Source organism: Salvelinus sp. IW2-2015, linkage group LG26 (genome assembly GCF_002910315.2).
Source record: "Salvelinus sp. IW2-2015 linkage group LG26, ASM291031v2, whole genome shotgun sequence".
Taxonomy (NCBI): Eukaryota; Metazoa; Chordata; class Actinopteri; order Salmoniformes; family Salmonidae; genus Salvelinus; species Salvelinus sp. IW2-2015.
Genome location: NC_036866.1, coordinates 33,986,970 through 34,131,148, shown reverse-complemented (window position 1 = coordinate 34,131,148; position 144,179 = coordinate 33,986,970). Strand labels below are relative to the sequence as shown.

The 144,179-nt window shown below is 42.1% G+C and overlaps 1 long non-coding RNA gene across 1 annotated transcript; it reads right to left on the bottom strand.

Annotated features, from left to right (window-relative positions):
- Positions 1 to 24,247: 24,247 nt before the first annotated feature.
- LOC139023064 (uncharacterized) lies at positions 24,248 to 88,465 on the bottom strand. The gene is made up of 3 exons (XR_011474208.1): positions 88,387 to 88,465; positions 49,838 to 49,883; positions 24,248 to 25,143 (listed from the first exon to the last, which is right to left on the bottom strand). It is a non-coding gene; the product is annotated as an uncharacterized lncRNA (long non-coding RNA).
- Positions 88,466 to 144,179: the final 55,714 nt, after the last annotated feature.

Here is a 144,179-nt window from a genome sequence, read left to right as displayed (position 1 = left end):
TACTATTTTTCGGACATTTCTCATTCTTAATTAAATAAAGTGGTGATCCTAACTGACCTAAGAGGGAATTTTTACTAGGATTAAATGTCAGGAATTGTGAAAAACTGAGTTTAAATGTATTTGGCTGAGGTGTATGTAAACTTCCGACTTCAACTATAACATGCTATTTTATCAAATCAATTCTCTGTAATTAATATTACCTGATTAAACTAATCATGTAAATGTAATTAACTAGGAAGTCGGGGCACCACAGAAGAATGTTTATAGAGCTGTTGTCTTCCGAAAAAACTCTTAAATACCTGGTAATATTTTATATCAATAGCAGTCAATTATTAATTGTCACCTTATTCAGTCTCATCTGAACGTCGTAAAATTCTTGGTTATCTTCACGAACTCTAGCTAACAAGTTGAATCAGCAATACAACATTTGGTTTAATTATTTATTTACTAAATACCTAAATAATCACACAGAATTACATTTACACAGGATAGATCATACATTGATTACTAATTATGTCATAAAAGAAAACGTCCTTTGCGGATGAAACCGATATAACAGCTGGTTACACAAAGAAAGGGGGTTGGGTTTGAATGAAAGCGCGGGAGGACTGAGGCGCAAAAGGATTGGGTCTCTATCGGACCTTATGAAGCTATGCTATCTTAAATACAGAATCTTATGCATTCTAAATAACCGCCCATTCGGAAAAGGAAAATGCAATAAATATATTTACTCTGAGCTGCGCTTCGATAGATTGGTCGAATATGGAAGGCTGGGTTGCCCAGCAGAGATCTTCCTTGTCCTTTGAAGAATATTTCTGAGCTGATACGTTGTAGTACCCTGTCGTTCTGAAGAGATTGTTCGTCCTTTCTTAGGCCACGCACGTTTACAGCTGCTGCTGATAAGTCGACGTCTAGGATGTATCACTTATTTACTGAATAAGAGTTCAAAGTTCATACCAAGTTGCCATACTATAAGCTCATGTTACATTCTGGCTGGTGTACTCACATTCATTCTTCCAGCGTGGCGATCGTCACTTCCACGTTGAAATTCGCCCTTCTAAACATATGGACATCAGTCCTCACGTCATCGGGAACACAATGTTAATTTTGTTAGGTTGTAGTCGTTCAACCATTCGCAACCAGAGCTCACTCTGAGGTTGGCTTTGTTCGCCGTGAGTTGGGTCACGGGGCCCTTATAGAAATGTAGAAAAGGGTTTGGTTCATCATTTCCAACCACTGCCTATTCACGTGGGCGTGGCCACTGATTGAGCCTATTTTACTTATGAAAACAATTATCTAATTTTAAGAACTAAAATTACATTTAATCTTTTCACAAATAGTTTCATATTTCAACATTTAAATTGCACAACAATTCCATGTGAATCTGATAACTAGAATGTGTAGACTTTCCAAGATGTTCTATCATCAGTAATAATGTCTCAGACGACAAGTTATCTGAAATCATATTCTTTAAGTACCAATGGATACTTTCAATTGGTTGGATTACATAAAGATTGTTCTTTTCCCCAACCTTTTGATGTTACAATACTCTCTCTATGTTAACAAAGGGCTTTCCAAGAGTCCATTCTGTAGAGTGGAGAGAAAAAGGGGGAAATGTATTTATGGGGGGTCATAAACCTCCCCCAACAGGGCAACGTCATGACACCTATCTTTTATTTCGCCATCTACTGTTATATCCAACGTTTTGCCATCTTCCATAAATTGTGGCAGCAAATTCGTCATAGAAATTGTTAGAAAGAATAAGATGAAGCTCCGGTAATATCATCCTGAGACCCAGCAATATATTTTTTTACTCTCTAGTGAACATCAGTTCTTGGTCCGTATCTCTGAGGCCATACAAGCCACTGTATTAAGTCTAATTGTCTCTTTAGAGGACATTCTGGGCTTTTCAATGATATCACATGTGTGGGGGTGTGAACATGCCAACTTTATCTTCCTGGTTCTTTAAAAAAATCTGTCAAAATGTACACATTTTATGGACATTTGAAAAGAAGTGTGTAAAATTATAAATTATAATTTTTGTGAGTTTGATATTTAAATTGTTTCTAGTACTGTAAGTTAATATCTCAGAAATAGTTAAGTGAGTTGTCAGGACTGTGTAATAATTTTTCACATTAAATAATCGCTAAATAATCGCTTAACAAGAAACGCCCTCTGTAGTGGACACAAGGATGCTGCAGCTAGTTTTTCACCTACTGTACCCATTGACTGTAATGTTCATTTTTTCTTATTTACATCCTAATGACCACTATAGCGGACAATTTTGCACTAACAATAAAAGACAAATAAATAAATAAAAATCACCCCAAACAATTTACATTGTAATGGACATGGTGCAACATTTGATAGGTAGGGTGCTGGCAGGCTTCGGCTGTGGTACAGCAAAGCCAAGTCAGTCGTGCTCATGGTTTCCACAGGGGAAGTGAATTGATAGGCTACAATGACTTTGCTCGTGATCATGCATGCCACAAATGACATGCAACTAACTATAAGTTCCTTGAATTTTCTTTCGCCAGTGCCTTTTCATTAGACACTTGTGGTTTCTAGCTAAAGTTACACCAATCAAAGCAGTGTAGTGGGACAGAAGGCTGTTTGGCTCATCTCAAGTGGTGAAGAGGAAGAACTTTGCAGCTGTTTCAATCCCAGCCCTGAAACGAAACATAGGATGAACATTACTTGTACATCATATCATAGGAAAAGACACAGCATTCATACAGATTTGCACAAACTGGGCAGTTCGGACTTGTCACTTCAAGCCCAAATATATCATACTTTGACTAAAACAATGACCTATTGACTTAAATTGCTGTGCAACATCATGGGTATGTTCTGGCCATCGTCTTTCAGCTTGAAAAAGTGGATTTCTACTCGTGTGGGCGTTTATGGATAGTGTAAGATTTGAGCAATTAAGTCATTTTTCTACTTACCATAGATTTTTTTTAAATATGGAAGAAGCCATCGATGATGTCACCCATTGTTTCCTATGTGAAGTCTTAGTGCATTTGAAGATCAGGAAGTGTCATTTTTGGAAACATTCCATGCACAGTTTGAGCTACTATCGGGGTACTGCAAGCTTCCATTAGCAACTAAATGATCCTTATACATTTGTCTGTGTGTGATTTTAAAGTAATTGGTTCAAATACATATAACTGGTGGAATGGAAGCAACTATTGGTACAATGATTGTGTTTGAATTATTATTTTTTCAACTAATATTGACCACGAAGATCGCCATACACCCATTGACTTTAATGGTGATCCTGTTTTTTGCAAGCAATGCCTGCAGTAATCTAGTCAGCCTTGAACTTCAAATCCTCAATGAGAGCGGGGCAGTCGTTCTTCCTTGCTACTTAATCATAGTCAGTTGAACTCATGGATATGTTTATGTTTCTGTATGCAGTTTGAAGGAAGTTTCTAGGGCTAGTGCAATGACTGGAAGTATATGGGAACAGCTACCTTTGCCACCGCTGCTGAAAAAAATCCTAGGCCGAAACACTGCCAGGCCTTGCAGTCAAGGGAGAAGGAGAAAGATAAAGAAAGGGGAAACAGGAACAGGTAATGGCATCTGGCAGACATCGGACCCAGTCGAGGAAGCTCAAATAGCCAATCATTATGATGTAAATAGCCCATCACAGCCAATCAAACAGCTTGGCTCCTACAAGGGGATAATTACGTCTAGTCTTATTTTGACAACTGCAATTGATGCAAGCAACTGGGCTCATAGAATCGCATACAATCTCTGATTGCTGGTGTTAGCAGACTAAATATAATCATTTAAAGCCTTGAATTGAGCAGAGATCAAAGGGCAGGGAATACCAACCGCAAACTAACCAAATCAATCTATTAGTCAGTCAATGTGCTAATTACCTCCTAATAAGGCATCTCAATGCTTTGAGACGGGTCTGCTGCTTTCATTCACACTAAAGCGATGTGGACAACCCCACAGCTGCCTCTGTCCGATTATCACATTCATTTTTCACAGGCAATGGAGCGCGATTCATAATCCCAATCCATCCCAATGAAACCATATGGAGCCAAAGGATCGCCAGAAAGGGATGCAAGAGAAAGATTATTCCCATATCAAACCCACTCGCCCTGGGTAGGGGGAGAGCTGCAGAAGAGTGGGGACTGAGAATAACGGTACGGCTACGCCGGATGCTGAAGTACAAATGGTCAGGTAAGAAACTGTGAATAGGCAGAAACTATTTTGACAGAGTCACTGTATAAACAAACATCCGAGACAGGAGAAAAGGAGGAAAAGAGAATAGATAATAGAGGACTCAGGATCGGAAAACCACCTCACACACTCACAGACAGAAAGAAACACACACTGACCCTGGAGCTTTCACTGGGGATGACTGCATGTCTGTGTAAACATTCAACAGTCCAGACAAGACAATGCTGACCAGACTCCATACTGTCTCTGTAAGATATTGGGGTGGCGGTATCCTGGAGGTTAGAGAGACGGGCCGGTAACCCCTGAGCTGCCTGCGAGGACATCTGCAGGGAGTGATCTGGTATCAATATCCCTGTATACTACATATCACTGTTATGCCCTTGATCAAGGCACTTTACCCCTAAGTGGACCAATAAAGCAAGTATTGTATTGTATATAGAAGACACAAAGGGGAGTGGTTGTTTGTGTGTGTGTGTGTGTGTGTGTGTGTGTGTGTGTGTGTGTGTGTGTGTGTGTGTTGTTGTGGTGTGTGTGTGTGTAAGTAGGGATGGCACGGTTATTCGAATATTATGTTAGCCGGTAATAGCTGGCTTTTGTCCAATATATTTTTTTATGAAAAGCAGATAAATGTATCTTAGATAAATGTATCTTATCAGATATTATTATCTTATGTATCTTATTTATCACACAGGTACAGCATACAGATAGATACAGAGCCTTTGAGTGGAAAATCTGTATGACAGCACAAGAGCTGCTGCTGCAGCATCATGTGGTGCTTTCAAGAGAACTTGGAACTCGGAAAAATGCAGGTCAAATCATGACGTCGGTGATTTTCAGGTCGGAAAGTCGGAGCTCTAGAAAGAGGTACCGAGTTGTAATCCGAGTTGGATGACCGTTCAAAAGATTTTTCTCAGTCAGAGTTCCCAGAGTTCCCAGTGTTCTTGAACGCACTGAGACGGAAGTCAGAGAGTTCAGAGTTCCGAGTTCCAGTTGTTTTGGACGTGGCATCAAACCGCAATGGAAGTCAAGCTTCATCAGCATTTTGAAAACATACTTAATTGTTTGAAACCTGAACGTTGTAATACATGTTACGAGTCATGTCTTAGGGCTACCTTGCTTCAAATGAGCCTATTAGATATCCTGTCTTTCTACATTTCTAACAGATATTTTAATCTCTGTCACATGAAACTGCTCGCATGTCGCAGTGCGTTTTTGACAACTGTGTTTTCCTGTTAATTGCATTGTGGTCAGGAAATTCGCGCATTGCCTGCCTACTGCTTTGCGCGCAGGGTTGCCATGTCCGCAGTTTTCTTGTCAATCGGCTTGTTTTGAAAACGGATGTTGTGGGTGAAAATGTATTCGTCACAGGTTGCAGGTTTTTGGGCTACTTCTAATTTGTATTGTGGCCGCCATGGCATTCATTTTTATTATATATATATTTCACTGTGACCTGCTGCAGGCAGTGAGGCAACCTGTTTCTGAGTGAGTGAGTGAGTGCGAATGGGAAGTGCGTGTGTGTGTGTTGAAATGGACGTTATGGAACTCCCTCGCATGCTTCTGTTTCGGGAAAAAGTCCACAATGAAACTGACATTACATTTGGAGAATGATAGCTGTTGGCCTATGTAGGCTACTGTAGCCTACCATTTGATTCAATAAATATGTTGAAATGACCATATCACTGGAGTTTGTCCCACCTGTGTAGCCAACCTGATTGAATAAATAGCCTATAACTTCAGTTTATTGTTGTTGTAGTCTTGTGTTATTATGCAATTATTAATGGCCATGTTTAGTTAATGAAATTGGAAGTTATCAATTGTGATCATGATCACAGTTCTATTGCAATTGCCATCAGCTGTTATTAGAATGCATTAGATAAGGTAAGAGTCAGTCAGATTAGGCTACAGATCAAATAAAATAAAAATGTAACACTGGCTGTTGTTGACAAGCATTGGCCTACTCAGTTCATATCTATATTATTAATATTTGATTCAGTGATTGACCCAATCCACAGTAGCCTGTTCCAGCAGGGCAACAGAAGCACTCCCTATTTCGAAATTGCCTCGCTATTCATGTTGAATAAATGTGTCTGTCAATTTATCTAAGCAAGCTCCTAAATTGTTCATTTAACATGTTGTCTACATCTTGCCTAGGCTACTGTAGGCTATCTGGAATTAGATGTAGGCCTATCAGGGGCTGTAGGCTACTTGTATCTAGCTAACCAAACCACAATAAAGTTTAATTACAATCATAAACCCAGATTTTTGTCAGTAGTCCTAGCCTATGCCTATTGAAATGACAAATCAATCTCCCGAATGGGTCATTTATAATGGTTTGTAGTCTTAACATCTGGCACATCATAAAGTCGCAATTGCCAGAGAATTGCCTAACTTTCATTGCACAGAGATTTTGAGATCCTCTGTCCAGCTTTCATCCCTCTAACTGTCCTGTTGGATGTATCTATAGTTATGCATATGCAGGGGCGCCGCCAGGGATTTTGGGCCCCGTGAAAAAATATCACATTGGGCCCCTCCACCACAGGCCACACCAACCATGCGCAATTGCTGTAACCACACACCTCCAGAACCCAATCGACCCATTCAAAGCTTTAAATAACTACCTTTGCAGACTTGCAACTCTCTTGTAGTCCAATATTTAGTGTACGATATTTACTGACAGTGAGCTGTGAAAATATAACACTGTGCAGTCATGCATGCAACATTCTGCATACAGTGGAATTCACTATTTGATGCAAGACTGATACCATCTATAAGAAATGTGCTAAAGGCCATCTTTTACAGTCTAAATGTAATTTTAATGGGAAAAATCTTGAATGGAAAATTCTCTTAACATTAATGAATAACTTAAAATAAATATAATTTAAATATACATTAATCTCTTCAATAAAAATAAAATAACCAACTACTTCTCAGATAGTTCAGTGTGTCAAATCGGAGGGCCTGTTGTTCGGACCTCTGGCAGTCTATGGGGGTGCCACAGGGTTCAATTCTCGGGCCGACTCTTTTCTCTGTATGATGATGATGTCGCTCTTATGATGTCGCTCTTGCTGGTGGTGATTCTCTGATCCCCCTCTATGCAGACGACACCATTCTGTATACTTCTGGCCCTTCTTTGGACACTGTGCTAACACACCAGATGAGCTTCAATGCCATACAACACTCCTTCCGTGGCCTCCAACTGCTCTTAAATGCTAGTAAAACTAAATGCATGCTTTTCAACCGATCGCTGCCCGCACCCGCCCACCTGACTAGCATCACTACTCTGGACGGTTCTGAGTTAGGTATTTGTAGTTGTCCACATATTCTAGGTGTCTGGTTAGACTGTAAACTCTCCTTCCAGACTCACATTAAGCATCGCCAATCCAAAATTAAATCTAGAATTGGCTTCCTATTTTACAACAAAGCATCCTTCACTCATGCTGCTAAACATACCCTCATAAAACTGAGTATCCTACCGATCCTTGACTTCGGCGATGTCATTTACAAAATAACCTCCAACACTCTACTCAGCAAATTAGATTTAGTCTATCACAGTGCCATCCGTTTTGTCACCAAAGCCCTGTATACTACCCACCACTGCAACCTGTATGCTCACCACTGCAACCTGTATGCTCTCGTTGGCTGGCCCTCGCTTCATATTTGTCGCCAAACCCACTGGCTCCAGGTCATTTGTACTCTATACTTTGCTAGGTAAAGCCCCGCCTTATCTCAGTTCACTGGTCACCATAGCAACACACACCTGTAGTACGCTCTCCAGCAGGTATATTTCACTGGTCATCCTCAAAGTCAACTCTCCTCCTTTGGCCGCCTTTCCTTCCAGTTCTCTGCTGCCAATGACTGGAACGAATTGCAAAAATCACTGAAGCTGGAGACTTATCTCCCTCACTAACTTTAAGCATCAGCTGTCAGAGCAGCTTACCGATTACTGCACCTGTACACATCCCATCTGTAAATAGACCACCCCTTATTGTTATTTATTTTTGCTCTTTGCACCCCAGTATCTCTACTTGCACACCATCATCTGCACATCGATCACTCCAGTGTTAATGCTAAATTGTAATTATTTCGCCACTATGGCCTATTTATTGCCTTACCTCCCTAATCTTACTACATTTGCACACACTGTATATATATTTTTCTATTGTGTTATTGACTGTACATTTGGTTATCCCATGTGCAACTCTGTGTTGTTGTTTTTGTTGCACTGCTTTGCTTTATCTTGGCCAGGTCGCAGTTGTAAATGAGAACTTGTTCTCAACTGGCCTACCTGGTTAAATAAAGGTGAAAAAAAAGCAGGCCTATTTTTAGAAGAAAAAAGCAGGCCTATTTTTTTTGTTTTTTCTGGCTGTGTTTAAAATTAAACAAAATGATCTGTGACATTGCTACTTAGCCTACAAGGATATTCCATTACAGTCAACATTTTAATAAAACAGTTTTATGAGACTTTTTATGAGTGCTCCCAATAAAGAAGACGGACCAGTAGCCTACACACGTTATTGTCGGTAGTAGTGAAGTGGGAGATTTCTAATCAATGCAAAGTGGAATAGAACTTACGGAGTTAAATTGGCTAAATGAGAAAGAGTAGGCTACAATGCTCCACCAAAATGTAGGCTGTTGTTTTATATGAAGTGAGTTGTTGTAGACAGTGATGGGAAGTGCAGCAAAATAGCCTCAATTAGCCACTTAGCTAGCTAACTTAGCTGCCTACTTTAGCTAGCCAGCTAGCTTCTTTGCAACAAGTTGATGCAGTCAAGACAGGTATTCCCAGATGGTATGATACATACCGTATGGCAGCAACAAGTATGACTAACTAGTGCGAGTTGGTTTGGCTACTTTCTCTCACACAGACCTGCTCCACCCTTCTGCTGAAACAAGCAGTGTGTAGTGCACCAGCTCTCTTGAGTTGCGTGAGCAAGTCTCCATTGAAGTTTCAAATAATAATTATTTATTTATTTAAACATGCGTTTCGACTATCCGGATATCCCAAAAATGATCATGATATTATTTGAATACTGAAATCATTTCAAATAGACACCCTTAGTTTGTAGATCGACTGAGGTGAATGAAGCTACATCAACCAATAAGATAATGGCTGGGCTCCGAACAGCATGTTAGACATTTTAAATTGCATAGAAATGCAGTAAATGAGCTTCAACTTTCTTTAAATTTCCCCTTCAGACCTCACTAAAACTCAGACCTTGGCAACGGTGCTGTGTATGTGTGTCTGTGTGTTGTGTGTTTGTATGCATTCAAACATCTGTGAGTGTGCGGCTGTGTGCAGTTGTGGTATAGGAGAAGGCATGATAATCCTGCAAAGCTCTGATGATCAATAGTGTTAGTGAGAGGGCTCCACTCAGGTTATCCCCCTAAGCCTATAGTGTAGGACAGATCCCCCATGATTACTGTGCTGTGACATCACTACGGACAGCAGACAATAGAAAGACTTGGTGACCAACGTTTTCTCATAATAATAATAATATTATTAACCGTCTGACAGATGCTGTGTGAACGTTTTAATAATGTCTCAATTCCCGAAAGATTTGCTAACCGAGCGTTAGAGGTAAATAGCGTCTGAAAAACCCACACCTCGTAAATTTGACCCATAAAGTTGTTTGAAAAGTTCCTTCATAGGTCGCTGAGCCAACCCACTGACGGGCAGAGTGAGACGCCATAGATGTGTGCGCGCGCGCTGAATAACACACACACACACACACACACACACACACACACACACACACACACACACACACACACACACTAGGAGGAGAGAGAAGAGCGGAGACTACACCCCAACCCTGCTTGGTTTGTTGTTTTCAAAACCTATAGGATGTCAGTAGACACAGCAGGGGGGGAAGGAAAACAGCCTGTGCGGTGTAGAAAGGTACTTTTAAAATATACCCCATTACTGGTAATATTAGTTGTTTTAGTAGTAGTATTAGTATCACTATCATACGAGAGAATATACGTAACAAGGAAGTGGTGATGGATTTTGAGGTTGGCATATATAAAGCCAACCTATGAAAAAACCTACCTAATCTTTGGGCTTTTGAATGGGTGGGTACCTTAAAACTACAGTAGGCCTCTGTTATTCTAAAGTAACAATAATATAGTATTTTCATAGCGCTTTTCTAGAACCCAAATACGTTAAAAGTAAAAGTCTTCTGTGTGGTATTTTGTTATACTGAAGGTGTGTTCAATTCTGTTTAGTACTGGTTGTTTTATTACATTGGGCATTTTATTGCACAAGGTGTATTGCTTAAGAAGTATTTTACTGCATATCTGGCAAAACATAGCAGCTTGGCAGACCAGTCTACAACCCAATATCAGTCAAACAAGCTCCAGTTGGATCAAACTGGATTGAAAACAGCCAAGGCGAGGCATGCCATAAAGACCAATCTGATAGTCTTCATGGGTTCCGTTAATAATGGATGTGTATTGGTATGTTTCTCTGACATATTGTCGGCTATTTATCTTTATCAGAAAATACATCGGCCATAACTCAATACAACTGGGTTTTTTTCAGTGTTATGAGAAATGTGGTTAATCTGTAGTTTGCCAATCAAAACTACTATTTGTAATCAGTTTTGATTAAGGATCTGTTTGGTACAGGTTCATTTTGCGCACTTGCGGAAACACATCCCCCCCCCTAAAAATCCTGTTGAAGAGGGGTGCAGCGTAGAGGGGTAGGGGATGGAGGGGTGGAAGGCTGGGGGGATAGAGGAATGGAGGGCTGGGGATGTGGAGGATTGGGAGAAGAGAGCTCTATTTATCCTTTCGAGTCCCAGCATGGGGGCTCGCAGCAGGCCTTCCTGACCAGAAGGTTGTGTGTGTGTGTGTGTGTGTGTGTGTGTGTGTGTGTGTGTGTGTGTGTGTGTGTGTGTGTCTGTTTGCTTGCGTGTGTTTGTGTGTGTGAGTACACGAGTGTGTGCGTGCATATCTGTAAACTGATGTTTTTAAACTGTAGTGCTTCGTTTTAATGTTGTAAATGTCTGAAACGTTGTGTGCTGCTGTTTTAATCTCAATGAGACTAGCCTGGTAAAAAAGTGTTTAAGTGTGCATGCATGACTGCACTCGTGCATGTATGTTTGTGTGTGTGTAGTGGGGAACACTTCAGGGAGGGCTGAGGGGTGCTGTCCAGGGGGGTTGGTTTTGTGGGGGTTTATCAGTGCACTCCAACATGCCGCTGATTCCCAGAAAAACACAGATCTCTCATTCATTCTCACCTCCTGCTCTGAAGCTTCCATCCCTCCTTCACTCAGCTGAGGAAACGATCAGTGACTGTTGCTTTTAAAAAACAAACATAGATTCTACTATGGAGTCCATGAGCTCAATTCAATCCAATCAGCTTTGCAGTACTGTATTAACACAGTAAGGTCTGTGTACCATGGTCAAATAAAATTACATAAGGGTTATGGTACTGTAAAGACCTTCTACCACTACTAGGTAGACTCCCCTCACAGGTAGCTGCTTCTAGTTCTCTGAATAAGAAGTATGTGAGCGGACAGTAGATTGTAAACAAAGACGCTGGGTAAACATTGCTTTGGCGGGTTCTCCGACTGAGCAGCGATGTCTCTGACTGAACTCCTGTTGAGTCTCATAGTTTACACCAGGGCCGTGTTCATTAGGGCAGGCAACAGAAACCGTTTTAAAACAACGGAAAACAAGAATCTGCGTTTATTGGACAAGTCCAGCCATGTTTTAGTTTGTTTTATTCCATTTGGTACTTTATGAGCACAGCCCATGTAAATGGTACTCCACTGTGTGAATGCTGCTTCACTGTTATTCTTTTCTCAAGGTTTATGAGGCCTCAGCTGTTCTCACATACAAATTTGGTAATAAAGCCATGCTCACATAGATGTTTTCACAAATGTTTGGGGATGTGTGAACTATGAATATGAGCTGGCGGGAGTTGGGAAACATTTTCATGATGGCTCAAGAGATCCCATAATAATAACTGGACTTCGGCTACCATGCCACCGTCACAGCATTCATATCAAGAAGTCATGTACTAATATGAATGCCACATTACAGAAATGACGTCCCGGTTATCAAATATGACATAATTCCATGTGACTGAACATGACACGAACATGATTCTTAAAACACTTCCTAATTTCCCCTCAGTGGTCTGCTACACATTTTTCCTCATTCCTGAATCCTGAGGCATGTCACTAGAAATCCATATCACTCTTTTTCCACACATGAACCGTCGTTATTGAAGTATTCCTCAATGTTCCACAATATTCCACGTCACTCTGGCTAAATCTACATTTGAATATTTCAATATCTCTTGGGACCACCTCTCTTTCTCTATCTCCTCATTGCTCTAAGCCCCTGTGGAAGGCTATCAGTTAATGGGTGATGTAATTTGTCAGCCATGTGCGACGCAGACTTTATTAAATGGTTTAATAGTTCATATTCCATGCTCAGGCCCACCCAGCATATGAGGGGGAATAGAGGGGAATCCAAACATAAATCAGTTCATAGGGTCACTCTAAGCCTGGATCCAAACACACACACACACCCAAGGCTTGAGAGGGATAACCTGCGTGCGCGTGTGCACGGCAGGGCCTGGGAGGGGATATACTGTTGAACGGCCAGCCCCTGTCAGATATATTGGGTCTTTTACTGCCGTTGGCTTGAGTTCCACTTAACGCTCCTTACTTTAACACACACAGTATTTCACTCAGCTGCCTGCCTTGCAGCACACTGCTCCTCGACTAATCCTAAGGGTCACTGCAGAAGCCCCCCAATGTCACTGTAGCAGGGGGCACACGGGCCCAGAGACAGTGTCACACTCAGAGCCAGCACACACACACACACACACAGACTGAGGACACACACACATGCTCAGCATATAGTACACTGAGTGTACAAAACATTAGGAACACCTGCTCTTTCCATGACACAGACTGACCAGGTGAATCCAGGTGAAAGCTATGATACCTTATTGATGTCACTTGTTAAATCCACTTCAATCAGTGTAGATGAAGGGGAGGAGACAGGTTAAAGAATGAGTTTTAAGCCTTGAGACATGGATTGTGTATGTGTGGCATTCAGAGGGTGAATGAGCAAGACAAAATATTAAAGTGCCTTTGAACGGGGTATGGTAGTAGGTGACAGGTGCACCGGTTTGAGTATGTCAAGAACAGTAATGGGTTTTTCACACTCAACAGTTTCCCATGTGTAACAAGAATGGTCCACCTCAAAAAAAGTACATCCAGTCAACTTGACACAACTCTGGGAAGCATTGGAGTCAACATGGGCTAGCATCCCTGTGGAATGCTTTCGAGGGCAACACTAAAACACTAAAACTAACACACACACACACACACACACACACCACACACACACACACACACACACACACACACACCACACACACACACACACACACACACACACACACCACACACACACACACACACAGTCATTCAAATGTGTCGCATATAATACAGCCAGCAGACCCTGACTAGGGAGACCTGATGTTGCTACCCATCGCTCAACAGTGGAGGGAAATTGTAAAAGCCTTATAGGCTGTTCCATTCTTTTAAGAGGCTCATTAGTGCTGTGGTGAATTGTCCGTTGGAGGACATGTGTCAAGATCCCCTCGCAGCCAAAGGCATGGCTCGTTAGCCGTAATTAACATCTTCACACCTTCCAGCCAGGCTGTTAATCCACACACACAGATGCAGAGAACCCCCCTCCCCCCATTCACACACACACAGGCCTGGCTATAACCAGGCTGTGTGACACAGGTCTTATATAATGTGACTGGTTATGGAAAGCCTGTGAACACGATAGCCCCACTGAGCTGCAGAGGATTGCTGCTGTGCTCAAGCAGAAAGAGCCACAATGTTTCCCAGTGACCGATAGCCCTGTATGTGCCCTATCTGTCTGTGTGTGGGAAGATGCTTCTCTTAGCTAGTAGTGTGTGTGGTGTGTGGTGTGTGTGTGTGTGTGTGTGTGTGTGTGGTGTGTGTGTGTGTGTGTGTGTGTGTGTGTGTGTGTGTGTGTGTGTGTTGTGTGTGTGTGTGTGTGTGTGTGTGTGTGTGTTGTGTGGTGTGTGTGTGTGTGGTGTGTGTGTGTGTGTGTGGTGTGTTATGCCTATGTCTATAGCTCAATCCAAATAACCCCTTAGCCATCCTTTCAAGTCGAGGTCGGTTCAATTCAACTTTGAGCGAGGGGTAATGACTTGAAGTGCTTCCTACTGGGTATCATGGTGTTGTCGTTGGCAGTACATGGAAAATATTTTCTCTCACATTATTTTATTTAAAATATGTTAGCAGTCTACACAAGAAATAACTAATACTGATAACCCTCTAGATGTCCCCTTGATTCTTCAACGAGTCAGATGCGAAAGGATACACTTCAGACACCCGACAAGGCCAACATCTCCATAATTCGCATGAGAACGAGATGGAGATATCGGGGACGTAGGTCGAGGTGCCTTGTAAGGATCCGATGGCGAGTGGGTAATCTGCCTCTACCATCAGTCCTATTAGACAACGTACAATCATTGGATAACAAAATAGCCGAAATACGATCACGAATATCCTACCAATGGGACAAAAACTGTAATATCTTATGTTTCACCGAGTCGTGGCTGAACGACGACATGGATAAAATACAGCTGGCGGGATTTACGCTGCATCGACATTATAGAACAGCTGCCTCCGGTAAGACAAGGGGTAGCGGTCTGTGTATATTTGTAAACAACAGCTGGTGCACAAAATGTAATATTGAGGAAGTCTCAAGGTTTTGCTCGACTGAGGTGGAGTATATCATGATAAGCTGTAGACCACACTATTTAAAAATAGAGTTTTCATCTATATTTTTCGTAGCTTCTATTTACCACCACAAACCGATGCTGGCACTAAGTCCGCACTCAATGAGTTGTATAAGGCCATAAGTGTAATCAGCCTGTGTGTAGCTGGTTTGGAGGAGTCAGGCGCAGATATGAGTAATGAACGTGCTTTACTCAAGAATACAAATATATACAACACAATAAACTAGCCCACAATAACGGACTGTATACATACAAACAATCACTCACAGAAACCATGGGGGAACAGAGGGTTAAATAATGAACAAGTAATTGGGGGATTGAAATCAGGTGTGTAAAACAAATACAAAACAAATAGAAAATGAAAAGTGGATCGGCGATGGCTAGAAGGCCGGTGACGTCGACCGCCGAATGCCGCCCGAACAAGGAGAGGGATTGACTTCGGCGGAAGTCGTGACAATAAGCAAACAGGAAAATGCTTCTAGTGGACAGGGGCTTTAATGCAGGGAATTTAAATACGTTTTACCCCATTTCTACCAGCATGTTAAATGTGCAACCAGAGGGGAAAAAAACTCTAGACCACATTTACTCAGAACACAGAGACACGTACAAAGCTCTCCCTCGCCCTCCATTTGTCAAATCTGACCATAATGCTATCCTCCTGATTCCTACTTACAAGCAAAAACTAAAGCAGGAAGCACCAGTGACTCGGTCTATAAAAAAGTGGTCAGATTAAGCAGATTCTAAACTACAGGACTGTTTTGCTAGCACAGACTGGAATATGTTCTGGGATTCTTCCGATGGCATTGGGGAGTACACCACATCAGTCACTGGCTTCATCAATAAGTGCATCGATGACGTCCCCCCCCACAGTGACCGTACGTAGATACCACAACCAGAAGCCATGGATTACAGGCAACATCCGCACTGAGCTAAAGGGTAGGGCTGTCACTTTCAACGAGTGGGACTCTATAAGAAATCCCGCTATTACCTCAGACAAACCATCAAACAGGCAAAGCGTCAATAGAGGACTAACATTGAATCGTACTACACTGGCTCGGACACTTGTCACACTTGTCGGATGTGGCAGGGCTTGCAAACTATTGTAGATGACAAAGGGAAGCACAGCCACGAGCTGCCCAGTGACACGAGCCTACCAGACAAGCGAAATTACTTTTATGCTCGCTTCGAGGCAAGCAACACTGAAGCATGCATGAGAGTTCCGGATGACTGTGTAATCATGCTCTCCATAGCCGATGTAAGTAAGACATTTAAACAGGTCAACATTCACTAGGCTGCAGGGCCTAATGGATTATCAGGACGTGTATTTCGAGCATGCGCTGACAAACTGGCAAGTCACTGACATTTTCAACCTGTCCCTGACTGAGTCTGTAATGCCAACATGTTTCAAGCAGACCATAGAGTCCCTGTGCCCAAGAACACTAAGGTAACCTGCCTAAATGACTACCAACCCGTAGCACTCACGTCTGTAGCCATGAAGTGCTTTGAAAGGCTGGTCATGGCTCATATCAACACCATTATCCCAGAAACGTTAGACCCACTCCCACTCCAAGCCCCAACAGATCCACAGATGATGCAAACTCTATTGAAATCCACACTGCCCTTTCCCACCTGGACAAAAGGAACACCTACGCGAGGAAACTATTCTTTGACTACAGCTCAGTGTTCAACACCATAGTGCCCTCAAAGCTCATCACTAAGCTAAGGACCCTGGGTCTAAACAGCTCCCTCTGCAACGGGCCTCCACCAGATGGTAAGGGTAGGTAACAACACATCTGCCACGCTGATCCTCAACACGGGGGCCCCTCAGGGGTGCGTGCTCAGTCACCCATGAATGCATGGTCAGGCATGACTCCAACACCATTATCAAGTTTGCCGACAACACAACACAACAGTGTTAGGCCTGATCACCGACAACGATGAGACAGCCTATAGGGATGAGTTCATAGACCTGGCTGTGTGGTGCCATGATAACAACCTTTCCCTCAACGTGATCAAGACAAAGGAGATGATTGGTGACTACAGGAAAAGGAGGACCGAGCACGCCCCCATTCTCATCGACGGGGATGTAGTGGAGCAGGTTGAGAGCTTCAACTGTCCACATCAGTAACAAAAACACCAAGACAGTCGTGAAGAGGGCACAACAAAACCTATTCCCCCTCAGGACGTGGCTGCAGTGGAGCAGGTTGAACTTCAAGTTCCTTGGTGTCCACATCACCAACAATCTAAGATGGTCCAAGCACACCAAGATAGTCGTGAAGAGGGCATGACTAAACCTATTCCCCCTCAGGAGACTGAAAAGATTTGGCATGTGTCCTCAGATCCTCAAAAAGTTCTACAGCTGCACCATCAAGAGCATCCTGACTGGGTGCATCACTGCCTGGTATGGCACTCGGCCTCCGACCGCAAGGCACTACAGAGGGTAGTGCGTACGGCCCAGTAACTCACTGGGGCCAAGCCTCCTGCCATCCAGGACCTCTATACCAGGCGGTGTCAAAGGAAGGCCCTAAAAATTGTCAAAGACTCCAGCCACCCTAGTCATTGACTGTTCTCTCTGCTACCACACGGCAAGTGGTACCGGAGCACCAATTCTAGGTCCAAAATGATTCTTAACAGCTTCTACCTCCATTCTATCAAATGGCTACCCAGACTATTTGTATTGTCCTATTTTACGCTGATGCTACTCTCTGGTTATTATCTATGCATAGTTACTTTAACTCTACCTACACGTACATATTACCTAAATTACCTCGACTAACCTGTTCCCCTGCACATTGACTCTGTACCGGTACACCCTGTGTATAGCCTCGCAACTATTATTATTTTTGTTGTTGTTATTTTTTAACTTATGACATTTTTTACTTAACATTTATTTTTCTTAAAACGACATTGTTGGTTAAGGCCTTGTAAGTAAGCATTTCACTGTAAGGTTTTATTCTGCACATGTGACAAATCAAATTTGATTTGACATGCAGTCTACTACTCAATGGGGAGGTCATGAACGGCAACAACACTGGGACACAGTGCTCTTCGCTCCTGCATGACAAGCACTAATGTCCGGCAACCCTCTAAGCACAGAGAAGCACAAGATTGAACAGTATATATAAATGAAAAACATTCCCAAAGCATGCTGCTGCCACCACCATGCTTCACCGTAGGGAAGGTACCAGGTTTCCTCCAGACGTGACGCTTGGCATTCAGGCCAAAGACTTCAATCTTGGTTACATCAGACCAGAAAATCTCGTTTCTCATGGTCTGAGAGTCTTTAGGTGCCTTTTGGTAAACTCCAAGCGGGCCTTCATGTGCCTTTTACTGAGGAGTTGCTTCCGCCTGGCCACTCTACCATAAAGGCCTGATTAGTCGAGTGCTGCAGAGATGGTTAACATTCTGGAAGGTTCTCCCATCTTCACAGAGGAACTCTGGAGCTCTGTCAGTGTGACCATCGGGTTCTTGGTCACCTCCCTGCCTAAGGCCCTTCTTCCCCGATTGCTCAGTTTGACCGGGCGGACAGCTCTAAGAAGAGTCTTGGTGGTTCCAAACTTCTTCCATTGGGGATCTTCAATGCTGTAGACATTTTTGGTACCCTTCCCCAGATCTGTGCCTCGACACAATTCCTTCGACCTCATGGCTTGGATTTTTTGCTCTTACATGCACTGTCAACTGTGGGAACTTATATAGACAGGTGTGTGCCTTTCCAAATCATGTCCAATCAACTGAATTTACCACAGGTGGACTCCAATCAAGTTGTAGAAGCATCTCAAGGATGATCAATGGAAACAGGATGCAGCTGAGCTGAATTTCGAATCTCATGGCAAAGGGTCTGAATACTTATGTAAATAAGATATTTCTGTTTTTTATTTGTAATACTTTTGCAAAAATGACAAAAACCCTGTTTTGGGGTATTGTGAGTAAAATTTTATTTAATCCATTTTAGAATAAGCCTGTAAAGTAACAAAAGGTGGATGTCTGAATACTTTCAGAATGTACTGTGTATTATTATTATTATTTATTTTTTGCCTGTTTTTTGCAAACAATGTAACAAAATGATATTTGAGTTAATAAAGCCACATACAAATAAGGTCTCTTTTTTGCTTTCTTGTGTAAGGCAGCTCCAAAATGCAAGTGTTTCAGCCTAGCTCAGTGCTTTATGTGGTGGTAGGTTAGCCAGCGGAACATACATAGTGTAGGGGTTGGTAATGTTCTCTAGTTGCACCGTGATTGGCTCAGTGTTCTGTCACTCATGGGGACACTACGTCACCGCAAAATCTACAGGGAGAGCTAGAAAGTTCAATCCCCTTGGGTGCTGCCATAGATTTACATTAGAAGTGCCCATCAAAGAAAGCTCAAGGTCAATGGCCAGATAAAATTACGTCAAATCACGTTATATCTACCGTAGCTTTGACTAGACTGATCATGTCAACATCATACTTTCAAAATCTTAGCTAGCAAGCTAGACAAGCAGTCATCATCATGAATCAAGTCGACAATCTACTGGCAAATCCTTTTCAATCCTTGTCATATGAAGAGAAATTATAGATAAAATGTATCAGTGCTCATCGGCCATAAACATTACACAAAAAGTTGGAAAACGCAAATTCAACAATGAGTGGTTGGAAGGAATCAGTAGCTAACTGTAAGAGTTGCAAAGCAATGACTAGCCTGCTATCCGGTGGAGAGGATGTGTGGTCCAAGTCTGGGTTTAAGGATCTCTTTTCCAAGTTTAAAGGATAAACATTCACATGCATCACAATGGGCCAGGAAAAGTTGAATACATTGGCTATGCTGTCAATCCAGCATGGCTTCTGCTGTGTTCAAAACAACTGGAAACTTGGAACTGGGAAATCTCAGACTTCAGTCAGTTCAAGACAACTGGAAACGAGCTCCGATTGGGAAAATACGTTTTGGTCATCCAACTCGGAATTCCAAGTCGTGAACTCGGGCTCATTCTAGAGCTCTGACCTGAAGATCACTGACGTCATGATTCAACCTTGTTTTTGTTCCTGAGTTCCCAGTTGTCTTGAAAGCACCATAAATCCAGAGAATGCCAGACTTTGATGAAAAAGTTTGATGACAAAAATTTGCCCACAACAAGGACCGCCGTGCCACCTTCCTGTTCAACTGAGCACAGCACAACAAGGTGAGTCCAAAAAAGTATTGTATGCTTCTGCATAAATTATGTAATATCCCAGAAAGATGTGTATACTGTGGCTAAGAAAGTAATACTGCGTAAAGTGTATGCTGTGTAGTAAGCTGTTAGTAGCCCATGTGCCTCACCCTAATAATTTGGTCCCTTACCCCCTCATATATTAGCCTACTGTTCTGACTTGGTGGTGCACATATAGCCTATAACCTGTTTTAGAGAAATGCCATCATTGAATATTGTAAGAGCTTTTATTGTTTGCCTATATGCTCCCTTTATTTATCCTACGGTTCTGATTTGGTATACAGGGAGAATACTGTAAGAACGGCCCATGTTCTGAATTCTGTCGCTGTACATTTCAAAGTGCTGAATAAATAGATATATTGACTTCGTCCGTCCTAGCTCGCTCATTAATGTCTTAATCGGAATTACGGATGGCCTCTTATCCGCTCATCGTTCCCTTCTGCCATAGTTTGTAAATCTCAAATGTCAGTAGAAACCACATTTGTTTAAGCAAGTCAGCCATATCAGCTATGTTTTTTAAAAAGGCAAATGAGGCGGTTTCGCTGCCATACAAGACAGGTGTAACGGTGGTTAGGATTCACTCCATGGTGAAAGCTCTGCTGTTGGGACAGCTTTATGTAAGCCCTAACAGTTTGTGGGCACCGTTTGTCACCGTTATAGTGCAATTCATGTATTATATTGTATTGTTTAGCTTTGTGTTGTGTTGTGTAGTGGCTTTGCTGGCATACATCTAAAAAAAAATTTTTCCCAACAATTGTTTACAGACAGATTATTCCACTTATAATTCACTGTATCACAATTCCAGTGGGTCAGAAGTTTACATACACTAAGTTGACTGTGCCTTTAAACAGTTTGGAAAATTCCAGAAATGTATGTCATGGCTCAAGAAGCTTCTGATAGGCAAATTTAGGATGTATTTCAAGGCCTACCTTCAACTCAGTGCCTCTTTGCTTGACATCATGAGAAAATCAAAAGAAATCAGCAAAGACCTCAGAAAAAAAATTGTAGACCTCCACAAGTCTGGTTCATCCTTGGGAGCAATTTCCAAATGCCTGCAGGTACCACGTTCATCGGTACAAACAATAGTACACATGTATAAACACCATGGGACCACACAGCCATCATACAGCTCAGGAAAGAGACGCGTTCTGTCACCTAGAGATGAATGTACTTTGTTGCGAAAAGTGCAAATCAATCCCAGAACAACAGCAAAGGACCTTGTGAAGATGCTGGAGGAAACAGGTACAAAAGTATCTATATCCACAGTAAAACGAGTCCTATGTCGACATAACCTGAAAGGCCCATCAGCAAGGAAGAAGCCGCTGCTCCAAAACCGCCATAAAAAAAGACAGATTATGGTTTGCAACTGCACATGGGGACAAAGATTGTACTTTTTGGAGAAATGTCCTCTGGTCTGATGAAACAAAAATAGAACTGTTTGGCCATAATGACCATGGTTATGTTTGGAGGGAAAAGGGGGAGGCTTGCAAGCCGAAGAACACCATCCCAACCGTGAAGGACGGGGGTGACGGCATCATGTTGTGGGGGTGCTTTGCTGCAGGAGGGCCTGGTGCACTTCACAAAATAGATGGCATCATGAGGCAGGGAAATTATGTGGATATATTGAAGCAACATCCAAGACATCAGTCAGGAAGTTAAAACCTCTTGAGAATACAGGGGGTGCTATTTTCGCATTAGCATAATTTGCTCTACAGATTAAACTGCCTCTTATTCAATTATTGCTCTTACTATATGCATATGAATCATACCATTGGAAAGAAAACAATCCCTAGTTTCTAAATCCGTTTCAATTTTGTCTCTGAGTGATACAGAAGTCATTCAACAGCACTTTCCATGACCAAGAACATAAAATCAAGATGTTTATGCTGGCTTCAAAGCTCTGCCTATATATGGTCGTGCCTCCTATGACCCCGAAAAACAACTCACTGGCCTTCCTCTGGGTGTCTAGAGGACGTCAGAGGAAAAATTCTTGTCTATCTGGGACTGACGTGAAATGAGAGCAAAATCTTTGGCATGACCGACAACTTCCGGTTCTTTGTTGCATGGAAATTGGAGCTACGTTTGTCTTCTGTTGTGCGGCCATTATTATTCCGTGTCGAAGTTTGTTTGATACATGTGACCAGATCATCGTAATGTATGTTTTTTCAATATAGTTTAATCAGATTATTTGATTTTTTTAGGGAGTTTTTTCGGTGTTCCGTTGTTAGATTTTAGTATCGTTTGAGAAATCCGTGCCACTCGACCGGTACCTGTGCTAAATGGAGTGGGAAAGGAACGACTGAACGGAACCAACAACTCATCTTGACAAAGGACACTTTGATCAACATTCTGATGAAAGATCAGCCATAGTAAGACCCAATTTACGATGTTATATCATATCTGTTGTGCATGTGATCTTGCCGTGGGCGCCCAGCCGAATCTGCCTGTATAGCTATGCTAATTTAGCGCTACATTTGTTTTCGTTATAAAACATTTAAGAAATCTGAAATATTGTTTGGATTCACCAGATGTTGGGCTTTCAATATCTGTACGCTGTGTATTTTTCTGAAATGTTTAAAATGAGTAATTAGTTATATGACGTTGGTCTCTGTAATTGTTCTGGCTTGGTCGGCACCTTTCAGATTGCAGCTGCAATGTAGAACTGTGATTTATACCTGAAAAATGCACATTTAAAAAAAAAAACTATGGTATACCATAAATATGTTATCAGACTGTCATCTTATGAATTTGTTTCTTGGTTAGTGGCTATATATATTTTTATTTAGTCGAATTAGTGATAGCTACTGACGCAGGGAAAAACTGTTGGGAGTGAAAAAATCCTCTCCTTTGCTAACGTGGTTAGCTAATAGATTTACATATTGTGTTCTTCCCTGTAAAACATTTTAAAAATCTGAAATGGTGGCTTTATTCACAAGACCTGTATCTTTCATCTGGTGTCTTGGACTTGTGATTTAATGATATTTAGATGCTACAAGTTACTTGTGACGCTATGCTAGCTATGCTAATCAGTGGGGGTGGGGGGGGTGCTACCGGATCAGGGTTGGTGACTCGTGAGAAGTTAATGCTTGGTCGCAAATGGGTCTTCCAAATGGACAATGACCCCAAGCATACTTCCAAAGTTGTGGCAAAATGGCTTAAGGACAACAAAGTAAAGGTATTGGTGGCCATCACAAAGCCCTGACCTCAATCCTATAACAAATGTGTGGGCAGAACTGAAAAAGCGTGTGCGAGCAAGGCCTGACTCAGTTACACCAGTTCTGTCAGGAGGAATGGGCCAAAATTCACCTAACGTATTGTGGGGAGCTTGTAGAAGGCTGCCCAAATCGTTTGACCCAAGTTAAACAATTTAAAGGCAATGCTACCAAATACTAATTGAGTGTATGTAAACTTCTGACCCACTGGGAATGTGATGAAAGAAGCTAAAAGCTTCAAATGAATCATTCACTCTACTATTATTCTGACATTTCACATTCTTAAAATAAAGTGGTGATCCTAACTGACATAAGACAGGGCATTTTTACTAGGATTAAATGTCAGGGATTGTGAAAAACTGAGTTTAAATGTATTTGGCTAAGGTGTATGTAAACTTCAGACTTCAACTGTAGGTCTTCATTGAACGCTATCTACATTGAACGCCACACATTGGCTGCTACTGTAGGCTGTGATAGAACAGCTATTTCCATGTTAAAATGTTATGGGATGCATTTTCTCCATTCTTTTTGATGGTAGGCCACTCTGGTAGGTCTACATTATGATCAAATAGCCACAGTAGCCTACTTGGCCACTGTTAAAACCGTAACTTAAAGTGGGTACAGCCTCAGTGTTCACAGTAAATGTGCAGCAGATGTTGCAGAGATTTCAAGTTTGCACCCAGCAGACCTGAAATTTGCTCAGCTACGTAGTAGCCAATATCAGAGTGACAGTCACAGTAAGCACACGCATACAATGCATGATGAAACAGTACACCCATAATCAATCATTTTAATAAAAAATAAACAATCATCAGTTATAACTGAAAATGTTCAACTATGTGTGTAAAACTAACAGTGAAATACGACTCAGACTCAACCTCTGGTTTAAAAACAGAAGTCCAAACTCTCACGGTACCATAGCTCAATGTATGGTAGTTGCATGGTAAGAAACTTAAAGAAAAAAAACACAGCTCAATCAAAACCATCTAACCTATAGCAGAGCACTTTCGACACACCTACTACTTTCCTTTTGACACACCCACTCATACTTACTCCAGTTGCCATATTGGGATGCAGCTACCCTCTTCTCCTTGAGTTGACCCTCCAAATTAAGTTGCAGCATAAGTGACATAGTGGCAGCATAAGTGATGGCAGCATAAGTGACATAGTAATCAAATAAGTAAAAAAGGAAAGCAATCAAATAAGGGACATTGTAAATATATAACATACTAATAAAAATACTAATAAACTAAATCAAGTACAAGAGGCATGCAGATGAAAGAAAATAAGATTTTAAAAATGGCCAAATTGGGAAATAGCAGGCTATGGACACATGTACATAGTGAGTGGAATAAGGTACAGTACAGTAGCAGCGTAGAATTATAGGAAACTATATGCATTAGTAGTGCGGTAAGGTGACAACTATTACATTGGTCTGGTAGACCAATTAAATAAATAAAACAATTCTGTGTGTACGGTGTATTAATAAACGGTAAGTGTATGGTAAGGTGTAGTAATCAGCCCAGGGTTCAGCTGTTGGAACAGTCTTGTGGCTTGGGGTAGAAACTGGCTTTGAGACAAGTGGTCAGAGACTTGATGTTCACCCTCTCTGCAGTGGATCCCTCTCCCCTGTGTGTCGCCACCTCCTGCCTTCACAATCATAGGCCCCTTTCAGGTAACAGGTGGCCTGAATCTGGACCACCTCATCCGTGACATCCCGGGTTGCAGGCTCTTCCGAATGGCTCCTATACACAAATAAAGAACATTGAGTTACATTTTAAATCGCACATGGTCTTACACATGAGTTTAAGAATTGAGTGTAACAGATTTAATAATGTCAAAACATACTGTGAAGAGTGGTCTTCAGAAACAACTCCCTGAAACAGGCCTTATACCCTGCCCCAGTCCAGGTTGAGACTATGGCAAGACGATTTGACAGAATGCAAGGTAGCTTCTGCCACACTGTCGACTTCCTCAGGTCATTGGCACGCATTACAGCCTGAAACCTGAGCTACAGTACAATATGCAAAAGAAGTAATAGAAATGACACACTATGTTAACATATTTCCCTCACCCACCTCCTATATTTTATATACATACAGTATATTGGGACAGTCTGTAAAAACAGATGGCCTATACTTCCAATAAGTATGTACATTTAAGTTGGTGACAGTTGTGTTCTTACCTTCAAGCCTGTGGCCCAAACTTGGCAGTGCTGGCACAATAACGTTACATTGAAATGAAGTAAATACTGTGCCAGAAAGAACAGATAGGCAAAGTCTCATCTTGGCTAAGTGAATGTAATGTTACATACCTCCATGGCTATTACATCCACATGGTGCTGTGGTGATAATTGAAAGACACACCAGATTAGCTACATAAATAAAGAGGCTTTTTTACTCTTCTGATTGAAGCTATATACAGTGCATTCAGAACGTTTTCAGACCCCTTTAGTTTTCTAAATGTTGTGTTACAGCCTGAATTTAAAATTGATTGAATTTAGATTTTTCTGTCACTGGCCTACACACAATTCACCATAATGTTAAAGTGGAATTATGTTTTTAGATTTAAAAAAAAGTTATTTCTGTTTTAGTTTTTTAATACATTTGCAAAAATGTATAGAAAACACTTTTCGCTTTGCCATTATGGGGTATTGTGTGTAGATTGATGAAGAAAACATTTTATTTAATCAATTTTAGAATAAGGCTGTAACGTAACAAAATGTGGAAAAAGTCAAGGGGTCTGAATACTTTCCGAAGGCACAGAATGTGCAAAGCCGTCATCAAGGCAAAGGATGGCTAATTTGAAGAATCTGAAATATAACATATATTTTTATTTGTTTAACACTTTTTTGGTTACTACATGATTCCATATGTGTTATATCATAGTATTGATGTCTTCACTATTATTCTACAATGTAGAAAATAGTAAAAATGAAAACCTTGGAATGAGTAGGTGTCCAAACTTTTGACTGGTACTGTATATATATAAAAAATAAAAATCACCAGATACAAACATTCACGTATGAACATCAACTTACAGACACACACAAACAACAACTACATCTCATCTGCCCAGACCCACACGCTCACACCCCCATCCCTAGTGCCTGTATTGTTGTTTGCCACATGGCCTTAAATTGTACCAATTCGTTTTTCCTCTGTCACCCATGCTATTTCAATTTTTCAATAATAAATCATTTGATTTTTCCATTGTGTTAATTTCCAAGTATTTAGTATACGTGTTTTCAAGATGAGTGATGAGAATCTTCCAGCCCATCTCATTACACCACCATATGCCATGTCTTGAAATATGCAGACAAATGGAATAAAAGTAAGTTTACATTGTAATACTTCTGACAGCCAACTTTGCAGCTCCGCCCATAACTTTTGGACTTCATAGCATTACCAGAAAGCATGGATTATTGAGTCATTGTTAGTTTTACACTTAAAGGGGAATTTCCCCCTGGGGGACTCTGGGCTTGTTTTCATCATGTCTGAGGCATTTCTAGGACAGTGAGATATGTTTCACACATAACTGCCCAGAAGGAAGGCAGGTCAGGGCACCTATTGGCAGATTCATTGCTAAATATACACATTTTTTCCAGTCTCTGAAAGACTACAACTTCTGTTGGGTGGTGCTTCATTCCCCAAGGCGGGGACCAAACAATCCTTCTTTCAAAGCTGAAAAAGATGACCAGATGCAATGGTTTCAAGTGATTCCTCTCATCAACACGAATTCGACAATGGAGCATGTATTAGCTACATGGTGACATTCAACCATACATGTTTCAATCGGAATATGGCAAAGAGGAAACAAAGAGTTGGATTTAGCTAACATTAGAAGCTCAGCTATAGCCAATGTCAGCACCAAGAGGGCAGATGACAAATATGGTGACTACCTAAGTAAGTTATTTTTCCTGCAAGCCACCTAGCTAACTTTAGTTTATCTACTGAAACCAGGAATTGTGTACAGATCCTTGCAACATGGGGCCGTAAATTATCATGCTGAACATGAGGTGATGGCGGCGGATGAATGGCACAAGAATGGGCCTCAAGGTCTCGTCACGGTATCTCTGTGCGTTCAAATTCCCATGGATAAAATGCAATTGTGTCCGTTGTCCGTAGCTTATGCATGCCCATACTACAAGCCCACTGCCACCATGGGGCACTCTGTTCACAATGTTGATGTCAGCAAACCGCTCGCCCACAGACGCCATTCACACTGTCTGCCATCTGGTACGGCAAACCGTACCAATATATATGACAAACACTGGCTTCAAGGGCATTATCACTTTTATACAACAGGTTACCAACATATTTAATGAATGATAGACATATTTTCATTAAAAATGTTATTTTGATTAATTTATTCATACTATTTCATCCTTTCACAAGATATAGTCCCGACACAAATCTAGGGTTGCTAGAGACGCGACCCAGTAGTTCGTTCTTTTTGTTCTGTATCTATTGACGCGACCCAGTCATTCAATCTATAGATGCGACCCAGTCGTTTGTTCTAAATTATTGCAACGTTCTTATCCCTTGCTTGCTAGCTAGACAACTACGGCTAATTTACAGTCACCTCAAAAAGCAGGCTAGTTAAGATTTATTTGGATACAACCATAACAATGAGCTAATGATGCGCGACTTTGCCTTGCAGAATAAATGTGCTCTCGTCAGGACATTGTTCAGACAAAAGAAAGACAATCCATGATATTCATTTGAGCTGATTTTAATAAATGAAACCATACATTCTCTTTGTTATCCACCACAGCTGACATAGCTATAGCTACTTATTGTATGTCACATTTATCTGTACATTCCCCTGGATTGTGCATTGGTTGAAATATCTGTCGGAGTCTGTGCTACTACTTCTGCTGCCTTGCTTCAGCTTTTTGGGTGTTGATGGTGCTGCAGTGTTCTCTTTGTTTTCAGCCAGGATGTTGCTCCAGCGTTTTCAGTGACCTTCTTATGGCACCCGCTGCAACCGATGGGTGGGTCATTTAGAAACCGGTTGAGCCCACCCCGGAGTGCCAGGTAGCTACTTATGCTGTACTGCTCCCCCTTCGTACATTTCCATAAAACTGACGGAGAAGGATGTTACACTCTTCCTTAGTGACAGTTTTGAAGTCAACAACTTTTTTCTTCTCTGCTAGCCAGCCCTCTAAGCAACGCATAGCCCAGTTTGTATTCTTATTTGCGGTTTTTTCTTTGCGGCTTTTATTCTAGGTCATTCAATGCGGTATCCTCCAAATCTGCATGCCTGGGTATTATTACCATCTCTTTTTCACATTCATCCATAGTCATGCCACTGAAAATATCAAAATAAATGTTCCATTCATCCATTTTAGTTTTCGCAACAAAGTACCGATTTAGCCAGTCAACTGAAAAAAGTTTTGTATGTTGCTATGACAACCAGCTCAAAATGCTGTCAGTGTCGTTCAGACACTTTATATGGGACGGTGGATATCGCAATTCAATATTGAAACGATATTGAAAAGGTTGGAGAGGTTTATACAAATCTCTGCTGTTGAAAACCAAATGATAGTCCAAAGGAAATGGGAGATAATGTCTATCGCCCGTAGCACTCACTTCTGTCATCATTAAGTGCATTGAGAGACTAGTCATGGATCATATCACCTCTACCTTATCTGACACACTTCAATTTGCTTACCGCCCCCAATAGATCTACAGACGATGCAATCGCCATCGCACTGCACACAACCCTATCCCATCTGGACAAGAGGAATATCTATGTAAGAATGCTGTTCATTGACTACAGCTCAGCATTCAACACCATAGTACCCTCCAAGCTCATCATTAAGTCCCTGTGTCTGAACCCCGCCCTTTTGCAACTGAGTCCTGGACTTCCTGACGGGCCACCCCCAGATGGTGAAGGTAGGAAACAACACCTCCCCTTCGCTGACCCTCAACACAGGGGCCCCACAAGGGTGCATGCTCAGCCCCCTCCTGTACTTCCTGTTCACCCAAGACTGCATGGCCATGCATGCCTCCAACTCAATCATCAAGTTTGCAGATGACACAACAGTAGTAGGCCTGATGACCAACAATGATGAGACAGCCTAATGGGAGGAGGTGAGAGCCCTGGGAGTGTGGTATCAGGAACATAGCCTCTCACTCATTGTCAGTAAAATAACAGCGTAACAGCGCCTCTTCAACCTCAGTAGGCTGAAGAAATTTGGCTTACAGACAATACTGTGTGGTGCCTGGGTATCTTCCTGAAGTGGATTCTAGAAACAGAAACAGAATTCCTTTGCCTGTGTGTGTCATTGTAGCAGAACTGTGTCCTGTGAACTGTATCCCTCTCGAGGGATTAGACATTATGCTGGGATTAGACATTATGCTGGATTTCAATCAGATGACTCATGAGGAGCTGAACGGCAGTTTGATCATGACAACAGTCCTTCCACATCTATACAAGTATTCCTTGAATGTTTCTTTGGAATGGCAATTTCATCATGACCACCTCTCCCATCATCTGCTGATCACCAGTTCTCTTACCTACAGATTTTAGTTTAGTTTATTAATTCGACCATTTTAAAAAACAAGCACACATAAAACTTAAAAGCCATACATGCACATGAATAAAATCATTGAGGATAACACACAATAAAGTCTGGGACTTATTTCCATTGTGGTCCTCTTGAGACAAGATGGCTATACAAGATCGAAAACAGTACGGCAGTGAAATAATAAAACAAAAACATAAAAGAAGAACATCTATCTCATCATTCCAGTTACATCATAGGGGTTATTCATATGGGCACAGAGGACATCAAACATATTTTTACTTTATTTTTAAAGCTGTCTAGAGAGGACATTGTTTTTATAGGCAGAGGCAACTCATTCCATTCTGAGGCTCCAGTATACAAGAAAGTACCTTTCCCAGCATTACTCCTGAACCTGTATAAGCACACATCAGCAACACCTGATCTGGTGCTGTGATTGTGTGCATCCCTAACACGAGGAAAGAAATCACTTAAATATCTGGGCACAGGACCATAAATACTCCTGTAAACCAAACCTAGTCTTGGACACCCTAGCCTCAACAGGCAGCCAGTTTAGTTCCTGAAAGCAGCTCCTGCCTATGTGAGTACGTGGACTCACCTTCAAAACTACTCTGATCAACTTATTCTGGGCTATCTGGAGATTCCCCTTCATAAGTTTAGATAAGCCCCCAAACCAGGAAGTACTAGCATAGTCAAAATGGCATTGAATGAGGGCAGTAGCTAGCACTTCATTGAGTCCTTATCAAGTAGCTTGGACTTTCTAGCCAAAAACTTAGTCCTGGCATTAACCTTCCCTAGCACCTTATTGGCCATGCTCACACCTCCCAAGCTTCCATCAAGGATACATCCCAAGTAACTAACAGAGGTTTTAGTAGTCAGCACCTCACCCCCTAACTCCACTCTGATTTCAGACAACCTACACAATTTAGGCCTGGATCCAAAAATAATTGCTTCAGTTTTCCCTAAGTGCAGAGATAACTTATTATCTCCAAGCCATTTGCTAATGTTAGTAAGCTCTGTGCTAAGTATGCTCTCCAACATAGTTTTGCATTTGTGAGACACCAGAAGTGTAGAGTCATCCACATAAAGAAAAAGACGGCAAGAACAAGCATCTTTCATATCATTAATATACAATAAAAACACCAGATAATGTGATTTAACCAAATATTTTTGGTATCCATTACTGAGAGTTACAGGATAGGTGTAGCACAGAGAATTTTCGACCAACATTAGTGATGCCATCTTCATCCTTTTTTCAGAGAAACGGGAGTCTCTTAAAATGGCTGTGTCCAGTTGAATTTAGAAAAAGCTCTGATATTAAAATAAATACTTTTTACACCTTAAAGTAATCCAACAATATGTGACAGACCACCTCTATTTGGTCTTATGCAGCAACATTTGAAATTGTGTTTTTTACATTGGATAAAAGTAGAGACTCCGAGCTAGAAAATGTTATATCATACACTACAGTTGAGGAACAATGGGAAAGTAATTCTGCTTAGAAAGTTGATAAACTTGTAACCCCACTTTTGAGAAAATGGTCTTTGAATGTTTTCATACACCTACTGGAGAGCTCTTCTTTGTCTACACCCATTCAGCATCGTTCACACCCTCTTGAGCCTTAGCCCCACCCATCTATTTTAGGATTCACATGTGAGGCCATGTGGTAAACACACACTGTATGTTTATTTGTCACCTGCACAGATACAGAAGGTGTAAACAGTACAGTAAAATGGTTACTTGCATAGTAGCAATATCAAAAACAAAGTTTCCAGATACAAATATTTTATCATTATTAGATGACACTTACTCGACATACTTGTCCAAATTGATGGGTCAATTGATGGAAATGCTATAACCACCCCCAGTCACATCACTATTGTCTAGACATGTACACATGTTCATTAAATACAATAGATGGCTGTAATCACCCCCAGACACACCTGGCTAACTTGATGAGTCTTGTAATAATCTGGCCGAAGTGAAAGTCTTTTGTTTAAACATGTAGCTAGCTAGTTAGCTAATCAATGAACCGGCATAATCTCAACTTCTACTACTAACCAGTGGTGTAAAGTACTTAAGTAAAAACACTTTAAAGTACTATTTAAGTAGTTTTTTGGGGGTATCTGTACTTCACTATTTATATTTTTGACAAGTTTTACTTTTACTCCACTACATTCCTAAAGAAAATAAATGTACTTTTTACTCCATATATTTTCCCTGACACCCAAAAGTACTGGTTACATGTTGAATGCTTAACAGGACAGGAAAGAACATCCCTAGTCATCCCTACTGCCTCTGATCTGGCTGACTCACTAAACACACATGCTTCATTTGTAAATTATGTCTGAGTGTTGGAGTGTGCCCCTGACTATCCGTAAAATAAAAACAACAAAATTGTGCCATCTGGTTTGCCTAATATAAAGAATTTGAAATGATTTATATTTTTACTTTTGATACTTAAGGCCAGGCACCACAGGTTAATAGGGATTTTTTCCCCTTTACTCTCATAAGACTGAAAATGTAACATTTGAAAGTATACTTAAATACAAAATATTTTTGTATTACAGGTTTTATTTATTTTAAAATTAAAATATGCAAACGAGGCATAACCTCCTTAAATATGTGTTCATTTGCATATTACGAGAATCTGTTTTTCAACACATTGCTTCAAGGCAGATTTTTTATTTTATTATTGTGATAAGACACTCACTTGTCAGACTTTTACAAAACAGTTTATCAAAATATTCACATGTATGACAGATGCATATTTTGCATATATTCACAGATAAAATGACGCTTAAAATCAAAACGACAAAATATTTTAAAAAGCCTCTGTATTAGTCCGACTATAAGACCTAAGAACCTGTGTTTGGAATAATGTGAATGTATGTATCATTTGACATCCTATGATATACAGATACCATTTTCTGTGCAACCTCTCTATTCACAATTGTATGGCCTCCATGTTTTTTTTTGTCACCATTTTCTAGGGCTCGCTGGTATCAGCACCAATGCACACACCTATACCGTAGTTGGAAGTGATTGCTCTCTTGTGCCAAGTGCCATCGAAGGATACGTCAATGTCTATGATGGCATCCTCATCCTCCTACAGTAACTCTGCTACAGTTTGTCTGGGTCAATGTCTACTTATGCTCTTCTAATTTGCTTTGCAGCACTCTCCATTGACTGTAGCCTTCTCTGAACATCTGCAACTAAAGTGGAGGGGGAAAGTACTTATGTCTGTCAACATTACAGTCATAACTGCAGGACTAAATATCAGCATATTACCCTATGTAAATATTAGCATATCAGCATGTTAATATCAGCAAGCTAATTTCTAAGTAATCACAGTAGGCTACATCCCTATAACAATGTAGGCCAATGTGACAGTCTCATTGTATAGTTATGTTTTCCTATCACTCTGTTTATTCATTGAATACATTTGCTGGAACAAGGAAATAAATATTATTTATACACAGCAAGTCACCTGACAATAATGGTCTACTCTCCCTTTTTATTTACCTGTCACTCTCCGGTCATGTCTCTGATAGGAGCGGAGACGGAAGGAAGGAATCCCTATGACTTTGCTTATTTTCTTTAGAGTTGCATAACCAAGTCCAAGGTCGTGGGCTAGAAGAACCATCCGCACATTTATATCAAATGCCACATCTCCCCTGGAGCACTTCTGCAGCCTGGAGGAAGTGTAAACGCTCCTAAATCATGATCACCTTCACAGTGTGTACATTCTAACATGACAGAATCCCTGGTTGGTGTGGTCTACGGTGATTTTCAGACCAGCGTTTAGACACTTAGGGCATGGACAAGTTGCTTTATTTGTGACGTGTGGAATAAAAGTCACTGTTGGCTGGCTGGCTGCTGTCTGGTTAATCGCTGCTAGCTGTCATCTTCATCTCAACTGCCGGCTACCTCCTTTTCCTCCTCTACCTATCCTGCCACTGCTCGATCGGCTGATCGGGCWAATTTTTTCTTTCATTCACTGATTTTCTCGCATTGGCTAACTGAGATCGCCTATTTTTATTCACATACTGTAGGTATATTCTTCGAGATTTTCAAATTTTGTCTCTTTACGTGGATTTTTCGCGGGATATATTTTCAAACAAGGAATTTCTGCATGGCACGTGAGGTTGCAGGAATGGGCCTTTAAATGCCAGTAACCAATCGGATGTCAGGAAATGACTAATATTTCAGCACGAAGCACTATGTCTACAAAGGATATAGCCATGTATGGACTAGCTAACTATATGCTCCGGAAAACAAGGTTTGAATGGTATATGATTCAACATGGAGTTTTAAAAATAGTGGTTGAAGTTCTACATGAAACATGCTAACAGTAACAACAATTTTGCTAGGTGTAGTTGACGGAGTTGGGATAAAATTATACAAATCAAGTATTTATTGCCGATTTTACATTTTATGAAAGTATGGAAGTTATAGTTGGAAAATATCTCCAAATCTGAAAATGTACAGAAGCAAAATCAAAAGTTTTGCCTGTGGTGCCTAGCCTAAAGTATATTAAACAATCAAATACCTTTTGACTTTTACTCAAGTAGTATTTTAATGGGTGGCTTTCACTTTTACTTGAGTCATTTTCTGTTAAGGTATCTTTATTTTTATTTAAGTATGGCAATTGGGTATTTTTTCCACCACTGCTACTACCAATACAAACATTGTCATAGCTGTAGTATGAATCTGCAGGTAGCTAAATCTAACAAACTAGGTTCAATGTTAGCTAGCTAACATTAGGCTATAACTAACAATGCAAATGGATTTCTGATTTGAATAATATTACCAAACAGATCATACACGTAACGTTAGCTACTGAGCCAGCAAGCTAACATTTGCTAGCTAACTAACAGTATGCTTTAACTTGCAATAAAAACAACTTTCTGACAAAATTAGAAACTTATATCTGTAAATGTAGCTAGACCTCCCCGCATACATGGATGGACCCTTCACAGCAGACTGGAACCAATTATCTCTTGTTTGTAGTTACATCTTGTTTGGCCAGCGTTGTATCAAGTCACTCCGGTTCACACTGACCATGGCATGTGCAGAAAGTAGCCCATCCCTTTTTCCAACTGATCTGTCGATATCGCCTGTTAAATTCAGGGCATCAATGTTAATGAGAAAAGTACCAAAGCTTTTGTAGTTCTCGATGGCTAACGTTATATCTTTCAAAAACGTCACGGTAGAAAGGACTGTCAACACAGATGCATGCTACATGGCAGACCAATCCAAACTCATCTCCCGGCATGTCCAACCCATCCATTATCTCAGCCAATCATGGCTAGCGGGAAGGTTCCTTTCTTTTTCCATGGCTAAACCAACTAGGCTCGTAATTTAACAATCATATTTATGGATAGAATACACATTTGTGATTAATGCACATGAAAGTTCACATGTTCCAGAAGGCATTTCTGCCAAAAAACGCATTTTGACAAAGAAATTAATGTTTACGTTCAAATGCCGCTTTGGGGTGGACACCCACCTGTCTCGATCAATGAGAGAAGACTTGAAATAGACAAGATGTCAGCAAAAATCTTTGGTTAAATCACATTATCTGGTCTAACAATCTGTAGCTACAGTTCTCTGCACTAGTGTGTCTCTACACCTGAGTAGCACTTGGACACACTGAACTATACTACAATGTTCATCTATTTTTTTTGTAAGTTACTTTTACCATATAACATTCTTGTTCAATACCCAGTTCTCTTGAGTTGGCATTAAATAGTATACACTCCCCTGTATTTTAGAATTTGACAAATAAACAAACATTCTTTGGAAATCTGAATGTCTAGCATCTGTTTGATGCTACAGAAAGCCCTGTACAGCTTATATAAATATAGTCTGTGAATCCATAAGGGCAGATCAATTTCAAAGATTGATAGAAAATATCCATATACATTTTTTGGTGGTTCTACATAGGGCTCACCAACCCTGTTCCTGGGGAGCTACAGTCCTTTAGGTTTTCACTCCAACCCTAATCTAGAACACCTGATTCTAATAATTAGCTGGTTGATAAACTGAACCAGGTTAGTTAAAGGTGGGGTTGGAGCAAAAGCCTACAAGAGGGTAGCTCTCCAGGAACAGGGTTGGAGACCACCTATTCTACATGGTCTTAAGGTGAGCCACACTGGCTGCGTTAACACAGGCAGCTCAATTCTGATATTTTTCCCAATAATTGGTCTTAAATCACATCATATCAGATCTTTTTCAGAACTGATCTGATTGGTCAAAAGACCAATTAGTGAAATAAATATCAGAATTGGGCTGCCTGTGTAAACACAGCCATAGTACTTTATCCGACTTCATAACACTGACAATTGTGTTTGGCATGGTGGGCTGGGGAAGCTGAGACTCTTTGTGCTTATGGCGATGGGCCTGTTCTGTCTGCGGTGAACAGCCAGCTGGATAAGACTCTGCCAAAAGCGTTGTCGGCCTTCTTAACCACCAATTGTTTGGACCTCTCGCAGAAGAGACTGCCAAAAGCATTGTAGGACTTCTTAACCACCAATTGTTTGGACCTCTCGCAGAAGATTTTCTGGTAGATAGCCTTAGGAAGTCAGTTTATACATTTACATTTTGTGTATGGGAGATTGAGGAGAAATTACACCTTAATCGCTCTCATACACAATACTACATTTACTGTCTAAGCACAACCCTGCACAACCAAAAACCCTTCCTCATCTCAAAGTACTCTCAGTAAACCTCCCACAGCACATTACCAGATCATTCTTGTCAATAGTAGCCCTTTGCAGGGGAATTTTGTAGAGATGTCTTTGTAATGTGTTTTGAGAATCTGCAGAGAAGAATGAGGTGGTTGTGTCATTGCTGGTTGTGGTGGTTGTGTCATCCTACAACAAAATACAGACCAATACACAATTTAACCACCCCACTAATTGTATTGATCTCTATTAGACTGGCTAGCTAAGCATTCCAAACATGGACATTTCAGTATTGTCAGCTTGCTGTTAACTAACTTGCATCACTAAATTGGCAGCAAGATTGCTGGCCTGCTGAGATTGGCTGAGAACCAGCTAGTCAACCATAGACGATTTACACACATTCATCATTGCTACCAACACACAGAGAGGGAGTGAGCTAGATGTAGGGTGAAGTAGATGGCTACCAAATTGAGTAATAAGAGTAAAATTAGCTAGCTTACTTTAGCTAACGTCAGTCAAAGATGGAACTAAACAAACAAACAATGTTTACTCTGCTGAAGGTAGCTACCAGTTGAAATTGATTGACAGTGTGTATACCAAAAGATAGCTATATGATTTAGTTGATGGCTTTCAGAGTTCAATACAGGACTGTAACGTCAGCAAGCTAGCTAACTTACCAGCTAGTCCAGCAAGCTAACATTTTCAAATAAATCTTACCTAGAGAAGTTCTGAGATGACTGTGTTTTCATTTATTTTATTTCACCTTTATTTAATCAGGTAGGCCAGTTGAGAACAAATTCTCATTTACAACTGCGACCTGGCCAAGATAAAGCAAAGCAGTGCGACAAAAACAACACATGGTTACACATGGGATAAACAAATGTACAGTCAATAACACAATAGAAAAATCTATATACAGTGTGTGCAAAACTAGTAAGATTAGGGAGGTAAGACAATAAATAGGCCATAGTGGCGAAATAAATACAATTTAGCATTAACACTGGAGTGATAGATGTGCAGATGATGATGTGCAAGTAGAGATACTGGGGTGCAAAGAGCAAAAATAAATAACAATATGGGGTGGGATATTTACAGATGGGATGTGTACAGGTGCAGTGATTGGTAAGCTGCTCTGACAGCTGATGCTTAAAGTTAGGAGGGGGATAAGGCTCCAGCTTCAGTGATTTTTGCAATCCGTTCCAGTCATTGGCAGCAGAGAACTGGAAGGAAAGGCGGCCAAAGGAGGAGTTGGCTTTAGGGATGACCAGTGAAATATACCTGCTGCTATGGTGACCAGTGAGCTGAAATAAGGCAGGGCTTTACCTAGCAAAGACTTATAGATGACCTGGAGCCAGTGGGTTTGGCGACGAATATATAGCGAGTTCCAGCCAACGAGAGCATACAGGGCGCAGTGGTGGGTAGTATATGGGGCTTTGGTGACAAAACAGATGGCACTGTGATAGCAAATTAGATGTAGTCTGAGTAGAGTCTTGGAGGCTATTTTGTAAATGACATCGCCGAAGTCAAGGATCGGTAGGATAGTCAGTTTTACGGGGGTATGTTTGGCAGCATGAGTGAAGGATGCTTTGTTGCGAAATAGGAAGCCGATTTTAGATTTAACTTTGGATTGGAGATGCTTAATGTGAGTCTGGGAGGAGAGTTTACTGTCTAATCAGACACCTAGGTATTTGTAGTTGTCCACATATTCTAAGTCAGAACCGTCCAGAGTAGTGATGCTAGTCGGGCGGGCGGGTACGGGCAGCAATCGGTTGAAAAGCATGCATTTAGTTTTACTAGCATTTAAGAGCAGTTGGAGGCCACGGAAGGAGTGTTGTATGGCATTGAAACTCGTTTGGAGGTTTGTAACACAGTGTCCAAATAAAGGCCAGATGTATACAGAATGGTGTCGTCTGCGTAGAGGTGGATCAGAGAATCACCAGCAGCAAGAGCGACATCATTGATATATACAGAGAAAGGAGTCACCCCGAGAATTGAACCCTGACAACAGGCCCTCCCATTTGTCACAATGAACTCTATTTGAGAAGTAGTTGGTGAACCAGGCGAGGCATTTATTTGAGAAACCAAGGCTGTTGAGTCTGCTGATAAGAATGAGGTGATTGACAGAGTCGAAAGCCTTGGCCAGGTCGATGAAAACGGCTGCACAGTACTGTCGTTTATCGATGGCGGTTAGGATATCATTTAGGACCTTGAGCGTGGCTGAGGTGCACCCATGACCAGCACGGAAACCAGATTGCATAGTGGAGAAGGTATGGTGGGATTTGAAATGGTCGGTGATCTGTTTGTTAACTTGGCTTTTGAACACTGTAGAAAGGCAGGGCAGGATGGAAATAGGTCTGTAACAGTTTGGGTCTAGAGTGTCTCCCCCTTTGAAGAGGGGGATGACCGCGGCAGCTTTCCAATCTTTAGGGATCTCAGACAATACGAAAGAGAGGTTAAACAGGCTAGTAATAGGGGTTGCAACAATTTCGGCAGATAATTTTAGAAAGAGAGGGTCCAGATGTTGGTCGTTCAAAGTAAACAACGGCATTATTCAAGTTTGTGGGCACGCCCCATCTAACTAGCGGGTGGTATCAGCATTCGCTATGAATGCCGGACTTTGTGGTTCACTATGAGCAGACGAATACACAGGGAGTTGAAACTTCCCGGTTCTACCAGTGAAATGAAAATGTGCGAGTTCTAGCTTGTGGTTTGGATAATTGTGATGTTTATGCTAAAAAATATAATGTTGTTAATATAGTAATGACTATATGCCGTGGCAGAGCCAGGATTAAATTCCCCTTTAAGTCATGACTCTGCTGTTGTGCTGTGGAATTTGTGATTTGTCTCTTGTATAATAATTTCTATACATTAGTTTATACTGGATTAAGTGTACATTTTTGTTAACTGCAATTTCGTAAGTTATGCTCAAACTCCATCCTCCATTTTGTGCCAACATCAGTTATTTTTATGTCTTGGTTTCAATAGTTTATATTTTTTTCTAAGAGATTGTCAGTTGGATATGCTCTCTGCAAGGTTTTGTATACCTATCATATGAAAATCATTTTCTGACTCCTATAAGATTCCCTCAAGGTTGCTCTGATGTCCAAAAGATTTATACATTTTAAGTTGCATGTATTTGAAACTATCTACATTGGTCAGTCCAATATGTCTTTTTAATTCTGTCATGGAAATACATGTACGGTTTCTATGCCTTTAGTTTTCCACGTGAACCAATTTATTGGTGAATTCTGAAAGCTATCCAATGATTGTTCCATAGGGTTGTGTTTTTAAGGAGTGGTATTGGTTCTTGTAGAATAAGTTTCCTACCAAAGGTGATTCTAACATGTATTGACTCAGGGGTTTGAATACTTATCTAATGAAAATATATTAGTGTTTTATTTTTCATGACTTTATTATAATATTTTTTACATATGTTCACATTTTTCTTCCATTTTGAGATTATAGTATTTTGTGTAAATCATTGACAAAAAATGATAATTAAATACATTTTAATCCCATTTTGTAAAAATGTGGAAAAAGTCAAGGGGTGTGAATACTTTCTGAAGGCACTGTGGCTAAAATGTTAGTCAATGTTGTTAGCTAGCAAACCATCTAAAGTTAGCAAGCTAGCTAGCTAAGTAACTCAGCTAGCACAATCCACCTGGTGGAGAGAGATTGTAAGACAGAAATAGCACGCTTTATGCTATACGTTACGACATGACACGTCACGATGTAACGGAGGGTCCGTTTTTTCAATTTTTCTCCAATACTATAGAGCCATTACCATGTCGATCAACGCTTGAATAGAAACCTAGTTCACACCCTCGATTTTGAAGTCAACACAGTCGCTACAGTCCCATTAGTTTTCTTTGTAGTCTCGTTTGAATGTTGCGGTTGTGCACATTTGTACGGAATGGGGTGAGTTTACGTAACTAGCTAGGCTAGCTGGCATTTTTTTGTCCTCATTGACGTTAACGGTATGCAAGTAAATCTACTCACAAATGAAGGAAAGCAGTAATGTTATTTCCTTAAGTAAACAAACTTTGCATTCCAGTCTGCTGCATGGACAAATGAGAACTAAAAACTAGAAAAATAAACACTTTGGTAAAAACTTTCAAGTATCAAAGACAGGTTTGAAAATTTGATTGAGCATTTTAACAAAGATAACTTCCTGCTGAAGCTTTTTGGCTTCTTCTGCGCGATTTAAGAGGTGCCCCCATCTAGTGTACGCAGGTCCCCAGTGTCGGGTCTGGAGCATGAAGTCATGAGCTCTGCTGGTCAGCTACTGCGTAGCAACCTAGCAGTGCTTAAAGCCCTGGTCTGCCCTAGAAAGCTTATGTAAACGTCCATTTTAGGCTCTAAAATGTGTTTATTGTGATTAAGTTTGATCCCCACTGTGAATTATTTTAAAGTTAGCTAGAAATCAAGATATTTAATGAAATACTAATCCATTCCGGATACAACATTTGTAATCACACGGGACCACGTGCTGACACAGATCAATCACGGGCCCGGCAGGCTACGAGGAGGCTCGCGCCCTCATGCACGCTCTTTAGACGTGCGTCTAAGGGGTTGTGGTGTTCTTATAGGTTGACTCTCTGAGGCAAGATGAAAACGACTACATCAACCATGATCCTTTGCTATTGTAGTTACGGCCAACTTTCACCATGATACTTAGCGTTTTTTTGGTGCTTCAAATTATAATACTTCAAGCACCATTGGGAGTTTTCCATAGGAATATGTGGATGATGTCAGCGCTATCACTATCTACTGGTTCTATGACTGTACGTAGTGATCAGCACTTTTCTTCAAGTGGGTGAGGCGGTTTAGGGAGTGGCATTTATTGCTAGAAAGGAACCGTTTTTATTTCCTCAAATATATAGTATATTAAATCCATGGCAAAAATGTAGGCTATTCTTGGGAATAATCATCCATATATCATTAATCTACTTAAACTGTCAATTATTAGGTGTATCACTTTTTTGCATCATCCTCAATGACAGGACTGCATTATGTTCACATGTGTGGTTGTATTAGGTTTTTAAATTGGCAAATAAATCTAATTAAAATCACAACAAATCTAAGGTATTTAAAAAGACAACAAAAACTGCTTGCAGCCTCTGGCTGGCTGTGGTCAGCTAGAAGGTGGCACGCCCAATTTGAGATTAGAGAAATCCCTTGCTAACGGCAAACTCCATTCGCCCGCTGGTGGTAGGACTTTGTACTGCCCAGTACATCACTGGGGCCAAGCTCCCTGTCATCCAGGACCTCTATACCAGGCGGTGTCAGAGGAAGGTCGCAAAAAATTGTCAAGGAATCCAGTCACCCAAGCCACAGACTGTTCTCTCTGCCACCACACAGCAAGCGGTATCAATGCAGTCTGGAACCAACAGGACACTGAACAGCTTCCACCCCCAAGCCATAAGACTTATTACCAAGACTGCTAAACAGCTAATCAAATGGTTACCCGGACTACCTGCATTGACACTTTTTTGCACTAACTCTCTTGCACTGACTCTATGCACACACTGGACTCTACCCACACATTCTTACACTGACACCCCAACACACACACACACACACACACACACACACACACACACACACATACTGCTAGTCACTTTACCCCTACCTATATGTACAGTACATAGCTACCTCAAGTACCCCTGAACATCGACTAAGTACTGGTACTCCCTGTATATAACTATGTTATTTTCCACTCCCTGTATATAGCAATGTTATTTTCCATTCCTTATTTATAGCCAGGTTATATTCCACTCCCTATATATTACCATGTTGTTTTCTACTCCTTGTATATAGCCATGTTATTTTCCTCTCCCTGTATAAAGCCATGTTATTTTTACTCGTTATGTTTTTTCGCTATTCACTGTGCCACTATTTCTATTATTATATATACATTTGGAAAAGGACCAATAAGTAAGCATTTCACTGTTAGTCTACACCTGTTGTCTACGAAGCATGTGACAATTAAAATGGTATTTAACTGTATTTATAGCCTTGGACGTAGGGAAAAGCGGAAAATAGCAAGCAGGGGGAAATGTTTTGCTATCTGTGTAGCTATGTAGCCGACCCTAAAATGTTTGGTATAAATATTAGTTCAGAACAGTGGTTTTAATTGTTCTAATGCTTCAACGAGTAATGACTGAGTGACTGTTAACGTTACATGTCAAACTGCTATGGAATGAAAGTCCTGCTTCAGTATAACTCCACATTGAACCACAGCCAGAGGGAACATTGTTGTTCTACTGCTCTCATTTGTTGCTCATAGGGTAAGTACGTATTTGTTGCATGAGAAATATAAGGAATGTATAACAGCCCCCAGTACAGGCATTGTGAAAACACAAGGCTCATCGTCAATGAATTGCGTGGTATCCATTGGCAGTTTCTGATGTGCCCGAATGATGTACTGTAGTAATGTCCCTTTCCATAGGCCTTATTTAGCTCTCCCTACCACTAGTTGCTCTGTTTTCGAGCAGTCCTCGGTGGGGTATTGGACTGCTCGAAAACAGGGGGAGGGCTAAGGGGGGTATTGGGATTGAGCCTGTGTGTGTGTGTGTGTGTGTGTGTGTGTGTGTGTGTGTGTCCTCACTCACTCTGCTTGTGTGGCATATCTATTGCATCCTGGGTCTTCCCTGTCTGGTAGCAGCTGGACTCAGGCTGAACTGTATCCTGCAGGACCACTACAGTGTCTGTCTGCTGCTCTGCTCTAAACACTGAGTCTGGTGGGTCTGAAGATTCCAACGGACCAGTGTTATTGTTTCCAGGGAGGCTGTTGGACGGCTGGTGGAAGGCTGGTGGACGGCACGACCACAAGGCCCTATGTTGCCCCCTCTCCTGTGGTCTGACTCTACTTTAAGAGTCACAGTGGAGTCTGGAGTTTCTGATTGAACGTACAGAGCTGTGAAGTAGTGTAAGTGATGTGATTATCGCAGCTAGGGGGGAGAAGAAAGGGAGGAGGGTGGGAGATGGAAAGAGAGAGGTGAGGGTGAACAGAGAGAAGAAGAGAGGAGGAGAAGATGGAAACTATTGGACAGAGAGGAGGAAAAGAAGGGACACATGGAGAGAGGAGGAAAAGAGTGAGGGAGAGATACCACACTCCACATCCGGGGCCCATAAAACTCCATCCATACTTATATAACTATTCCTACAACCATAAGAATTATAATACCAGGGAGAGGAAAAGGAAAAGGAGGTGAAGCATGACTGTATTACTCTACCTCCTCTCCATGTCCCTCCCTCTGTGGTGTGTATGGGTCTATTACGTAGTATACAGTACAGTACACAGACCCTAATGTCACACACCAACATAGCCCTGTCATATTTTTATAGAAACCGTCTAAACAGGACATTACCATAAGCACCACCACAGGCCCAGAACACACCATGACAAAGCAGGGGCCTATTGCAACTTAACAGATACGGTACACAAACAGGGTCAAGCAAATAAACAGGTTAACCAGCACAAATAAATAACCCCCACTAACACTACAGTAAAGGTAGGCTGTTTTCCTTTCACAATGGTGTGTGTGTGTCAAAGAAGGTTGGCAGCACCTTAATTGGGGAGAACGGGTTCCTGGTAATGACTGGAGCGGAATCAGTGGAATGGTATCAAATACATCAAACACATTGTTTCCAGGTGTTTACCATTCCATTTTCTCTGTTCAGGACATTATTATGAGCCGTTCTCCCCTCAGCAGCCTCCACTGGTGTGTGTGCACACGTCAGCTCTGGATCTCTTTGGTAGCGACTAGCGAGGAGCGATATACCATAAAAAAATCCCCGGCATCTGATTTGAAGAGGGCCGTCGGGGAGTCTCTGCTTTCTACTGGATACATAAACAATGAAGCTTTAAAGTCTCAATGCCTTTAACAGCCCAGCTATCCAGCTACTGCCTTTTGGCCAAGACTGGGACAATGTCCCAAATGGCACCATATTCCCTATTTAATGAGCCCATAGGGCTCTGGTAAAAAGTAGTGCACTATGTAGGGAATAAAGTGCCATTTGGGACACAGAGTGGACTGTTTCCCTGCCTGCCGCCTCCAGGTTCTGAATCATTCTAGTCGTCCATAGCCCACAAGCAGCCTACAGTAAGGAGAGCCAGCTCCTAAAGTGACCAATACTCTAATACCTGAAATTCTGCAGGTCTTTGGATGTTAACTGTTGAGGTGCCACCATTGGTTCCGTTACATTACAGTAAAACTGTACAGCAAGTTTATGTCATATATAGGTGCGGTTAGATTATACATTGTACATTTACCATTGTACATGGCTGTCAGTGTTTATGGTATGCATCATATCTCTGAAATATTGATTTATACCTGTTTTGGAAAATGCTAAATTACAGTGGACACGCACCAAAAACCTACTGTATGTGTGTCTATTGCTAACAGGAGAGTTAGAGAAAAAAAAGACCAAGAGAAACAGAGAGGGGGGGCGAGAGAGAGAGACACACACAGAGGGAGAGAGAAAGGAAGGGGTATAAAATTAAAGAGACAGATTATTAGAGAAGGGGTGAGGGAGGAAGGACAGTGTCACGCTCCTCTGCAAGTTCTCAGACAGGAAGAAGACAACACCAGACCTTGTTAAATATGTTTACTTCTTTGAAGAAACTCATTGTTTTTAACAAGGCTTAAAGGCCCATACAGAGTGGAGAAAATTCAGCTTTGTTTTAATTTGACAGAAAAAGGGAGTGTGAGGGAGTATTTCCCCCTGATGCGTTCCAGTTAGACATAGTGCTTTTATTAGGATTGATAGTATTGCTCTGTGTCTGTGTCTGTCTGTGTGTGTGTGTGTGTGTGTGGTTTAACTATCCTTGTGGATACCAGAAGTCCGGTCCCCATGAGGAAAAATGCTATTTTAGGCATAGGGGTTAGGTTTAGGATTGGGGTTACAATTAGGATTAAAATTAAGGTTAGGGGTTAGGGTTAGGTATAGTTTTAGGGTTTGGGGTTAGGTTTAGGGTTAAGGTTAGGGTTAGGGATTTTGGATAGGAATCTATTATTTGGTCCGCACAAGGATAGCAATACAAAACTGTGTGTGTGTGTTCGCGTGTATGTCCATATATGTGGTGTGTGTGTTTGTTGTCCTGCCTGCGTGTGTGTATGTGTGTTTACACAGCTGGAAGCTGAGAGTAGATTCACTTCACCTGGCACGCGTTCCAGCAGGGGAGAATGCTGCCTGCTACAGTGCTGTGATCCCACTTTGAGGCAGACAAGGTCTGGCACCCACTCCCCAAAACAAAACGACTTCACGTACCCAAATATCCTGGCATTAAGGCTTAAACGTTAGGCCAAATCCCTACAAACCCCTGCCGGTTTTACTTAGTGTGGCAAATGGTTCCCTCTCTAAACTCTCTGATAGCTGATTGCTCTGGCAGGACTCAGGTGGATCTGCAGAGTGGCCCCCGGCCCAATTTCCACTCCATTCAAGTTTCCACTCAGACCCAGACTTGGGTCTCAGACTCCCCCTCTCCCTCCCTATTCCTCGGACAGCCAATCCACCCTCTCCTCCCTCAGCTACCCAAGTAAATACAACTCAACCTTGATCTACCATCCATTCATCCACACACCCATTTCCCTCCCTCTCCCAGTCTGTTTACCACTGTAACCCTTCTGAGACTGGAACTTCCTGTTGGGACATAGTTGATGGTTCTCGGAGGAGGAATTAATGTTACGCTGAGCACCGTCACGGTGGAGATCAAAATGGTCTGAACTTCCCCCTCGCCAATTCATCCATCTCTCTAATGGCTCTATAGCTCACGGACACAACAGAGGTTATAGAGAGCCCATCTGCGTGTGTGTGTATATGTGTATGCTTGCATGTATGTGTAGTACAGTAACAGGCCTGCCAGCATTACGCCTTCCCTCCACAGCAGAACCAACAGGAGCACAGTAGTCTGTCTGGAGGTTCCAGGAAAACATAATGGCCTCACGGTGACACCACGGGAGGGGGTTTGACCAATGATGTATATAAACCCTGGATTACAGACGCTATGTATTGGCCATTGAAAGGCATTGAAGCCACTGTTCTACCATATTGGCACTCCGCTGTAGGAGCAGTCCTCCATTAGGAATTAATGGAATTCTACAGTATTTCAATTAAATGTTTAAAGGATAAAATTACAGTTGAAGTCAAGCTTACATACACTTGTTTTTCAACCACTCCACAAATTTCTTGTCAACAAACTATAGTTTTGGCAAGTCGGTTAGGACATCCACTTTGTGTATGACACAAGTAATATGTACAACAATTGTTTACAGACATATTATTTCACAATTACAGTGGGTCAGAAGTTTAGATACACTAAGTTGACTGTGCCTTTAAACAGCTTGGAAAATTCCAGAAAATGATGTCATTGCTTTAGAATCTTCTGATAGGCTAATTGACATCATTTGAGTCAATTGGAGGTCTACCTGTGGATGTATTTCAAGGCCTACCTTCAAACTCAGTGCCTCTTTGCTTGACATTATGGGAAAATCAAAATAAATCAGCCAAGACCTCAGGAAAAAAATGGTAGACCTCTGGTTCATACTTGAGAGCAATTTCTAAACGCCTGACGGTACCACGTTCATCTGTACAAACAATAGTACGCAAGTATAAACACCATGGGACCATGCAGCCATCATACCGCTAAGGAAGGAGATGCATTCTGTCTCCTAGAGATGAACGTACTTCGGTGCAAAAAGTGCAAATCAATCCCAGAACAACAGCAAAGGACCTTGTGAAGATGCTGGAGGAAACGGGTACAAAAGTATCTAAATCCACAGTAAAACAAGTCCTATATCAACATAACCTGAAAGGCCACTCAGCAAGGAAGAAGCCACTGCTCCAAAACCGCCATAAAAGAAGCCAGATCGTACTTTTTGGAGAAATGTCCTCTGGTCTGATGAAACAAAAATAGAACTGTTTGGCCATAATGACCATTGTTATGTGTGGAGGAAAAACGGGGAGGCTTACAAGCCGAAGAACACCATTCGAACCGTGAAGCACGGGAGTGGCAGCATCATGTTGTGGGGGTGCTTTGCTGCAGAAGGGACTGGTGCACTTCACAAAATGGATGGCATCATGAGGATGGAAAATGATGTGGATATATTGAACAACATCTCAAGACATCAGTCAGGAAGTTAAAGCTTGGTCGCAAATGGGTCTTCCAAATGGACAATGACCCAAAGCATACTTCCAAAGTTGTGGCAAAATGGCTTAAGGACAACAAAGTCAAGGTATTGGAGTGGCAAATACCACACAAAGCCCCTTATCACAAAGCCCTGACCTCAATCCTATAGATAATTGGTGGGCAGAACTGAAAAAGCGTGTGCGAGCAAGGAGGCCTACAAACCTGACTCAGTTACACCTGCTCTGTCAGGAGGAATGGGCCAAAATTCACCCAACTTATTGTGGGAAGCTTGTGGAAGGCTACCCCGAAACATTTGACCCAAATTAAACAATTTAAAGGCAATGCTAATTGAGTGTATGTAAACTTCTGACCCACTGGAAAAGTGATTTAATAAATAAAAGCTGAAATAAATAATTCTCTATTCTATTATTCTGACATTTTACATTCTTAAAATAAAGTGGTGATCCTAACTGACCTAAGATAGGGAATTTTTACAGGAGTTAAATGTCAGGAATTGTGAAACTGAGTTTAAATGTATTTGGCTAAGGTGTATGTAAACTTCCGACTTCAACTGTATATGTACTTTATTTTTTGGGGTATATTGGGGTAGTATCAGTACAAAAAAATGATAATACTTCCATGACATTTTTTTATATACTGAACAAAAATATAAATGCAACATGTTAAGTGTTGGTCCCATGTTTCATGAGCTTAAATAAAGATCCCAGAAATGTTCAATATGCTCAAAAAGCTTATTTAGCTAACATGTGGTGCACAAATTTGTTTACCCACAGATGCATATCAGTTTTCCCAGTCATGTGAAATTAGGGGGTAATAAAACATTTTCTATTGTTTGATTTCCTTATATGAACTGTAACTCAGTAAAATCTTTGAAATGGTTGTATGTTGCGTTTATATTTTTGTTCATTGTAATTTTTTTCATTTATGTTTAGCTCACATAATATATTTTAAAAGTATGCATTAAGGTGTCTATAATAGAATAAACGTGTCAAAAACAAATGACTGTTGACAAAGACTGTTGACATCTAGTGGAAGCCATAGGAATTGCAATCGTCGAGCTAGAATTGCATAGGACCCATAGCTTTCCATTATAAGAGTCTGGGACCTCAAAAAAAAGAAATTCCGGTTGGTTTTTCTTTGGATTTTCGCCTGACATATCAATTGTGTTATAGTCTAATACATTACTTTAACATTTCTAGAAACTTCAAAGTGTTTTCTATCCAATGCTACCAATTATATGCATATCCTGGCTTCTGGGCCTGAGTAACAGGCAGCTTACTTTGGGCACGTTAGTCTGGCAGAAATTCAGGAAAATAGACCCTAGCCCTAAATGGATTTCTATACCTTTTATAATGGAGGAGTACCAAGATGGCTGTGCGGTGGCTTCAACACAACACCCCGTCAGTCATCCAGGGTTTATGCACATCATTGGAACTGACAAGGCTCTGGGACACACACAAACACAGACACACCACAGTCCTCCGAGCCTGACATCAGCCACCAACCGCTCTGCTTCTAAAAGACCTACAGATTTAGAATCTTAATTTGCTGTAATGCTGGATATGTTAAACTTGTTGTGTATTTGAGGTTTCAAAAGTTTTTAGAAGATTGTCATTTCCACTTTGAAATTTCAGACTTGAATTTCCCTTACGAAAAATGTATCAACATCTACAAATATGTACCAATATTTGATTGTTATTAACCAATTAATCAGTCATTTAAACATGTGCTCACATCGCATCACTACAGCTCTGCTTAACTTCCAAAAGACTTTCAGCACATTAAGATGAAGCACAATCAGAATGGCTGTATTGCACGGTCTGACTGTATCCACATGATTCATGATAGGAGAAAATGTCTCTGAACCACACCAACGCAACAGATCAGGTGGGTTACTTTTCTCTTGTGTATTTAAGAATTGACAGCCAGGAAACTGCAACACACTAACAAGACCTGAACTAAAACCTATTAAACATTACGAAGTTCTCCAAACTGGTTCTTCCCTAATGTATTCATTTGGTTGACATATAACATTTGGAAGTTTGAAAGAGAAGTCTCCATACCTGTGTGACGTTCTCTACTCTCTGACAGGGGACAGGTCAGCTGGGACTGTAAGAGAAAAAACATAACAGGTTCATGATGATGATGGGTTCACTGGAGAAAAACAACAAAATGAAAACAAGAGTTCAATTGGAAAAGTTCATATAGTTATGGAAGTTGTCAGACAAACATCTCATAACACTTGATGTGTGAGTGAAAGTATTCAGACCCCTTGACTTCTCCCACATTTTGTTACGTTACAGCCTTATTCTGAAATCCATTAAATAAAACATTTTCCTCAGCAATATACACACAATAACCCATAATGACAAAGCGAAAACAGGTTTTTATAATTTTGCTAAAAATGTGTAAATTAAAAAAAAAAAAACTTTGCTATGAGACTCTAAATTGAGTTCAGGTGCATCCTATTTCCATTGATCATCCTTGAGATGTTTCTACAACTTGATTGGAGTCCACCTGTGGTAAATTCAATTGATTGGACATGATTTGGAAAGGCACACACCTGTCTATATAAGTTCCCACAGTTGACAATGCATGTCGGAGAAAAAACTAAGGCATGAGGTCGAAGGAAATGTCCGTAGAGCTCCGAGACAGAATGTAGAGGCACAGATCTGGGGAAGGGTACCAAAAAATGTCTGCAGCATTGAAGGTCCCCAAGAACACATTGGCCTCAATCATTCTTAAATGGAAGAAGTTTAAAACTGCCAAGAATCTTCCTAGAGCTGGCCACCCGGCCAAACTGAGCAATCGGGGGAGAAGGGCCTTTGTTAGGGAGGTGACCAAGAACCTGATGGTAACTCTGACAGAGCTCTAGAGTTCCTCTGTGGAGATGGGAGAACCTTCCAGAAGGACAGCCATCTCTGCAGCACTCCACCAATCAAGCCTTTATGGTAGAGTGGCCAGACGGAAGCCACTCCTCAGTAAAAGGCACATGACAGCCCACTTGGAGTTTGCCAAAAGGCACCTAAAGACTCTCAGACCATTAGAACCAAGATTCTCTGGTCTGATGAAACCAAGTTTGAAGTCTTTGGACTGAATGCCAAGCTTCAAGTCTGGAGGAAACCTGGCACCATCCCTACAGTGAAGCATGGTGGTGGCAGCATCATGCTGTGGGGATGTTTTTCAGTGGCAGGGACTGGGAGACTAGTCAGGATCGAGGCAAAGATGAACGGAGCAAAGAACAGGAGTGGCTTCGGGACAAGCCTCTGAATGTCCTTCAGTGTCAAAGCCAGAGCCCGGACTTGAACCCAATCGAACATCTCTGGAGAGACCTGAAAATAGCTGTGCAGCAACGCTCCCCATCCAAACTGACAGAGCTTGAGAGGATCTGCAGAGAAGAATGGAAGATACTCCTCAAATACAGCTGTGCCAAGCTTGTATCGTCATACACAAGAAGATTTGATGCTGTAATCGCTGCCAAAGGTGCTTCAACAAAGTATTGAGTAAAGGGTCTGAATACTTATGTAAATCTGATATTTCAGTTTCTAAAAACTTGTTTTTGCTTTGTCATTATGGGGTATTGTGTGTAGATTGACGAGGTAAAAAAAACAATATAATACATTTTAGAGTAAGGCTGCAACGTAACAAAAAGTCAAAGGGTCTGAATTCTTTACGAAGGCACTGTACATGTCCTATGTCACTACCATTACATTTCTTCAATTTCACATTATTTTCTCCGGTTGCATGCCTATTGACACAGAACCAGCGTAGACCATTACTCAGTATATCGATCTAACACAGTATATGGCCCTACAACATCATCTTTACAGTGCCTTGCAAAAGTATTCACTCCCCTTAACGTTTTTCCTATTTTGTTGCATTACAACCTTTAATTTAAATGCATTTCTATTTGGATTTCATGTAATGGACATACACAAAAATTGTTGAAGTGAAATGAAAAAATATATATATATGGAAAAGTGGTGTGTGCATATGTATTCACCCCCTTTGCTACGAAGGCACTAAATAAGATCTGGTGCAACCAATTACCTTCAGAAGTCACATAATTAATTAAATAAGGTCCACCTGTGTGCAATCTAAGTGTCACATGATCTGTCACATGATCTCAGTATATATACACCTGTTCTGAAAGGCCCCAGAGTCTGCAACACCACTAAGCAAGGAGCACCACCAAGCAAGCGGCACCATGAAGACCAAGGAGCTCTCCAAACAGGTCAGGGACAAAGTTGTGGAGAAGTACAGATCAGGGTTGGGTTATAAAAAAATATCAGAAACTTTGAACATCCCACGGAGCACCATTAAATCCATTATTAAAAAATGGAAGAATATGGCAACTTAACAAACCTGACAAGAGAGGGCCGCCCACCAAAACTCACGGACCAGGAAAGGAGGGCATTAATCAGAGAGGCAACAAAAATACCAAAGATAACCCTGAAGGAGCTGCAAAGCTCCACAGCGGAGATTGGAGTATCTGTCCATTGGACCACTTTAACCCATACACTCCACAGAGCTGGGCTTTACGGAAGTGGCCAGAAAAAAGCCATTGCTTAAAGAAAAAAATAAGCAAACACATTTGGTGTTCGTCAAAAGGCATGTGGGAGACTCCCCAAACATATGGAAGAAGGTACTCTGTTCAGATGAGACTAAAATGAAAATGCTATGTCTGGCACAAACCCAACACCTCTCATCACCCCGAGAACGCCATCCCTACAGTAAAGCATGGTGGTGCCAGCATCATGCTGTGGGGATGTTTTTCATTGGCAGAGACTTGGAGACTGGTCAGAATTGAAGGAATGATGGATGGTGCTAAATACAGGGAAATTCTTGAGGGAAACCTGTTTCAGTCTCCCAGAGATTTGAGACTGGGACGGAGGTTCGCCTTCCAGCAGGACAGTGACCCTAAGCATACTGCTAAAGCAACACTTGAGTGGTTTAAGGGGAAATATTTAAATGTCTTGGAATGGCCTCGTCAAATCCCAGACCTCAATCCAATTGAGAATCTGTGGTATGACTTAAAGATTGCTGTACATGAGCAGGAACCCATCCAACTTAACGGAGCTGGAGCAGTTTTGCCTTGAAGAATGGGCAAAAATCCCAGTGGCTAGATGTGCCAAGCTTATAGAGACATATCCCAAGAGACTTACAGCTGTAATTGCTGCAAAAGGTGGCTCTACAAAGTATTGACTTGAGGGTGAATAGTTATGCATTCTCAAGTTTTCTGTTTTCTTGTCTTATTTCTTGTTTGTTTCACAATAAAGAATATTTTGCATCTTCAAAGTGGTAGGCATGTTGTGTAAATCAAATGATACAACCCCCCCCCCAAAAAAAATATTTCAATTCCAGGTTGTAAGGCAACAAAATAGGAAAAATGCCAAGGGGGCTGAATACTTTCGCAAGGCACTGTAGTCCTTAGCACGGGTACTTCCTGTTTGAGTTTCCGCCTATAGGAAAGGAGGCGCAAAATGGAGTCATGGTCAGATTTGCCGGAAAAATGGCAGGGGAGGGCCTTGTAGGCATCCCAGAAGTTGGAGTACTAGTGGTCGAGTGATTTAGCAGCGCGAGTACTACAGTCTATGTGTTGATAGAACTTCAGTAGCCTTTTCCTCAAATTTGCTTTGTTAAAATTCCCATCTACAATAAATGTAGCCTCAGGATATGTGGTTTCCAGTTTGCATAAATTCCAGTGTTGTTCCTTTAGGGCCATCATGGTATTGGCTTGAGGGGGGGGATGTACACGACCATGACTACAACCGAAGAAAATTCTCTTTGGAGATAATATGGTCGGCATTTCATTGTGAGGTATTCTAGGTAGGGTGAAAAAAAGGACTTGAGTTCCTGTACATTATCACAATTACACCAGTCGTTAATCATTAAACATACATCCCCGCCCTTCTTCTTCCCGGGGGAGGTATTTAGTCCTGTCTGTGCGATGAACTGAGAACCCAACTGGCTGGACCGACTCACAGTATATCCCAAGAGAGCCATGTTTTCGTGAAACCCCAGTATGTTACATTCCCTGATGTCTTTCTGGAAAGAAACCCTCGCCCTGAGCTCATGAACTTTATTATCCAGAGACTGAACATTAGCGAGTAATATACTCGGGAGTGGTGGGTGGTGTGCGCGCCTCCTAAGTCAGACTAGAAGACCATTCTGAGTACCTTTCCTCCACCGGCGTTGTTTTGGGTAGGCCTCTGGAATCAGTTCAATTGCCCTGGGGGGTGCGAACAAAGGATCTGCTTCGGGAAAGTCGAATTCCTGGTCGTAATGCTGGTGAGTTACCGCCCTTTCTGTCAGCGCCATTTAAAAATAATTAGAATAAACAATGGTGTTAAGGAGTGGTAAGGAGAGCTGGATATGGCTTTAACCTAAGAGATGCTATTTTCTACTCGGTTGAGTCGGGACAAAAAATTCACCAAGCATCTCAGAGTGAATATAAATATGATTATATGGACTGGGGGGACCTGATCCTAGATCAGCACTCCTAGTTTTGCCTCACCGTTATTATGCCTTGTCTGGGAATCGGACTGGAGCCAGAGATGTTAAAGCGCACTACACTTATTTGACAATGGGGGAAACGGTGATCACCACCACTAAAGTTTCCTTATCAATCAAAATCACTACTGCATCATCATAAACAAATCATTGTTTATCATTCTCCACTCTGATACGCACACACACGCACATACACACACACACTTTTTCCACTATCAAACAATCCATTGTTTCACATTTTCCTCAATGATGGAAAATCCACTCAAATGTTCATGACTGCTATGCAAACAGTTGAACTCTCTTTAACTCAGGCCTTTCCATGACTCTATGAGTTTTGCAAGTGTGTGTGTGTGTGAGACGGTGTATGCTATGGGATCGTAAACTCAGTCCAGGAGATCCACGTAAATCAGGTCTATGTTGGAAAGGAGAATTTCATCTCAATGGACTTACCTAGGGATATACAGTGCCTTGCGAAAGTATTCACCCCTCTCGGCATTTTTCCTAATTTGTTGCCTTACAACCTGGAATTAAAATAGATTTTGGGGAGGTTGTATCATTTGACAACATGCCTACCACTTTGAAGATGCAAAATATGTTTTATTGTGAAACAAACAAGAAATAAGACCAAAAAAACATCTAGCCACTGGGATTTTTGCCCATTCTTCAAGGCAAAACTGCTCCAGGTTTTGGTTGGGTTGTGTTTCGGAGGACGCATGGATCTCGACCTTCGCCTCTTCCAAGTCCGTACGGGAGTTGCAGCGATGAGACAAGACTCATCGCTCCCCCTTTTTTGGGGTGAAAAATACAACAACAATAAATAAATAAATAAAATGAAACTTCCACACAGAAACCCAAACACATATATCCCCCCACACACACAGGACTTAATACAGGCTAGAAGTTGATACATGTAGTATTAACAAGTGCCTAAGTATTAACCAAACGGCAGGTGTCTGAGCACATACTTTGGATGTACAAGCAAACTCAATTCAATTCAATTCAAGGGGCTTTATTGGCATGGGGAAACATATGTTAACGATCCCAAAGCAAGTGAAGTAGATAATATACAAAAGTGAAATGAACAATAAAAATGAATAGTAAACATTACACTCACAGACGTTCCAAAATAATAAAATACATTACAAATGTCATATTATGTATATATACAGTGTTGTAACGATGTGCAAATGTTAAAAATATAAATTTAAAAAAGTACAAAAGGGAAAATAAATAAACATAAATATGGGTTGTATTTACAATGGTGTTTGTTCTTCACTGGTTGCCCTTTTCTTGGGGCAACAGGTCACAAATACTGCTGCTGTGTTGGCACACTGTGGTATTTCACCCAGTAGATATGGGAGTTTATCAAAATCCGGTTTGTTTTCGAAATCTTTGGGGGACTGTGTAATCTGAGGGAAATATGTGTCTCTAATATGGTTATACATTTGGCAGGAGGTTAGGAAGTGCAGCTCAGTTTCCACCTCATTTTGTGGGTAGTGTGCACATAGCCTGCCTTCTCTTGAGAGCCAGGTCTGCCTACGGCGGCCTTTCTCAATAGCAAGGCTATGCTCACCGAGTCTGTACATAGTCAAAGCTTTCCTTAAGTTTGGGTCAGTCACAGTGGTCAGCCATTCTGCTACTGTGTACTCTCTGTTTAGGGCCGAATAACATTCTAGTTTGCTCAGTTTTTTTGTTAATTATTTCCAATGTGTCAAGTAATTATCTTTTTGCTTTCTCATGATTTGGTTGGGTCTAATTGTGTTGCTGTCCTGGGGCTCTGTGGGGTCTGTTTTGTGTTTGTGAACAGAGCCCCAGGACCAGCTTGCTTAGGGGACTCTTCTCCAGGTTCATCTCTCTGTAGGTGATGGCTTTGTTATGGAAGGTTTGGGAAATGCTTCCTTTTAGGTGGTTGTAGAATTTAACGGATCTTTTCTGGATTTTGATAATTAACGGGTATCGGCCTAATTCTGCTCTGCGTGCATTATTTGGTGTTTTACGTCGTACACGAAGGATATTTTTGCAGAATTCTGCATGCGGAGCCTCAATTTGGTGTTTGTCCCATTTTGTGAATTCTTGGTTGGTGAGCGGACCCCAGACCTCACAACCATAAAGGGCAGTAGGTTCTATAACTGATTCAAGTATTTTTAGCCAGACCCTAATTGGTATGTTGAATTTTATGTTCCTTTTGATGGCATAGAATGCCCTTCTTGCCTTGTCTCTCAGATCGTTCACAGCTTTGTGGAAGTTACCTGTGGCGCTGATGTTAAGGACAAGGTATGTATAGTTTTTTGTGTGCTCTAGGGCAACAGTGTCTAGATGGAATCTCTCTCTCCCTCCCTTCCTATCTATGTTTTCTGTCTCCCTTCCCCTCTGTCTCTGTGTGTCTCTGTCTTTCTCTCTGGACGGCAGGTAGCCTAGTGGTTAGAGCGTTGGGTCAGTAGCCAAAAGCTACTGCTAGATCAAATCCCTGAGCTGACAAGGTAAAAAAAAGCTGTCGTTCTGCCCCTGAACAAGGCAGTTAATCCACTGTTCTTAGGCTGTCATTGTAAATAAGAATTTGTTCTTAACTGACTTGCCTAGTTAAATAAAAAATCTAACTCCTCCTATTGCCTCTCTCCCTTCCATTCTATTCTATCCCTTCCTATCTATTCTCTCTCTCTCTCTTACTCACTCACACTCTTCTTCTCATCTCACAAAACCACAACTGTGAGCCCAGTCAAGGTCCAACCTCTGGTGCCAAAGGTTGTATGTATATTTTAAGCCTATCCCAAACCTTAACCCTTAACCATTCAGAGAGAGACAGCGAGAGAGCTGTGTGCTGTCCTGTTTAATTAGGCAGTGAGTTCAGCGTTAGAGTAGTGTGCGTGTATCTGTGTGTGTTTGTGCGACTGTGCGTATCTACACGTGTGTTAATGTGTTTGCGCGTGCGTGAGAGAGATCGGGTCTGCTCAGAAGCCCCTCTGCCTGAAGCCTTCTTGGAACGCACACATGGAACATGTAATTGAATGAGGAATGGCCTCTCGCTGGATCGAGACATTTTTCTGGCGCTGCAACCTAAGCATGAGGTCGGTGTGGGCTTTAGTGTTTCGCTGCTTTCATTATGCTTTCTGCACTTTTATTTGGTTATCCCCCTCTGTGTGTTCATCTACATCATCCAGGGGCCAAAGCATGCGTAATGTCAATAACTTATGAACAGTATGTCTATCCTTTTAGATACAAAATAATATAACATCAGATAGAATAAATAATGAAAAAGATTGCATTTCCAAGTCACAGAGGCTGGCGGGGTTGCCGCGGCTGATGCTGGAGAGCAGTACTCCTGCACTGTGTCTGCTGACAAGATGGAGGATTGTTTGTTGGGCTCCTGGTCTGCACTGCTTTATCACACACACGTGGGTGAGCGGTCACACACACTGAGGCACTCACACAGAAGGGCATGAGCACCGGCACAAACACACACTTTTTCTTCTATCCTCGAGGGGACGTCAAATGTATTTCCTTTCAAAATCCTATTTTCCCTAACACCTAACCCTAACCTTAACTCCTAATCCTAATTCCTAACTCTAAACCTAACCCCTAACTCTAAACCTAATTGTAACCTTAACCCTAACCCCTGATCTTAAAATAGGGATTTTAGGTCATTATGCTAATTGATTGCATCCAAATTGGCCCTTTTCATTTATAAGGAACATAATATTCAACAAATATAGTACCCAACATCCGATTTGGACGAAACATCTTCTTACCGTTGAGTAAGACATGAGGAATCTAATGAAATGGTCAAATGCCATCCACGGACCCCCCACGCCGATCCCCACCCCAACAACCAGTATACAGTATCGGTTCTCTATGTCTGTCAAGTAGTATGGAGCTGCTGCTTGGAGTATTGCTTCTTCATCCTTTGTAATGCATTTCCTGTGAATCAGGTGATGTTTTCCTTTGTTCAGAGATATTAGCAATTTAAGTCACTTTACCATAAATGAGTGTGAAAGTACAAGGTTTTGCCTGCTAAATGCCAGTGTTTATGCTACTGCCACCACACCCTTTTACACATTTTGCTGGTCTCTTTTTATTAAATGGATCAAAACATTTTCTTTGCAACTTTAGGTCGAAAAACCAATAGCTTTTGCTAAAAATATATTGTGTGATAAATTGTGTGGTCAAGCCAGTCCCCTATTAAAACAATTCAGTTTGTCCTTCTCTTAGCAACCTAATTCTTCAAACCAACTCTCCTTGAATAGTCCAACACATGGCAACTTTCTGAGAGGACTATCCATGTAATGCAATTCTCATATGAAAAGTGTTCCTACAAGCCCAAAACTTTGATGGAGAAATCGGTTACTAACTCAAATGTTGTGACAACCCTTATAAGATAATAACATTATAAACCATTGCATTCACATGTTTTTCAATACACATTTTAGAAAACATCTATATGTGATTAGGGATTGATTGTTATTCATAATAAGGGTTACATGGACCTCTGAAATTAAAATGGATGGCCCTTCCTTCAGCAAAATATATTTGACCTAAACTCTATAGTAAAATCATTGCATGAATCTATCATTGTATTTGCAGGTCCGAGAAAGAATTGCCTTTCATAAAAATTTCATGCAATTGTATGTCATTTTACATATTAGCCAAATATTGTTTAACACCGCACAATTACAGGCTAAGAATGTACAGGGAAATAGTATTGTGTTCATCTTATCATATTTCTCCAATGCCAAATCAGTGTGTCTTGTTTGCAATGAAACTGTCCCTGTTTGCAAATAATTAAATATGGAATCTGGAATCTGAGCACGGTACTTTCAAAAGTTAGGCCTACCTTTCCACGCCAGCCGGTAGACCTACCGATGCAGAAAAATGTAAGCTTTAACTGCTGGCTACTCAACTTTCATGACCTAACCCAATGAGAGAAGGTCACTAAAAGCTGTATGGGTTTAAACATATTCTATGTGAACAGCTTAATCAATTGATAGTGACAGAATTAGATTACTTCCCAAGCAAAGTCCATTTTTTGTCTCCTCGGCTATAGAAGATTGTAGCTCAGCCTCTGAATGTCAAATAAACTAAATGATATCCCCATATGCATCAGAGTCACGTCTTTCCAGGTATTTTACAGCTGTTTCCAGCATAAAGCACTGTTATAGATCACTTTATACATTATGATCGGATCTGTTTATTAACTTAACAGCCCTTCACTGACATGGAGGTAGGCTATTTAAAGAGTGCATGGTGGGTGGAGGAATTGACCGACAAATCACAATATGTAGCCTACAGTATATACAGTAGAAGCCTATAGCCTAATTTCATCTGTGAAATAGGTTGGCCTACCTCTTATTTCTTCTTCGGGATCGGTGTCCCTTCTACAGGACGGTTGAGCTAAAGTAGACTAATGCGATTAGCATGAGGTTGAAAGTAACAAGAACATTTCCCAGGACATAGACATATCTGATATTGGCAGAAAGCTTAAATTCTTGTTAATCTAACTGCACTGTCCAATTTACAGTAACTATTACAGTGAAATAGTACCATGCTATTTTTTGAGGAGAGTGCACAATTTTGAACATGAAAGGTTATTAAACAAATTAGGCACATTTGGGCAGTATCGATACAATAGTTTTAACAGAAATGCAATGGTTCATTGGATCAGTCTAAAACTTTAGACATACACTGATGCCATCTAATGGCCAAAATCTAAATTGCACCTGGGTTGGAATAATACATTATGGCCTTTCTCTTGCATTTCAAAGATAATGGTTCAAAACAATACAAAAGAATGTTGTTTTTTTTCTTTGTATTATCTTTTACCAGATCTATTGTGTATTCTACTACATTCCTTTCACATTTCCATAAACGTTGAAGTGTTTCCTTTCAAATGGTACCAAGAATATGCATATCCTTGCTTCAGGGCCTGAGCTACAGGCAGTTAGATTTAGGTATGTCATTTTAGGCGAAAATAGCCCTCTTATTGTTAGTAAAGTCTAATTAAAATTAAAATGGTTTAAATGAATTATGCCTACTCAAATTTGCCTACCTTCAGCACTATGAGCTGTCCATTTCCAAATGATTGTGCCGTGACTGCTGCTTCAAGCTTCAGCACACAACGTCAGTTACTCGAATCTGGCTTATTGTGAGGTCAATACCTCTGATAAATACATCACGGGCAAGAAACATATTATTGTTTCTATTAAAATTAATTATAGTAGTAGCAAACTATCAAAGTTGACCTCCAGTCCTCCTTCTCATCTTCACGCTCTCCTTCTCAAACTGAACTGATCATAGGCTCGTCCGCGATTGCATTTTTTTTGTACTAGGCCTAATCTAAAATAATTTCCGTAAGAATTCTTTGACTCTCCTCCTGAACTGCCACTATAGCACTACACCACACATTATTGATTAGGCAGCACAAAACATAGTTTTTGATCAACAAGAGCAGACCAGGCCGGGGCTCAGGGATAGAATATCCGTTGTGTAATACAGCCTAGTTTTATTTACACCATCCAAGCAGCTATCTTAGAAATACAACTTTGCTCTGCTTCTCCGAGCATGCACTTCGTTGCACACTTGATATTGAGCGCCAAGCAGAGAATCAGAGATGAGGAGTGGCATTGGGCACACACTGATATATAGCCTAATGAGTTCCTCTGTCTAAAACACTGAGAAACGTAGAAATGTCATCAATTACAAACTACATGGCCCTCCCCTGGACTAGATTAAAAAAATACTAAACCCTCCCCTTGACTGAAATGTGAAAATCATAACCCTACCCTATTTTCCTCCAATTTTGAACCATCTCTTAGTGACATTTACCATGAAACCCAACCCAATACCATTACCATTGCAAAAAACTATACTATATATGCTTGGGACTTTTACCATTGAAGACCATTAGAGAACATGAAATTAAAACCATTAGATCTGCTGTAGCCTAATGGTTTGCTTGTTTGCCAGGAATGGTCTAACTAATCACATTTTTTTTTTTAAGGAAAAACACTCAGAGGGGCCGTTTCCTAGACACAAATTAAGTCTAAGCGAAGGACGAACAGAATTGCTTTCATGGAGGACTGGTTTGTATTGTAAGAATGACCAAACAATTTATTTTCATCATGAGCAAAAAAAAGCTATTGGTTTTCTACCCTAAGATCCATTTAATAAACACAAGAGACCAGCAAAATGGATAAAAGTAGCAGGAACAGCGGCATCGAATGGGCAAAACATATGTACTTTCACACAAATTCATGGTAATGCAAGCAATTTCAATGACTAATTTCTCTAAACAGAAGAAAAAAACATCACCAGATTCACAGAGAATACATTATGAAGGATGAAGAAGCAATACTCCAAGCAGCAGCGCCATACTACTTGACAGACATAGAGAACTGATACTGAATACTGGTTGTTGGGGTGGGATTGGTGTGGAGGGTCCGTAGGTGGCCTTTGATCATTTTATTGGATTTCTCATGTCTTTCTCATTGAGTATGGTTACATGCACACAATAATGCAAAGTAAGATTAATATAATAGTTTGATTGAAACGTTTACATGCTTTGCAAGAATAAAGATTTCCATAATAATCCTGTTTACATGGACACATCTGAAATCAGGCTAGCACTCTGATAAATGCAAAAACAAATCGGCAATCAAAACACACGTTCTACCACAGAGGCCATATTATTTTTGGGAAGCATATTTGATTCTGAGTTTGGATTTATAAAGTGTGTATGTGAAAACTACTTCTAAGATGCATACATTGTTGTTCAGAACTCACTTCACTCTCGCTAAAGATCAAATGCACTGCTGAAATGCCGATTAAGGTGTTTACATGTCCTAATCATTTGAAAGATTACTCAGAAAACCAGGTGTTTTAATCTGCATATTCTTACTTCAATGTTGACCTTGATGCCGATTAAGATAAGCAGAATAAGGTGTTTGTATTTATTATGGATCCCCATTAGTTCCTGCCAAGGCGGCAGCTACTCTTCCTGGGGTCCGGCAAAATTAAGGCAGTTATACCATTTTTAAAACATTACAATACATTCATTACAGAATTCACAACACACTGTGTGCCCTCAGGCCCATACTCCATTACCACATATCTACAGTGCAAAATCCATGTGTAGAGTTCCATGTAGTCATGGCTCTATGTAGTAGTGTGCAACTCCCATGGTCTGTTCTGGTTGCATGTCTTATGGGGTGGGTGTCTGAGCTGTGTGCTAGTATTTTAAACAGACAGCTTGGTACCCTCAGCTTGTCAACACCTCATAAGTAATGAGGAAATCAATCTCTCTCCCGCTTTGAGCCATGAGAGATTGACAGGCATGTCATTAATGTTAGCTCTCCGTGTATTTTTAAGGGCCAGCCGTGCTGCCCTGTTCTGAGCCAACTGCAATTTTCCCAAGTCCCTGAACAGTAGTCCAGGTGCGACAAAACCAGGGCCTGTAGGACCTGCCTTGTTGATAGTGTTGTTAAGAAGACAGAGCAGCGCTTTATTATGGACAGACCTCTTCCCATCTTAGCTACTGTTATATTAATATGTTTTGACCATGACAGTTTACATAATCAGTTTAATACTGACATAATCAGTTTAATATCGAATTATAACTGTGCATGTAAACATACTCATTGTTAGGAAGAATTATAGTCAATATCAGTTCGATACTATATTTATTGAAGATAATATGAATCATATAAATTAAATGAACAATTTTGCAATCAATTTGCTTAATTTATCAGAGATCAAATTATACAGTTGAAGTCGGAGGTTTACATACACCTTAGCCAAATACATTTAAACTCAGTTTTTCACAATTCCTGAAATTTAATCCTAGTAAAAATTCCCTGTCTTAGGTCAGTTAGGATCACCACTTTATTTTAAAAATGTAAAATGTCAGAATAATAGTTTCGAGAATGATTTCTTACAGCTTTTATTTATTTCATCACATTCCCAGTGGGTCAGAAGTCTACATACACTCAATTAGTATTTGGTAGCATTGCCTTTATATTGTTTAACTTGTGTCAAACGTTTCGGGTAGCCTTCCACAAGCTTCCCACAATAAATTGGGTTGATTTTGGCCCATTCCTCCTGACAGAGCAGGTGTAACTGAGTCAGGTTTGTAGGCCTCCTTGCTCGCACACACTTTTTCAGTTTTGCCCACAAATCTTCTATAGGATTGAGGTCAGGGCTTTGTGGTGGCCACTCCAATACCTTGACTTTGTTGTCCTTAAGCCATTTTGCCACAACTTTGGAAGTATGCTTGGGTTCATTGTCCATTTGGAAGACCCATTTGCGACCAAGCTTTAACTTCCTGACTGATGTCTTGAGATGTTGCTTCAATATATGCAGATAATTTTCCTGCCTCATGATCCCATCTATTTTGTGAAGTGCACCAGTCCCTCCTGCAGCAAAGCACCCCCACAACATGATGCTGCCACCCCCGTGCCTCACGGTTGGGATGGTGTTCTTCGGCTTGCAAGCGTCCACCTTTTTCCTCCAAACATAACGATGGTCATTATGGCAAAACGGTTCTATTGTTGTTTCATCAGACCAGAGGACAATTCTCCAAAAAGTACGATCTTTGTCCCCATGTGCAGTTGCAAACCGTAGTCTGGCTTTTTTTATGGAGGTTTTGGAGGAGTGACTTCTTCCTTGCTGAGCGGCCTTTCAGGTTATGTCGATATAGGACTCGTTTTACTGTGGATATAGATACTTTTTTGTTCCTGTTTTCTCCAGCATCTTCACACAGTCCTTTGCTGTTGTTCTGGGCACAGTCAACTCAGTAAACTTCTGACTCAGTGGAATTGTGATACAGTGAGTTATAAGTGAAACAATCTGTCTGTAAACAATTGTTGGAAAAATTACTTGTGTCATGTCCTAACTGACTTGCCAACACTATAGTTTGTTAACAAGAAATTTGTGGAGTGGTTGAAAAGTGTATGTAGACTTCCGACTTCAACTGTATTTCAACAAAATAATGTTTCAGGAATGCTAATCTGATCTTTTTTGAACTACAGAAACAATCAAAATCCTCTTTCGTGTGCTTTTTGAGGTGGGATGACCAGGTATCATCTACCTGTGGCTCCTCTTCTCTACCCACTATCATTTCATATACAGATCGGACACCGATGCCAGGTGTATTTGCATAGCCAGGTAAGAGGTAGTCATTAAGAAGATGCAAACAAACACACACGCGCTTACATACACTCACACAAACGGATGCGAGTTTTTAATGTGTGTGCCAGGCCAGGCAGCTAGGTTTGACACTGCTTGCTGTGATTTACAATCCTCAGCCACAGAGAAATAAACCATGTGTGTCAACAAGCTCTTAGTTTTATTTGGGTTTTAGTGAGCTGACTGCCACAATCAACACAAGCAACAGCACATTTCTCATTTCACTAACTCCCTGTGAAAAAGTGGAATTAGCATCAAGACGAGTCCAATACTCAGCTTGAGAGGGATCTCAATCAAGGCTCTAATGTCCATGATCTGAAATTATTCCATATGAAAACCATAGGAGGAAGTAAAATTGAACTTAATCTCTTAATAAAACATCTCTATGAGCACACACTAGTTGGACCAACGTTATTTCAATGAAATTACATTGAACCAACATGGAATAGACGTTGAATTGATATCTGTGCCCAGTGGGATGAATGTGTCAATAACGAAGCCAATCCTCAGTCCTGTTATAGTTAAATATACTGTGGCTCTATTTGTCTTTATATGAAAACTGTAGAGGAGAATAAGATTGAATCTCGTTGGAATCTCTTTTAATAAGAGATGAATGTGTCAATAGCAGAAGCGCATCCCTAGTTTTGTGTTAAGATTCATAGACATCTGTGTGAATCTATCTAACTGTTTCCATTTTGATGGGAGGTGGTGTTCCTATGGGGTTTAACAATGGCCAGGATCCATACGTGCAAACATTAAGAGTCGTGTGCCCTGGCTGCTGCTGAAATCTATTTGGGCATTTACACCTGTAGGTCTAAGCACTTAAATTGCAATATCTACTAAGCTAACATATGGAATTGTTTTAAAATGGTCATAAAATGTATAATTTACCAATTTGATTTGGAATTGTAGGAACCTTTTACAGTAGGTATTAAAACATATATATAAAACAAATATTTGATGAAACATTGAATTTGGCCTTTACTGCTATAGCCCATAGAAACACATTGAATAACACATTCATAAATGGCAAAACAGAAAGTCAAAAAGTAAATCATAAGTAACAAGTGTCTGTCCAATATAAGAAAACTTAATTTCTCTCAAATGGTGTACACAAATTTGTTGACATCCTTGTTAGTGAGCATTTATGCTTTGCCAAGATAATCCGTCCACCTGACAGGTGTGGCATATCAAGAAGCTGATTAAACAGCATGATCAATACACAGGTGCACCTTGTGCTTGGGACAATAAAAGGCCGCTCTAAAATGTGCAGGTTTGTCACATAACACAATGTCTCAAGTTGAGGGAGCCGGCAATTGGCATGCTGACTTCAGGAATGTCCACCAGAGCTGTTGCCAGATAATTTAATTTCTCTACCATAAACCGCCTCAAACATAATTTTTGAGAATTTGGCAGTACCTCCAACCGGCCTCACAACCGCAGACCACCTGTAACCACTCCAGCCCAGGACCTCCACATCTGGTTTCTTCACCTGCGGTATCGTCTGAGACCAGCCACCCCGACAGCTAATGAAACTGAGGAGTATTTCTGTCTGTAATAAAGCCCATTTGTGGGGGAAATACTCATTGTGATTGGCTGGGCCTTGCTCCCTAGTGGGTGGGCCAGTCTCCCGAGTGGGTAGGCCTATGCCCTCCCAAGGCCACCCATGGCTGCGGACCTGCCCAGTCATGTGAAATCCATAGATTAGGGACTAATATTTTTTTTTTTATTGTCTGATTTCCTTATATGAACTGTAACTCAGTAAAATCATTGAAGTTGTTGCGTTTATATTTTTGTTCAGTATAGTTTGTAGCTACAACAGTACAGTCTGGACGGTCGGTTTTGTGAGAAGACCTCTTCAAAATGAGGACATCCGCGACAGAGTTCAGACAACTGCGGTAAAGCTTGTGGATGTCGTAGAACCGAACAACTGACTCTGTCCTGTTCTTGAGTGTCTTCCCTTTTGATGATATTGACATATTAGTTTGGACCCCACTCGGTTCCAGTTTTACAGACGATTTCATGACGATTTCCTCGCCCGGGTCCTCTGATGTGTAGAAAAAGGCCACTTTCACAAGCCCCATGTTATGGAAATGGGGCAAACTTTATATCTACGGAAAGAGGGGATTGAGCTGCAGCCACTAGAACTACAAGAAACGGTAAGTCTCTTGCATAAACACACAGGGAGCTATTCAATATAAAAACAGGTGTGTCAATCGACTCTAAGGGGTGTAAGAGAGTTTCCCCGTTCCCCCCTTTTCACATTCTAGGTTCTCACACACAGTCTTACAGTCACACACACAGTGAATGGACTCACAGAACTGTGTATTACATGAAATAATGCACACACACCTGCAGATGCATGTGGGCATGCTCATGCACACATGCACACACACAACTCAACCTACTGGCCACTTCAAGTCTCTCAGTCCTCGGGAGTCCAGTAAATGACAGCCCAGAGTGCCGCAGCGCCATGGCAATGGCTAGGCCTGGGAACCAATGGTTACGGATGTAACAAATGCACGAGCCGTGCCGAGGGGTGGCAGCCACTCAACTATGAGCACAGCCTTTTAGGGAACGTATGTGTGTACAAACGTTCCCTTTCCCCGTTCCTCTGTAGCTCTATAGCTACACCGAGGCTTAGGTTTCAGTCCAGTCAATTGAAAATCACTGTCACATGTTCCAACGATGAAAAGTGCTGAAAACTTGAACGGGAGTCATGATAAAAATCGAATCCCTCTTCGATGAGGCCTGCCGAGTAAACACTAAACCTAAACCTCCTTCAAATGTAAATCAACGATCCCCCAGTTACATATGTGTGTGCGTGTGTTTGTGTGTGTTTAAGCCTAAACCCCTGTCAGATGTAACTCCACCATACCCCTGTTGTACACCTACCTGCTGTAGTGAAGTAATGGCTAAACCTGCAGGACCTCCTGTTCCTAATTAGAGCCTGATCCTGCTTGATCACTAACTACTAACCAGCTGAGTGTGGTTTCCCCTGTATCAGCCACACACACACACACACACACACACACACACACACACACACACACACACACACACACACATCTCTTATACACATCTAGATGTGTATAAGAGACAGCACACACACACACACACACACACACACACACACACACACACACACACACACACACACACACACACACACACACACACACACACACACACACACACACACACACACACACACACACACAGGCTTACAGCAAGCAGCCCAAGCCCACCCTGCAGCAGGGACACATGCTCTCAGACCTACTTACTGACCCGCAAGTCTTTAGCACTGCCTCATTGTTAAGCCGATATGCAACTATTTACCCCCTCAGATCACCACTTTAATTGCAAGCACATTGTAAGCACATTTCAGAATGCAGGGCTATTTAAATATAATTGTAATATATGCGCACTGTGGAAAAAGCCGATCGATAACAGAGAATGAGGGAAACAAACTATTATAAGCAGCAGAACAATAGCTAGAGGTTGTGTTCTGATGGCTGGGATACAGTGTTTAAGATTGCCAAGAAAGCTATGCTAATCTGGTTAGCTAAACACGGTTAATCTATGGCCTAAGGTCACAAAGGCTTCCATGAGAGTTTCTCAACCTGCCGCTTCTAATGTCACCCTGAAAGTTTACTTAGATATGTTTCTCCACAAGACAAAGACTTGTCATATGTTGAGTCATCCTTTTCTCACAGTACACACAATTTTATCCATAGATAGAGATTTGACTTTGACATTATTGGCAACAGATGGATACCAAGCAGTAGAGGCTCCTCAGAGAAGGAAGGGGAGGACCATCCTATTCAGTGAATTTCAGAAGAAAAAAAACAAGAAAAAAGAGAACATTAACCCCCCCTAGAGTCTAAATCCCCATCAAAATCCATCAGTTTAAGCTAGAAATATGTTTTGCATTGAATGTGTCTTAATCCACCACATCCGCTGATGTCGCATTTACGCATCTGCGGTAAAAGGTGGCTGAACTGTGTTTGTCAGACCATGAGACGTCCCGAATATCGGTCTTCTCACGAAAACGTCTGTAAGGTCCGAACTCTTATTCTCCGTTTTGCTCTACAACCCCTACTCGTCTGAAGTCGGTACAGCCGATCTGCCAACTTCTGTCTGTAGTGCCGGAACAGTTTGGGCTACACACTAACATGAGGTGAGTCTCTCACGAACATGTACATGTCGGTTGTTTTGCTCTAGGACGCCCACAGGCCTCACAAAACTCATCTGAAGGTCCCCCGGTACCTGTTGAATAAATTAATGGAAGTATATATTGAGAGTGTAAGTGCCAAAAGTAAGGGGTTAAATACAAATACAAAAAATACAGAATAAATGGGCCTCCCGGGTGGCGCAGTGGTCTAGGGCACTGCATCGCAGAGTCTCTGGGTTCGCGCCCAGGCTCTGTCGCAGAGTCAATGGGTTCGCGCCCAGGCGCACCACGCCCCACGGAAGGTCCGTGGGGCGACGCACAATTGGCCTAGCGTCGTCCGGGTTAGGGAGGGTTTGGCCGGTAGGGATATCCTTGTCTCATCGCGCTCCAGCGACTCCTGTGGCGGGCCGGGCGCAGTGCGCGCTAACCAAGGGGGCCAGGTGCACGGTGCTTCCTCCGACACATTGGTGCRGCTGGCTTCCGGGTTGGAGGCGCGCTGTGTTAACTTCTTTGGGCTGCAAGCCCGACGTCGGTACACTTATGACAACAGCCAGGCGCGAAATTCAAAATATATTTTTTTGAAATATTTAACTTTCACACATTAACAAGTCCAATACAGCAAATGAAAGATACACATCTTGTGAATCCAGCCAACATGTCCGATTTTTAAAATGTTTTACAGCGAAAACACCACGTATATTTATGTTAGCTCACCACCAAATACAAAAAAGCACAGACATTTTTCACAGCACAGGTAGCGTGCACAAAACCAACCTAACTAACCAAGAACCAACCAAACTAACCAAGAAACAACTTCGTCAGATGACAGTCTTATAACATGTTATACAATAAATCTATGTTTTGTTCGAAAAATGTGCATATTTGAGGTATAAATCATAGTTTTACATTGCAGCTACAAATCAGAAATAGCACCGAAGCAGCTAGAACAATTACAGAGACCAAATTGAAATACCTAAATACTCATCATAAAACATTTATGAAAAATACATGTTGTACAGCAAATGAAAGACAAACATCTTGTGAATCCAGCCAATATTTCCGATTCTTTAAGTGTTTTACAGCGAAAACACAATATAGCATTATATTAGCTTACTACAATAGCCAACCACACAACCGCATTGATTCAAGCCAACAGTAGCGATAACGAATAAACCAGCAAAAGATATTAATTTTTTCACTAACCTTCTCAAAATTCATCAGATGACAGTCCTATAACATCATATTACACAATACATATATTGTTTGTTCGAAAATGTGCATATTTAGCGGCACAAATCGTGGTTATACAATGTGAATACGTAGGCAAAATGCAATAAAATGTCCGGAGAAATCTTGGAGAGGCACCTAATCTAATCAAATAACTATTCATAAACTTTACTAAAAAATACATGTTGGACAGCAAATTAAAGATAGCTTAGTTCTTAATGCAATCGCCGTGTTAGAATTCTAAAAATAACTTCAGTACGACATCCAGCTTACGTTATTGCGAGAGAGCGCCCAAAATCAAAGCGGAAAACACAACGACACATTTTCGACAGAAATAGGAAATAACATCATAAATGGGTCCTACTTTTGCTGATCTTCCATCAGAATGTTGTACAAGTGGTCCTTTGTCCAGAACAATCGTTGTTTGGATTTAGAATGTCATTTTTCCCTCTCGAATGAGCAAGCAAAACTTGCCAAGTGGCGCGAAGCTCTCCATCGTCAACAAACGCAAAGAGCGGAACACGCCAAAACTCCCGAAAAAAATTCAATAATCTGATTAAACTATATTGAAAAAACATACTTTACGATGATATTGTCACATTTATCAAATAAAATCAAAGCCAGAGATATTAGGCGTCTATAACAAAAGCTTTTCAGAAGCCAATGCGGAAGTCCTTTCCGCGTCTTCCTGAACAGAGGAAATTGCGGTCCTGTCATTCCAAGCTGTCTCTTTTGACCATAGAAAGAGCTAGAGACCCCATTTCACCTCTCACAGCCTATTGACATCTATTGGAAGGCGTATGACGTGCATGTATACTAACAGAATTCAAGCAAACGATTAGGGAGCCCCTGGAACAGAGCCTCGAGTTCAGATTTTTCACTTTCTGACAGGAAGTTTGCTGCAAAATGAGTTCTGTTTTACTCACAGATATAATTCAAACGGTTTTAGAAACTTGAGTGTTTTCTATCCAATAGTAATAATAATATGCATATTGTACGAGCAAGAATTGAGTACGAGGCCGTTTGAAATGGGCACCTTTTATACAAGCTATACAAGCGGCTTGGTTGGGTTGTGCTTCGGAGGACGCATGGCTTTCGACCTTCGTCTCTCCCGAGCCCGTACGGGAGTTGTAGCGATGAGACAAGATAGTAATTACTAGCGATTGGATACCATGAAAATTGGGGAGAAAAGGGGGTAAAATGTATTTATTTTTAAATAAAAAATTAAATAAAAAATACAGAATAAAAATGTTTCCTGATCTTTCTTATATGTTCAGAACAAACTTCCTTAAGATTTGTTTTGGGGGACTATCAGTTGTTCCATGTGTTTGTATGGGCTAATAGCAGTATAGCAGGCCAAATAGCAGGCCAAATACACATTTTCATCTAATATTTGTTAATTAAATTTTTTTGATACACTTAAGTGGTCTTAAAATTCAAAATCATAGCAGAATTATCATTGACCTTCTCATTGACCCTTCTGGCTTTGACTCTTATTTTCTATGCCAGAATGGCTAGCTAACGCTAACGACAATGTAGTGGATTTTTTATTGAAGAAGTCATTTTATTGACCACATCAGATTCAAGATTCTGGGAAAAAGATGCATCTGTCATGTAATGGACAAAAGTCTGTGTATTCAAACTGCTTAACACAACAAGAAGGTAAGAAGAAACAGGGATGTTCTCAAGCACCTTATCGACACTACTGCATTTTTGGGCATATAAGAGTTGGCTTTTAGGGGGCACGATGAAAGGGAAAGTAACGCTAACAAGGGAAACTACAAGGAGCTTGCAGAGGTAATTGTACATTACCATACTTGCTGAGCATGTGGAAGTTTCTACTGTCTTCTCTGGGATGTCGAAATAAATTTGATAGCTTCCTACGCATCATCCATTAAAAGTGAGAATAAAAGAGAGGTTGAGGATGAAACCAGACATCAGCTGTCACTCACAGTTGTCAATTATCGTCAGCTTTGTGGATGATCAGGGCTATATTCAGGAAGGTGGATTCGGCTATTTCAGCCACACCCGTTGCTGACAGGTGAATAAAATCGAGCACATAGCCATGCAATCTCCAATTAACTAACATTGGCAGTAGGATGGCCTTACTGAAGAGCTCAGTGACTTAACGTGGCAGCGTCAGAGGATGCCACTTTTCCAACAAGTCAGCTTGTCAAATTTCAGCCCAACTAGAACTGCCCCAGTCAACTGTAAGTGCTGTTATTGTGAAGTGGAAACATCTAGGAGCAACAACGGCTTAGTCGTAAAGTGGTAGGCCACACAAACTCACAGAACGGGAGCGCCGAGTGCTGAAGCGCGTAGCAAGTTCCAAACTGCCTCTGGAAGCAAGTCCCCACAGAAATGGTCCAACATATAGTGGAAAGCCTCCCTGAAGAGTGGAGGTTGTTACAGTAGTGAAGGGGGGACCAACTCCATATTAACGCCCCTGATTTTAGAATGAGCTAATCGACGATTAGGTGTCCACATACTTTTGGTTGGTTAGTGTATTTGTGTCTAGGACCCCTTCTGTTCCATGATTTAAGAGGGGATAACCACTCCTCTCCATTACCAGTGTCAACTGTCTCCTGACATGAACTGAAGGCATGTCTCATGTGCCCTCTCATCCACTAGCACATTGAATGTTTCCTCTCCATGCACTGCAAGATGCCCTGTAAATGTTCATCATTGCCTGGACAAACTCGTTCTTAGCTCTTTTGTCAAACTGTGTTGTGTTATTCAAATCCTGTCCTGGAAAAGTTGAGCTCTTCTCTAACACCATTCATCCATGATGAGCCTGTCCTGCACTGAAGCCTCTGAAAACCATAACCCCTGTCCTGCACTGAAGCCTCTGAAAACCATAACCTCTGTCCTCACTGAAGCCTCTGTAAACCATAACCCCTGTCCTCACTGAAGCCTCTGAAAACCATAACCCCTGTCCTCACTGAAGCCTCTGAAAACCATAACCCGTGTCCTGCACTGAAGTCAAGCCTCTGAACACATCAATGCATGCCTCATACCCTCATTCAATCACTGCTATGATCCCTTATCAACATTGTGTAAGTAGCCTTCTCATGCTTGGATATATACCATTGTAGAGCAGCAACTAACAAAATATAATTATTACACATATACATCAAAGATTTTACTCCTTGCTTAGACTAACTGATTCTTTGCTATTTTGTCTATCTGTGTTGTGTTATTGTTTTTTGTCTTCCCAGTAAAATCCTGCCCTGCCCTCAGTGGAAATGTTGAGTTTTCCAACATCATCCATCCACGATAAGCATGTCCTGCACTAAAGTTAGGTCTTTGAACACCTCAACTCATGCCTCACAACCTTATTCAATCACTGCTGTGATTCCTTCCCAACACTGTAAGTAGCCCTCTCATTCACATTCCCCATAATATTTTACTATAAATGTCTTTCAGCCTCCACTGATACCAAGCTACCCCATCTGCTTGTACATGACATCAGAGCTACATAATGTTATAAAAACAAATTTCCACCGATTCACCAAGTGCAAAATTAGTTCAAATGAGAACACAAATAAAACATTAATCATGTTTTTTTAAGCAGCTTTTTCTTCCTATCAGCAGCGCCAATATGGGGCCTTTGTTTTGAATGGCGGCCAACCAAACAAGAACATATATCCTCAGGCGGCATGGTTATCGTGTTTAATCAGATCACGATATTGGCAAGGTATCCCATGTCAAAACAAGTTTGAAAAATATTACTCCTCTTGTTGATGTACGGTACTCTATATATCGTATTCAATCAAAGTGAATTACGGGACTCTTAGTTTCCCCCCTTGGGATATGTTCTCTTAGATGCTGTGCTGTGTCCTGTTTGTGTGCTGTTTGTGTCATCATCCCCTATGGACTAACCGCATCCTGGATGAAGATCCCGCTCCGATCCAAACCAACGTCCCACACAGAGCCAAGAGCCATGACTGCAGACTGGAGCCAAATCACACCACATAAACAAGAAAGATGGCAGTAGTCAGCACGGGAACAACACAAAGACCAACAACAACCACACCACAGCACTGACTAAGCTTATCACATACCCCTTGGCCAGCAGAACTAGAGCTGGACTAGCAGAACTGACGTAGCCGACACAGTCTAAACTCTTAACCCAAAACTCTTCTCTATGGAGAGAGTATAAAATAAACGCAAATCCAGATGCACATGACACCACTCTTTCCCCACCTGAGATGGGAGCTTAAACATATGTAGAAGTAATCATAAATAATAATAATAACTGTGCTGCAACCATATAACGCTCTGTGTTACTTGAAAAAACATTGTAAAAGAAAAATACTGAGGGCCTCGAGCAGCCAAGCTGCTACCTGCAGACAAAAGGTTAGCCTGCAGACTCACACATTACACTCACGCTCGAAATCTAACCGGTGTATTTTCGTCATGAGCAAAAACTATTGCTTTTCTACCCAAAATTGCAAAGAAAATGTGATCCATTTATTAACAACAGAGACCAGCAAAACTGATAAAAGGGTGTGGTGAAAGTAGCAGGAACAGCAGTATCTATCTTCATCAACCTGGCCAAGGCTTTCGACTCTGTCAATCACCGGATTCTTATCGGCAGACTCAACAGCCTTGGTTTCGCAAATGACTGCCTCGCCTGGTTCACCAACTACTTTCAGATAGAGTTCAGTGTGTCTAATCGGAGGGCCTGTTGTCCGGACCTCTGGCAGTCTCTATGGGGGTGCCACAGGGTTCAATTCTCGGGCCGACTCTTTTCTCTATATATATCAATGATGTCGCTCTTGCTGCTGGTGATTCTCTGATCCACCTCTACTCAGACGACACCATTCTGTATACTTCTGGCCCTTCTTTGGACACTGTGTTAACAAACCTCCAGACGAGTTTCAATGCCATACAACACTCCTTCCGTGGCCTCCAACTGCTCTTAAATGCTAGTAAAACTAAATGCATGCTTTTCAACCGACTGCTGCCTGCACCCGCCCGCCCGAATAGCATCACTACTCTGGACAGTTCTGACTTAGATTATGTGGACAACTACAAATACCTAGGTGTCTGGTTAGACTGTAAACTCTCCTTCCAGACTCACATTAAGCATCTCCAATCCAAAATTAAATCTAGAATCGGCTTCCTATTTCGCAACAAAGCATCCTTCACTCATGCTGCCAAACATACCTTCGTAAAATGGACTATCCTACCGATCCTTGACTTCGACGATGTCATTTACAAAATAGCCTCCAACACTCTACTCAGAAAATTGGATGTAGTCTATCACAGTGCCATCCGTTTTGTCACCAAAGCCCCATATACTACCCACCACTGCGACCTGTATGCTCTCGTTGGCTGGCCCTCGCTTCATAATCGTCGCGAAACCAACTGGCTCCAGGTCATCTATAAGTCTTTGCTAGGTAATTCCACGCCTTATCTCAGCTCACTGGTCACCATAGCAGCACCCACTCGTAGCACGCGCTCCATCAGGTATATTTCACTGGTCATCCCCAAAGCCAACTCCTGCTTTGGTCACCTTTCCTTCCAGTTCTCTGCTGCCAATGACCGAATCGAATTGCAAAAATCATTGAAGCTGGAGCCTTATATGTCCCTCACTAACTTTAAGCATTGGAAACCAGATTGCATAGTGGAGAGGGTACAGTGGGATTCGAAATGGTCGGTGATCTGTTTGTTAACTTGGCTTTTGAAGATTTGAGAAAGGCAGGGCAGGATGGATATAGGTCTATAACAGTTTGGGTCTAGAGTGTCTCCCCCTTTGAGGAAGGGGGATGACCGCGGCAGCTGTCCAATCTTTGGGGATCTCAGACGATATGAAAGAGGTTGAATAGGCTAGTTATAGGGGTTGCAACAATTTCGGCAGATAATTTTAGAAAGAGAGGGTCCAGATTGTCTAGCCCAGCAGATTTGTAGGGATCCAGATTTTGCACTTCTTTCAGAATATCAGCTGTCTGGATTTGGGTGGAGGAGAAGCGGAGAGGGGGGCTTGGGCAAGTTGCTGCAAGGGGAGCTGAGATGTTGGCTGGGGTTGGGGTAGCCAGGTGGAAAGCATGGTCAGCCGTAGAAAAATGCTAATTCAAATGATCGATTATCGTAGATTTTTAGGTGGTGACAGTGTTTCCTATCCTAAGAGGAGGTGCTGTTATTCTCCATGGACTTTTTGGAATTAGTGGTACAGGAAGCAAATTTCTGTTTGAAAAAGCTAGCCTTAGCTTTCCTAACTGACTGAGTATATTGGTTCCTGACTTCCCTGAAAAGTTGCATATCGCTGGGGTTATTCTATGCTAATGCAGAATACCACAGGATGTTTTTGTGCTGGTCAAGGGCAGTCAAGTCTGGGGTGAACCAAGGGCTATATCTGTTCTTAGTTCAACATTTTTTGAATGGGGCATTTGACCGCGGACCCATTACGCAAGCAGGCAATGAGGCAGTGATCGCTGAGATCCTGGTTGAAGACAGCAGAGGTGTATTTAGAGGGCAAGTTGGTTAGGATGATATTTAAGAGGGTCCGCATGGTTACGGATTTAGGGTTGTACCTGGTAGGTTCCTTGATAATTTGTGTGAGATTGAGGGCATCTAGCTTAGATTGTAGGATGGCTGGGGTGTTAATAGGGATAGCCCCCTTTTTTTCAATTTTCAATTAAATGACATACCCAAATCTAACTGCCTGTAGCTCAGGCCCTGAAGCAAGGATATGCATATTATTTGAAAGTAAACCCTTTGGAGTTTGTGGAAGTGTGAATTGAATGTAGGAGAATATAACACAATAGATATGGTTGAAGAAAATACCAAGAAAAAAACAAACAGTCTTTTTCTACCACCATCTTTGAAATGCAAGAGAAAGGTCATAGTTATAGCCATCACTCTGGTTGTAATTCCGATAGTGTGAAAAGTTTCAGATGGATAACTTGAAAAATGAGTGAACAACAAGACTTTTAGTGTGAAGTCCCCAGGTACATTTGGGCAAATCGTGAGGAAGACATTCGCATTCATATTCCATTTTTCTGCAAGAATATCGTCAAATCTGTATACTTGGACTTTGACTTCGCTGTCCAAGTATTAGTAGCCATATTATAAGTTCAACATTTGCAAAACAAACTTCATAACTCTAAATATCCTTATAATTCTTGTCCAAAATGAAAAGGCATGCTGTTGTACAAGGTTAGAAGCTACATTTTACGACATATACATGGTTTCCGGATACTCCCGTAAAGCCCAGCTCATTGGCTATCTAGCTAGCTTTGACCCCGATTGGTCCTTATTCGACAAAGATACAATTGTTCAAGTGATGGCCGCCTGCGTCATCAGCACGCCATGAAGGCGTCGCTCTCTGACCAAATATGGTGTCCTATAGGATATACTACCCCTAATGAAATAGGGAAGTCTTGTTACTTTCTAGGATCTCTGAGGAATAGATACGAACGTGATTTCACTCGTTCAAACAAGGTTTAGGGTGAGATTTTAACAGATTTCTTTCTTTGCAAATTGAACGAGTGGAAATACAAAATCTATTGTGCGTGCTATATGGACCTTTTTAGGATATGAAAAAGGATTTTATCTAACAAAACGACACTTCATGTTATCTCTGGTACCCTTTGGATGATACATCAGCGCAATATTTCAGAATGTAAGTACACATTTCACCTTCAGAGGTGAATTTATCAAACCTATCGCGTTGAAAAAGGTGTTTTGTTGTTAGGAGCTCTCCTCAAACAATAGCATGGCATTTTTTCACAGTAATAGCTACTGTAAATTGGACAGTGCAGTTATATAAACAAGAATTTAAGCTTTCAGCCGATGTAAGACATGTACAGACATTTGTTGTTACTCTAAAATCTGTGATCTTGATATAACGTGCTGCATGATTTACAACTGTCCCGTTGAAGTTTTTTATGCATGTCCCAGTTTAGGTCACCTAACAGTACGAACACTGAAGATAGATGGGGGGGCGATCAATTCACATATGGTGTCCAGGGCACAGCTGGGGGCTGAAGGGAGTCTATAACATGCGGCAATGGTGAGAGACTTGTTTCTGGAAAGGTGGATTTTTAAAAGTAGAAGATCGAATTGTTTGGGCACAGACCTGGATAGTATGACAGAACTCTGCAGGCTATCTCTGCAGTAGATTGCAACTCCGCTCCCTTTGGCAGTTTTATCTTGTCGGAAAAGTTTAAATAAAGGTGAAATAAAAAATCTATCAGAATTTACTTTCACACTAATTTATGGTAGATACTGCAAGCGACTTCAACAATTAATTTCTCTAAACAGACGTGAAAACCATTACTAAATTCACAGGGATTACATTACGAAGGATGAAGAAACAATACTCCAAGCAGCAGCTCCATACTACTTGACAAACATAGAGAACTGATACTGTATACTGGTTGTTGGGTGTGGGGGTCCGTGGGTAGATTTTCATAATTTTATTGGATTCCTCATGTCTTACTAATTGTTTTGAAAAATGATGGTCCAAATTGGATTTTAGGTACTATAATTATTGAAGATTATATGAATCCTATAAATAAATGGAGATCAAAAAACAGGAATGCTAATTTTATCTATTTCTAACTACAGAAACGATTTCAGAACAATCTAAGATGGTGGGTGTCGAACTCCTCTTTCTTGTACGTTTTGAGGTGGAATGACTCAGTAGGGATTGGTTCTGGGCTCCTAACAATAGTCCTGAGCGATTAGTGCTTTTTGTGGTCATAAAAAAAATTATCACAGTCTTCGGTTTCGATTATTTGGGTTGAATGCTGTAACACAGAATAAAACAATTAGTAAAAGTCCCATGATGGTAGTGACTGCCCATTGCTTATCACTTATTAACCATAATTTATTCACATTAATAAAATATTTCATTTGTTGTGTATATTATATTTGTTTTATTTGATAACTATTAATTATTTCCAAGTCATCGTCTCATCTCTATAGTGCTGCAGCCTATGCTGTCTGACAAAATCACTATTTTGTAGTTCAAAGTAAATAAGGCATACTTTTATGACTGCTGAATACCAACTATCAATCACTTAGATCATATATTTTCAGGTAAAGATACCACGCTAAGCAACAGCTGCTCTCTATTTCACCTCACCATTGTGCATTCTTGTCTCTTCTGTAGCAGGCGTAAAAGAAACAAAGACTACACAAGTAGATGCGCAATGGATTATGGTCATTGTACTTAATTACCCTATTTTATGTGCAAAACTATGTAGAATATGGGCCTGTTGGAAATTACAACTCCCTAGTACATCGCACAGTTCAGGCTGGATCTGATTTATCTCTAGAGAAACTGCAATGCACACATTGAGCTCACAGAAAACATTTTGGTTCATCGCTCAGCACTATATATCAAGGCCCACTCACACAGACAGGACTTGCATGGACACCTGCAGAGGAATAGGAACTACAGTGCAAACATTTTTACACTGACACAAACTATACTGTGCTGCCTACACTATTTTATTTTCATATTGTCCTTTCCAGCAATTATAGGGGATTTGTAACCAAGTCAGGACAGTACAGCTTGGCTCAGCTAGGTAGTGTGAAAAGGGTTTAGGACAACACAGTCCTGTCAGAGCAGGGCTGGTAAGGAAGGCTTAAAGCAGTATAAAGTGTCTCTGAAGGCCAATAGAGGCCTTGTAAGCCTATTTTGATATGATGACTGCCATCAAGGTTTGTAGAACCAGGCTTTGATAGACCAGGCTGCCTTCAGTCTCAGATGATAGTAGTGAGTAGGAGAAAGAGATGATAGAAGTGAGTATGAGAAAGAGATGATAGTAGTGAGTAGGAGAAAGAGATGATAGTAGTGAGTAGGAGAAAGAGATGATAGTAGTGAGTAGGAGAAAGAGATGATAGTAGTGAGTAGGAGAAAGAGATGATAGTGAGTAGGAGAAAGAGATGATAGTAGTGAGTAGGAGAAATAGAGTGTCTAGGTGTATGTTTGGAAGGCCTTGGGAGCTCTACTCCAGTGGCTCTGAGAATGTTGGAGGATATCTGGCCATTGTCTCTCGAAGACCACTATGAGGTTCTGTATTTAGCAAAACAAGACTGCCGTTATGACAAAGAGAAAGAGATCATCAGTACATCCACTGCATTGACCCACCAAGATCTGTTTTACCCTTGATATAGTCCTCAGCCAAAAGAGCCGAGCCAACCTGAGCTGTAATAGTCTGGCCTGGTTACATATCCACCATAGTTGTTGAAACCATGCTGGAAAGGGCAAGAAAATATCAGTCAGCCCTCTACGGTTCAGGTCAGCCCTATGGTTGTGACACAAACTAGTCCACGCTGTGCTGGTCTGTCTAGGAGTCTCTGAAAGGATTCCCTCCACTTTCTGTAAACTCTTTCCAGAGAGGAAAGACAGGGGAAACAAACAGGTTTGAGTTCATATTGACTTTATAGAACCAGCACCCAATAAATCTGTCTGAATCTGACAAGGGAGAGCAGGAAAGAGTATAGGAAGGAAGCTATGTGCACACACATCACACACACACACACACACACACACACACACACACCTGTCTCTTATACACATCTAGATGTGTATAAGAGACAGCACACACACACACACACACACACACACACACACTGAGCAGCCAAGGCTCATTACACTCTGACTGTTATCACCTGGTATTGCTAGCATTAGTCATTCTAAACCAAGGAAAAGCCCACAAAGAAACTGAACTGAAGACATCATGATTTCAGGCCAATAGACAATATTGGAACTATTGTTATTATGTCAAGCGACAGCGCCATTCATTTCACCATGCCATATTTGACGTCCACATCTCGTGTGTGACTGTCATTAAACATTTTCTATTAATTTAATATGTTCATTCAATATTGGGTAATACACTTGTTTGGAAGATCCATGTATTCATTTCGGCATCAATAGCTCTGCCAATGACAACAACATGACTTCCTGACATAATAATGTAATATGGCATATATTATGGGAGGGTGAGTTTGATCCAGGTCCCTGCTGATCGGCTACTGCAAAGCAACTTAGTGGTGCCAAAAGCCCTAGAAAGAAATTACAACCTCCAGAACACCCCAAAAATACATATTTTACCCTTGTTTTTTTAGCTAACTTAATTTATGATCAAGTTCGATCCCCACAGTGAATTCCATTGAAGTTCCCTACAAATCGAGACATTTCATTAAATAGTGATCCCTTCTGACTACTACAGTACATTTGTTGTCACACAGGACCACGTGCTGACACAGACCAATAACGGAACGGCAGGCTACGAGGAGGCTCGCGCCCTCATGCACGCTCTTTACACGTAACTCCCAGTAGTATTCTGGTAGTTGGATACTGTGGGGGTGGTTCTCTTTGGGGGTAGTAGTAGTCTTGTTTTGGGGTGGGGGGTAGGATTCAGGTAGCATTTTGATTTGGTAGGGGACAGGGCCATGCTTAGCGGGTGATGCTGTCATTTAAGGAACCTCATTTAGATAGCTGTCACTCCCCATGAGTGGCTGGGGGTTGTGGTGCTGGGGGCCTGTGGGTGGGCTATGAGGTGGGCATATCATGGGACAAAGCGGAGCCCTGTCTCTGCGGGGAAGGTGGGAGATGGTGAGACATTGGTGGCGGCAGTGGGATTGAATGGGTGGCGGAGAGACAGATGTGGTGGGAATAGACACCCACTCAGACTGGTGACCAGTGGGAGAGGCCTACTGGGGAGGCTCTGGGGCCCATCATCACCTAGATCTCTGTGGCCAGGATAGACGTCCGCATGCTTCCCATCCAAAACAGTTCAGAACAGTTTGTGTATATATTATGACATTTTGCAACGTTTTTGTTCATTTTGGTCTTCGGCAAGTTTTTTTTCTCCTGTTTGTGCGCACACATTTTTTGGTTGAGGCAAGCCGAAGTCGGTAGCCGAAGTCTACACCCCTTCATCGGTGATTGGTCAACAGTAGGATTTCTTCAATGAAGTGTATGTTGTCATTCAACGAGAGACTAGTAACGTTCATGCAAATTTTTCACTTGAGAAATACAGCACCAAACATCTTAGTTAAATGCAAAATTGTGCGACTAAGATCTCCTCTGCAAAAACAACAAAATGAATGACAGATTTTTTTTGAGTTATCTTAGATGAATTAAGACTATATTGAGGTTTCGGCGTCTCAAGATAGACAAGCAGTACTATTACCGCTTTTTTCACGTTTTTCAAGCGAAGGTCTTTGAAGGGAGTATGCAAGCACACTCGTTCGGCAGCCCCTACCCCCCTTCAACCCTTTTAAGGTGTCAGCATGCTTCGGTTCGGCTGGGGCCGAGATCGGCTAGGTTGATGGGGGGTAGGGGTGCGCCAGAGGAGGGCCCCCAAATCATGACACTGTGGGTTTATTATTCCAGCGTGTGACCTGATTCCATCTGTGAGAGCTTCACCACAGAACCTGTTTGTCCACAGGACCAATATGCTGCTGGGAGTCAATTACGGGTCTATGCTGGGCTAGACTGGCAGTCTACCGCGTCTACATCTGCAGCTACCGTGTGTGTGTGTGTTGGTTGGTTGGTTGGTTGGTTCTTCTATCCTTGTGGGGACCTAAAATCATCCAAATTCCCAACAAGGAGAGTAAAACAAGGAAAATTCTCCCTCCTGGGGACATTGGTTGGATGCGGGTTTATGGAAAAGTCCCCCACACCACCGCTGTATAGGCCTACCATCCAGAGAGTTAATTAAAGATTCATCATTGAAGAGACATTTTTCCTGATATTTCTTATGCCTATCAATGCCTTACACAATCAATAAAATCAGCAGCCTTTCAACAATAGGCCACATTATTTTCTGCAGATAAGCCTATGGCTATCAATCTACTGCACATCCACACACAACATGAGCAGATTAAATTGGTAAAAAATGTTAGACTATTTATTAAAGACGATCAGAAAGAATGTGTCGTAACTCTGCAGTATAACTTTTTATTTTGAATGAAAGCCACAAAACTAGCACATGAATGAGTCACCCATCTTTATGCTGACAAATATCACACTTTACTCTCGTCATTTAATAGGCCAAAAGAAAATACCTAAATAAAATAGCAAAATAGCCTACTAAATAGTCCAAGCCTAAACAAAATAAATTATTTTGCCAAAACAAACTAGTAAATTGAATAACTAAAACTATTAAATTAAATAGCTCAGGTCTTGAAAATATGGGCGCGCCCTTTTCCCCTCTGTATCTGCAATGTGCATAAATGAGGCACATACAGATAATTTGCCTGTCGGTTTTTCAACCCTGTACTCTCTTTCATTCAGTTTCTTCTTCACATCAGCTAAGAATGACTCAATGTTTCAGAAACTCATTTTATATAGAATAGGCTATCATTATTTTCCACTGCGTATGTCACGCTCGTCGTTGGAATGAGAAGAGGAGGACTAATGCGCAGCGTGGTAAGTGTCCATATTGATAATTTATTATCATGAACACAAAATAACGAGAACGAAACGAAACAGTCCTGAACGGTGAATACAAAAAACACTGAACAGAAAATAATCACCCACAAAACACAATGAAAAACAGGCTACCTTAATATGGCTCCCAATCAGAGACAACGACTGACACCTGCCTCTGATTGAGAACCATACTAGGCCAAACACATAGAAACAGACAACCTAGACATACAACATAGAATGCCCACCCACATTACACCCTGACCAAACAAAACATAGAAACATACAAAGCAATCTATGGTCAGGGCGTGACAGCGTATCCCTCCTCTCCCACAACAACTAGGCCTATAGTCTATTTCACCCCACGTCACGTGCAGTGTGGCTGCTTTTCTTAAAATGAATATGCTGTTTTGTCACAAAATTATATTGACACATTTGGTTTGATGAAAGGGGACCCCCTGACAATCATTTAAGATAATAAAATGTAAGTGTGTGCAATTTTGCGTCTGTGCAAACTTGCGTTTATGTTGTTTTGGAACTAAACTCTTCAAATATAATTTAGGTTCAGGTCAGTATTCAAATATTTTCACACCGATCCGAAGCTCATGGACACCAGGTGGGATCCGATGCGGGATACAAGGGTTAACTCCAAAACGTGGGATCCGATCCGGTCGAGATAATAATCTTGGGTAATCGGGTTAGGGTAGATCTGTGAATACCTCTAATTCAGAGGGGAGAGATTAAGTGAATATCCATATGTGATAGTAGAAATTGGACCCGTGGTACCTAAACAGTTAGCTACTCTCACAGAACTCTACCTGTACAATGTACACAAACAATTTCCTTTCCACAGTACAAAATGGATGTACACAGTTCACGCTGTAAGATTCCAATGCTCCAAGTCCTTTACCTTAAAACAGGTGAGAAAACTGACAATACTTTGATATATAATGGCAACCTGAAATACAGTACAAGTTGATGCTGGGAGTCAACTACGGGTTTATGCTTGGCTAGACTGGCCAAAAACAGATATCCTGTGTGTCTGCATGTTTGTTTCCTCACGTGTGTGTGTGTGTGTGTGTGTGTATCTCCTTCTCATGGTGCACTCTCTCCCAGTGGAAGGTTTTTTTCATTCCTTTCTCTGCCTCCTTCCCTGAATTATGGCACAGACAGAAGGACTGACGGATGAATCAGCCATTGTTTAGGGTGTGTGTGGCGAATCAGTCAGGGACCAGGTAACCAGATACAGACCCCTCTCTCTCCACATCCCCACCAGGGGGCTAGGGTCTGAGAAACCCTAGTCATGTTCAAATAAATTATTCCGTTGCCATGGAGTGGGCTGGGGGTAGTTTACAGTAATTTGGAGCCTAGATCATGCTGGAATATGGTTAGTTACTCAGTTACACATGGCTAGAGATAACACTTATAAGAAGCGGTATGAGTTGAATTGACTGGGCTTGAGTTCCACTAGTTGTCACATTAATTCAGATGCACAACTACTTCACCTGCTCTGTTGAAATGAATAACAGCAATGTCACAAGTCATTTGTAATATTAGGACAGTATATGAAAAAGTATCTAAACAGAAGTTAAGAACTGTCTCTCCTCCAAGTATTGCATTCTACAGGCTGCCAGTGCATAACTTTACTGACAACAACAACACTGCACAACAATAAAGAGGGTAGTCAACTTTCATTTATTTGGGGAACATATTTAGCCTATATGTCTTTTTTCAGTGGTACCTGTGGTCAGGGTTGTAGGACTAGTCTTTATTACTCTGTCATTATGACCACATACAGTACCTGTTACCTGGGCAAGGTGAGCAAAAACACCACATCGTTATAAGATAGGGTTAAGTAGAGATCCTAACCCTGTGGTAACCCTACGCACTGCCTACCATCCAGAACCAAGCTGCATAGTGCATCTGGTCCTGATCAAAAGACAATTGTCATCCTCGCCACATCCAACAGAGCTAGTGGTGTGTATAACCCTCCCTCCCACGCCACCCATTGGGCTGAGGTGAACTATAACATGCCCTCAAACAATAATGCTAACGCCTAGTCCAAACCGGCTGCGCGCGTGATCGTGTGCTATCGTGCATAAATTTATTTTGCCCCCCCACACCAAACGCGATCACGACACGCAGGTTAAAATATCAAAACAAACTCTGAACCAATGATATTAATTTGGGGACAGGTCGAAAAGCATTAAACATGTATGGTAATGTAGCTAGTTAGCTTGCACTTGCTAGCTAACGTTAATCTGTCCAATTTAGCTAGCTTGCTGTTGCTAGCTAATTTGTCCTGGGATAAAAACATTGAGTTGTTATTTTACCTGAAATGCACAAGGATCTCTACTCCGACAATTAATCCACATATAAAACGGCCAACCCGAATCGTTTCTAGTCATCTCTCCTCCTTCCAGGCTTTTTCATCGTTTAAATTATATGGCGATCGCATCTAAACTTTCATTGTATTACCACGACTACCGGCAAAACATTTAGTCTTTCTATCACCCACGTGGGTATAACCAATGAGGAGATGGCACGTGGGTACCTGCTTCTATAAACCAATGAGGAGATGGCACGTGGGTACCTGCTTCTATAAACCAATGAGGAGATGGGAGAGGCAGGACTTGCAGCGCGATCTGCGTCAGAAATAGGAACGACATCTATTTTAGCCCTTGGTGTCGCAGACGCTCGTTGGCGCGCGCAAGCAGTGTGGGTGCAATAAATTAATAACATGGATTTCTAAATTTATTTTGCGATGCTCGCTCACGCGACGTGGCCGGTCTGGTCAGCATGTAAGCTAGCTGAAATAGTCTGACTCCATTTCAAACAATGACGTACATTGGCGTGGTGCCCCAGCCTTCATTTTATGCAAGAACGGATCTAATAAAGTCTATCCCATCTACAGTAGAGAATGAAAAGACTCTGACTCTGCTGTGTTCAGAGGTAATGAAATGAAACACACATGGACAGACACGCCGCAGACACAACGCTGAGACACTCTCCCACCCTCTTTACCTTTCATGTACTCCCGATCTAAATTGTCAGCACCCATTTCCGAATTCCTGGGCTTAATAAGAAAACCTGCGTTGGGTTTTGGAGAGGTTGCAGCCAATGTCTGGAAATACGGTTCTCAATGGAAGCAAAAAGGCATTCTTCCCTGCTTAAGGTCTGCGATAGGGCAGAATAGAGGATGTGTCGGAGCTAATCCACGCAACAAGTACTTCTCCATGCTACTGACCTGTCCACTCTGATCTGGACTGAGGTAGGAAGAAACAAGTCATTGTGTAGAGAATCATTGTACCATCTAAACCGCTGTGAAATATATTTTTCATAACCAAAAATATTGTATGTTCAGCTGTTTGAAGCTGGTGTACAAAAACAAAACGTAAGAACGGGACGCATAGGAATAGTGCACATAGAACATATCTAATGCTTCTTAGACTTGCTTTCAATGAGAATGACAGATCTATAACTCAATATTTCTATGTGACTTTGGTTGGGTCGCCCAAAAAGTTACATATTGCAGCGTTAAGGCAAAAACATATTGTACGGTTTGCAAATTTGTAACATATTGTACGTTTAGCAAATTTGTAACATGTCATATGAAAATGGATGATAGACATACTCAAATTAATAAATACCATGCTAAATGGATTGTCTCAGATTTACATACAGAATAATATGAAATGCTCCGAGACCAGGATGCACCCATTGTTGGTCCTAGACGTTTCCACTTCACAATAACAGCATTTACAGTTGACCGGGGAAGCTCTGACGAACTGACTTTTTGGAAAAGTGGAATCCTATGACGGTGCCACGTTGAAAGACACTGAGCTCTTCAGTAAGGCCATTCTACTGCCAATGTTTGTCTATGGAGATTGCATGGCTGTGTGCTCAATTTTATACTCCTGTCATCAACGGTTGTGGCTGAAATAGCCGAATCCACTTATTTGACGGGGTGTCCACAAATTTTTGTATATATAGTGTATATCAAGGAGCGTGGAGGGCATAATCTTACAAAGTTGCAGTGCAGAAATAATAGCTTTACCATCTATGCAAAAAGCCTGGGCCTCTAATGGAGACTGTAGAACTGTCATCAATGCATACTTCAGTATTTCCCTTTCTCTTTAGGAGCATTTGTGTGCCCATACCCCATAAGTGTATCGAAAGGATCCCACCCTGGTCACCAATGTAGCTGACCGATGTAGAGAGAGACAAGTACCTTAGCAGAATGCAATCTAAAGCTTGTGTGGTTCAGAGACAAGCACTCTACCATCTATGGCAAAAGCCTGGGCTCCTGGTGGGGATAATAGAATTCTCCCCACTGCATGTTAAAATAGTAAAATAATCTGTCACCTGTTAAACTGATTCTACATTGAATTTAGTCTTTGAGATACTCAAACAAGCATGTGTATCTGTAGTTGGTGTTCTCCAACTTTAAAATGTACTAGACTGTGTAAGACACAGAAAAGACAACAGGCAAATGCATATGTGGTCCCAATGTCTAAATAGCTCAAACTGCAGTAGGATGGTTCTCCTCATAGACAAGTGAACCAGCTCATGCTTTATGAATAGGACTTGGTTGATCTCTGGGAGCAGGACACAGGGGAGCTGAATAGATCATGTGAGTCAAAAGTGACAGACAAAAATGTATACAATAAATCATCACAGCAAAGTCATTTTGTTTGTGAGCTACGAAATGAACATCCTGACAGTCTGAAGCAAGGGGCTCTGCAATCATTTGACTCCAACTATTGACTGAGATAATGTTGCATTTCTTATTTGTCAGAATGAATTAAATGAGTGGGTCCTGCCTTGATGACTGTATTAGATTTACCCTACTTGTCCTATAGATTGTTTTTAATTGTTAAATCATTACTTGGTGTAAACTGAACTAAAGCTAAAACACTCCTTGTCCCAGAATGACACACTAGCTAGTGATACAGGTATCTGCTCCTGCTAGCTAGCAACATATCTACTTGTTGTAACTAGATAGCTAACTAGCAAGCTAGCTACATTACTAAGGTGCTGTGTGAGTCCTTTTACAGCTTGCATTGATGGTAAAACGTTCCTATAAGTAAATAGTTAGATTACAAATAAATAGAAGAGACTACCTGATAGCAGTTTGTCAGACGGAGATCTCAACCAGCTGTCTACTACCTTCAATACGGATGACGTGATTGGAAGACATGATTAGCAGAGATAGTACCATGGAAAGTAAACAAGTTTTGATTGGTTTACAGTTTAGTACACGGTAGCATTTGCCTGTCCAGCTAGTGAACATAAAAGTAAGTATTTAGAAATAATTTGCAAGAATTGACATTGTCAACAAATGTAAATGTATTCAGAATAAATAGATAAATATACACAATATGTAAAAACCATCTCCTCCCTCAACAGAGATCTCAAAAACTAAAGCAGATAGCTTGCCATGGCCCACCACCTCCTACACGTGAAGTTTCACGTTTTAATGTCACATGCACAAGCACAGTGAAATGCCTTTTTTGCATACTCAAAACCCAACAATTCAATAACAATTCAATAACAATGTGATTCTAGAAAAAAAAACATGAGAAATAAGAAAAAATATGAAGAACTCAATAAGTAAGTATGTAAGCATACTATATACAGGGTCAGTTCCAATACCATATTTACAATGTGCAGGGATACTAGAATGATGGAGGTAGATATGTATAGGGGTAAGGTGACTAGGCAACCGTATAGAAGATAAGCAGAGTAGCAGCAGCTTGTATGTGAGTGGGTGTGCGTGTGTATAAATGTATGTGCATATTATGTGTGAGTGAGCAGATGATAATGTGTGTGTGTGTGAGTGTGTAGGGCCCTGTGAGTCAATAAGGATACAAGGTTAACTCAGATAGTCCATGTAGCTATTCAGACAGACACATCGGGGATGCAACAGCTTGCGTCCCTTATCGAATTCTGAGGCGCACTTTGAAGATGTTAGAAGAACTGTCCACATTCACTTTACGAACAGCAAAATCACTAGCCTATGTCAATCTACTATCCCCCATTGTAGAAAAGTTGACCTATTCTATTGGTCATCTTTTTGTTCTGTGCGGGGAAAAAAGATTCCAAACAGACTCTGGGACAGTTATGGGATGATAGATCCCAAATTCATACATCCACTGTATATCAAAAAAACTTTAAAAGCAATTAGACTGATGCAGCATAAGAACTTTTAGCTTTCTGATAAACTATTTTTATCAGTATTACACAGTATCACTATTTTTTGCACACACGCCAGTAAGCTATACGCACAAATGTTCCAAAATGCTAGGGAAAACACTGTTCTCTAAAGCGCACCGCACATACGAGTGCTTTCATGTAACAGATTTGAAAATATCCATGGCAAATGTCTGAAATTTAAACATGCAACAACTAGCATGGGTTGCTAATACTATTGTGCCTTTGGCTACTGGAAAAATGAATGAAAGTTGAAACCCAATAGAACATGAGAGAAATGCTGATTTCAATGGCATATGAGGAAGTGTTTATAAAATAATTCCCTCGACATATGATCGGATTTTGGCTATAGGCTACTTTGAAACAAGGTAGACAGGCCTCATAAAATGACATCCAGTTTCTTTTGGGGGGGGGGGGGTGGATGAGGTGAGTTTCCCCCTACTATGTAATGCGCTTTGAGTACCTCAATTAGTAGAAAAGTGCTATATAAATCCAATCAATGATTAATTATTTGGATTAAACAATTCCGTTTATGGTTAAATAGTTTTAAAATGCTTACTGCCTCCGCTCAGATTGCAAGGTGGTTGATGTTTGCAGTGTGCAACAGGCACTGGCCTTTCTCTCCACTCTTGTGATCATTTGATCTAAATGAACCGTGCATTGAGTATTTCGATAGTTTGTCAACAGAATCAAGATTTTAATGTTAATGACGTTAATGTTAATTATCCTACATTACATTTGTCAAACATGACTTGTGTTTGGCCTACATATAGGCCTATGTAATTAAAAGTGTAATTAAAGTTTGACTACATTTTCTAGCACCTCCCTTATGTCAGCAACAATGTGTTCATTCATTTCATTTAAGGACCAAAAAACTTACAGCTGTGCCATATAAATTGCAAAATAGTTGGGAAGAGATTTTCGATGTACCCATTCCATGGCACATGGTTTATGAATTGATACGCAAAACAACGCCGGATTCAAAACTTCGAATTTTTCAATTTAAATTATTGTACAAAATTCTTGCAACTAATAGAATGTTATATATATGGGGGATACAATCTTCTCAGCTCTGTAGATTCTGCTGTGAGGAGGCAGAGTCATTAGACCATTTATTTTGGTATTGTCCGCATGTAGCTCGTTTTTGGTCACAGGTCCAGGAATGGTTGAAGAATTGCAACATTTGCGTAGAACTAACGCTACAGATAGCAATACTGGGGGATTTGAAAAGCCATAGTCAATCAATCAATAATATAATAATTATTTTAGCAAAAATGTTTATTTTTAATTTACAATCCGTGGAATCTATGAGAATAGGAAGATTCAAATCTTTTGTGAAGCATCACAGCACAGCTGAAAAATATATGGCAAATAAAAATCCGAAATGGATGATGTTGGAAGATAGATGGGAAAGGTTGAGTGGAGCTGAAGGGTGGGACTAATAACAAGATAAACAATGTAGGGCATACGGGATCTGTGAAATGTGTACAGGTGCGGAGCTATTGTGAAATAGCACAGTTACAAGTGGAAATCAAACTGGATGGACAACAGAAATAGAGGAAGGACTAAGAACAAACAAGAGAGAACTATTATAAAGTAGACTGTGTCTGTAAATGTGTATAAGATGTATAAATTGAAGGTAAAAACAGAAATGTTTATCAGTTTACTCCAATTGGGGGATCGGTGGTAGGGTTTGCAGGGAATAATAATAAAGGTATACTCTTTTTTWWAAAGTATGTATGTCTATGTAGGTATGTGTATGTATATATGTGTATATGTATGCATACGTGAATGGATATATATATTTACCCAAAAAAATATGGGGGATTGGAAATGATGCAGACAATTACATTGGAAACAACATTCTTTCCGCAATATTAAGCTGATCCACCCCCCCCCAAAAAAAAACAATAAAAAAAAAAAAAAAAGAAAACAATGTGTTCATCTCCTACAATTTGATATGTAGGCTAATTATGTATATTTACATTCACTTATATTTTTTTAACAGAATACCTAGTGTTTCTAAGCAATGTAATTGTCTATTTTGGTTCTTGGCTTTGGTGCCCTGACAGATTGGGCACCTCTTAAAGGCCAAATGACCTCGCCCCTAAAATTACGAAATTCCAGGCTTGGTTAATAGCCTATTACCACTTTGCAGAATCATGATTATTTGCATCAATCCAGTGGCCATTTGTTTTGAAAACTCCATCCCAAGTGCGCTACAGAAACACCTCTAGCCAAACACAACAATCACATTTTGCTGTTACTGTAAATCTATCCAAATCGATGTAAGAACAAAAAGGCATGCTAATTTAAAAGATGGATAGTCAATGTTAGCCTGCTTCTGTATGGAATGCAGGCACATTATGTTACACAGGTAAGGTCATTATTAATTATAAATGATTTATTTAAAAGAATTGGTGCGACCAAATCATGTGCCAACTGAAAAAGTTGGTAGCACCAGTGCCACCAGTTGAAAAAGTTAGTTTAGAACCCTGTGGAGCGACCAAGTTCCATAGAGAGACTACGCCAAATGTGCTTGTTTGTGAAAGAGGCCTGCAGCATTTCTCCATGCAACTGAACCTGCCGTGACCAGCCCGCTAAGTGATTATTACTATAAATCTTGACCCAAACGGGACAGTGGAGCAGTCGACTTCTTTATGGGGTTTCCCCCACCAGTTGAAAACGGCCAATCACCACACAGAATAAAATAATCAAATATGTGAGCGAGAGCACTAGGGCAGTCAATCTCTCCTCTGATCTGCTTGAGAGACAGAAACACATCTTGGGTCAATAAAATGCAAAAGTAATGAAGTGCACAAGGCGACGTCTGCCAGTGGAATAATGTGGATATGCGGTGTGGGGAGAACAGAAAAGAACTGGGCCTGAACTTCCAACTGAACAGTGTTGCTTTGGGTCCTGAACAGTGAAACATAGTGATCCATACTGAAACACAGAACGCGGCTGGAGCGGGGCTGATCTGGGCTGTGAAGAATAAGCTGGAATAGGTAGGAGTGACTGGCCGCTGAAAGATAGAGTGCTGGAGGAACGAGCATGTTGTTTTTGTGACTCCACTCCTTGGAGAAGGGTAGGATCCAAAAAAACGTGCTTGTGGAAACTTGTTTTTTCACCTCAAACTCACAGTGGTTTCAGCATCCTCCCTTATATAACCATGCGCTAGCCAACATGGAAGTCAGACATGCAGCAAGCTCCAGGTGGACACACCCATCGGAGAGAATCCAACCCCCTTCTCCAGGTATCACTAAATCAACTCTAACACACACGGCACACACACAAACATACACTGGGTGCTACAAGGTCACTTAAGTGCATATTGACAGTACTGCTCTACCCACCACAACTACTCTCTTTATGATTGTCAAAATGTCTCACACACATTCTAAACTGTGTATACACTCCGAATTCTGTGTATCCAAGAAAGCCCAATAAGTGTTCGCAGACTGGTATCGTTACATACTGCCTTTTTCAATCTCAATCCAGCCTGTGTCAGCCAAGGCTTAAAGAAATACAGAATTTATTTAAAATAAACTACAATAGCAACCTGCCAAACCACTGAAATCAATTTGTCTCCTTCAAAGACTGTGTTTTGGAGTCAAAATCTATTTTTATTTTAACGTGAGAGAGCCGGTGCTCTGGAGGAGAGAAAAAGGCATGATCCATTGGATAGCATTGGAGGTCAAGAGGAAGAAGACAAGGATTAACCCAACGCTAGAGATTATCAAAACAAGTTTTAAGTGATCAAAACAGCTCTTAACACCACCTTAGAACGTTGCCTTTCCTTTCGCCTCTCTCCTCGACGCCGCCTCCGGTCACCTTTGGAACCTCCCCAACCAAATGGCACGACACAAAGTGTGCGAGGGGTTAGGGCTTGGAGATGGGATTTGCATTTTTGCACACGGTCAGAGTTAATGATAATGTGTGTATTATTTTGTACCTTGAGCCTGTTTGTGATGGCTGGTGGAAGCCAAGCCAAGCATCCATAGCTCCGTGTACAATCTGGCTCTGTTTACCCAGGTCTGATGTGGTCCAGATGGGCTTCATCTGCCTCTCCTCTCCCCTCTCTGGGCCTCGGTCTGGACCACTGGGCCACACTGGCCTAGCTACTCCGTAGTGATGTACAGTCAGGTCCGAAATTATTGTCACCCTTGATAAAGATGAGCAAAAAATGTATGCGGCAGGGTCTACAGGCAATTAACGACTACAAAAAGAAAACCAGCCACATCACAAATACTGACGTCTTGCTTCCAGACAAACTAAACACTTTCTTTGCCTGCTTTGAGGATAATACAGTGCCACTGGCGCGGCCCGCTACCAAGAACTGCGGGTACCCCCTCTCCTTCTCCATGGCTGACGTGAGTAAGACATTTAAAAGTGTTAACCTTCGCGAGGCTGCCGGCTCAGACGGCATCCCTAGCCGCGTCCTCAGACAATGCGCAGACCAGCTGGCTGGTGTGTTTACGGACATATTCAATCTCTCCCTATCCCAGTCTGCTGTCCCCACATGCTTCAAGATGGCCCCCATTGTTCCTGTACCCAAGAAGGCAAAGATAACTGAACTAAATGACTATCGCCCCGTAGCACTAACTTCTGTCATCATGAAGTGCTTTGAGAGACTAGTCAAGGATCATATTACCTCCACCCTACCTGCCACCCTAGACACACTTAAATTTGCATACCGCCCCAATAGGTCCACAGACGATGCAATCGCCAACACAGTGCACAATGCCCTATCCCATCTGGACAAGAGGAAAACCTATGTAAGAATGCTGTTCATTGACTACAGCTCAGCATTCAACACCATAGTACCCTCCAAGCTCATCATTAAGCTTCAGGCCCTGGGTCTCAACCCCGCCCTGTGCAATTGTGTCCTGGACTTTCTGATGGGCTGTTCCCAGGTGGTGAAGGTAGGAAACAACATCTCCACTTCGCTGATCCTCAACACTGGGGCCTCACAAGGGTGCGTGCTCAGCCCCCTCCTGTACTCCCTGTTCACCCATGACTTTGTGGCCATGCACACCTCCAACTCAATCATCAAGTTTACAGACGACACAACATTAGTGGGCTTGATTACCAACAATGACGAGACAGCATACAGGGAGGAGGTGAAGGCACTCGGAGTGTAGTGTCAAGAAAACAACATCTCACTCAACGTCAACAAAACAAAGGAGATGATCGTGGACTTCAGGAAACAGCAGAGGGAGCACCCCCCTATCCACATCGACAGGACAGCAGTGGAGAAGGTGGAAAGTTTTAAGTTCCTCGGCGTACATATCACAGACAAACTGAAATGGTCCACCCACACAGACAGTGTGGTGAAGAAGGCGCAACAGTGCCTCTTCAACCTCAGGAGGCTGAGGAAATTTGGCTTGGCACCTAAAACCCTCACAAACTTTTACAGATGTACAATTGAGAGCATCCTGTCGGGCTGTATCACCACCTGGTATGGCAACAGCACCGCCCACAACCACAAAGCTCTCCAGAGGGTGGTGTGGTCTTTACATCGCATCACAGGAGGCAAACTACCTACACTCCAGGACACCTACAGCACCTGATGTCACTAGAAGGCCAAAAATATTATCAAGGACAACAACCACCCGAGCCACTGCCTGTTCACCCCGCTACCATCCAGAAGGTAAGGTCAGTACAGATGCATCAAAGCTGGGACCAAGAGACTGATAAACAGCTTCTATCTCAAGGCCATCCGACTGTTAAACAGCCATCGCTGACACCGAGAGGATGTTGCCTACATACGGACTCGAAATCATTGGCCACTTTAATAAATGGATCACTAGTCACTTTAATAATGCCACTTTAATAATTTTACATATCTTACATTACTCATCCCATATGTATGTACTGTATTTCATACCATCTATTGCATCTTGCCTATGCAGCTCGGTCATTGCTCGTCCATATATTTATATGTACATATTCTTATTTATCCCTTTACATTTGTGTGTGTTAGGTATTTGTTGTGGAATTGTTAGATTACTTGTTAGATATTACCGCACTGTCGGAACTAGAAGCACAAGCATTATAGCTACACTCGCATTAACATCTGCTAACCATGTGTATGTGACCAATACAATTTGATTTGATTTGATTTGGTCAGTTGACATGAAAATAGAGCTTTTCGGCCACAGACATCAGTGGTGGGTTTGGGAACAAAAAACTGAACCATAATTCTTTTTTAAATTGGAGCATACAAAATATACTGTAGCTCATTATTTGTATTATTTATTTTATACAGTCTGTACAAAATAAATAACTCTACTGTTTACACTTCATGGGGGGTGGGTTAGGCTATAGCTGGGGGTCTGGCTCAATCATTTCTCAGTCACCAACCACAGAAGCATAGCTACTAGCCATCTTTTTACCACTTACGATCTGGGAGTTAAAACATCAACTTAAAAACACCCCCACATCCCCATTCTGAACTCCCTCTTTGAGTGGTGCCTCTCTCAGGGCAGATCCATCTGGCCTTCTGCCCTCGGCGGGTTCGTTAATTTAAATGTAAAATTCACAGCCTATCCTCTTCACATGGGGGGGACACTCCCCCATGTCTCTCCAGTCTTATAGGTAATCACTACCATGTGCTCAAGCCTCACACTACAAAGTAACTGAGAAGTCAGGTACCGGTTTACAATGCCAACTATATTCAACCAGAGTCAATCTATCACGGAAGGTTAAGCAGCCCTTGACATAGCTACAATGAAAACAACCGCCATTCCTCAAGTCAATGGAGGAAGTGAACTGCTGTCAAGGCCCACATTTGTAAAGGATACAGCAATTTAAGCATTTCATTTGAGACAGATTTGGTGTAATTGAATAGCTTCCAAATAACGGCAAGTCGGATGAAAACACACCCAGACTGTGATACTACAAGCCCTGATTTTCTGCCCAACCCCATTATTGTGCCTCAGGCCACAGCTAATGTCAATGTTACTGACTATTGATAACAACGATAGGAAACCCATTCAATATGCTCACATACCATAACAACAAGGACACATAAATACACACATGCACAAAAGACACACACACACGCAAGCACATATGCACGCACAAAAACACACACAGGCACACAAGCAAGCACTCAAGCATAGGCATGCACGCACAAACACACCGACTGTAGGACTACACAAGGGATGCGCACATAACAATTTTGAAATCAAACTATCCCGGCCTTGAAACTTGAACTTATTGGTGACTTTCCCAGAAAGAGTTGTCTATTGGGTGAGTTAAAACAGGTCATAGGTCAGATCATAATGATTGCTCTCTCTTCTGCACACAGTGAAGAGCAGTGTGCGTGTGTGTGCGTGTGCGTGTGCGTGTGCGTGTGTGTGTGTGTGTGTGTGTGGCGAAAGTAATTCTGATTAGAAGAGCATCCAAAAGTGTCCAAGGCTGAAGACATACATTTATTATTATTACTATCATCTACCATAGAGTACAACAGCATTTTATTACACACATCTTAACAAGAAGTTCCCTCACGGGAAACGTTATTCTCTGTCCTGAAGAACACAAAAGTAACTGTCACGCCCTGACCATAGAGAGCCTTTTTATTCTCTATGTTGGTTAGGTCGGGGTGTGACTAGGGTGGGTAATCTAGGTTGTTTTATTTCTATGTTGGCCTGGTATGGTTCCCAATCAGAGGCAGCTGTTTAGCGTTGTCTCTGATTGGGGATCATATTTAGGCAGCCATTTCCCCCCTGGGTTTTTGTGGGGTCTTGTTTATGTGTAGTTGCCTGTGAGCACGCCATAGCTGTAACAGTCGTCGTATAAAGAAGGTGTGGACCAAAGCGCAGCGTGGTAAGTGTTCATGATTATTTATTTTTTTAAACTGAACACTGAGACAAAATAACAAAATGTAACAACACGAAACAGTTCTGTTTGGTGCAGACACAAAAACGGAAAACAACTACCCACAAAAACCATGTGGGAAAAAGCTACCTAATTATGGTTCTCAATCAGAGACAATGATAGACAGCTGTCTCTGATTGAGAACCACACGCGGCCAAACAACAAAGAAATACAAAACATAGAAAATGAACATAGAATGCCCACCCAAATCACACCCTGACCAAACCAAAATAGAGACATAAAAAGCTCTCTGCGGTCAGGGCGTGACAGTACCCTCCCCCAAAGGTGCGGACTCCAGCCGCAAAACCTGAACCTATAGGGGAGGGTCTGGGTAGGCATTTCACCGCGGTGGCGGCTCTGGTGCGGGACGTAGACCCCGCTCCACCTCTGGCTTGGCCCACTTAGGTAGCGCCTCTAGAGCGGGGACACTCGCCGCCGACCCCGGACTGGGGACCCTCGTAGCGGGCCCCGGACTGGGGACCCTCGCAGCGGGCCCCGGACTGGGGACCCTCGAAGCGGGGGCCGGACTGGGGACCCTCGTAGCGGGGGCCGGACTGGGGACCCTCATAGCGGGCCCCGGACTGGGGACCCTCGTTGGGAGCTCCGGACTAGAGGGCGTCTCTGGAAGCTCCGGACTGGAGGGCGTCTCTGGAGGCTCCGGGCTGGAGGCCGTCTCTGGAGGATCCGGGCTGGAGGCCGTCTCTGGAGGATCCGGGCTGGAAGCCGTCTCTGGAGGCTCCGGGCTGGAGGCCGTCTCTGGAGGCCATCTCTGGAGGCTCCGGGCTGTGCGCAGGCACAGGACTCACCAGGCTGGGGAGACACACAGGAGACCTGGCTCTAGGAGCAGGCACAGGACTCACCAGGCTGAGGAGACATACCGGAGGCCTCTTCCTTGGCCGAGGCACCGGATACACTGGGCCGTGGAGGGGCACTGGCGGTCTCGAACGCAGAGCTGGCACCACCCGTTCTGGCTGGATGCCCACTTCCACCCGGCAAATGTGGGACGCTGGCACCGAGCACACCGGCCTGTGAATGCTCGGCCGAGACACAGTGCGCATCACCCCATAGCACGGGGCCTGACCAGTCACATGCTTGCCACGGTAGGCACGGGGAGTTGGCTCAGGTTTCCAACCTGCCTCTGCCACACTCCCCGTGTGCCCCCCCCAATTTCTGGGGGGGCTGCCTCTCGGGCTTCCTTGCCAGCCGTGTTCCCGTGTAATCCTTGGCCCCTTTCCTAGCTGCCTCCGCCTTCCTGGCTGCCTCCACCTGTTCCCATGGGAGGCGATCCCTTCCAGCCAGGATCTCCTCCCATGTGCAGGATCCCTTGCCGTCCAGGATGTCCTTCCATGTCCAGTCCTCTCTTCCACGCTGCTTGGTCCTTTGGTGGTGGGTAGTTCTGTAACAGTAGTCGTATGAAGAAGGTGTGGACCAAAGCGCAGCGTGGTAAGTGTTCATGATTATTTATTTTAAAAAACTGAACACTGAGAAAATAACAAAATGTAACAACACGAAACAGTTCTGTCTGGTGCAGACACAAAAACAGAAAACAACTACCCACAAAAACCATGTGGGAAAAAGCTACCTAAGTATGGTTTTCAATCAGAGACAACGATAGACAGCTGCCTCTGATTGAGGACCACACCCGGCCAAACAAAAAAAGAAATACAAAACATAGAAAATGAACATAGAATGCCCACCCAAATCACAACCTGACCAAACCAAAATAGAGACATAAAAAGCTCTCTGCGGTCAGGGCGTGACAATAGCTTCACGTGTAGTTTGCGCTTTATTGTTTTTTTGCGTTTCACAAATAAAAAGATGTGGAACCCATATCACGCTGCGCCTTGGTCCAAATGTTATTTAGACGATCGTGACAGTAACAGCTCTAGCCCACACTATAATTCTGATTAGCCTGACCTTCAGTACGTACATGCATGGAATACAATAATGGAAAAAAATGACATTTCTCTTACTCTCTGCTCTACAGTGATTGTTGTCTGTATGGGGCGAACTCCCATTCAAGTAGAATTTTGACTTAGTCTCCCATTGACATCAATGCATGACTAAGTGAAAATCAGCCTTGATTTTCCGCCCAAGCCCATTATTGTGCCACAGGCCACAGCTGATGTCAATGTTACTGACTATTGATAACAACGATAGGACAAGCATTCAATATGCACACATACCGTTACAACAAGCACACACATTCATGCACAAATACACACATGCTCGCACACACATCATTGGACGGTGTATACCATGTGTATCCTGTACATACAACTAATAAAAAGCATGAAACTTGAAACACACACGTATGCACACACACAAGCACTCAAACTATCCTGGCCTTGAAACTCAAGCTTATTGGTGATTTTAAGACTAATTTATACTTAGTCTCCCATTGACATCAATACATGGCTAAGTGAAAATCAGACTTCAATTGAAGTTAGGATTTGCCCCTTAGATTGTTTTCCCAGTTTAGATGTCACTTCTATACTGTAAAAGCCCGAATGAATTATGGTGACACCCATTACATACATGTTATTCTGATACTTCAGTAGGCAAGCCAAAGTTCTTCTGATACTTCAGTAGGCAAGCCAAAGTTCTGGGATCACAGAACTGGGAAAGATTTGGTTCTGGGTTTGGAACTGGGTATAAGTCTGGGTTTGGGTCCTGCACTGGTAGGAGGCTGAGAAAAAACACAAATCACATTCACATGTGACAAGAGAGTGTGTGTGTGAGTGTGAGTGTGAGTGTGAGTGTGAAGTGTGTGTGTTGTGTGTGGTGTGTGTGTGTGTGTGTGTGTGTGTGTGTGTGTGTGTGTGTGTGTGTGTGTGTGTGTGTGTGTGTGTGTGTGTGTGTGTGTGTGTGTGTGTGTGTGTGTGTGTGTGTGTGCGTGCTATGGCCTCTGGAAACGAAACTACATATTTGTTTTGTCCCTTTTTTAAATCAGCATGACCTGACATTAAAAGTTGTGACTTTTTTTTACTATTTTGGCCCAGTTGAATAGTTGTTTGTATCCATTGTCTATTGAAAAGAAATCTCTGTTTGAAACCACACCCCATAAACGTTACTGAGGCTATCAATTTGTCAACACACAGCCAAAGTAGTAATCGCAATACCTGGAACTAAATTAGCCTAGTTGCCAAAGTATTGGCAGTATTGTAGGATTTATGTGAAAGCGCACACCCTGTGGCTGAAGACATGATTCTAAAACGGGGTTCAATCTGAGGGGGGAAAAACTGCTGTTTTGTTGTTGTTTCGCCACAATCCCACGTCTCTATCTGATGACGTCACAATGAGCGATTGAGAAAAATGGATGTGCGTCAGTCACTAGAGCAAGGTGGAGCATGGGGTCTGAGGGGTACACACACATACACACAAAGTTACACTTTCCATCCATTCCCCAGTCACCGTTACTTAACACCCATGTGTGTACACATGCCGGGTTGGTTTACAACTAATACCCAATGGGCTGTGGCAGAGACCTGTGTCTATACCCAGGTCAGGCCACACATAAGGGGTAAAGGCATGCCCAGACAAACCGAAAGCCAGACGTGGTTATGTCATGGCTAAATGCATACAGTCTGTCCATGTGTCTCTCTCACTCATTCCTTCTCTCGCTCTCTCTTTTTTTTCTCTTTCTGCCTCGCTCTATTGCTCTCTACTTTTCACTCTCTGCCCCTATCATGCTCTCTCTCTGCCTGCCCTTTTCTCTCTCTGGCTCCCTCTCTCTTTTTCTCTCTCTCTCTCACACACTCTCTCTCTGTCCCACCCATTGTCAACCTTAACTCTTTCTTCAGTTGCAAGTGTTTCAGGTTGATATAGCATGAACACTATGGCTGTCCCCTTACAGGGATTAAGTTGACGTTATCAGACAGCGATTGTTGATACAAGATCTGTGTTTGATACTGAGGGATGCAGTGATGTAACTAGGTGTGCATCCCAAATGAATTTTGACCATGGCCCATAGGGCTCTGGTCAAACGAAGTGCACTATATAGGGAATAGGGTGCTATTTGGGCCACAGAGTCTCTGTGGAATGAACGCTATGGCGCCTGTCCAGGTGTGCTATATCCCTCCCCTGTTTCCAAGGGCAACCACATCACTGTCATGCTCCAAGATAACAATGGAAGGATTGGATTTTCCTGAGCCACCAACCCGACTCAGAAATTCCATTTGTAGGAGAGGAGGGAGAGAATAGAGAAGATATTGTTCTTTCAGGCTTCCAATACAAATACAGTAAGCGATCCTAGCTAACGCTCTGCAGTTCACTGAGACATTGAGTCCCCCAGTCTGGGACTGTCCTGGTAAGGCCAACAATCACATAAGTCAGTCTCTTTACCTTTCTCTGTTCTCTCCCTCTATTTCTGTCTCTTGTCTCAATATTTTCCTCTCCCAGAAACTCCCTAGTTTGGCTGACACCTAACTCAAAGTCCTCCTGGCTTCAGAGTCTGGAAATGCCGTTTTAATGTTGTCGGCACGATGCATTGATAATGAAAGGGGCAGTGCTTTTACTGGTTGGTTCTCCTCTGTGTCTTTCCCACTCAAACACCCACAGCTACAGCCAAACACACCCCCTGAGCGCCACCCCCTTACATTATAACTGTTGGATTTTTAAATCCAAACAACAACAGGTCTCAACCCCCCAGGATTTCTTATTTTTTAGAGAACCAATCAATTCGCTCAGTTTCGCTCAGTTTAATGCGAATATTGCATTAAGAAACGACCTCCTGTCCAGACCAGTGAGTCACAGCTCTTCCTCGCTGTGTGGTCACATGGGTCGTGTCAGCCAGGCTAAACATTCCCACCCTGCATCTCAGTCTATCTCCTTATTTGACCTCTGGCCGCCCTCCCTCCTTTCGTCCCTCGGTCCCTCCTTTTCACCCTTTTTCCCTCCCTCTCTCTCTCTCTCTCTCTCACTCTTCTTCTCGTCTCACAACCTCACAACTGTTAGCCCAGTCAAGGTCAAGCATATGGTGCTAAAGGTTGCATGTTTGAATCCAGCGATAGAAAGTTGTATTTGAGATTTTTATTTTAAGCCTATCCCAAACCTTAACCATAACCTTTAAAATGTGGAGTTAATGCCTAAACCTAACCTTCAACACTTTGAAATGTACAAGATGTACAAGATGGCGTACAAGATAGTACAAGATGATGCCGACAGAGATGGTCACCTCGCTTCGAGTCCTTAGGAAACTATGCAGTATTTTGTTTTTTTATGTATTATTTCTTACATTGTTACCCCAGAAAATCTTAACTTAAAGAAGACTCTGAAAACAACCGTCTCATTCCCATATCATTGTTGCACTTTCAACTGTCTTAACCAGCCCTAACTGTCTCAAAGCATACCTTCAATGGACCATGCCTAGTGTAACTTTTCCTATTCCTTGAAGGGACAGTAATTGTGATGAGACGAAACCTTTTGAGGAGCCAGAGTTTTTTAGGCATGAGTCAGTGTCTGAGTGAGATATGCGATACAGTTGCTTTGTGAGGAATCCTGCATGCAGTGTGCAGGGAGGTACATATAGGGTGGGGAGCTCTGCTTTTGTACAGACTCACCTGTGTGGGAGAGATATGAGGGTGTCCCAATGAGCAGCACCAGTTCTGTACAGTTTGTAGTTTAATCCCGTAGTTACAGTAATTGCAGTGTGTTTGTCGGTCTGTGTGTGTGTGTGTGTGTGTGTGTGTGTGTGTGTTGTGTGTGTGTGTGTGTGTGTGTGTGTGTGTGTGTGTGTGTGTGTTGTGTGTGTGTGTGTGTGGTTGTGTGTGTGTGTGTGTGTGTGTGTTTTGGTTGTGTCAGGGACCCAGTGTACTGCACAGCTTGGTAGTTTGTTTCCCCTTGCTAATAACCTGTAGTTCCAGTAATCACAGTGCATGCATTTGTGTGTCTGTGTGACGGAGAGATTATGAATGTAAGTATTGTTCTGCTTCCCTGCTGCATGTTCACTAAATTAACATGATTGCCTAAATTTCCACCTCAACCAATCACTTTCAACATGCCATCTGTGATACAGCGCAACACAATTCACAACACAGCAGGCAGAGCACAGCTACATCTGGGCCCGTATTCACAGAGTGTCTCAGAGTAGGAATGCTGATCTAGGTTCAGTGTTTGCCTTTTAAATCATAATGAATAAAAGGGGTGACCTGGGGCCGTATGTATCAAGCATCTTGGAGTAGGAATGCTGATCTAGGATCATTGTTGCCTAGTAGATCATAAGGAGTAACAAGGATAGTGAGGACCTGGTCCTAGATCAGCATTCGGACTCATAGACTCTATGAATACAGGCCGTGTTCTGTCAGATCAATATGATGCATGTACCTCTGGAGTCTGCATTGCAATCTCCCCATCTCTTTAACGACCTTAATGACACGTGCAAAGTTAGATCAGTCTGAGTTACCGTACATGTACAGGAGACAAAATTATTATCTGACGCAATGATGTTATAAAGCAAGCATATGTTGTACACATCCAGGCCAATATTAACAATAGGGGATGTTTAATTGCATTTGCACAGGAAGGTTATTTCTCATTGGATGCTGCCAACTGTAAATACTATATGAAGCACCTCGAATCAATTGCGTTTAATATCTTGCTCATTAGGCATTATGGGAATCATGTGCATGCACGAAGACACGCGCGCACACACACGCACACACACACGCACACACCATAAAGGGTCTTTCCACATATTTAGCGTATGCCTCATATCACGGCCCTAGTGATAGATGTGATAAAACCCTGGATAATCTCCACCACATTATCTCAGTACATACACATTTATATTATAAAGTTATGAAGTCAATATTTCCAAGAACCTATCAACGAACCTGCCTCGACACCACATAATGATATATTCCATAGATAAAATTTTTGTGGAAAATTTATCGGACAATGTACTTTTACGTTCTTTTGTTGCTATGGTCATCTGTGTAAAGTCAAGTGAGTGTAATTTCCAATATCCTGTGTGTCTGCTTTGGAGAGGTGCAGAGAGCCGCCAGAATCTGTCTGATGCACTGCAGTTCATCCACACAGGCTGACACACTCCATAAACACACTCAGGCTGATACACACACACACTGCTCCAGATCTGTTGCTGTAGCAATCCCTGAGAAACCCACCATGTGCCATTTCTCCACTGAGGGCCCTACACACACACACACAACTGGGCATGCTGTCTTTCCGCTGAGAGTTCTTCACACCACCACACTATGATCACTCTGGATTGTTCTAGAACAATCTTTCCACTTACTGTCCACTTGTTTTCCTATCGTCTTTTTACTGTTTGTCCATTGTCACACTTTGGTTGTCAGATAGGACCCTTGAGGGAAAATCCGCTCCTTTATGTTTCTATTTGTGGAGCTTCACTCCTTAGAATACTGTAGAACCTTGCAGGTCTATGACCAATTTTGTAACCTCTAATTTTTTTTATAAAAAAATGTAACCTTTTTTTAACTCTGCAAATCAGTTAAGAACACATTCTTATTTACAATGATGGCCTACCGGGGAACAGTAGGTTAACTGCCTTGTTCAGGGGAAGAATGGCAGTTTTCTACCTTCTCAGCTCAGGGAGTCGATCCAGCAACCTTGCGGTTACTGGCCCAACGCTCTAACCACTAGGCTACCTGCCGCCCCCTTATGATCTATGATGCTCACAGACAAGCCTCATATCATAAATACTGTCACTCCTAACTTAGAATTTCCAATAAACATTTGTTGCTTATTGTCACAAGGTAAGCTGACTATTCCAAAGGACAAGCGCTAGATCCCTAGATACCCTTTCACCTCTGACATCATTCTCTACAACATCCAATTATTCATCTGAGGCCCCATCCCTCATGTTGAAAACAGACCATGGAAAAGTGCTAACAATCCATTGGCTATGCTTATTTCATACACATACCCCTTCAAGTGAATGCCATTATGGTTGATGAGAGATGCATAGCAACGTGTTATTCATTACTTATCATACTTCGCACCGAAACAAAGACGTATGTTTGCAATAAGGCTAATCTGTCTTCATTTGTGTTTGAACTTGTTGAACTCTCATTTTCAGAAAGGGATTCGAGCTATTGGCTGGCATCCCAAATGACTCCCTATTCCCAACATAGTACACTACTTTTGACATGCTCTGGTCAAAAGTAGTGCACTTTGTAGGGAATAGGGTGCCATTTGGAATGCATCCATACTCTTATTCACACATCATAAGGTCTGGACGGCGCCATTCCTAATTCACAAAATGTTCCATTCCTTCGTGGTCCCTCCATCCCGCACAGGCAAGCAGTGCTGCTTTCCTAACGTGATCTCAGTTAGATAGAAAAACAATCGCCTGCACGTTCACATCTGATCTCCGATGGAGCTCTTACAACCGGTCAGAGGAGAACAGGATGTGCAGAGTGTATTTTCACTCAGGGATAGAGGAATGGGGGATAGAGGAGTGGAGGGGTGCTCATCTGCTCACGACTGTCTGTTATATACCCTTCCAAGATGGAGAAACACAGCTGACGACTGTGTGTGTGTGTGCGTGATCTGTGTGTGGGTGCCAACTCGGTGTGTGTGTTCAGCCAGGTAGTAGTACCTGCTGTGGCTCTAGGCGGGTGTCAGTCGCAGCTAGCTCTCACAGTCTCAAGTCAGAATTAGACATTCATCAAGGTTTCTCAAACGTCAAGTTTTAAAAGTTCTTCCAAACGTCAAATTCAAATCAAATCAAATGTTATTRGTCACATACACATGGTTAGCAGATGTTAACGCGAGTGTAGCGAAATGCTTGTGCTTCTAGTTCCGACAGTGCAATAACAAGTAATCTAACAATTTCACAACTACCTACTACACACAAATCTTGAAAGGGGTGAATGACAATATGTACATATAAATATATGGATGAGCGATGACCGAGCGGCATAGACAAGGTGCGATAGATGGTATAAAATACAGTATATACATATGATATGAGTAATGTAAGATATGTTAACATAATTAAAGTGGCATTGCTTAAAGTAACTAGTGATCCATTTATTAAAGTGGCCAGTGATTGGGTCTCAATGTAGGCAGCAACGTCTCTGAGTTAGTGATTGCTGTTTAGCAGTCTGATGGCCTTGAGATAGAAGTTGTTTCTCAGTCTCTCAGTCCCAGCTTTGATGCACCTGTACTGACCTTGCCTTCTGGATGATAACGGGGTGAACAGGCAGTGGCTCGGGTGGTTGTTGTCCTTAATGATCTTGTTGGCCTTCCTGTGAAATCGTGTGCTGTAGGTGTCCTGGAGGGCAAGTAGTTTGCCCCGGTGATGCATTGTGCAGACCGCACCACCCTCTGGAGAGCCTTGCGTTTGAGGGCGGTGCAGTTGCCGTACCAGGCGGTGATACAACCCGACAGGATGCTCTCGATTGTGCATCTGTAAAAGTTTGTCAGGGTTTTGGGTGACAAGCCAAATTTCTTCAGCCTCCTGAGGTTGAAGAGGCGCTGTTGCACATTCTTCACCACACTGTCTGTGTGGGTGGACCATTTCAGTTTGTCTGTGATATGTACGCAGAGGAACTTAAAAATGTTGTCCCTTCGATGTGGATGGGGGGATGCCCCCTCTGCTGCTTCCTGAAGTCCACGATAATCAAATCAAATCAAATGTATTTATGTAGCCCTTCTTACATCAGCTGATATCTCAAAGTGCTGTACAGAAACCCAGCCTAAAACCCCAAACAGCAAGCAATGCAGGTGTAGAAGCACGGTGGCTAGGAAAAACTCCCTAGAAAGGCTAAAACCTAGGAAGAAAACTAGAGAGGAACCAGGCTATGAGGGGTGGCCAGTCCTCTTCGGGCTGTGCCGGGTGGAGATTATAACAGAACATGGCCAAGATGTTTAAATGTTCATAAATGACCAGCATGGTCAAATAATAATAATCACAGTAGTTGTCGAGGGTGCAACAGGTCAGCACCTCCGGTACCATAGCCGCAGGCAGAACAGTTGAAACTGGAGTAGCAGCACGGCCAGGTGGACTGGGGACAGCAAGGAGTCATCAGGTCAGGTAGTCCTGCGGCATGGTCATAGGGCTCATGTCCTCCGAGAGAGAGAGAGAAAGAAAGAAAGAAAGAAAGAAAGAAAGAAAGAAAGAAAGAAAGAAAGAAAGAAAGAAAGAAAGAAAGAAAGAAAGAAAGAAAGAAAGAAAGAAAGAAAGAAAGAAAGAAAGAAAGAAAGAAAGAAAGAATTAGAGAGAGCATACTTAAATTCACACAGGACACCGGGTAAGACAGGATAAATACTCCAGATATAACAGACTGACCATGGCCCCCTGACACATAAACTATGGCCTATACCTGTTGTTCGTGTCAAGGATCATATCACCTCCACCTTACCGGCCACCCTAGACCCACTTCAGTTTGCATACCGCCCCAACAGGTCCACAGACGATGCAATCGCCATCACACTGCCCTATCTCATCTGGACAAGAGGAATACCTATGTAAGAATGCTGTTCATTGACTACAGCTCAGCATTTAACACCATAGTATCCTCCAAACTCATCATTAAGCTCGAAACCTTGGGTCTCGACCCCGCTCTGTGCAACTGGGTCCTGGATTTCTGATGGGCTGCCCCCGGGTGGTGAGGGTAGGAAACAACATCTCCAGCCTGCTGATCCTCAAGAGTGGGGCCTCACAAGGATGCGTGCTCAGCGCCCTCCTGTACTCCCTGTTCACCCATGAATGCGTGGCCATGCACGCCTCCAACTCAATCATCAAGTTTGCAGACAACACTACAGTGGTAGGCTTGATTACCATCAACGACAAGATGGCATAGAGCGAGGAGGTGATATAACTTTTTGAAGTTTTCGTCCGACGTTTGCCTGCATCTGCGCGAGCGTTTGGACATGTGTACTACACATGCTAGCAAAATTAGCTAATTGGACATAAGTAATGGACATTATCGAACAAAACAACGATTTATTGTGGAACTAGGATTCCTGGCACTGCATTCTGATGAAGATAATCAAAGGTAAGGGAATATTTATGATGTAATTTCGTATTTCTATTGACTCCAACATGGCGGAGAAATGTTGTTAAATCTGAGCGCCGTTTCAGATTATTGCATGGTGTGCTTTTTACGTAAAGTTTTTTTTAAATCTGACACAGCGGTTGCATTAAGAACAAGTGTATCTTTAATTATATGTAAAACATGTATCTTTCATCATAGTTTATGATGAGTATTTCTGTTATTTGACGTGGCTCTCTGTAATTACTCCGGATATTTTGGAGGCATTTCTGAACATGGCGCCAATGTAAACCGAGATTTGTGGATATAAATATGCACATTATCGAAACAAAACATAAATGTATTGTGTAACATGATGTCATATGAGTGTCATCTGATGAAGATGTTCAAAGGTTAGTGATTAATTTTATCTCTATTTCTGCTTTTTGTTACTACTATATTTTGCTGGGAAAATGGCTGTGTTTTTCTGTGGCTATGTACTGAGCTAACATAATTGTTTGGTGTGCTTTCCCCGTAAATCCTTTTTGAAATCAGACATGTTGGCTGGAATCACAACACGTGTAGCTTTAATTTGGTGTCTTTCATGTGTGATTTCATGAAAGATAGATTTTTATAGTAATATATTTGAATTTGGCGCGCTACATTTTTCTGGATTTTGGCCAAGTGGGACGTTAGCGTCCCACATATCCTAGAGAAGTTCATAATAAAAAATTGGATTTAAAAAATGCATCACTACTCACTTTAAATAATGACACTTTATATAATGTTTACATACCCTACATTACTCATCTCATATGTATATACTGTATTCTATACCATCTACTGCATCTTGCCTATGCCGCACGGCCATCGCTCATCCATGTATTTATATGTACATATTCTTATTCATTCCTTTACACTTGTGTGTATGAGGTAGTTGTTGTGAAATTGTTAGATGACTTGTTAGATATTACTGCACAGTCGGAACTAGAAGCACAAGCATTTCGCTACGCTCGCATTAACATCTGCTAACCATGTGTATGTGACCAATAAAATTTGATTTAAATTGATTTAGGAGGAGCGAAAACCCAGAGACACTTGGCCCTCCGTGGAATGAGTTGGACACGTGAGTTAAATGCTCTCCTTGTCACTGGGTTGTTGAATTGAAGACCCGCAGCCTTAAAGGAGAAGTTTGCTTTTTTACAAACCAAATCTCTATTTTTTATGTAAATGGTTGTCATAGAACGGTCCAGACACTTTCTTTGCGATTTCACCTGTTTTTGACAAACTTACCTAACCAGCAATTCCCTTCCTCATCCTCATTGTGCAGTACGCAGGCTATGAAAAAACATAAACAAATGCTGCAAAAATACCCAAATACGTCCTTTAAGAAGCAGAAACGCTCTCAGTATAGTGATGCAGGTCTTTAGATGTTGTACACATGAATCTGTGTCATTCCAAACTTTATCCACAACCTTATATTTCATTTTGTGCGACTCAAGCCGTTTCCCCTATCCAGCTGTTTTATTGTCTGTGCACCCCGCTGCTAGAATGGATGGAGAGGTATTGCTCGAGTCCATTGCTCGAGTCGCAACGGATCCCCGTACTGCACAAAGAGGATGAGGAAGTGAATTGTTGGGTGGGGTAAGTTTCTCAAAAACAAGTGAAATTGCACAAAAAGTGTCTGGACCCCTCTATAACATGCCATTTACATCAAAAATAGAGTTTTGGTTGCAAAACAGTCTTCTCCTATAAGGTAATAACACAGAGGCCTGACTGTCTCTTGTGTTAGCAGACTATACGCTCTGTCTCTCTCTCTCGCTCTCTCACTCTCCCCCCTCTCGTTCTCTCTCTACTATGCCATAGAACCACAGTGAAACCAGACTAAGAAAACACTGTCAGATTAATATCAGCAATCCATTTGCCCGTCACTCACAAACATTGATTCAAGGGAGAGAGAGACTACACACTCCGAACTGTGGCCTTCCCCCTTGCGGATAAAACAGTATTACTAGCTCAACTCATCAGCTGAGAAAGACCACATGAGACAGACAAATGCAATAACATTCACACAACATTCATATAACATTGCCCAACACGAGTCCACACGACAACGCAAATGATACACACAAAACTTACAGACACTCCCAGGACCTGTAATCACAAAGTGTCTCAGAGTATGATGGCTGATCTGGTAAAATACCAAGTCTATATTATGGCAAGAACAATTAGTTGTGTTGTTATGTTGTGACAAGGTATGGGGTTATACAGAAGATAGACCTATTAAATTGGTAATTTTATCCATAAAGAATGTTATTTTTTATATATTAGTATATTTGAGTTTAACCATAATATAAGTTGTAAGATTTTCTGGAGAATAAAATTTAAATTGTAATCAGCTCAAATGAGAAGCTGTAATCTGTGCAAAGGATGAGCCTTTCTTAATAATTTACTGGAGAACCAGTTCGGATTTAGGTATAATTTATGAGTGAATCTTTTTTGAGTAATTTCAGCCCACCAAACTCATGTTCATGATATCATTATATCATTCAGCTAAAGATGGCGATGACAAAGAGGACTGCCTCGCTTCTAGTTCTTAGAACACATTGCAGTATTTCGTTTTTTTAATGTATTATTTCTTACATTGTCAGCACCGGAAATGTTATGTGTTATTAGATACAGCAGGGAAGAACTATTGGATATCAGAGCGGCGGTAACTCACCAGCACTACTAGCATTACATCCAGGAATACAACTTTCCCGAAGTGGATCCTTTGTTTGTTCTACCCAGGGCAATTGAACTGATTCCAGAGGCCGACCCAAAACAACGCCAGCGAAAAAGAGGGAATCGGAGTGGTCTTCTAGTCCAATTTAGGAGACGCGTACACCACACACTGCTTCCGAGTATATTACTCGCTAATGTTCAGTCTCTAGTGTTATGACTCTCCTGACAGTGGATCACAGGACCCATTAGCTAGGCCAATGCTTGAAGATAGCAAGACCCCCCTCTCTCCCACAGAAGAGGGGAAGGGGGGGGCTGTGCCGGTCTTGACACCTTAACACTGGTTTGTAAATTTAGAGAGAACTGCCCTGCCCTGCAGTATTGGAAGACTGAAACTTCTTTATTACAGAGTGACTTTTGCCGGCAAAACCTTTTCTCTCCAAGAGAATGAACTTTGAAACAATATTCATAAGATAGGAATGTTAAGAATGGTTTGTGGGGATCTAAAGAATAATCCTGTCATATTATTATTTTGTGATGTGATTAAGGATGATATGTCAAAGTAACTAACTTATGAAGTTTACATCTAAATGTTGTATGAAATATATGATTAAATATGAAAATCATTTTGTGAAGATAGCTATGTGATTTTAGCCTTCTAAATTCCCAGTCAGTAACCAAACCCAAGTGAGCACAGACATTGTGTCAGGGTGATGGAACGCCCTCTTTTGGCAAGAGTGCTAAAAAGGACTCGTTAACAAAATGTACATTAGACCAGCCAACGTACAGCACGAGCTGAACGTGACAACTGGTTTAACCTCTCTGGGGCAGGTGGGACGCAATCATCCAACCGGCCAATAGCCAGGGAAAATACAGCGCGCCATATTCAAATAAAATGATATAAAAATCAAACTTTCATTAAATCACACATGTAAGATACCAAATTAAAGCTACACTCGTTGTGAATCCAGCCAACATGTCAGATTTCAAAAAGTCTTTTCGGCGAAAGCATAAGATGCTATTATCTGATGATAGCACAACAGTAAACAAAGAGAGAAGCATATATCAACACTGCAAGCACGACACAAAACGCAGAAATAAAATATAAATCATGCCTTACCTTTGATGAAATTCTTTTGTTGGCACTCCAAGATGTCCCATAAACATCACAAATGGTCCTTTTTATTTTTTATTTTACCCCCTTTTCTCCCCAATGTTCGTGGTATCCAATCGCTAGTAATTACTATCTTGTCTCATCGCTACAACTCCCGTACGGGCTCGGGAGAGACGAAGGTCGAAAGCCATGCGTCCTCCGAARCACAACCCAACCAAGCCGCACTGCTTCTTAACACAGCGCGCCTCCAACCCGGAAGCCAGCCGCACCAATGTGTCGGAGGAAACACCGTGCACCTGGCCCCCTYGGTTARCGCGCACTGCGCCCGGCCCGCCACAGSAGTCGCTGGAGCGCGAWGAGACAAGGATATCCCTACCGGCCAAACCCTCCCTAACCCGGACGACGCTAGGCCAATTGTGCGTCGCCCCACGGACCTCCCGGTCGCAGCCAGCTGCGACAGAGCCTGGGCGCGAACCCAGAGACTCTGGTGGCGCAGCTAGCGCTGCGATGCAGTGCCCTAGACCACTGCGCCGCCCGGGAGGCCTCAAATGGTCCTTTTGTTCAATTAATTCCATCGATATATATCCAAAATGTCAATTTATTTGGACCGTTTCATCCATAAAAACACAGCTTCCAACTTTCGCCACTTCACTACAAAATGTATCAAAAGTTACATGTAAACTTTACCAAAACATTTCAAACTAGTTTTGTAATACAACGTTAATAATCTATCAATTTGAAGACGGGATGATCTGTGTTCAATACAAAAAGAAAACAAACTGACGCAACTTTTTTCGTAACGTGCCTCTCTCAAAAAATTTACTTCATGTGACCCTCATTTACGATAGCCCTACTTCTTCATTACACAAAGGAATAACCTCAACCGATTTCCAAGGACTGGTGACATCCAGTGGAAGCGGTAGGAACTGCAAGCAAGTCCATTAGAAATCTGGTGTCTCTAAGAAAACTCATTGAAAAGACAGTGACATCAAAAAAATTAAAATTCTGAATGGTTTGTCCTCAGGGTTTTGCCTGCTACATAAATTCTGTTATTCTCACAGACATGATTCAAACAGTTTTAGAAACTTCAGAGTGTTTTCTATCCAAATCTACTAATAATATGCATAACTTATATTCTGGGGATGAGTAGCAGGCAGTTGAATTTTGGCATGCTATTTATCCGAAAGTGAAAATGCTGCCCCCTGCCCACAAGCAGTTAAACTCTAGAGAACAAGCAGACAGACAGACCAAAACATGCCGGGTTGCTGCTGATGTGTAAAGTGGTCGGGAGCTGAACCCTGAATAATCAACCATTTATACCAAAAGACGGGGTTAGACACTCTGAAGCTCTCAACCTCAACACGAGTGAAGAAGATCACCTAGGAGACCAGAAACGTAAAAGTGGCCCTTGCACTTTGACTAAAGACACAAGATGGGAAGGAGAATCCCCCACAGACAACCATTGGTAAGTCTGAAGTTTATCTTCTAACAAACACTCCACTACCAGAGAAGCTCTACAAAGAAGAAGGACATTTTGACCTCTGATTGACAACCAGAGCCTTACATCGAGCCACTACCCATAGACGGATAGATTGGTTATAACAGAGAGACGACAGAAAGAGACAGCTACGCGTAAATATATATTGCATTTCTAATCCGACTGAGCAGTGGTTAGGGTGCTAAGTATTCTGGTTACTGTGAGCGTAGTTTCCAAATGTATGGATGTATGTACGATAAGTTGATTGTCTTTATTCTCTCCCTCTCCTTATCTTTCCCCACCCCTTTTCCATTGTGTAACAAGCCGTCATATCATGTCAGTCCACTAGGGACTTTTATCTCATGTAAGTGTGTATGTGTATTCTGTGTTATTATTGAGTTACTTAATAAATAAATGATCAAATCAATTTGTGTAGTACTGAATATTCAGATGGGCTAGGGTTCTTATGGATCCAAGGATTATACAACGTTCAGAATGAGACTGATGAGGTAATAATTAATAACTGACTGTTATCGATGTAAGAGATATCGATATCTTTAGAGTTTAAGTCGGGAGATAGTAACTCATTAAACAGCTTTTCCCGTGGTGCCCCAAATTCCTAATGAGTTAATTGTTAAATTATTAATTTAATCGAGTAACAATTAAACATAGTTATATTGATTCGATAAATAACAGTCCTCAGATTAATGGTAGTCACGTCACGACACTGGATAACAAAGTTGACGAGATCAGAGAGACATCAAGGATTGTAACATACTCTGTTTCACGGAAACATGGCTCTCTCGGGATGTACTGTCTGAGTCCGTTCAGCCATCTGGATTCCCAGTTCATCGCGCCGACAGGAATAAACATCTTCCTGGGAAGAAGAAGGGTGAGGCGAGGGTGTATGTTTCATGATTAACGACTCATGGTGTAATTGTGATAACATAGAGGAACTCAAGTGCTTCTGTTCACCTGACCAAGATTACCTCACAATCAAATGCCGACCGTATTATCTCCCAAGAGAATTATCTTTGATTATAGGCCCAGCTGTGTATATACCCCCTCATGACGACACCACGACGGCCCTCAAGGAACTTCACTGGACTTTATGCAAACTGGAAACCATATATCTGGAGGCCGCATTTATTGTAGCTGGACATTTTAACAAAGCAAATTTGAAGAAAACGATGGCCAAATTCTATCAGCATATCGACTGTAGTACTCGAGCTGCTAAAACACTAGACCACTGTTACTCCAACTTCCGGGATGCATGCAAGGCCTCCCCCGCCCTCTCATCGGCAAATCTGAACATGACTCCATTATAGGCAGAAAGTACCCGTGCTGAGGACTATTCAACGCTGGTCTGACCAATCCGAATCCACACTTCACGATTGTTACAATCACGCAGACTGAGATATGTTCCAGGTAGCTTCCAGGAATAATATTAAAGAATATACTGAAACGGTAACTGCCTTTATCAAGTGTATAGGAGACGTTGTACCCACTGTGACAATTGAAATCTACCCTAACCAGAAACCGTGGATAGATGGCAACATTCGCACAAAACTGAAAGCACAAACCACCGCATTTAAACATGTCAAGGTGTCTGGGAATATGGCAGAATACAAACAGAGTAGTCATTACCTCCGCATGGCAATCAAACAGGCAAAACGTCAGTATAGAGACAAAGCGGAGTCGCAAATCAACGGCTCATATACGAGACAAACAGTTGAAGTCGGAAGTTTACATACACCTTAGCCAAATACATTTAAACTCAGTTGATCACAATTCCTGACATTTAATCCTAGTAAAAAATCCCTGTCTTGCTCAATATGCCTTAACCAACCATGTTGTTCCGCCTCCTACATATGCGATGACATCACCACGTCTCTAGAGACTATATCTCTCTCATCATTACTCAATGCCTAGGTTTACCTCCAATGTACTCACATCCTACTTTACCTTTGTCTGTACACTATGCCTTGAATCTATGCTATCGAACCCAGAAACCTGCTCCTTTTACTCTCTATTCCGAACGTGCTAGACGGCCAGTTCGTATAGCATTTAGCCATACCCTTATCCTACTTCTCCTCTGTTCCTCTGGTGATGTAGAGGTTAATCCAGGTCCTGCAGTGCCTAGCCCCACTCTCACTCCCCAGGTGCTCTCATTTGTTGACTTCTGTAACCGTAAAAGTCTTGGTTTCATGCATGTTAACATTAGAAGCCTACTCCCTAAGTTTGTTTTACTCACTGCTTTAGCACACTCTGCCAACCCGGATGTCTTAGCCGTGTCTGATTCCTGTCTTAGGAAAACCACCAAAAACCCTGAAATCTCCATTGTCAACTATAACATTTTCCGCCAAGATAGAACTGCCAAAGGGGGCGGTGTTGCAATCTACTGCAAAGATAGCCTGCAGAGTTCTGTATTACTATCCAAGTCTGTACCCAAACAATTCGAGCTTCTACTTCTAAAAATTCACCTTTCCAGAAACAAGTCYCTCACTGTTGCCGCTTGCTATAGACCTCCCTCTGCCCCCAGCTRTGCMYTCGATACCATATGTGAATTGATTGCCCCCCCCATCTATCTTCTGAGCTCGTGCTACTAGGTGACCTAAACTGGGACATGCTTAACACCCCGGCCATCCTACAATCTAAGCTTGATGCCCTCAATCTCACACAAATTATCAATGAATCTACCAGGTACAACTCCTAATCCGTAAACACGGGCACCCTCATAGATGTCATCCTAACTAACTCACCCTCCAAATACACCTCTGCTGTTTTCAATCAAGATCTCAGCGATCACTGCCTCACTGCCTGCATCCGTAATGGGTCTGCGACCAAACGACCACCGCTCATCACTGTCAAACGCTCCCTAAAACACTTCTGAGAGCAAGCCTTTCTAATCGACCTGGCCGGGGTATCCTGGAATAACATTGGCCTCATCCCGTCAGTAGATTCTTTACAAGTGCCTTCCTCACCATCTTAAATAAGCATGCCCCATTCAAAAAATGTAGAACTAGGAATATATATAGTCGTTGGTTCACTCCAGACCTGTCTGCCCTTGACCAGCACAAAAACATCCTGTGGTGTTCTGCATTAGCATCGAATAGCCCCCGTGATAAGCAACTTTTCAGGGAAGTTAGGAAAAAATATACACAGGCAGTTAGGAAAGTTAAGGCTAGCTTTTTCAAACAGAAATTTGCATCCTGTAGTACTAACTCAAAAAAGTTCTTGGACACTGTAAAGTCCATGGAGAATAACAGCACCTCCTCCCAGCTGCCCACTGCTCTGAGGCTAGGAACCACGTCACCACCGATAAATCCACTATAATTGAGAATTTCAATAAGCATTTCTCTACGGCTGGCCATGCTTTCCACCTGGCTACCCCTAACGCGGTCAACTGCCCGGCACCCTCCACAGCAACCCGCCAAAGCCCCCACCATTTCTCCTTCACCCAAATCGAGATAGCTGATGTTCTGAAAGAGCTGCAAAATCTGGACCCCTACAAATCAGCCGGGCTAGACAATCTGGACCCTCTCTTTCTAAAATTATCTGCCGAAATTGTTGCAACCCCTATTACTAGCCTGTTCAACCTCTCTTTCGTATCGTCTGAGATTCCCAAAGATTGAAAAGCTGCCGCGGTCATCCCCCTCTTCAAAGGGGGTGACACTCTAGACCCAAACTGCTACAGACCTATATCTATCCTGCCCTGTCTTTCTAAGGTCTTCGAAAGCCAAGTTAACGAACAGATTACCCACCATTTCGAATCCCACCGTGCCTTCTCCGCTATGCAATCTGGTTTCAGAGCTGGTCATGGGTGCACCTCAGCCACGCTCAAGGTCCTAAACAACATCATAACCGCCATCGATAAGAGACATTACTGCGCAGCCGTATTCATCGACCTGGCCAAGGCTTTCGACTCTGTCAATCACCGCATTCTTATTGGCAGACTCGACAGCCTAGGTTTCTCAAATGATTGCCTTGCCTGGTTTACCAGCTACTTATCTGATAGAGTTCAGTGTGTCAAATCGGAGGGCCTGTTGTCCGGACCTCTGGCAGTCTCTATGGGGGTGCCACAGGGTTCAATCATCGGGCCGACTCTTTTCTCTGTATACATCAATGATGTTGCTCTTGCTGCTGGTGATTCCCTGATACACCTCTACGAAGACGACACCATTCTGTATACTTCTGGCCCCTCTTTGGACACTGTGTTAACCTCTCTATGGTACGATAGACGTTAGCGTCCCACCTCTTCAACAGCCAGTGAAAGTGCAGGGCGCCAAATTCAAAACAACAGAAATCCCATAATTAAAATTACAGTGGGGCAAAAAAATATTTAGTCAGCCACCAATTGTGCAAGTTCTCCCACTTAAAAATATGAGAGAGGCCTGTAATGTTCATCATAGGTACACTTCAACTATGACAGACAAAATTAGGGAAAAAAATCCAGAAAATCACATTGTAGGATTTTTAATGAATTTATTTGCAAATTATGATGGAAAATAAGTATTTGGCAACAATAAACAATAGAATGCCCACCCAGCTCACGTCCTGACCATACTAAACAAAGACAAAATAAAGGAAATAAGGTCAGGAACGTGACACACGTGTAATGTATGTGACAATCATTTATTTATATATTTGATAAATAGGCAGGTTTAATTTTGTCTGGCTTAGCATTCCAAATAAAGTGAAATATGTTCTGCTCATATGATTTAAGAAACAAGTTGTCTGGAGTAGGCAGAGTCATAAGTAAATAAGTAAACTGTGATTGGCCAAAGAGAGTTAATCAATGTGATTTTTCCATAAACATACAGGTACTGTATTTGCCTCTCCATGATTGCAGAATCTTATCTATTTTTTTCTAACTTTCTATTGATATTGTTATATCTTTAGAGATATGAATACTAAGTATGTCTACTTCAACATCAGCCATTTAATTGGTAACTACAAGGTAAACATTGTCTCTTTAACGTTCCAATACGTAATATTGTACACGTGATTTCGATCTTAATGAGACCGTGCAGGGATCCAGATTGCAGACTTAAGAGGAAACTTGAGTCATCGGCAATACTTGTCACTTTTCTAACCCCTTGATGTTCTTGTTGGACTCTGATTTTTAAAATAGCTGGCATTTCGATGGCCATAATAAATGAATATGGAGACAAAGAAGCCTTGTTTTACTCCTCTTGACAGCCCAATACTTTCTGAGAGGTAACCATTATTTACTATTTTTACCTGGGGTGCTATACATAACTTTTATCCATTGTATAAGATATTCACCAAAATTTAAATATTCCAGGCATTTATATATAAATCTTGTCCATATTTTATCAAAAGCCTTTTCCAAATCTGCTATCAATACCTGGCCTGTTATCTTTGATGTTCAATCATGTTCTATTCATTAAATAATTGTTGTATATTATCTCCAATATATCATCCATGTAAAAAACCTTCTGATCAGGATATCTGGTAAAAAATTTTTAATTTTTTTGTGCTTTGCATTTCACAGGAATTCAACATCAAGACACTGAAGTGTAAGAGCTTCCAGTTTTTTTTTTAAATGGACTGGATCTTTTTACTTACCACTGGGCTATGTTTCAGTAATGGTGAAATCTGAACTTGCTCATTACCTGATAGTCTACTATTTTTAATAGGAGTAGTTAAAACATGCTAATAATGAATATTTGAGTACTAAAAAAGTCTGATATACCTCTATGGTATACCATCAAGCCTGGTGTTTTTCCAGACTGAAAATATTTTATTGCCTCAAGAAGGCTAAGAATGGAGCAGGAGAAGAGGGGGCAGCTCTCTGGACTGTGGTCTCCGATTACAGGGAGTGCATGCTGTGTGTTGGAGAGGATGGATGGAGAAAGTGTGTAATGGCTCTCTTACCCTCTTGGCAGGGGTGTGTACAGGGGCCTGATATTGTTGATCATCACTGTGGAGGCTTTGCCCTTGGCATAAAGGCAGACTTTATGTCTGTCTCTTTCTCACCATTTCTCTCATCAGACAGTCCCTTCCTAAAATGTAACAGAGTACTTTCCAACTTTACACTTTGCTATCACTCCAGAGTATCTCTGCTCAGTCGTGAGAAGCGATGACATAATGAAAAGACAATGAAAAGTGTTTCATTGTATCTCTGTGTGCGTGTGTGTGCGCCCGTGTGTGCATGTGTGTGAGCATATGTGTGTGTTGCCACTTGTTTACATGTGTGTGGTGCGACTATGTATCTCTGTAACTGTTCTACATGACAGCCTTGTCAACGTTGTCATCTAGTGCAACCCTCTGAGAGGAGTTTGCATGGCACCCCGGGGTGGTTTGGCGCAGTCAGAGACTTTTAGCCAGCTGGAAGCACAAAACATGTCAATAACAACAACAATAAGTACATTCATCTCATCACCAAGTCTCCCTGCCTATGCCACTCAGTCAGCTCACAGCCTCAACCTCACCCCCACAGAAGGCCCAGAAAGAGAAAGAAGAGACCAGATCCAGAAGAAATCAAAACAGCATGAACAGGCATGACAAGGCCTCTCTCTCTGCAACCAACATGATTCATTAGGACTATTAGGTTGTTATTGTTGCCCTCGAGATGGATTCCTTACAACCAGAAGCAGCGCTGAGACAAATGCTAATTTCATCACTGTAACACACACATGGATGGAGCGCGCACACGGACAGATGCACTGCCTCACACAATACATCATTTATGTCCAAATTCCTCCTTGTTGTTCTAGCGTTCAGTACACTTTCCAAACTCACGACGCGCGGGCAGGTCCAGCGGAAAGTACGGACGAAAAGTAAAAAACTTTATATTACAGTCCGTAAAAACATGACAAACGAAGTATTGAATCAATCTTTAGGATGTTTTTAACATAATTCTTCAATAATGTTCCAACCGGTGTCACGCCCTGACCTTAGAGAGCTTTTATGTCTCTATTTTGGTTTGGTCAGGGTGTGATTAGGGTGGGCATTCTATGTTCATTTTTCTATGTGTTGTATTTCTTTGTTTTGGCCGGTATGGTTCTCAATCAGGGACAGCTGTCTATCGTTGTCTCTGATTGGGAACCATACTTAGGTAGCATTTTCCCACCTGTGTTTTGTGGGTAGTTATTTTCTGTTTAGTGTTTTCTGCACCTGACAGGACTGTTTCGGTTTCGTTTTGCACTTTGTTATTTTGTTCTAGTGTTCAGTTTAAATAAAAGTCATGAACACTTACCACGCTGCGCTTTGGTCCAATTCTTCCTCTTCAGACGACGACATCTGTTACAGAACTATCCACCACCAAAGGACCAAGCAGCATGGTAAGAAGGAGGACTGGACATGGGAGGACATTTTAAATGGCAAGGGATCCTGGACGTGGGAGAAGATCCTGGCCAGGAAGGATCGCCTGCCCTGGGAGCAGGTAGAAGCAGAGAGGAAGGCGAAGGCAGCAGCTAAAGCGGAGCGGCAATGTTATGAGGGAACACGGCTGGCAACGAAGCCCGAAAGGCAGCCCCCCCAAAAAATGTTGGGGGGGGGTCACACGGGGAGTTGGCTCAGGTCTCCAACCTGACTCTGCCACACTCCCCGTGTGCTCCCCCAACATTGTTTGGGGGGCTGCCTCTCGGGCTTCCTTGCCAGCCGTGTTCCCTCAAAACATTGCCGCTGGCGAGCATGTGACTGGTCAGGCCCCGTGCTATGGGGTGATGCGCACTGTGTCTCGGCCTAGCATTCACAGGCCGGTGTGCTCGGTGCCAGCGTCCCGCATTTGCCGGGTGGAAGTGGGCATCCAGCCAGAATGGGTGGTGCCAGCTCTGCGCTCGAGACAACCAGTGCGCCTCCCAGTGTATCCGGTGCCTCGGCCAAGGAAGAGGCCTCCTGTAGGTCTCCCCAGCATGGTGGCGACGCCCTCCAGTCCGGAGCCTCCAGAGTCGCCCTCCAGTCCGGAGCCTCCAGCGACGCCCTCCAGTCCGGAGCCTCCAACGAGGGTGCCCAGTCCGGGGCCCACAACGAGGGTGCCCAGTCCGGGGCCCGCAACGAGGGTGCCCAGTCCGGGGCCCGCAACGAGGGTGCCCAGTCCGGGGCCCACAACGAGGGTGCCCAGTCCGGGGCCCGCAATGAGGGTGCCCAGTCCAGGGTCCGCAACGAGGGTCCCCAGTCCGGGGTCGGCGGCGAGGGTCCTCACACTAGAGGCACCACCTAAGTGGGCCAAGCCAGAGGTGGAGCGGGGGCTACGTCCCGCACCAGAGCCGCCACCGCGGAGAAATGCCCACCCAGACCCTCCCCTATAGGTTCAGGTTTTGCGGCCGGAGTCCGCACCTTTGGGGGGGGGGGGGGGGTACTGTCACGCCCTGACCTTAGATAGCTTTTTGTATGGCAACTGCTCCGCCCACAACCGCAGGGCTCTCCAGAGGGTGGTGCAGTCTGCACAACGTATCACTGGGGGCAAACTACCTGCCTTTCAGGACACCTACACCACCCGATGTCACAGGCAGGCCAAAAAAATAATTGAGGACAACAACCATCCGAGCCACTGCCTGTTCACCCCGTTATCATCCAGAAGGCAAGGTCAGTACAGGTGCATCAAAGCTGGGGCCGAGAGACTGAAAAAAATATTATATCTCAAGGCCATCAGACTTTTAAATAGCCATCACTAGCACAGAGAGGCTGCTGCCTATATGCACAGACTTGAAATCATTGGCCACTTTAATAAATGGAACATAATAATGTTTACATATCGTGCATTACTCATCTCATATGTATATACTGTATTCTAGATTATTCTCCTGTATCTTAGTCTATGCCGCTCTGACATTGCTCGTCCATATATTTACATATTCTTAATTTCATTCCTTACTTAGATTTGTGTGTATTGGGTATATGTGGTGAAATTATTAGATATTACATGTTAGATATTGCTGCACTGTCAGAATTAGAAGCGCAAGCATTTCGCTACACCCGCAATAACATCTGCTAAACACGTTGTAACGTTCGTTCTCCTCCTCGTCTGAGGAGGAGCAAGGATCGGACCAATATGCAGTGAGGTATGAAGACATAATGATTTATTTAAAGAAAGACGAACACGAAAAAACTCTTAACAAACTACAAAACAATAAACGACGTAAACAATATGGTTCTCAATCAGAGGAAACGTAAAACACCTGCCCCTGATTGAGAACCATATCAGGCTAATTGAAAAGAACCCAACATAGAAACACATAACATAGAATGCCCACCCAGCTCACGTCCTGACCATACTAAACAAAGACAAAATAAAGGAAATAAGGTCAGGAACGTGACACACGTGTAATGTATGTGACCAATCATTTATTTATATATTTGATAAATAGGCAGGTTTAATTTTGTCTGGCTTAGCATTCCAAATAAAGTGAAATATGTTCTGCTCATATGATTTAAGAAACAAGTTGTCTGGAGTAGGCAGAGTCATAAGTAAATAAGTAAACTGTGATTGGACCAAAGAGTTAATCAATGTGATTTTTCCATAAACATACAGGTACTGTATTTGCCTCTCCATGATTGCAGAATCTTATCTATTTTTTCTAACTTTCTATTGATATTGGTTATATCTTTAGAGATATGAATACTAAGTATGTCTACTTCAACATCAGCCCATTTAATTGGTAAACTACAAGGTAAACATTGTCTCTTTTAACGTTCCAATACGTAATATTGTACACGTGATTTCGATCTTAATGAGACCGTGCAGGGATCCAGATTGCAGACTTAAGAGGAAACTTGAGTCATCGGCATACCTTGTCACTTTTCTAACCCCTTGATGTTCTTGTTGGATCTGATTTTAAATAGCTGGCATTTCGATGGCCATAATAAATGAATATGGAGACAAAGGACAGCCTTGTTTTACTCCTCTTGACAGCCCAATACTTTCTGAGAGGTAACCATTATTTACTATTTTTACCTGGGGTTGCTATACATAACTTTATCCCATTGTATAAGATATTCACCAAAATTTAAATATTCCAGGCATTTATATATAAATTCTTGTCATATTTTATCAAAAGCCTTTTCCAAATCTGCTATCAATACCTGGCCTGTTATCTTTGATGTTCAATCATGTTCTATTCATTCAAATAATTGTTGTATATTATCTCCAATATATCATCCATGTAAAAAACCTGTCTGATCAGGATATCTGGTAAAACATTTTTAATTTTTTGTGCTTTGCATTTCACCAGGAATTCAACATCAAGACACTGAAGTGTAAGAGGCTTCCAGTTTTTTTTTAAAATGGACTGGATCTTTTTACTTACCACCTGGGTCATGTTTCAGTAATGGTGAAATCTGAACTTGCTCATTACCTGATAGTCTACTATTTTTATAGGAGTAGTTAAAACATGCTAATAATGAATATTTGAGTACCTAAAAAAAGGTCTGATATACCTCTACTGGTATACCATCAAGCCCTGGTGTTTTTCCAGACTGAAAATATTTTATTGCCTCAAGAAGGCTAAGAATGGAGCAGGAGAAGAGGGGGCAGCTCTCTGGACTGTGGTCCCGATTACAGGGAGTGCATGCTGTGTGTTGGAGAGGATGGATGGGAGAAGTGTGTAATGGGCTCTCTTACCCTCTTGGCAGGGTTGGTACAGGGGCCTGATATTGTTGATCATCACTGTGGAGGCTTTGCCTTGGCATAAAGGCAGACTTTATGTCTGTCTCTTTCTCACCATTTCTCTCATCAGACAGTCCCTTCCTAAAATGTACAGAGTACTTTCCAACTTTACACTTTGCTATCACTCCAGAGTATCTCTGCTCAGTCGTGAGAAAGCGATGACATAATGAAAAGACAATGAAAAGTGTTTCATTGTATCTCTGTGTGCGTGTGTGTGCGCCCGTGTGTGCATGTGTGTGAGCATATGTGTGTGTTGCCACTTGCTTACATGTGTGTGTGTGCGACTATGTATCTCTGTAACTGTTCTACCATGACAGCCTTGTCACGTTGTCATCTAGTGCCAACCCTCTGAGAGGAGTTTGCATGGCACCCCGGGGGGTTTGCGCCAGTCAGAGACTTTAGCCAGCTGGAAGCACAAAACATGTCAATAACAACAACAATAAGTAATCATTCTCATCACCAAGTCTCCCTGCCTATGCCACCTCAGTCAGCTCACAGCCTCAACCTCACCCCCACAGAAGGCCCAGAAAGAGAAAGAAGAGACCGAGATCCCAAAGAAATCAAAACAGCATGACAAGGCCATGACAAGGCCTCTCTCTCTGCAACCAACATGATTCATTAGGACTATTAGGTTGTTATTGTTGCCCTCGAGATGGATTCCTTTACAACCAGAAGCAGCGCTGAGACAAATGCTAATTTCATCACTGTAACACACACATGGATGGGAGCGCGCACACGGACAGATGCACATCCTCACACATACATACAGTGGGGCAAAAAAGTATTTAGTCAACCACCAATTGTGCAAGTTCTCCCACTTAAAAAGATGAGAGAGGCCTGTACTTTTCATCATAGGTACACTTCAACTATGACAGACAAAATGAGAAAAGAAATCCAGAAAATCACATTGTAGGATTTTTAATGAATGTATTTGCAAATTATGGTGGAAAATAAGTATTTGGTCAATAACAAAAGTTTATCTCAATACTTGTTGGCAATGACAGAGGTCAAACGTTTTCTGTAAGTCTTCACAAGGTTTTCACACACTGTTGCGGGTATTTTGGCCCATTCCTCATGCAGATCTCCTCTAGAGCAGTGATGTTTTGGGGCTGTTGCTGGGCAACACGGACTTTCAACTCSCTCCAAAGATTTTCTATGGGGTTGAGATCTGGAGACTGGCTAGGCCACTCCAGGACCTTGAAATGCTTCTTACGAAGCCACTCCTTCGTTGCCCGGGCGGTGTGTTTGGGATCATTGTCATGCTGAAAGACCCAGCCACGTTTCATCTTCAATGCCCTTGCTGATGGAAGGAGGTTTTCACTCAAAATCTCACGATACATGGCCCCATTCATTCTTTCCTTTACACGGATCAGTCGTCCTGGTCCCTTTGCAGAAAAACAGCCCCAAAGCATGATGTTTCCACCCCCATGCTTCACAGTAGGTATGGTGTTCTTTGGATGCAACTCAGCATTCTTTGTCCTCCAAACACGAGTTTTTACCAAAAAGTTATATTTTGGTTTCATCTGACCATATGACATTCTCCCAATCTTCTTCTGGATCATCCAAATGCTCTCTAGCAAACTTCAGACGGGCCTGGACATGTACTGGCTTAAGCAGGGGGGCACGTCTGGCACTGCAGGATTTCAGTCCCTGGCGGCGTAGTGTGTTACTGATGGTAGGCTTTGTTACTTTGGTCCCACCACAATTGGTGGCTGACTAAATACTTTTCCCCCCCACTGTACATACATACATACATACATACATACATACATACATACATACATACATACATACATACACAGGCATGTACACACGCACGCACACACACACACACACACTCTATCGTTGCCCACCCCTCTGAAGTCACGTTGTTTATTCAGCTCGAGCAGGTGGTAGCTGCTACTATATTCATCTCTCTGCAGCTGCTCTTCCTCAGGCCTGATTGGCTGATCCTCCCCTTCAATCGTCCTCCCCCTTCGCTCTACCATTAAAGCAGGGTTTCCCAAACTCGGTCCTGGGGCCCCCCCTGGGTGCACATTTTGGTATTTGCCCTAGCACTAAACAGCTGATTAAAATAATCAAAGCTTGATGATGAGTTGGTTATTTGAATCAGTTGTGTAGTGCTAGGGCAAAAATCAAAACATGCAACCCCTTCTACTCCCAAAAAACAGTCAGGTGTGTCTTTCATTCAGCAGGCCTATAAACACAGGTGTTTATCCCGTCTAGACGGTGGGTGGGTGACTGAGGGACTTGGCACAGTCAGACGCAGTAGCTGGGGGCATCCTGAGTCTAAGTGTTAGAGTAGAGTGGTACACCTCTCTCTGGTTAACCACAGATGAGATGAGCACTTGCCACTCCACCACTGTCATTTACAGCCATAAATCAGCCCACGTTCTCATAAACAGTCAGGCAAAAAAGCCCTTATCAGAGGCAGGGCGTTGTGAAAGAAAGCCACCCGATGAGTGATCCAACCCTAGACAAGTGTTTCACAGCGTTAGCAACGATGTAAAGGAATTCCTTCCTGGTCTAGGCTACAGTCTCTTTCCCTGTCTTCATGTTTCTCCCTCTCCCACACACACACACACACATTTCTCAGGGTAATTTGTATGGACAATAAATTGTGGATTATGAGACGAGACACAACAGACATGGTTCTTGTGTTTTCTCAGCTTATTGGCCAGGGTCAAGGTATGGTGAGACTGGCGGGGAGTTGAAGATGTGTTTGCTGCACTGGCCTGCTGTCAGGACCCGGTGAGAGAAACAGTCACTAATAGTCGGCAGAACCCAGAAGATGAGGCAGACTCAGCAGTACTAGAGATGGTGGTTTAATAAAAGGACAAGATCTTCAGGCAAAGAATATAAATCCACCACGTCCAAAAATAAAGCCAAGAGGCACAAAATGGATATCCTCTAAAATACAAAGAAACTCCACAAAGTGGTAAAAACAGCAGGGAAAAACAAACCTCAAAAGACTACTCAAAAATACACAAGCACTAAACCAGAGAATCTCTGGAAAATCCAATAAGAGAAATATATGTTCACAACAAGGCTGGGGCTGGGTGCTAACATACAAACACTGAGCAAAGAACTGAGGAACACACAGGGTTTAAATACTAACAAGGGAACGACACACAGGTGCAAACAATAATTAGAGCAAGGAAATTAGAGCAAGGAAAAAACAAAAGGTACAAAAAAGGTGCAATGGGGACATCTAGTGACCAAAACCAGAACAGTCCTGGCCAAAACCTGACACCTGCACTGTTTAAAAAACTGCACTCTTCAACTCCAAGCAAATACTGCACTAAGCTGACCAGAGCTAATATTGCACTATGCCACATTGACCTATTTGGGCAAATAAGATTGGTTCTCAGACAATATGGACAAGGTGTTCTTGTTAACTTTGGGTGGTCGACACATACAGAACACACACTCACACATACACACAGAACAGAAACAAAAAAGTTGTAGTACAAACCTGCTGCTCACTCACACACACACACACCCTTTACCGTGTACTCGATTGCATACTCAAATGCATCTTAACATCCCAATCACACATGCTAAGACAAGTGGACTGAGATGCAAAACAGTACATGCAAAGTCATGCAGTTAACAAGGACAGGGAGGGTTTAAACAGTTTGCTTCCCAGCATTCACAGACCTCTTTCAGACCTCAGTTACACATGGTTCATACAGCAGACCAGACTGGAGGTTTGAATGGGCATTTGACCTGACCCGGTTCAGTACCTTGCTCAATGCTGTTTGTCACTCCAGTGCCTCAGGGTTCAGTACCGGGCCTGATGCTGTTTTCAACTTCCGGACTTTCTTATAACCCATTACTTACAAGGGTCTGAATTGTTTCTTGGTCAGGGAAAACTCATGGAACTTTTCATAATGATGGCAAATATCAAAGATGCACCGTGTTATTATTTAACGGTATTGTATAATAGTTAGAATAATGATATTGACTTACTGAAGGGACAGAAATGTCCCTCATTAAGTTTGCTGATGACACGACAGTAGTAGGCCTGAAAGGAGGTCAGAGACCGGGTCGTGTGGTGCTAGGATAACAACCTCTCCCTCAACGTGATCAAGACAAAGGAGATGATTGTGGACTACAGGAAAAGCAGGACCGAGCACACTCCCATTCTCATCGATGGGGCTGTAGTGGAGCAGGTTGAGAGCTTCAAGTTCCTTGGTGTCCACATCACCAACAAACTATCATGGTCCAAACACACCAAGACAGTTGTGAAGAGGGCACGACAAAGCCTATTCCCCCTCAGAAGACTGAAAAGATTTGGCATGGGTCCTCAAATCCTCAAAAGGTTCTACAGCTGCACCATCGAGAGCATCCTGACAGGTTGCATCACTGCCTGGTATGGCAACTGCTTGGCCATCGACCACAAGGCACTACAGAGGGTAGTGCGTACAGCCCAGTACATCACTGGGGCCAAGCTTCCTGCCATTCAGGACCTCTATACCAGGCGGTGTCAGGGGATGGCCCTAAAAATTGTCAAAGACTCCAGCCACCCTAGTCATTGACTGTTCTCTCTGCTACCGCACGGCAAGCGGTACCAGAGTGCCAAGTCTAGGTTCAAAAGGCTTCTACCCCCAAGCCATAAGACTCCTGAACAGCTAACTAAATGGTTACACAGACTATTTCCATTGTCCCCTCCCCCTTTACACTGCTGCTACTCTCTGTTTATTATCTATGCACTTTAACTCTATCTACATGTACATATTACCTCAATTACCTCGACTAACCTGTGCCCCCGCACATTGACTCTGTACTGGTACCCCCTGTATATAGCCTCGCTACTGTTATTTTACATTTTACTGCTGCTCTTTAATTATTTTTCATTTTTATTTTTTACTTATCTATTTTTTACTTAACTGCATTGTTGGTTAAGGGCTTGTAAGTAAGCATTTCACTGTAAGGTGAAAACCTGTTGTATTCGGGGCATGTGACAAATAACATTTGATTTGATTTGATGAATGCCCTTTTAACTTTAGCAAAGGCGTTCGTTTGTGCCGAGGTGAACAGGCACTCAACCCTTTTGAACAATGATGGAACACCAAGTCCACACTATTTCAAACAGTAGGAGATATAAAAATAAAAAAAATTAATCTATTGGAGCTTTCAAAGTAAACTTACAAAAAAGTATGAGACTTTTCCTGCCAATCTGATCTGGACTGATACGGTCTGTCCCGTCTAGAATCCCTCTGTAACCACAGCAATATCAGGGGGAGGAAGTGGACGTGTTATTGTTACGAGTTCAAAGACTTTGGGTGGTCGACACATACAGAACACACACTCACACATACACACAGAACGAAAACTAAAAAGTTGTAGTACAAACCTGCTGCTCACACACACACACACACCCTTTACCGTGTACTCGATTGCATACTCAAACGCATCTTAACATCCCAATCACACATGCTAAGACAAATGGACTGAGATGCAAAACAGTACATGCAAAGGCATGCAGTTATGTAAACTGATTGGCCCAAAGTCACAAACCATCACATTCACAAAGTCTTACGCACCCATGCCTAAACCCAATAACCCTGTCCCCGACACACAATGACAAATGGACTGAGACCCAGATGCACATTAACAAATCCGCTCACACAAAATACTTATGTATACACAAACTCACAAACACACACACGCTGATGCTCAGCATCTGTACACATAGAGCTGAAGTTGCAGCCTTTGCCTTTGGCACTGGCAAGGCTCCACCCTAGGCTCCAGCAGCAGAAGGAAGGAGAGCAGACCTGTCCAAATCCAAACGACGGGAATATCCAACCCCACCCAAGATAAGCAGGTTTTCGCTAATAGCAATGCACAAAACACAGCCCTGGAAATAGCAAGGGCCAATCATACGCAGAGAAAACACAAAATTAGGTGCTTTGCAGCTTTTTACAGGCCTGGGTTCCGTCTTGGGTCAGCTCTCTCTTTAAGTGCCAGCCATAAAGGCTGGTTATCTTTAACTCAACCCATACTTCCTGGCCCATCAGACAGAGGGCATGGTCATTGTATATTGTGGTGTTGCAGAATTTCAGCCATGGGCTTCCTGCCATGTTTTATTTAAACATTCCCATTACGCCGTTTAAACGACTATCTATCACCACTCAGCAGCCTGAAACACCACTGTATCCAGTTACTAGGAGGGAAACATTAGAGCAGGTCCCAGTGCTGGGAACTAGGAAAGATCTGACCCCCAGTAGACGTACACATACACAGACACTCAGACAGGCACACATACACACCAATTCAGCCACACACACACATACAGTATATATATTCTCTCTCTCTCTCTCTCTCTCTCATCTCCCTCTCTCTCTCTCTCTCTCTCTCTCTCTCTCTCTTCTCTCTCTCTCTCTCTCTCTTCTCTCCTTCTCTTCTCTCTGCTCTCTCTCTCTCGCTCTCTCTCACTCTCTGCTCTCTCTCTCTCCTCTCTCTCTCTCTCTCTCTGCTCTGCTCTCTCTCTCCTCTTCTCTCTCTCACTTCTCACACCACACAACACACACTCTACAACACACACACACACTCTCACTACACACACACACACCACACACCACACACACACAGAGAGAGTAGATGTAAGCCCTCAGACAGGAATCGGCTCCACAACACTAATGCACCTCGTAAATTCACAGGGTGACTTTGGTAATGATCCATTGAGAGAACAGTTGGTGACCCAAACCAACCCAGGCCGTACAACACAGTGCCCCCTCTTTCATAATTCCCAACAACACACCAACAATGGATGCATGCACCCTCGACCCTATGGCTTTCTACCGTCCTTCCAGTCAACCCCTATCTAACTAGAGTCCTGACCACAGTGTGGAACAGGGTCCTACATGTTTGGCCTTTACCCCGCAAGTCCTGTAACCAACAATCAATGTCTTCTCACATTTATCCACAAATCAAACATCACTAATCAGATAAAAGGTTTCCCCATAAACTGAGATAATTTTCCATGTCAGGGAAATGTCTCCATAACCTTTGTCTCTTTGCAGTCGACCCCCGTTGTCGCTTTATGAATATATATGAATTTACGTTTCCCATATGGAGTGTTTATACTTTAGGTAGAAATGTTTCACCAACACAGACTATCTCAATCTGCAATTTGCTGTGAGAATTAGCTAGTAGGAACGCTGTGACTTCCCGTTCTACTGCATCAATCCAAGGCGCGGAATTGAGTTTTTTTGCATTAAACGTGGTTGAGTGGTGGATGTTTCCTGGAGCTTAACTACCAACACTGAGTTTTACATCAGATCAGAGATCTATGTAAAATGTGCTATCTCGCATAAAAGATAAATTGCTTCGCTCCTGCTACCTGGAAGTATCCGTTTCGTGCCTGTACTAGTTGCTGTGTGTGCTCCATAAAGCTCTTCCTGTGCGGTGGAAATATATTATATTATTTGACAGTGTTCCGTGCTCTCTTTAGGTATTATTGTCAGATGTATACTTATGTATATCTTGATAGCTCTGTACAAGCATAGTTCAATGAAGTGCAAGGCTTTTATTCCCTTACCTCAGGATATGATACTATGAAGTTTTATCAATAAAGTCGGTACGATCCAAATTATTTCATTAGGTTGTTGCCCTAGTTATCAAGGATCTCCTCTTAGCTCAAGTGCGTCGCCTAGAGCCAATGCTGTACATAGTGTGAACACTTTGGCCGCAAAACGTTTCCTGCGAACCTGATGGTCAGCGCATTCTTGCATAATAAGTATGCTTGTGGTTAGTATTGTCCTTAATTATGATTGACACACGCACTGTTTCTCGTTGTTGGTTCCACCTCCGATCTTCTTAGAGGATTGAGCGCAACTAAGATCTCTCACACTCGCCAGCTTCACAAGCCGTCTTGCTTGTTAGATTTCTCCAGTGGACCAATAGGAGCCTCGAATAAATATCTAATTTCTTGTCTTGGTTGTCGCGGAAGAACAGTTTAGTGTCATCGATTTGTTGCCTTATTGGACAAAGGGTAGCTAACCCCATGGCATGCTGAAACGTATTGGTGTCCGTCACCAAACTGTTCCTTGGGTGGTTGCGATAAATCTGTTCTCCGGAAGGACATTGTGTTCGGCTACCATTCTTTATTCATGGCTGGTGTTCTTGGCAAAAGTTGGAGTGAGCGCGCAACTCCTTCTGGCTGAGATACAAGACTCCACACATATGTAAGTAGGTCTCAGGATGGTCTTTACTGTTTGGCAAGTGACACAGACCACTTTGCATGGTAAGCGTTGCACCTTGTCTTCTCCGACAGATTATGCTCTCTGTTTACGCGGATTGACCAAACATCGAGAAGAGGGCAATTCGATCAGAGACAATGACTTTTTTACCGTGTCCTTCGAGCACGTCAATCCCTGTACCTTTATTGCAGTATATCAGGTCCTTGTGCCCATGATTGTTCTTTTTCTTCTGGACGAGTAAGGTGGCTGGATCTTTTTGACTCGGCCTCCTTTCCTTTGACACGCATCGACTCCCTCTCAAAATGGTCCGCTTATGCTCTCACTCTTGCTTAGCGTGGCAGATGCTCAACTCACACCTGCCCTTGTGCACATTTTCCTGAGCAAAGCTCTGTACTCGTAGGTAGAGCGCCCACCGATCCCGGCAGCTGAATCAACCTTTTAGGTCCTGGCGCTTGCTGGAGCTTTCTTGGGCCACCCGCTGAATGCCTTCTTCACAATACAATTGTGAAGCACCGCGTCTCCTTGCAAGTTCTTGATGATTCCGAAAATGGTTGATTTAGGTGTGCATATTTACTGGAGGCGAGCAATATCCTTGCCTGTGAAGCCCTTTTTGTGCAAAGCAATGATAGACCGGCACGTGTTTCCTTGCAGGTATCCATATTTGACGTGGAAGAACAAGTGATTCCAGACACACCCTCCTTTTGACAGCTTCTCAGTCTGTTATTCGAACTCAGTCAGCATGACAGGGTGATCTCCAGCCTTGTCCTCGTCAACACTCACACCTGTGTTAACGAGAGAATCACTGACTGGATGTCAGCTGGTCCTTTGTGGCAGGGCTGAAATGCCAGTGTGAAATGTTTTGGGGGATTTCAGTTATTTTGCATGGCAAAGAGGGACTTTGCAATTAATTGCAATTCATCTGATCACTCTTCATAACATTCTGGAGTATATGCAAATTGCCATCATACAAACTGAGGCAGCAGACTTTGTGAAAATGTATATTTGTGCCATTCTCAAAACTTTTGGCCACAACTGTACAACTGCAGTCCTTCCGCAGGGTGCTGAAATTCATACTTTGAATAAAAACTTTTCTCAAATACAACCACTGGCTTTTTCCTCATTAAATGAAGAAAAATAAAGATTTTGTCGCTCAAGTCAGCGTGAATGTGTTTGTGCGAATTGAATCTCATTTTACGTAGTATGTATTACGAGCAAGACAATGGTAAGCATTTTCAGATTTATTTTTTTTTTTTTTACAAGAGTCACCTGATGGTCACCTGATGGTGACTCAATGTTGTTGCTCGTTAATCCTGCTATCGGTTATCAAAACTTAAACCCACCTCGATATAAGAGAATGGAGTTACGCGTTCCTCAGCTATGCTGAGATCTGATATTCTGAACAGCGCAAGACGAGATGTAGGCCAATGTCATAGGCCTATCGTCAATCAATCATATTTCTCAAATCCAGCTAAACTTGGAGAGGACAGTTGCCTAACGATTTACAAAAAGCGCGCTTCTGACGAAGAGCTTCAAAATTACGTAAATAGCCGTATTAGACTGAAAGATACAGTATACTATAAGTTAATTTCGTCAAACTTGTGAAGCTCTCTATGCTCATTAGTTACTCATTCAACATATTTGCTGTTACTTCCCTCAGTTCCGTTTTAGAAGTCTCCATTCCTATCTATTTATATTCCCTGGCTGAGGGGAATGTAAAACCAGAAATGTTTCCTTGACCAAATATTCCCAGGTTTTCATAAAACAGTCACATGTGGTCTCTCGTTTCTACATGACCAAATTCTGCGCGAGGCAAAAGAGTAGTTTATGTGCGCTTCAATTAGCTTACTCAGTGCAGCAGGAGTAGGGGTGTAGTGCTTCTGGAGCTCACCCAAGCATTGCTCTGCCACTTTTCACAATGGTGCTCGTTTAGTAAAGTTCAAAGCATAATGATCACATAATGATTCATTAGTATTCTAACGTAATCAAATATAATAGCATAGTATAATGTTACTAATGTCACGATCTATCACAAGGATGACGCTGGAGAGACGAAGCAGGTACGGGGAGTAACATTTAATAAATAACGGACATGGAACGAGACATAAACAGCTTAGCAAACAGAAAAACAATCAATGCAGAAGCAGGGAACAGAGCTGGGGAACTGACACATATAGGGGAGGAAATGAACAGGTGATAATAGAGTCCAGGTGAGTCCAATAACGCTGATGCGCGTGACAAGGAAAGGCAGGTGTACGTGATGGATGGCAGGAGTGAGTGATGCAAGGCATTCTGGCGCCCTCAAGCGCCAGGGGGAGGGAAAGAGCGGGAGCAGACGTGACAACTAAGACACAAAAAACACCACCTTAGTAATTTCTTATGAGATTTTAGGATGGCTAGCTGAATAGGTCAAACATTTTCACATTGGCCAAAACAAGTGCTCTCCACTAGGCTGAATTTGCTTGGATTTAAACAAAATGCAGGAAGTGTCATCAGGAAGTATTCATACCGCTTGACCACATTTTGTTGTTACAGCCTGAATTCAAAATGGATTACATAGATTTTTTTTTTTTCACCCATCTACACACAAAGTAAAAACATGTTTTTAGAAATGTTGGCAAATTTATTGAAAATTAAATACAGACAATTATTTTACATAGTTATTCACACCCCTGAGTCAATACATCTTAGAATCAAATCAAATCAAATCAAATGTATTTATATAGCCCTTCTTACATCAGCTGATATCTCAAAGTGCTGTACAGAAACCCAGCCTAAAACCCCAAACAGCAAGCAATGCAGGTGTAGAASCACGGTGGCTAGGAAAAACTCCCTAGAAAGGCCAAAACCTAGGAAGAAACCTAGAGAGGAACCAGGCTATGAGGGGTGTCCAGTCCTCTTCTGGCTGTGCCGGGTGGTGATTATAACAGAACATGGCCAAGATGTTCAAATGTTCATAAATGACCAGCATGGTCAAATAATAATAATCACAGTAGTTGTCGAGGGTGCAGCAAGTCAGCACCTCAGGAGTAAATGTCAGTTGGCTTTTCATAGCCGATCATTAAGAGTATCTCTACCACTCCTGCTGTCTCTAGAGAGTTGAAAACAGCAGGTCTGGGACAAGTAGCAAAGAATCACCTTTGGCAGCGATTACAGCTGTGAGTCTTTCTGAGTAAGTCTCTAAAAGCTTTGCACACCTGAATTGTACAATATTTACTCATTATTATTTAAAAAATTATTCAAACTCTGTCAAGTTAGTTGTTGATCATTGCTAGACTGCCATTTCCATGTCTTGCTATAGATTTTCAAGACGATTTATGTCAAAACTGTAACTAGGCCACACAGGAACATTCACTGTCTTCTTGGTAAGCAACTCCAGTGAATATTTAGCCTGGTGTTTTAGGTTATTGTCCTGCTGAAAGGTGAATTTGTCTCCCAGTGTCTGTTGGAAAGCAGACTGAACCAAGTTTTCCTCTAGGATTTAGCCCGTGCTGTTCCGTTTCTTTTGATGCTAAAAAAAATCCTTAGTCCTTGCCAATGACAAGCATACCCATAACATGATGCAGCCACCACCATACGTGAACATATGAAGAGTGGTACTCATTCATGTATTGTGTTGGATTTGCCCCAAACATTATGCTTCATTTTTTGCCACATTTTTTGCAGTTTTACTTTAGTGCCTTATTGCAAACATGATGCATGTTTTAGAATATTTTTTATTCTTTACAGGCTTCCTTCTTTTCAGTCTGTCATTTAGGTTAGTATTGTGGAGTAACTACAATGTTGTTGATCCATCCTCAGTTTTCTCCTATCACAGCCATTACATTCTGTAACTGTTTTAAAGTCACTATTGGCCTCATGGTGAAATCCCTGAGCGGCATGGCCGTGGGAAGATGTTATGGGATGAGGGAGCTGTCAACCTATTTTTTTTTACCCATTTACCAATAGGTGCCCTTCTTTGTGAGTTATTGGAAAACCTCCCTCGTCTTTGTGGTTGAATCTGTGTTTGAAATTCACTGTTCGACTAAGGGACCTTACAGATAATTGTATGTGTGGAGTACAGAGATGTAGTCATTCAAATATGTTGTTTTACTCCCGAATTGATGTAGGCTTGCTATAACAAAGGGGATTGAATACTTAGAAACACTTGGAAAAACATAATTCCACTTTGACATAATTCCACTTTGACTCCGTCCAGGTCTCATGTAAGATGGCGCCGACAGAGATGGTTGCCTCGCTTCGCGTTCTTAGGGTACAAAATCTCAATTCAACCCATTTTAAATTCAGGCTGTAACACAACAAAATGTGGAAAAAGTCAAGGGGTGTGAATACTTTCTGAAGGCACTGTAGTTTGTTCACACCATCTGCTCTAATTCGCTCAGGAAACAGTAATTCGAGAATATCTAAATTCATATTCCCATGAACCTGATTGAGTTAAAATGATTGTAATGGAGATGCAGTTTGGAGGTTTCACTGGTAAAACGTGAAGAATGCGGCCAACATTTTGTATTCATGTAGGCTAGACTGTCCTGCAAAATCATCCTGTTGTCCTGCATTTGGGTATTTTAAACGTGGTCACCCTAGCTATCACTTACACAATTATCCCAATCAGCCCTCAGCTGTGACACACTCAACCCACACTCACCCACTCACACATAACATTACATTAGCAAAGCGGCAGACATGCTTAGAGAAGCCAAGAAGTCAAGTGATTGACAATGCCTACATTGTTGCTGCCATATGTAGTAGTAATCTCACTTACAGCTTAGTGGTGAAGTAGCATTCTTATATAATAACCTGAGGACCTGCTGAAGCCTTTATAGATCAGGGTCTGTATTCCTAAAAAAAAGTGTCTCAGAGTAGAAGTACTGATATAGGGTCGGTTTTCCCTTTCAGATCATAATGAATGATAATATGGTGCTGAGATGTTTTATGAATATGGGACCAGTGGTTTGTACTGTAACCAGACCTGTTAGTGGCTTAGAGAAAGAGTGATCCTGATCCTCAAGCCCAAGGGGGAACTCTGTTCCTGCAGGGCCAATCTGTAGCCTGGTTTTCATTTTCCTCCCATTTCCTCCATGTTAATGTCTTCAATTATATATTTACCTGCCTTACATCCAGTCCTGTGTGCCTATTGTTTACAAGCTAAAGTATGGGCCACAGAGGATATCATATCTGGTAACAATTTTGAGCCTCAGACAAACTGGAGCATGAGCATATAAACAGTCCTGTGGAGTTTGAGTTTAAGGTTTGAGCCCCTGTCCCTCCTTTTTCAAAGACCTTCACTTCCCTTAGCCAAGTTTGTGTTTGTGTTTCAACATACTGCCATGTCAGCTAAAATAGAAAAATAGTAAAATAGATACAGGCTATATAGAGATATAGGCCATATAGTGTTGTGTGTCTGTAGGTCTGTCCCATCCCTTTGTTACCTCTCGTCCCCTACAGCATGGTGAGAGGGACAGGGCTGTGCATACCAGGGTTTGGATCAATTCCTCCTCAATTTAGTACATTTGGGAAGTGAATTGACCTTCAATTCATGAATTCATGATAGATCCTCATAGAAAATTACAGGTACTTTTCAATAAAATGTATCTTATTCATTCATCACTTCCTAAACTGATTGAATTAAAATGTAATTGACCCCAAACCTGTTTGGCAGACTTCCTACACCATGTTTCTCTCCACCATGGAGAAGCACACACAGATGATGTGATGTGAGTCCCTCTTCACTAGTGAATGTATCACTCACCATTGGCTATAACTCCACACACACTGCTCCAACAGCTCCACTAGTCCACAGACTCCCATGCTACCTTCCTCTCTCTCGACCAATGGGCATAAATCTTGGGATGTATTTATGTCAGCTTACCCTCGTTCTCTCACTTGCTGTTTTTCAGCAACAGTTTTACAATGACGAGCATTGCCTTCCGTGTTGATGTATCATGCCAGACCCCAAAATCTCCCGAGGGAGAGGACACTTTCCAGTGATCGATCTACGTGCACTGCCAGGTGATCCAGGGGAATTGTCCATGATTAGGATTTCCCAGAGAAGAAGTGAGAGAATGGCCATTAGGCAAGTGGACGTATTTTCCGACACTTAACTTTTGAGAATTCTGTCCGAAAAGGGCATCACAGTGGTTCCATGCATGTCCAGCCCTGAGTTCTTCCGACTGGCTACTAATTAATGTGCTTGGCTCATCTCCGCAACTCCCAGATGACGGCTTCCCTTTCTCGGGAGAAGAGGTTGGTTCTCCCAGAGGGAGGAAAAGGCTCCAGAAATCGCCTTTGCCAGTGAGGTGGAAAACTCCAAGATGTGAGCCTATGGTGGTCTACGGTCAGGCTGATCCTTTTTCCTCCGCTGCAACTCGCACTGAGGCTAACTCCACCGGCTGCGACCGGACTCTCTTTTGCTGTCGAAACCAACAACCCGGTGCTGGCGGCTATCCAACCATCTTTAAAACCTATGATCCCAGGCTACAGAGTATCCTTTCCATCGCAGAATGTGTGGTAGCATTTAGCATTTGCCATGTTGTTTTTTGCTACATGTTTTCCCCCAGGAGAAGAAAGCTTGATCAATTACATCTCTAAGATTTAAGGCCGTGGTTAGCCGTCATCCCACGTTGACATACAGATTAATTCACTTCAGCTAACAGATCTGGTAAATGTTCATTTTATTCATGATGAACACTCAACCATATGGGCTTTCTTTACATTCACTATTATGAATATAACTCTTAAGGATCGTACCCTTTTTTTTTATGTTCTCCTAAAATGACATACCCAAATTTAACTGCCAGGACCTGAAGCAAAGATATACATATTCTTGATACCATTTGAAAGGAAACACTTTGACATTTGTGGAAATATGAAATTAATGTAGGAGAATATAACACCTTAGATCTGATCAAATATAATACAAACAAAGAAACATGAGTTTTCAAATAATAAAAAAAAAATCATCATCTCTGAAATGCAAGAGAAGGCCATAATATAATATTGCAGTTTAGGTGCAATTTACATTTTGGCCACTAGGCAGCAGTATGTATGAAACGTTTCAGATTGATCCAGTGTAGCATTGCAATACTGGACCATATTTTGTATCAAGTCTGCCCAAATGTGCCGAATTGGTCAATTGATACATTTTCAAGTACATAACTATAGAGAACATACAAAAATGATATGGTAATACAAAATGTAAGTTTATACACTCCCTGGAATGTCATACCTGATGGATCATTAGCTTATACACTAACTTTCACACATCCTACATTTTAATATAAAAATGTATTTTATCAAACACAAATAGGCTACATTTTATCTCTGGGACCCTCAGGATGACAAATCAGAGCAAGATGACTGAATGTAAGTACATTATTTACCTTCAGAGGTATGTATGTGTATCAAAACAGTTGTTGTGATAAGTTTTTGGTTGCTGTTCACTCTCCTCAAACAATAGCATGGTATTTTTTCACTGTAATAGCTACTGTAAGAATTTAAGCTTTTTGCCCATATAAGACATGTCTATGTCCTGGAAAGTTTGCTCTTACAACTGTCATGCGTATCACACCAGCACACGTTAGCTCAACCGTCCTGCTATAGGGAGACCGATCCCGTAGAGGTTAAACAATATGTGTCATAAACTTTCTTTTGCAGGGAGCGTTATTTCCAAAAATAACTTTTCTCTGCAGGGACAAGGGCTACCATTATTGGGTCTCAAGTATAATTAATGATTAGCCTATATTTATTTGACAATATTCAGCATTAGGCCTGCTCATTGTTAATTCATTCTTAAGTTCTGAACGCAATGCATAGGCATAGTTATTATAACATAGCCTTCAACTGCCAAAGGGGGAGGAGTTGTAATATACTGCAGAGATAGCTTGCAAAGTTCTGTCATACTTTCCAGGTCTATGCCCAAACAGTTTCGAGCTTCTAATTATAAAAATGAATCTCTACAGAAATAAGTCTCTCACTGTTTCCGGCTGCTATTCCCCCCCCCCCCTCAGCTCCCAGCTGTGCCCTGGACACATATGTGAATTGATTGCCCCTCATCTATCTTCAGAGTTCGTTCTGTTAGGTGACCTAAACTGGGATATGCTTAATACCCCAGCAGTCCTACAATCTAAGCTAGATGCCCTCAATCTCACACAAATCATCAAGGAACCCACCAGGTACAACCCTAAATCCGTAAACATGGGCACCCTCATAGATATTATCCTGAACAACTTGCCTTCCAAATACACCTCTGCTGTTTTCAATCAGGATCTCAGCAATCACTGCCTCATTGCCTGCATCCGCTATGGGTCCGCTGTCAAACGACCACCCATCATCACTGTCAAACGCTCCCTAAAACACTTCTGCAAGCAGGCCTTTCTAATCGACCTGGCCCAGGTATCCTGGAAGGATATTGACCTCACCCCATCAGTCGAGGATGCCTGGTCGTTTTTTTAAAGTAATTTTCTCACCATCTTAAATAAGCATGCCCCTTTCAAAAACAAATTGAACTAGGAACAGATATAGCCCTTGGTTCACTCCAGACCTGACTGCCCTTGACCAGCACAAAAACATCCTGTGGCGGACTGCAATAGCATCGAATAGTCCCTGCGATACGCAACTGTTCAGGGAAGCCAGGAACCAATACACGCAGTCAGTCAGGAAAGCAAAGGCTAGCTTTTTCAAACAGAAATTTGAATCCTGTAGCTCTAACTCCAAAAACTTTTGGGACACTGTAAAGTCCATGGAGAACAAGAGCACCTCCTCCCAGCTGCCCACTGCTCTGAGGCTAGGTAACACGGTCACCTCGAAAATTTCAATAAGCATTTCTCTACGGCTGGCCATGCTTTCCTCCTGGCTACCCCAGCCCCGGCCAACAGCTCCGCCCCCCCCCTGCAGCTACTTGCCCGAGGCTCCCCAGCTTCTCCTTCACCCAAATCCAGATTGCAGATGTTCTGAAAGAGCTGCAAGACCTGGACCCGTACAAATCAGCTGGGCTAGACAATCTGGACCCTCTATTTCTAAAACTATCCGCCGCCATTGTTGCAACCCCTATTACCAGTCTGTTCAACCTCTCTTTCGTATCGTCCGAGATCCCTAAAGATTGGAAAGCTACCGCGGTTATCCCCCTCTTCAAAGGGGGTGACACTCTAGACCCAAACTGTTATAGACCTACGTATATCCATCCTGCCCTGTCTCTCTAAAGTCTCGAAAACCAAGTTAATAAACAGATTACTGACCATTTCGAATCCCACCGTACCTTCTCCGCTGTGTAATCCGGTTTCCGAGCTGGTCACGGATGCACCTGAGCCACACTCAAGGTACTAAACAATATCATAACCGCCATCGATAAAAGGCAGTACTGTGCAGCCGTCTTCATCGACCTGGCCAAGGCTTTCGACTCTGTCAATCACCGCATTCTTATCGGCAGACTCAACAGGCTTGGTTTCGCAAATGACTGCCTCGCCTGGTTCACCAACTACTTCGCAGACAGAGTTCAGTGTGTCAAATCGGAGGGCCTGCTGTCCGGACCTCTGGCAGTCTCTATGGGAGTGCCACAGGGTTCAATTCTCGGGCCGACTCTTTTCTCTGTATAAATCAATGATGTCGCTCTTGCTGTGGGTGATTCCCTGATCCACCTCTATGCAGACGACACCATTCTGTATACATCTGGCCCTTCTTTGGACACTGTGTTAACTAACCTTCAAACAAGCTTCAATGCCATACAACACTCCTTCCGTGGTCTACAACAGCTCTTAAATGCTAGTAAAACTAAACGCATGCTCTTCAACCGATTGCTTCCCGTACCCGCCCGCCCGACTAACATCACTACTCTGGACAGTTCTGACTTAGAATATGTGGACAACTGCAAATACCTAGGTGTCTGGTTAGACTGTAAACTCTCCTTCCAGACTCACATTAAGCATCTCCAATCCAAAAATGAATCTAGAATCGGCTTCCTATTTCGCAACAAAGCATCCTTCACTCACGCCGCCAAACTTACCCTAGTAAAACTGATTATCCTACCGATCCTCGACTTCGGTGATGTCATCTACAAAATAGCTTCCAATACTTTACTCAGCAAACTGGATGCAGTCTATCACAGTGCCATCCGTTTTGTTACCAAAGCCCCTTATACCACCCACCACTGCGACCTGTATGCTCTAGTCGGCTGGCCCTCGCTACATATTAGTCGCCAGACCCACTGGCTCCAGGTCATCTATAAGTCTATGCTAGGTAAAGCTCCTCCTTATCTCAGCTCACTGGTCACAATAATAACACCCACCCGTAGCACACGCTCCAGCAGGTATATCTCACTGGTCATCCCCAAAGCCAACACCTCCTTTGGCCGCCTTTCCTTCCAGTGACTGCAACGAATTGCAAAACTCACTGAAGCTGGAGACATATTTCCCTCACTAACTTTAAACATCAGCTATCTGAGCAGCTAACCGATCACTGCAGCTGTACATAGTTCATCTGTAAATAGCCCACCCAATCTACCTACCTCATCCCCATATTGTTTTTATTTACTTTTCTGCTCTTTTGCACTCCAGTATCTCTACTTGCACATCATCATCTGCTCATTTATCACTCCAGTGTTAATATGCTAAATTGTAATTACTTCGCTACTATGGCCTATGTATTGCCTTACTTCCTCACGCCATTTGAACACACTGTATATAGACTTACATTTTTTCTATTGTGTTATTGACTGTACGCTTGTTTATTCCATGTGTAACTCTGTGTTGTTGTTTGTGTCGCACTGCTTTGCTTTATCTTGGCCAGGTCGCAGTTGTAATTGAGAACTTGATCTTAACTAGCTTACCTGGTTAAATAAAGGTGAAATAAAAATACAATTAAAATTAAAATTAAAATTGTAGCGGCTGTCGTGCCTGCAGAAATCAATAACATAAATGGTATTGTCATATGTACAGGATAGGCGTGGTGTAGGCTTCACAGTTCAATGAAATGCTTACTGGTGGCAATCTTATACACTCATCATGGGGCTATGTCTTTTGTATTATGTCATATGATCTAGCACGGACCTAGGACATGTTTGCCGTCTTTGTTTGGTTTTAGGTGTGTAGCCCACGGGTTGTGCTGTTTCCTCTCCCCTTGCTATCGCTCTCTCCTCTCTATTTATGTATTTGAATGTATTGGACGCCGTATAACACCAGCGTGGTCGTGCCCTGCCTGGCCGTGAAAACTCCCGTCCACTGGTCTACACAGGCCGATTGCTGCTGTGCTGCTCACATCTATGGTTGCGTAAGAGTGGACTCGAACTACAGGGAACCCAAGAGCAGCTTGTCGAACGGCCTCGCCGACACTCCATCGCTGGCAATCATGGTTTGGTATCGTATAATAATCAGAGACTATATGTTTCCTTAAGTCTGTAAGCATAGTCATTCATATTTGACATTATAAAGTTGTCGTACATGCATAATCGTAGCCTATTTCCACAAGTGGTGCTTTGCAATATCAAGGTCATTTTATCAATTGAGTTTTCAGTGATTCATTTTCATCCATGCTTTATGAGCTCAGTACTGACATTAACTCTCATCACTCTAGGGATTTTCATTTCATTTGTATTTCGTTTCGTCATTAAATGTCTTCTGCAATCACTTGATGTGTTAAATCTGTTCCATCTTGAATAATTCTGCATTCTCCAGTCTCCTAGCACAAACCAAATGGCAGGGTGGCCATCGACAGTTA